Below are 142,416 nucleotides of genomic sequence, written 5' to 3'. Positions count from 1 at the left end.
TTTTCGAATTTGCATAACCCCACCCCTACCTGGGACCGGTAGAAGGGGCGGGGCAAGCAGTGGTTCATTTACATTTAAAGGGACAGGCACTGAAACCAGCTGTTCTGAACAGGGCTGTTTTGAACAGATGAAAAGAGCCTTGGGGTGTTTTGACATGTCTTTAAGACACCTGGGAACTATTTTAATTTGTGGAAAAGGGGCAGAATATGTCTCCTTTAATGAGCACTGATAGGAGAAGGGATCACTTTCTTGAACTGACAGATTCCTGCTGCTTTCTTCTCTTTCATCCCTTTCTGCAGTTCCTCCTTTTCCCCTTCATGTGTTCAATACTTCAATTTATTACACAGAACTTCATTTATGGACATACTGTATATGTTCTGATTTCTTTGTATGTGTGGACTACTTGGGTTGCCACATCTGGTGAAGCCTTCATGTCAGTAGCCCCATTAGAAATATACACACATGGACAAAATCGTTGGGAACCTTCTGTTAAAGAAGGAAAAACCCACAATTGTCACTGAAATAACTTGAAACTGACAAAAGTAAAGGACCAGAGGATGTTCTCCCAGACACTTTGTGGACAGATGAGACAGAACTGGAGTTGCATCAGCTCATAGATGCAGAAATGAAACACACATCTTGTCTTGAATCTATGCAAACCAACCAAATTCAAAAGCAACGTCTGACTTTCAGTTAATTTTCACTTTTTCTTTCTATAAAGTCTGTATTTACTGAGGAAAGTGTTGACGCCTTCAGTCCTTCTTTTCCCGGCCGTACGTCACTTTTACCTGTACGTGCACATACATGTCTTTAACGCGTGAAGATCTTCCAGCTTTTTTACGCCTGTGAATCGGCGAGCGTCTCTCTCGTTGCTGCTGCGGTCTGATGTCATCTGCTGGATTCCTTCTGGGGAGGATGAGCTGTGTAATTATAGGACATTAGAAATGGAGACACAGATTAAACACATGCACACACACACACACTGCCATGATGTCATGCTCGTCTCAGTCTATGTAATGGACTTCAAAGCTGCAGGAGGAGACAGATTACCCCTCGGCTGACTGACGGTTTGTGTTTTGTCTGACAAATAATTACCAAGTCAGGAAAAAGTGGGATGTGAAGCGGCGGTCAGATGTTTTTATTATTCATAAGAAGGTCTGATGCATGGTTGTGTGTTTGTGCTGCCTCGGGTCTGTTGTGATCGTTGCAGCTCTGTTTTGTTTTTCTGCTTTTTTCTTGTAGGAACTGAACAGATGAGATAATTCAGTTACTGGCACAGCTGAGTAATGAAGACAGTAAATCACAGAACAAACTGGTTCTGGCTTCATTACAGGACGACGAGGGCGTTGCTTGTAGCTAGTACTTGTTGCAGTGGTGAACTGCGATGAGACTTTTACAGGGGGAAATGTTGGGAATCTCCTTTCAAGTCGCTCTTAATGTTTTCACCATGCAGAGAAAAAAATATTCTGGGAAATAATCTAATAGGGTTCAACAGACTGTGACTCACTCTCTCACAGCTTGGTGCTTTTTTTTTTCTTGCATAGCAACACATGTAAGTCACAGATCACCTGGAGCCGTGTCAGAGCGCCTCGGCCGCAAATGAGACCAGGAGTTTATTTAATTTTATATTATTTCATTTTTTACGTCAAATCCTCTTTAATCTCCCGTCAGTCTGCGAAAAAAAAAAAAAAAAAGCCAAAGATGGACTCCACTAGACTGTGAAGAGTCGCATTAGAGTGTCAAACACACTGTAGGCTCTTTAAGTGTTGTGGTTGTAGTGTTTGGGTTCTGACGGTTAAAACGTTTTGGCATTTCCCTCAGAAAACATGAGCGCTGTGGCAAACGGCTGCAGCACAGCAGCCTCACAGGGAGCCAGAGGAGAAGGAGAGAAGCTTTCAGACCGAGACCAAAAAAGGTAGTGGAGAGGAGAGAGGGAGAGGGAGAAAGGGAGAGAGTGAGTGCGGGGGATGGTGATCAAAAAAAAAAAAGAAAAAAGAAAGAGGAAAGTATAATACGAGACAAGTTGGAATGAAATTCTCACCCACGTGAAATAATTCCTTGATGATGCTGCTGTGATGTAACGGCCCTGAACACTAGTCTCTTATTTTGAAAGGGCACACTGGTGGGGTGGTTGTTGGGTTTTTTTTGGTTATAGTTTTAAGCCAATTAACTACAAATAAAATGTCCTCCTTATAGTGACAACATGAAGACAAATGTCTATAAAGATTCGTACCACATAGATTTGTTTATAGCATCAATGCTTTTTGACTTCGTCAGGAACATCAATTTAAACAAACTAAAACAAAACAAAAAAATTCACAATATTCTAAAATGCTCTGGGTAAAATTATGACATTTGTGGACGTTAGGGTCAATTTTGACCCGGTTATAACAATAACAACAGTAATTAGAGTTAAAACTGAAATCATAAGTGCAAAACCAATCATTTCATGGATGAGGACCCTAACAATGTAACCAAGAGATGAGAAACAAATGGGATGATAAATAATTGTTTTAGTGTGTTTTACAGCTGATTCGGGTCAAAAATGACCTTAACACCATAAATGGTAGCAGAACACTAACAATAGGAAGGTTCAGTTGAAGCCAAGGGGTAAACTGACACCAAAACATATTAAAACCAATATTTTCATGGATAGGAAGCCTAACAATGTAACCAAGAGAAGAAAAACAAATTGGATGAAAAAAAAATGTTTTTAGTGTATTTTACAGCTGTTTTAAAACACGGGTCAAAACTGACCCCAACACCATATATGGTAGCAGGAAGCTAACAAAGGTTAAGGCAATTAACTGCAAATCAAATTTCCTCCTTAGTGACAACATGAAGACAAACGTCTATAAAGATTCTGCGTGATACACGAGGCTGTAATGTGGCGTCAGAGCGCGAAGTGGGAACTGTCTCTCTGCTCCGTCACATGAAAACTAAGAATATTTTAACTCTGCAGGAGAGAAGGTGCAAAGCTGCAGGTCGGTTTCACACCTGAAAGTCTGAACCAAGGTCGGTGGTTCTGCCCCATTGTCTACACACTGCAAAAACTCAAAATCTTACCAAGAATATTTGTCTCATTTCAAGTCAAAAATGTCATTTCTAGTCAAAACAAATCTACTTAAAATATTTATTATAAATTATATTTATAAATTATTCTGTTTGTTCGTTTTTGCACCAACCTCGCTTGGTCCTGACTTTTATACTTGTCTGTTTGATCCAAACCAAATTTACAGGTGTGACAGTTCCCCTGGACTGAAGACTTGAAATTTGGTCCGACCCCGATTCTGGTCTCGGTCCAGACCAAACTAAGGCCGTTTTCACACCTGAAAGTCCGAACCAAGGTCTGTGTTCTTTTACAATGTAGTATACATTTGGTCGCATCATCTCTCTATGTACTTCCATGGCTCATTTTATTTTGGTCACGCTGCGTTGTTAGGCCGGCCGGCACCTGACATCAGTGTTACTTCCTGTTTACAGAAAATGAATCGAGCGAGCCACCTTTTCCCCGTCTCATTATTTTTATATGTTTTTTCTCGAGTTGGCTCTTAATGAAGTCGTCCGACCGGATTTCAATCAAGCACATATCTCCTCATCTCCCCATGTAAGCTACTCCCGTGGCATCTCTCATTTTGTTTTGTTTGCACTGCTATGCTAGTTTTGTTTTGCTGAGTTAGCTGGTTAGCATGACGTAACTTCCTGTACCGTGGATTGAGAGCAGTCATTGATACAAAGGTCCGAACCAACAAAAAGTTGTTTTCACACTGCAAAAGGTTCGTTCAGGCCGGACCGAGACCACCTCTTTTGGTCGGACCAAAAATTGGTCCTTTGGTGCAGAACATGGTCCGCGGCACCTTTCACACCTGGAATTTAGGTTTGGATCAAACTGAAAAGTCCAAAAGTCTGGACCAAACGCTTTTTTCCCCGATCGTTCAGACTTTTGTACCTTTAACAGAAAGTTTTAACCCTAACCCTATTTAAAAAGTCAACTTTCAGGTGTGAAAACTTCCCTTTTTTTGACCAAATTTGTGTCTTTTATCCGGATGATGGTCTAGGGGAGTTTTCACATCTGTAAAATTTGTTTCGGATCAAACGGGGGAAAGGTCAGAAAGTCCAGACCCAACGAGGTCGGTGTGAAAGCTCCTTCAGATTCTTAAGATCACACTGAATCATCAGCATCGGTCCAGCGCCTCGAACCCTCCTGCTAGCCGCCGGGAGAATCACAGTCTGGGTGTGAACTGTGACCCAGGCTTCACTCATCTGTCGCTGCCCCTCCTCCACCCTCATACCCCCCTCCCTCCCCCCTCCTTACCCCCCCCTCCTTTCTGCAGACTGCTCATGTTGGCACGCCTTACATGGAGGCCGGTGTATCATTTCTAGTAGTGGTGTCAAAACACAAGAGTCCTAACACAAGTGTGTCTGAGAAAGTCCCAAGCCAGGGAGGGGAGGGGGGGGGGGGGGGGGGGGGGGGGGGGGGTTTTGGTAACACTTTATAATAAGTACACACTATTAAGCATTAGTTAAGCATTAATAAATACTGAATTCATCATTTATAACGCATGAATACTACTATTAGTATGTAGTTTATAAATACAGTTAGTGCTTATCAATTTAACTGTGTTTATAAACTACATACTAATGAATATTCACATGTTATAAATGATGAATTCAGTATTTATTAATGCTTAAAGGGATAGTTCAACATTTTGGCAAATTGGCCCATTGCCATAATCCCTATAGTCATAGCAGTAGGTTCGTTGCCTTTAATTGTCGGTGCAAGCTATTTTTAGAACGGCGGAGCAGAGCCGTGAGCTGCTCAGAGCTACGCTACGGAGGCTCATTATGGGATTTCTTGGTTTCCCTCGTCAAACTCATCAAATACACAATCCAACGACTCCACAACGCTCTGGTGGACAAGTTGTGACCTGCACATTCACCACGCTATGAGATAATAACACAACGTTACCAGACAGAGTTGTTTTAGAGGTAGATACAGAGACTGTTGATGAAAAACTGTCCCTGAAGGCAACGAGCATCAGCGGTTTTGCATGAATTTACCTCTAAAACAACTCTGTGTGGTAACGTTGTGTTATTATCTCATAGCGTGGTGAATGTGCAGGTCACAACTTGTCCACCAGAGCGTTGTGGAGTTGTTGGATTGTGTATTTGATGAGTTTGATGAGGGAAACCAGGAAATCCCATGAGCCTCCGTAGCGTAGCTCTGAGCAGCTCACGGCTCTGCTCCGCCGTTCTAAAAACAGCTTGCACCGACAATTAAAGGTAACGAACCTACTGCTACCACTATAGGGATTATGGCAATGGGCCAATTCGCCAAAATGTTGAACTATCCCTTTAATAGTGTGTATAAAGTGTTACCATTTTTCTTTTCTTTTTTTGCTGCGGTGGTGAAGAATCAGAATCAGAAAGAACATGAAGCTCGGCTGAGAACAAACATGTCCGCCACACTTTTGCAGACTGTGTTTGTTGAGGTGTCTGTGTATTTCTGTGCATGGGTGTATTTGTGGAGGTGTCTGAGTGTGTATGTGTGTGTGTGTGTGTGTGTCAGTGTGTGTGTTGAGGAGTGGGGGCTGTGGTGGTCTGTACATGAGCAGCAGCTTCGAGCCAAACTGTGGTTCCTTTGACTTGGCTCCTCAGAGTCTTTGCATGTTCTGACCTGAGGGCGTTTCCCAAACCGGCGTCCTTCCCCCTCCTCCTCTGTGCAGCCTCAGGTGAGCCGGCACAACCGTGTCATCTAGACGGGAACGGGTGAGTAACGGTGACGTGCAACAACACCTGATGATGGACGTTTCCCCCCTCACTCGTCTGGAAACAGCGCCTGCATCTCTGCATCCGTTGAGCCCAGTTATGTAAAGAAAAAATATTTAGTGGGTGATAATTGTGCACGTTGTGTAATTTGCTGCTTTTTTGGCAGGAAGATGGTTTTGTTTTTATTCCTTACAAGTAGTACAGGTTGGCAGAAAGAGAGGGAAAGTGCAGATGATGAGAAAAACACCACAGAGAGAGAGAGAGAAAGAGAGAGGGTGATGGAGGGAGGGAGACGCCAAATTACAGCTTTTTCACTTTCTAGTCTCGTAAAAAAAAACCTTCGTCCAGTTTCCCTCAGGGGGCGACGCTCTGAAAGTCTGCTTCACATCAGGACTGTGTGTGTGTGTGTGTGTGTGTGTGTGTGTGTGTGTGTGTGTGTGTGTGTGTGTGTGTGTTGTGACCTGCTGAAAACGATGAACCAGTCAAACCACTGTGATCTATAGAAAACAAAAAACAATGTGTTGTGTTGTCTGGTGGTGAAACAGAAACGTAATGGAAACTACGAGTTAACGGATAAAGAACGAGGAGAAACAGATTTTTACTGCAGAAGAGAATGAACGTATTTACTCAACAACAACAACAGCAACATCTTTGTGTTTTTTTTTTTGACTGTTGAGCATCTTCCTTGACTCTGCACCACCCTGCTGCACACACACACACACACACTGTAAAAACTCAAAATCTTTCCAAGAATATTTGTCTTATTTCTTGTCAAAATGTCTCAATTTTCATCAAAACTAATCTCTTTCTACTTAAAATAAGACTTGTCATCTAAAAATTAACTTGTTTTTAGATCATTTTCACTTGTTTCAAACAGATTTTCAATTGAAATAAGTAGAAAAAATCTGCCAGTGAAAGCAGGTTTTTTGTGTTTGTAATAAGAAAGAAAAACTTGCTCCACTGTCAGATTTTTCTACTTATTTCAAGTGAAAATATGCTTGAAAGAAGTAAAAAGTGTCTAAAAACAAGCTGCTTTTTATGTGATGAGTCTTATTTTTAGTATAATGAGATTTGTTTTGACTAAAAATAACATTTTAACTAGAAATAAGACAAATATTCTTGGTAAGTGTTTGAGTTTTTGCAGTGCACACGTCGCACACACAGACACACACACAGACATACACACTAAGGAAAAAGCTCCGGCCACTCAAAGCTCCTCTTTGTCTGCTGCTTCCCCACCGGAGCTGTTTGAGGACAACCTGCTCACTGAGAGATGACGAGGCAGGCAGCAGGGGCCGGGTTGGTTGTGCACAAACACACACACACACAGACACACACACACACACAGAAAAAAATGCACGTCGCAGACACACTCCAAAAGTGTGAGTAACAAGGTCGAGCGGGGTCAGAGCAGGACGATTCCTCTCTTCTCTTCCCTCTGCAGCAGCTTCCTGTAAGTGTAAGTCCCTCTTTTGGAAAAGTGCCCTGTCTGTGTGAATATCATCACCTCACCCCCCCCTCTCTGCCTCCCCCTCCCCTCCCATCCCCCCCTTCCCCTCCGGCAGCTTAATCAGGAATTCATTAACGAGATGATCTGCAGCCTCTGTTTTAGGAAGACAATCACTCAACAGTTGAGCGTGACAACAGGAAAAGACACAGACGTTTTCACATGGGTCACAAATTCTGTGCACGTCTGCGAAGCCTCGTCCTGCAACACACTAACAAAGTGGCTATTTTTTCATTGTGCAGGGTAAACAAGATGCAGACTTGTTTCCTCTACTTTTCCCCCCGTCGGCTGCGAAACCTTTGTCTTGTGTCTTAACTTTCTGCTACGTCTCTTGTGTTGAGGTCGGTTTGACCCGAGTCTTAAATCAGCCGTAAAACATTTAAAAGAACATTTTTTTCATTCATTTCTTCTCTTGGTTACATTGTTAGGCTCCTTATCCATGGAAATGTTGGTTTTAATATTTTTGCACTGGACCCCTGGGCCTTTTTTTTTCAGTTTACCCCTTGACTTTAATTTAACCTTTAAGCTTTCTGCTGCATCTCTTGTGTTAGGGTCGCTTTTGACCCGAGTCTTAAATCAGCTGTAAAACACTAAAAACAATTACTTATCATCCCATTATTTTCTCATCTCTTTGTTACGTTGTTAGGCTTCTTTAAGGTTGGTTTTGCACTTACACATGATTTCAGTTTTAACTTTCATTATTGTTCTTACTGTTATAACCGGGTCAAAACCGACCCTAACAACACAAATGTCATAATTTTAACCAGAGCATGTTAGAATTTTGTGGAAAAAATGTTTTTGTTTTATTTTGCTTAAAGCAGAAGTGAGTGATCCGGTCGTTTTCGCTAATGCTGCATTCCAGGCAGGCTTTTGAAATCGTAAATTACAGCTTCAAGTCACAACTTACGACTTTGTAGCGTTCCAGGCAACCCACTCGTGTTTTTCCGACCTGTTTTACCTGTGAAAGTCACTATAACGGCCACTCGTAACTTCTGACCCGTGAACTCGTACCAGATCGAACTGGTACCACTTCACGGTCGGAAAAATACGAGTTTCCTTGAACGCACCATAACAGTCCTCGTCGCTACGTCACCACATTCACGGCGTTCCTTGGCTGCACACACAGCCCTGCATGCCGTTCTCTCTCCTCATTGGATAAAAACTGTAGGATACGATAAAAGTTTTCTCTTCGGCTCAGAGCAGAGCAGAGGGACTGAGAGACCCGTGTTTCAGTCCAAACACTCTATGTAAGTGATTGCTGTCGGAAGATATAACTATTTAAGACTTATATTGACACAAATATATCACTTACTTCTGCTTTAAAGTTACTACGAGGAGTTTTGGAAAGCGAAGAGTTTTCTCGCTACATTTCCCATGAACCTCCGCGTGCACGGTGAAATTCTTGGACCGGCGCAAGACGGACGAATGTGAAAACATTTGCCAAGAAGGTTTTCAGGTTGATCAGGTTGGAAGACGATCAGATACCGTCGTAGCTCCGACCATAAACGATGCCAACTAGTGATCAGGCGGCGTTTTTCCCATGACCCGCCGGACAGCGTCCAGGAAACCGAAACTGTCGACTTTCGATATATTTATCGAAAATGGACCCATTAAAGGGACAAGGAGGAGTTTTGGAAAAGCAAAGCGTTTTCACACTACATTTATGAGCCTCTGCGCACCGTGAAATTCTTTGACCGGTGCAAGACGGACTCATGTTTTCATTCATCATGAATTAAAGTCAGAGGTTCGAAGACGATCACATACCATCGTAGTTCCCACCATAAACGGAGATTCGGCGGCGTTATTCTCATGACTCGCCATGAAACCGAAAGTAAAGAAACGCTGGTCGGCTCGCCCAACATTTCCGCCACCACTAATAATAACAAAATAACCATAGAGACAAAACGATATACAGTACAGGCCAAAAGTTTGGACACACCTTCTCATTCAATGTGTTTCCTTTATTCTCACTGAAGGCACCAAAACTATGAATGAACACATGTGGAATTAACAAAAAAAGTGTGAAATAACTAAAAACATGTCTTGTCTTCTTTGTCTTATCTTTCTTCTTTTCTTCTTCCTCTCCTTCTTGCTCCCCCTCCTCTATCTCTGACCCCTCCAATTCTAGTTTCTTCAAAGTAGCCACCCTTCGCTCTGATTACTGCTTTTTGCTCTTGGCATTCTCTTGATGAGCTTCAAGAGGTGAACCTGACCTGAACATGGTTTTCACTTCACATGTGTGCCTTGTCAGGGTTCATTAGTGGAATTTCAGTGAGAATCTACAATGTAAATAGTGATGAAAATAAAGGAAATGCATTGAGTGTGTCCAAACTTTTGGCCTGTACTGTATATTTATCGAAAATGGGCCCATTAACAAGTGGTAACGTAGATTCATCCACATTAATATGAGACTCTTTTATAACCAAAAACGAACTCCTCGGGGTCTCTTTGAATAGAGGTTCCTGACAAAGTCAAAAAGTCTTGATGCAATAAACACATTTATGTGGTACTTTCATGCATTAACAACCTAAAAACGGGTCAATGGCGACCCGAATACAAGAGGAAGGTTAAACCCCCTCCCCCACAGGGAAAAGGACGGCTCCTCCTTTCCATGTTGAGTGACATCACAACCTCCAAACTGTGGACAGTGTGTGTGTCTTAAAGACTTGCTGTGCCGTGCAAACACACCAACAGAAGAAGTGCAGAAAAGGAAACACACGTGTTCTCAAAAACATATTTACACCTCCTGAGAAAAAAGAAAAGAAAAAAAAAGCCAGACAAGGTTTCCACATCTCTGAGGGAGGGGAGAAGGAGAAGCGGCCTGCTGTCCAGAGCTCACGTCAGGTTTGACTGGTGGAGGTATAAACAGTGACTGGATGAGGACACACAGCTGTGTGCAGAGGTGGAGGGCGTAGGTCAGCAGCTCCACAAAGCTCTGGAATGAGCGTGATGTTCTTGGATCAGGACGGACGCTCAGGAAAAGGTCAGGGAGGTGGAAGACGTGGGAGACTGAGACTGAGACGTCCTCACACTGCAGAGGATCTTCACTTCAGACTCATTTAATCTGAACACGTCCTCTCAGATCTACACAGTGATCTAGTTTCTACATTGTCTTGGTCACAACTTTACTCTGAAAACTCTTCAGGTGGTGCTCAGGTATGCCTATGTTCCCACAGTTCTAAGATTTTTCTCAAAATTAGGCCCTATGTTCCCACTGGACTCTCTCTACCTATCTGGACTCTATCTATCTGGCCTGTCCAGCCTCTACCGGGTCTTTTTACTAAACTCAACCAACTCTTTTCTTCATACCAATGGTGGGACCAAAGGGAACATAGGGCCTAATTTTCAGTGACAACAAAAGTTAGAAATGTGGGAACATAAGGCTGTGGGAACATAGGAATGACCCCCAGGTGGGGACGTGAACATAGACAACAAACCCTCTGGACAGTGACAGACGTTACACAGACTGTGAGCTCTAATGTTCACTGCAGGTGAGTTGGACAATGTCAAGAAAAGAAATCAGCATTGTAAGATTTGATAAAGACCAAAACCAAACTTAAAGGAGAGCGAATATTTATGTTATATTCAATAATTCACCAGAAACACAACTCTAAATAGATAAATAAATAAATGATAATGTTTAGCCCGACTAATGTCAGACAGGATCTTGGTCTCATTTGAGATTGGGTATCGGTCTGTGGAAGGTGAATTCACCTCAGATGGATCAAAATGCCTCTGAATGCAAATGGACAGACCTCAAACTAATCACAGCAAAGATCCAGATCCAGATTACGTATGCAAAGCAACGAAAACATGATGCTTGTGTTCACTTTTTAGTAAAGAAGCAGTTTTACTGTCAAAATCTCTCTCAAAGTTTCTCAAAATCGAACCGACAGCAAGTCCGGCCTCTACGGCTTCTTCTCCTGACAGATCTGCAAAGAGACATTAGCAGGTTCCTCTGGGTTCACTCAGGATAGATAATATTGTTTTCCATCTGGTGGATCTGTAGTTGAAGCAAAGTGAGATGTCACTGTTCAGTTTGTGTCAAGATCAAGGTTCTTTGTTTGTCTCCCTGGGGAGAAATTTGGTTTGGATGCAGGATAGCTACTGCTGCATAGACGATGATAAAAAAAACAGCCACATACTGCAAAAACTCTAAATCTTACCAAGAATATTTGTCTTATTTCTTGTAAAAATGTCTAATTTCTAGTCAAAACTAATCTCTTTTCACTTAAAATGAGACTCATCACCTAAAACTTAACTTGTTTTAAGATCATTTTCACTTGTTTCAAACTAATTTTCACTTGAAATAAGTAGAAAAATCTGCCAGTTAAAGCAGGTTTTTTTGTGCTTGTAATAAGAAAGAAAATCTTGCTTTCAGTGGCAGATTTTTCTACTTATTTCAAGTGAAAATTAGTTTGAAACAAGTGAAAATTATCTGAAAACAAGTTCATTTTTAGGTGATGAGTCTTATTTTAAGTGGAAAGAGATTAGTTTTGACTAGATATGAGACAAATATTCTTGGAAAGATTTTGAGTTTTTGCAGTGAATGACAATAAATACAGTGAAAGACAGTGAAAACATAAAGAACAGCACAGTCAAACAGAACAAAAATGAGTGCAGACATACAGTAATAAAAACATACGAAAATGTGCACAAAACATCTGCTCATCCTGAGCCGTGTTCAAACTTTAACAAATGTTAAAATCATTCAGGTTTTGACTCTGTAAAGTGACCTAATACGTTGACATTTAACTTTGGAGTTAATCATATATAATTGATGAGAAGAATTAACAGATGATCTGAAACTTGAGACTTGTTTTGCAGCTCTGAACTTCAGTGTTGTTGATGAGAGAAGGAGTGAAGTGAAGTGAAGTGAAGTGATGTGATGTGTGAAATGAGTTCAGCTCTTCTCCAGGGGCGTGAGACACTTCAGACTTATAATCCAGTCCCTGAAGTGCTGCCTTCATCATCATCATCATCATCGCCCCCTCATGTGTCAAGTCAAACCCTCGCTGTCACTCTCCAAAAACCGGCCCCACCCAATCTGGTTTCCACGGTAACTCTGTATTGTGGCACCGTGTTGTGGAATCTGGGAGAAGTGCTTCGTCACGGCGCTCGTCTCCGACCTCTCGCCTCTCGGCCTTTTCATCATCATCATCATCATCTTCTTCCTCTTCTTCATCTTCAGCAGCAGCAGAAACAGATGAACTTCACATCCTGTGCAGAAAAATTCAGACCAGAGCGATGACGAATGCTGACGACCTCAGATTATGTTGCTCAACCACCGTTTTATTTTCTTCCTGCAGCTGTCGAGGAGATTGAACTTCTGCATAAATGAGCGACACCGACGACGCAGCGTCTTCACTGTAAAAACTCAAAATCTTTCCAAGAATATTTGTCTTATTTCTTGTCAAAATGTCTCAATTTTAATGAAAACTAATCTCTTTCCATTTAAAATAAGACTCATCACCTAAAAATTAACTTGTTTTTAGATCATTTTCACTTGTTTCAAACTAATTTTCTATTGAAATAAGTAGAAAAATCTGCCAGTGAAAGCAAGTTTTATGTGCTTGTAATAAGAAAGCAAGAAAAACTTGATCCACTATCAGATTTTTCTACTTATTTCAAGTGAAAATCTGCTTGAAAAAAGTAAAAAGTGTCTAAAAACCAAGCTACTTTTTATGTGATGAGTCTTATTTGTAGTATAATTAGACTAGAAATGACATTTTAACTAGAAATAAGACAGATATTCTTGGTAAGATTTTGAGTTTTTGCCGTGTTGTTGTCAGGCAGCACGTTTGTTTCTGTTATATATTGTCGCTGCAGAGCCACAGATCCAACCATGTGCAGAAGAGCCAGAGCCAGACTTGGGTGTGACAGGCAGACACGGTCATGGTCCCAGCGCTGCTCATCGTGCCCTCCACCCTTCTGCTGCAAAAAAAACATCTACTGCACCTTCCACATCTAAACCCTCTCAACTGTCTTTTCACCTATCACATCCATCCATCTGCTCTTTCTCTCCCTCCCTCCCTCTCCAAACTGCCCATCCATCCACATTTGGTGAAGCCGGGGTGGAGTACCACACATTAAAAAGAAAACAAGCGCTCCCAGGGTCTCTACATGTGTTCAAGTTTGGCACCAACTACAAAGGATTTTTTTTTTTTTTTTTTTTTTTACATTTGGAAATTGTTCGAGACTCTACACAACACAGCTGCTTTTCACAGTTTTGTCTCTTTAAAGCACAAACACATTACTCATATGGCCTGGTGAAGAACTGGCAGCACACGAGCTATACAGGCTGCACAGGTCTGATGGAGTTTTCTGTGTATTGTTTTTTTTTTTTTACCCACTAAGGAAGAGTGTGTGCAAACATGTTTATTCACCTTTGTGCTGATATTTAAAGATGAACAATGCAGGTGTGGTGTCTCCTCCTCTGTGTCTCTAACCCTCCTCTCCTCCATGTGCATCTCTTTCCAACGAAGAAGCCAATCCATGGAGCGGTGGATAAGGTTATTTATCATCTACCATGTTACCATCATGTGTATATCTGTATAGTCTTATCTGTCATCAACAAGAGATTACGGGTTACGGGTTAGCGCGTTACGTTTGTGTGGCGGTGTCGCCATGGAGACGAGAGCTGGGACACCGGGTCGGAGGCTCTCATCTTACAAGGTTGGTTTTCAGGCAAGAGACGCTCCATTCTCCCTGGAACTAGTTACTAGTCACTGATTTAACCAGCACTAGGACTCTGGAGCTATAGTTAAATGTAGCAGAGTTAAGATAAAAGATTCATTTCAGCAGCTGATTAGAAATGATCCTCCAGTTCCTCCGGTAAAAACCCAAACATATTGTTTTGACGCTTCAGTGTTTGTGCAGATTAAACAAACGAGCAGAGATCTGCTGATTTTGCAGATCAGCGTCTGTCTGCGTGTCTTCACAGGTACAGATGCCTCAGCCTGATGTTCACCTCTGCCTGAGGCCGGTGGCTCAAGGCGACATTCGCTGCCTGCTGCTTGTGTAACAGTTGTCTGCGTTGTGTTGTTTATTTGCAAGAAGGACCGACACTCTCTTAGCTTCGGGACCGGACTTTTATTGCCTGGACAACGATACGGAAATAACTGGTCAGCTCACGGTCAAGCACAGCACTCGTTCGGCACAGTTTCATGGAGGAAAATTAGCAAGTTAGCTTAGCCTTCGAGCTAAGGTCGCTAGTTATAAACATTAAACAAAATAAATCCTCTGTAACACATTTAGTTACATGTAAAACTGTCACCAGCTTCCTGAACATAATATCATGATAACTGCATTATTACTTTACATTGTTTACACAGTTTCAGTATAAGGCTGTGCTTCGTGTAACAAACCTACCATGGGCTCAATCCTCGCATACTGGCACTGTGTTTACGTCACAGCCCATATGTGCTGAGGAGAGTCCTGCTAACCAGTGAGCGTCCGTGATACATGAATAAAGATAAATATGATTGGTTGTCACTGTGGAAGTGGAATCAACAGCAAAACTCTGTTGCACTTGCATAACATAGATGAATCTTGGACCCAGGGCTCCGGGGTCGAGTTGCATTGTGGGTAGGCTACTGTAGGCAGCAGGCTTTGATAAAAAAGAGAGTAAATCTTCAGTCTCTTTTTTACTGTCCATGATGTGTTCACTCCAGCTGCGTTGTAGGAATGTGGTGCTAAACCGGAGGAGCACATGTTTAATTCAATGTATTTCCCAACAAAATGTTTAAATCTAAAATTGCAGCATTTAGTGCAGTGGTTCCCAACCTTTTTTGGCTCGTGACCCCATTTTGACATGACAAATTTCTGGTGACCCCCGTCAATCAAGATGTGCCAGCTCAGATTGTATATGTTGCATTTTATTTAAACCCGATTTCTATTCGAGAAAGTAAAAGTATAGAATACAGTTGTTGAAGATTGTCTGTTGTGTTTTTAATGATGATTTTAAAAAGAATAATAATTTGTATAACGTCGTGGAAAGTCAGGATACTACAATTTGTTAAAACAATATTTTTATTACTCTTTTTTTTAATCAATTACTAGACATTTCTGGCGACCCCATTTCAATTCCAGGCGACCCCACGTGGGGTCCCGATCCCAAGGTTGAAATATACTGATTTAGTCTATGTTTCTTTTCTTTTACTTGCGATCAACTTGCAGAGCAGCAAAGTGTTTTGCTTCCTAAGACACATTATTGTTGGGTGGTGATGCACTGCAGAGGTTTTCATATAAATCTGACACACAACTTGGTTCCCGTGCAAACGCAGCTTAGATTTCAATAAAAACAGATGCAGGGGGATTATTATCTAACTCCGTGTTGAAATGATTGGAAAATGAGTGAAAACAAAACCAAATCTGAAAGAAAACATTAGCTATGCTGCAGCGGCTACTGTTATTATTATCCCAGATTCACAGTATCAACCAAAACAAACAGAGGAAACAATCAGAGAGCAGAGAGGAGTTGTGTTTGTTGTTGAAATATGGATGTTAAGTCTGAGGAGGAAGAAGGAGAGATGAGGCGAATCATTTCGATATAAACCAGGCTGCAGTCCAGAGGCTCTGACAGAGACAGCTCATAAATCTGACACTGAGACCGAACAGCCCAGGAAATGAAGTCATGCTCGGACCCCAAACACACCGCGCTGCTAAAAACTCCACGTCTCTTTTGTTCACAAATATTTAGACTTTCTCTTCACACCAGTTCCTCCATCGTCTGCAGAAGCCTGCTCATCTGCAGTACAGTTACACTTCACTGACTTAAGTTACACTTTTTGAAGTAATGCCTCAGATTGTGCATCTTGAAACCGTCCTCTGTATGTGTGTGTGTGTTTTTTTTTTTCAACAAGTGGAAAATATGTGGAGGCTTTTTCCACACGGGAAGAAAATCGGTGACTCAGTTTCGCTCTCTTTAAAAAACAAGGACAGTGTTTTTGCTGTTTTCTTCCTCTGTTTCCCCAAAACCATCTGCTGCCTGCTTCAGTTCATCCCTCATCCCTCCGGCCTCGGGCCTCGTGCTCGGCCCGGTCCACGTGCACCATGGCAGGGACCAACACACCACAGTCACAGTGTGACACACACAGTAGCTGCTCCAGACCAGAGCCCAGATGAGTAAGTTCAGCTCCTTTCCTGCACCAAAACATCATCGCCAACACACTCGGCTTCACTTTTTCTTTTTTCTTTTTTCTTCTTCCCCTCACGTTGTTTTTGAAAACATTTCATTTCTTGACGGAAAAGTTCATTTCCCATAACTGAACACCACAGACTGTTCATGAGTGAATAATTGTGACCAATCAGACATCAACCACGTTATGTGTATAGACGGTTTAACCACTGATATTTTTCCTATTGGGATTCAAAAACTACAGAATAGAATAGAATATTATAGAATATATTTTATTGTCATTGCACAAGAAGTACAATGAAAATGAACTATGCCTGAATATAAGAAAACAAATGCACAAGCGCATGTACATGTACACGAACATCCAGTCAGTGAGTAGAAAAATAAATTAAACATTTGCAATATGATTGTAAATGAATGTGAATATTTCCCGTTGCTGGAACAAAATTACATTTTTTATAATAATAATAATGCGTTTATTTGAATAGCACCTTCCAAAACAGAGATAAAACATGCTTAACATTAAAAACTGTTGTTACACAAACTAAATTATAGAATAAAATACTAAAAGAATCACAAAAATAAGAATAACAATCAGTGAAAAGGCGAGCAGAGATTGGGACATATAGTTGTGTATCTGCTGGTTCAAAACACCATGTTATGACATCTGCATAACAGTTGAAGTTGACGTCATATTTGCGGATGATTTTCCCAGTGGGTAATATATAGATTTTGAATAAAAGAGGACCGAGAATGGATCCCTGTGGGACCCCGCAATCACAGAGTTAATCAGTAATACCAACAAAATTATTCTTCATATGTGACGTGTCATCGTTTTTTGTAACTTTTTGTTGCCAGAATGAGAAAGTAAATATTTATAAGACATTATATATGATGAAGGAATATTAAAGAGCAGTAATATTAACCCTGATTCTTAAATTACTGATAACAAACGACCTTTGTCCTCCTGCTGTTCAATTTACGAGTGGAAATATCTTTCTTCAGTTTTCAGTGAGCACCTGGAGTTCAAGTTGGATTCTGCTCCCGACATTAAAACGGATCATGTTTTCTGGGAAAAGTTCTGCAGACTGAACGTGAATTACAGACACAAGAGAAGCACTTGTTTTTTTTTTCTTTTTCCCTCTCTAACACACTCACACACTTGGCAAAACCAGACGGATGACAAATAGAAAAAAAACACCGCGATGGAAGTGGAGCAGGTGGACGGGAATGATTCAGACTGTGTGTGTGTGTGGAAAGTGACTGGGATTGAGGTGAGACTGACCACGGTGTGTAGTAATGCCGATTATTCATTTTTTTTGCATGCAAACATTTGATTTACAGGTTTTTTTTTTCACTGTGATACATTTAGCAGAAACTTTTACTGCTCGGTGTCACACATCCAAAATATTTCAACACATTTTTTCACCGGTGGAAAAATGGCAGAAGCAGTGACTCAGGAGACTGTGAAGAAAAATGATGATCACAGATCACATCACAGTACAATGAAAGGATACAGAACAATACAATAAAAAACAAACAAAACAAGACAAAGACAAAATCTGGACAGACATACAAATGATAAACATTTCATTCTGTGGGTCAGAAATGTTAGGGTTTTCTATTTCATTATAACAGTAATTTCATGTTAATTTACAAGTTTTCTAATCGTGAAGTTAAGAAAAACTTCCAGGAGATCCTTTAACTGCTGAAAACAAACTCAGGAAACAGCAAAAGGTTTTTTAGTTCAAACAGATGGAAAAACAGCTGCAGTGGATCAAAAAATATAGATGTTGATAAAATGGTCGACAGTCAATAAAACTGTAAAATAAACAGCTGGTCAAAGATTTAAAAGCCAATAAAAAAAGACTTTCAGGAATCAGTTAATGCAATCAGATGAAAATATGGTCGATTTACAGCTTTTATCGTAGAAAAGTGTTTAAAAAAAAGATTAAAAGACATTAAAAAATGATCAATAATGACAGTGATCAATGGATCAGAAGGGTTTGGTCAATGGTTAAAACACTGAGCTCAGTGGAAAGACATTAACATGTTCAAAATGAAATTACAAATCAACAGTAGGTAGACAGCTTTTCTCCAAGCTGCGTCCAACTAGGAAAATATCTGTGATGCAAATCCTGAATTGTTCAGTCAAAATCTTCAAATAGTTTAATTTCACTGTCATCGATGTGTAAATGTGTTTTCCAAAGAAAAAAGCAAAACAGAAAGAGACAAATATAAGTGAGATCTTTAAATGTACAGCCACTTATTTAGTACCAGTTATTTTGTATTTCAGCAGATGCTTTACATTTAACCAGGATATTTAGCAGCAGGAGGCCTTAAAACACCACAACAGTTTCATATTAAACCTCTTTAAAGCTGCTCGTTACAGGATTGGAGGAATAGAGCCAGGTCTGTCTTAATTCATTCTGGAGATAATTCCCCTTCTTACCTACTCCATGTCTTTATGCTGTATAGATAAGATGTACAGTTATATAAATATCTATTTTTCATTTGTAAAGAAGCATTTTATGGAGATAATTTATTCCCCCCTCTGGGAAATATGTACTGGTGTGGCGTTTGATGATGATGATCTTTACCTGTCGTTCTTCATCTTCTTTGTTGTAGTTGAACCTGATGAAACTAAAAAGCCCACAGTAAAGTGCATAAGTACATGGCAAAAACTCAAATATCTTACCAAGAATATATTATTATTATTATTTCTAGTCAAGACAAATCTCATTATACTTAAAAATAAGACTCATCACATAAAAAGTAGTTTGTTTTGAGACACTTTTTACTTATTTCAAGCAGATTTTCACTTGAAATGAGTGGAAAAAATCTGCTAGTGTAGCAAGTTTTTCTTCCTTATTACAAGCACAAAAAACTTGCGTTCAGGCAGATTTTTCTACTTATTTCAAGTGAAAATTAGTTTGAAACAAGTTAAAATTATCTTTAAAACAAGTTCATTTTTAGATGACAAGTCTTATTTTAGGTGGAAAGAGATCAGTTTTGACTAGAAATGAGACATTTTGACAAGAAATAAGACAAATATTCTTGGTTTTTGCAGTGTAGATTTTCAGTTTCAGTATCAATGTGTTGTTTACATGACGGAGCTTCCAGGGAAGAAAGGTGATAATAACCTCCACCCAGGTCTGTGTGTGTGTTTATCAGCAGGATGACGTTTAAAAAGAAAGAAGCATTGAATCCATTTGCACCAAATGTGGAGGAGAGAAAGTTCAGGAGCCATTAAAGGGATAGTTCACCCAAAATTCAAATTTCAAAACCTACTCACCCTCATGTCGACTAAGAGCTATGAGAATTTTCAGAGTCCTCTGTGCCTTCTCTGAGTTACGGGGCGTCCGCGCAGCAGTATTTGTCCATATAATGGTTGTGAATGGATACCACTTTTCTTTGTCCAAAAAGACACACCAAAAAACATCCAAATACCTCCATAGTGCTCGTCTGTAATGTCCCTCTTGTATTGAAGCTCCGACATGATAAATTGTTCCACCGGCGCGTGATTTGCACGGACACAGGAAGAGCAGTGAACTGAGACACTGGGAGCTTCCGCTACAAACAAGCTTAAAATATAGACTTAATACATTTTTTATGGAGGTATTTGGATGTTTTTTGGTGTGTCTTTTTGTTACGAAGACAGTTGGTATCCATTCACAACCGTTATATGGACAAACCCCCCCCCCCCCCCCCCCCCCCCCGTAACTCAGAGAAGCCACGGAGGACTCTGAAACTTCTCACAGCTCTTAGTCGACATGAGGGTGAGTAGATAATGAGTGAAATTTGAATTTTGGGTGAACTATCCCTTTAAACCTCCGGGTGGATCCAGTTGTGTTTCCACATCCAGGAATCTTTTTATCACTCTCTCTCTGCCGGTGCCAGATCAGACTGGAGTGTTTACACATCTGTTTGTTTAGTAGAAACAAAACAAACAACAAACTCCTGCAGTGCACTCTGTGTTATAGAAATCTCTGATTCTCATCTTTACATCTTTTTTTTTATTTTATTCATGTAAGAAAATGTGTTACAGATGAGCAGTTGAAACAGATGTACATGAAAGGGAACCCCAAAGAAGCAGAAACTGCTTATAAATAATACATTTTATGTATACAAACTTTGTGCAATATTGGACACACATCTGCATGTGCAATCGTGTGCTATGAGCAATTTAAGTCGATCCTGCACTTTATTGGGGCATCGTGCAATCAAATTCAATTCAATCTTGCACTCGTCACTTTAGCAAACAGCACTTTAGCACATAGCACTTTAACTAGCACTGTAGCACTTTATAACTTATCAGGTATCTTTTGGTCCCCTTACCCACTCTTTTAAAGCAGAAATAAGCGGAATATTTGTGTTAATATAAGTCTTAAATAGTTATATCTTCAGACAGCAATCACTTACATAGAGTGTTTGGTCTGAAACACGGGTCTGTCAGTCACTCTGCTCTGCTGTAAGCCGAGGAGAAAACTTTCCTTGTATCCTACAACCTTTATCCAATGAGAGGTCCTCTGTGTGTGCAGCCAAGGGATGCGCGTGAATGTGGTGACGTAGGGACGAGGGCGGGGACTGCTAACTCCATCGGCTGACAGAAAGTTAGCCAAAACCACCGGATCGCTTACTTCTGCTTTAAGTATGGCGAGATACATGATTCTGGCGGAGGTTATATTATAAATAGTACATGATAAGACGAAATACATGATTGTGGCAGAAGTTATATTATAGGTACATAGGAGGACAGGAGTTTCTTTCCAACATTTTTTTTTCTGCTCTCTGCTTCTGGTTCTGGTTCTGGTTCTGGTCTCCCTGACCTCTGACCCTCTCAGCCCGTCACAGCTCTGGTCCTGTGGTTCTGTCTCAGCCGGTTCTGTTGGGCAGATCCCAGACGCTCATTCAGCTTCATAACTCCATGCTTTTTTTATTTTTATTTTTTGCTCCTGTGGTTTCTTTTCTCGCTCCTTGAAAGTGAAGTGTCCAGTGTGAGAGTTGCTCACCGCCGCAGGCAGCCGGGCGGGTCATCCATCCCCCTCGGCTCCTCCCCTCCCCTCCCCTCTGTGGCGGTGTGTCCGGGTATAAAAGCAGCGCGCTCCCGTCCTCTCGGTCTGGTGCACCAGCTGCGAGCGAGGCGGCAGAACTGATCCGCCTGGAGGAGCCGCAACTGGCACAATTAAGGGACAGAAACTAAACTTCTCCAAGCAGAAACAACTTTAAAAACTCCTTTTCCCTTTTTCTTTTTTCTCTTTTTCACCTTCAAAACCTCTTTTTCCCCCATCGCCCACCATGCCTGGTGGCCCCCTGACCGGGCTGCTGGTCGCGCTGTGCGTCAGCAGCGCAGTCCACGGTTCGCCCAAGAAGGAGAAAAGACAAACGGGTCAATACCAGGTGTATCCTGAGCTCATGGACCGAGCGGCTCTGGCTGCAGGTTGGTACAAAGGACGTTCAGGGACGTTTGAAAAAAAAGAAAAAGAAAAAAAAAATCCTTGAGTCTCCTTCATGTATAATCAGAAGAATCAAAAGTCAAAAATAGTTTTATTTCTGCACCAATCATGATTTTCATCTGTTTCTGTTTGGTCTGGAAACTTTAAAGCTCATTTTATGACGCAAATACAGAACAATCCTCATGTGACGATATTGATATTTATATTGATATTGATATTGATATTGATAGTGATATTGATCTGATCTCCAGTTGGCTGTGAGGAGAACGGCCGCTCGTACAGACCCAACGAGCAGTGGGAGAAGCCGTACCGCGGCAGCACCCTGGTGTGCACCTGCGACGGAACCGCGGGCATCAAGTGTCACAGTAAACCTGAAGGTCAGTGACACAGAGTTTGTCATCACCGCTTGTTTGTTTCAGAGCCAGAAAGTGAAGCAGAAATCTGTGTAAATCTAAAAGAAACGGACCCGATCTGTGGGGAACATCTGGCCACTGCTGTGCGTCTTTACGCACGGCGCGGCTGCAGGTTGTAGCTATACCCAACAAAACAAAGAAACAAAGAAACAGCCTGTTAACCTTTAGGGTGTTTCTGTGTCTCTCTCAGTGGAGGAGTCCTGTTATGACAAGAACAATGACCGGACATACCAGGTGGGTGAAACCTACGAGAGACCCAAGGACGGGATGATGTGGGACTGCACCTGCATCGGTTCTGGTCGCGGGAAGATCAGCTGCACCATCGCCAGTGAGTTCAACACAAAACAATCTGTGCATTTCAAATTAAACTGGATAAAGTTGTTTGGTTCATGCATTAAACCTCTACACTCTGTGTCACATCCAGATCGATGCCATGAAGGCGGGAGGTCGTATAAGATCGGCGACACTTGGCAGAGACCTCACGACAGCGCCGACTACATGCTGGAGTGTGTGTGTCTTGGAAACGGCAAAGGAGAGTGGACCTGCAAACCCGTGGGTGAGTGTGTGTGTGTGTGAGACAAACTCTCTTCATACGTTGAGAGCCTCCTTCCTTTCTCGTTCATCTGCTGGTTTGGTTTAACAGTCTGGCAATGAAGGACAGGAACTGTTTAAATAACATTGTGAAAGTCTGCTCGAAAATGACTGGCACCCAACTTACTGACTTGAACTCCCGTTGGGAAAGACGGGCAGCATGCATCATTAATAATCATGATCATGTTCTGCACTGCAAAAACTCAAAATCTTCCCAAGAATATTTGTCTTATTTCTTGTCAAACTGTCTCATTTCTAGTCAAAGCTAATCTCTTTCCACTTTAAATCAGACTCATCACCTAAAAATGAACTTGTTTTTAGATCATTTTCACTTGTTTCAAACAAATTTTCACTTGAAATAAGTAGAAAAATCTGCCAGTGAAAGCAAGTTTTTTGTGCTTGTAATAAGAAAGAAAAACTTGCCCCATGCACTATCAGATTATTTCAAGTGAAAATCTGCTTGAAAGAAGTAAAAAGTGTCAAAAACAAGCTACTTTTTAATGTGATGAGTCTTATTTGAGGTATAATGAAATTTGTTTTGACTAGAAATGACATTTTGACTAGAAATAAGACAAATATTCTTGGTAAGATTTTGAGTTTTTGCAGTGTGGCCTGTGAATTTATCTTGATGCCATCAGGTCGGTGTTACATGCAGCCTCTCAGGAAGACCAATCGCTATTCTAGGTCTTTTGTGCCTTCTGCCATTAGTTTGTTGTATGCTCAGCTGGCTTGAAGCTGTTGTTAGTACAAGTACTGTTGTTGACAATGGTTTTTTTTTAATGTATATTGCCCTATTTACAGTATGTATTCATTACACTTATTGTACTTTTTATTTTACCTGATCTTAATTTGCACTTTCCTAATTCCTCCTCACTTGTAGCCTATGTATGCTCTATGTATGCTTTGAATGTGGTGCAATGGTCAACTGTAGAAACAGAATTGCCCTATGGGATAAATAAAGTAATCTCAACTCAACTCCTCCCACATGAACTCTCAGAAGTGCGGGGAAAATGTGATGTTTGTGTGTGTGTGTGTGTCCAGTTGCCACCTACACACACCGACAAACACACAAACACACATCATCATTTCTCAGAAGCATGACAGTGTTTGACATCCACACAGTCAAAGCAAACACAGTGTGTGTGTTTGTGTGTGTGTGTCAGAGCAACTTTCCCGTCATACACCAGAGTTATTGATCGGATCATGCAACTTTAACTAAATTATGACTAAGTTGTGTGTGTTTGTATGTTTGTGATGTGCAGCCGAGCGTTGCTACGACAACAACGCAGCATCATCGTACGTGGTCGGGGAGACCTGGGAGAAGCCGTACCAGGGCTGGATGATGCTGGACTGCACCTGTCTGGGAGAAGGAAACGGACGCATCACCTGCACCTCAAGGAGTGAGCAGAACACACACACACACACACACACACACACACACACATGCACACACACCTTTCTTTCTATCTACAGCTCCCTTAGTAATAAGCAAAACACAGAGGAAAATCTAATGGCCATCATTTGTCACATATTTACAAAATCCCTTACAGTAACTCATTCTCTACGCTCAGATTTCATTCCATACTTCAGTTCCTTAAATAATGTGATATTAATACACAAAAAAAATCAAATGTGCAATTTCTAGTCAAAACTAATCTCTTTCCACTTAAAATACGACTTCTCACAAAAAAAAATACTTGTTTTTAGATAATTTTTACTTGAAATAAGTATAAAGCAAGTTTTTTGTGCTTGTAATAAGAAAAACTTGCACCACTATCAGATTTTTCTACTTATTTCAAGTGAAAATCTGCGTGAAAGAAGTAAAAAGTGTCTAAAAATAAGCATTTTTTAATGTGATGAGTCTTATTTTAGGTATAATGAGATTTGTTTTGACTAGAAATGACATTTTGACTAAAAATAAAACAAATATTTGTAATATAACATTTTGAGTTTTGCATTTTAGTGGCAGCTGTTCACCCCTGTTGTTTTTGCCGCCAGATCGCTGTAACGACCAGGACACCAGGAAGTCGTACCGCATCGGAGACACGTGGTCGAAGCCGGACGCAAGTGGAAACCAGCTGCAGTGTCTGTGCTTAGGAAACGGCCGAGGAGAGTGGAAGTGTGAGAGACACCAGGCAGGACGAAGTGAGTGAGACTTTATGTTTAAGCAATATATCAGGACAGGCCATGGTAGGCTACTCTAAGGGGGTTCTCGTCCGCTTCGCGTCGGGCCGAACAACGCCCCTTAGCCGTGGTATAATGAGCATAGACCACGGACTGGAGTGATATATTGCTTTTATAAAACGGTTACCAATAATGACAATATGAAAGAGGGATATGCAATCAATTTCATGTTGTTTTATTCAAACAGGAATACATATTATCCAATCAAATAGCCTCACTGTGAAAAAAATAGTCCCACCTCTCCAGACGTTAGTTCCAAGTAGCTCTGCATCTCGTCTTTTCCTCCACTTTTTTTCAGGTGAAAGTCACTGCTCAGTCCCCTCTACCATTGTTAACCCTCTGGAGGTGAAAGTTCACCTTAAACATGTGAATTCAACTACTTTAGTCCATTTTTTAAAGCAGTACTTAAAGCAGAAGTAAGTGATATATTTGTGTTAATATAAGTCTTATCTTCCGACAGCAATCACTTACATAGAGTGTTTGGACTGAAACACGGGTCTGTCAGTCCCTCTGCTCTGCTCTGAGCCGAAGAGAAAACATTTATCGTATCCTACAGTTTTTATCCAATGAGGAGAGAGAACGGCATGCAGGGCTGTGTGTGCAGCCAAGGAACGCCGTGAATGTGGTGACGTAGCGACGAGGACTGTTATGGTGCGTTCAAGGAAACTCGTATTTTTCCGACCGTGAAGTGGTACCAGTTCGATCTGGTACGAGTTCACCGGTCGGAAGTTACGAGTGGCCGTTATAGTGACTTTCACCGGTAAAACAGGTCGGAAAAACACGAGCGGGTTGCCTGGAACGCTACAAAGTCGTAAGTTGTGACTTGAAGCTGTAATTTACGATTTCAAAAGCCTGCCTGGAACGCAGCATTAGCGAAAACGACCGGACCACTTACTTCTGCTTTAAGAACTTTCAGTTTTGGTTGAGTTTGGCGGCGCCAGTGGCCCAAAGCGGTAGTGTTTTGCCTGAAGGAAGACTCCATCTCCCATGAGCACCAGCACGTAGCGCCGTAAACATCCTGATCTCCCAGTGCATGGAAATGAACAGAAGACGTCCAAACTAAGTTTCTGTTTCCAGCGGATCATTTCACAGTAAACACACATACACAATCCGACGGAAAGGTGCCGCATTGCTGCTCCCTCCTCGTCGTGACTCGCGAAAGTGAAAGTGAAACTTAAGTGAGAGCCGGTTTCCCACCATGCTCCTCAAAGCTACTTAGTGCCAGTGAAGGCGATACAGACCATAATGATACAGACCCCCTCAGGCCATGACAGAGGTGCCATTCAACCTGTTGTAAGTCGATGTACCATCACAGAAGTTATGAAAATATTATATGAAGGTTGAAAAGTTCCTTTAACATCGTAAAAACATCGACTGTCTTTGGCTACCGACTGCAACAGTCCATTGTCATGGATACATGACAACAACTTCCACTCATACCAGTCATACGTGCCTGACGCGGAGTGATAGCTATACGCTGTGATAAGGCTTTAGAATAGTAGCCGTGGTACATGCTCATTATACCACGGTTAACAACCAATCAGATCGCCGGATTTCACCTTTCCGTTTTATAAGATCGATTAACCCCTCTGAGTGTTTCACGGTCCTGATGAACCTCTCTCGTCACACAGCCACAGGCACAGGCACCGCCGTGTTGACCCCGACCCTCGCCGTGATCGAGAACCAGCTGGAGGTCCCCGCCGAGGGAACGTGCCGCACCGACTCCGGGGCCAGTTACTTTGACGAACAGCGCTGGATCAGGAGCCAGGGCAGCAAGCAGATGCTCTGCACCTGTCTGGGCAACGGCGTCAGCTGCCAGGAGCGGGGTGAGCATCGAGGTTCAGTCAATATTCACACTGTAAAAACTCAATATTTCCAAGAATATTTGTCTTATTTCTTGTCAAAATATCTCAATTTTAGTCAAAACTAATCTCTTTTTGCTTAAAATAAGACTCATCACCTAAAAATTTACTTGTTTTTAGACAGTTTTCACTTGTTTCAAACAAATTTTCAATGGGCTCTATGCACACACTGCAAAAAGTCAAAATCTTTCCAAGAATATTTGTCTAATTTCTTGTGAAAATATCTCAATTTTAGTCAAAACTAATCTCTTTCCACTTAAAATAAGACTCATCACCTAAAAATGTACTTGTTTTTAGATAGTTTTCACTTGTTTCAAACACATTTTTACTTGAAATAAGTAGAAAAATCTGCCAGTGAAAGCAAGTTTTCTGTGCTTGCAATAAGAAAGAAAAACTTGCTCCACTATCAGATTTTTCTACTTATTTCAAGTGAAAATATGCTTGAAAAAAGTTAAATGTGTCTAAAAACAAGCCACTTCTTATGTGATGAGTCTTATTTTAGGTATAATTAGATTTGTTTTGACTAGAAATGACATTTTTGACTGGAAATAGGACAAATATTCTTGGTAAGATTTTGAGTTTTTGCAGTGCAGCTCCACTACTTCCTGAACTTAATGCTGCTCCTTTTATTTCCTGTTTTACATTATTGGACAAACTGATTAATCCAGGTGTGTCTGACCATTGTGACTACTCAGACACACCTGGATTCATCAGTTTGTCCAATAATGTAAGACAGGAAACAAAGGAGCAGCATTAAGTTCAGGAAGTAGTGGAGCTGTGCAAAGAGCCCATTGAAATAAGTAGAAAAATCTGCCAGTGAAAGCAAGATTTTTGTGCTTGTAATAAGAAAGAAAAACTTGCTCCACTATCAGATTTTTCTACTTATTTCAAGTGAAAATATGCCTGAAAAAAGTAAAAAGTGTCTAAAAACAAGCTACTTTTTAATGTGATGAGTCTTATTTTTAGTATAATTAGATTTGTTTTGACTAGAAATGACATTTTAACTCGAAATAAGACAAATATTCTTGGTAAGATTTTGAGTTTTTGCAGTGCAACTTCTGCTTTTCATTCAAACTAATCAATCCTCTTCGCTCGCTCTTCTTGTCTGTGCAGAAGCCAGGTCCCAGGTGTACGGAGGAAACTCCAATGGTCAGCCCTGCGTATTCCCCTTCGTCTTCATGGGCAAGACCTACTACTCCTGCACCTCGGACGGACGCTCCGACGGACAGCTGTGGTGCTCCACCACCTCCGAGTATGAACGGGACCAGCAGTACTCCTTCTGCACTGAGAGGAACGGTGAGACTGGTTTTCAACTTTATATTAACTTTATATGAACTCTTTCCATCCACTGATTCTCCTCCTTGGATCTTAGTCTGGTTTGATGACACTTCCAGAACTACATGCACAATACAGTTGTGATAATGTCATGATTCGTTATTATTAACACTACATTATGCTAATAAATGACATATAGGGCGACTTAAAGGGGACATATTATGGAAATATCACTTTTTGAAGGTTCTTTAAAGGGATAGTTCAACATTTTGGCAAATTAGCCCATTGCCATAATCCCTATAGTCGTAGCAGTAGGTTTGTTACCTTTAATTGTTGGTGCAAGCTAATTTTAGAATGGCGGAGCAGATCCGCGAGCTGCTCAGAGCTACGCTACGGAGGCTCATGGGATTTCTTGGTTTCCCTCATCAAACTCATCAAATACACAATCCGACAACTCCACAACACTCTGGTGGACAAGTTGTGACCTGCACATTCACCACGCTATGAGATAATAACACAACGTTACCAGACAGAGTTGTTTTAGAGGGAAATGCAGAGTCTGCTTGATGAAAAACTGTCCCTGAAGGCAACGTGCATCAGTGGTTTTGCATGAATTTCCCTCTAAAACAACTCTGTCTGGTAACGTTGTGTTATTATCTCATAGTGTGGTGAATGTGCAGCTCACAACTTGTCCACCAGAGCGTTGTGGAGTTGTTGGATTGTGTATTTGATGAGTTTGATGAGGGAAACCAAGAAATCCCATGAGCCTCCGTAGTGTAGCTCTGAGCAGCTCACGGCTCTGCTCCGCCGTTCTAAAAATAGCTTGCACCGACAATTAAAGGTAACGAACCTATTGCTATGACTATAGGGATTATGGCAAAAATGTTGAACTATCCCTTTAACATATATTTAGGTGTTTGTTTTGCCTTCCTGCCACCAAAATGTGAGAATTGACACAAAAATCTGTAATGTTCAGGCTCTCTAGGTTGAAATCCATGTGATTTTACCAGCTGTTCCCTCAGATGCCTTCCAGTAATGTAATTAGTTTTCAAATTTGCATAACCCCGCCCCCAACTGGTACCGGTAGAAGGGGGCGGGGCAAGTAGTGGCTCATTTGCATTTAAAGGGACAGGCACTGAAACCAGCCGTTCTGAACAGGGCTGTTTTGAACGGATGAAAATGGTATTTTTATCAAAGTATGTCACAGACATGTCTTTAAGACACCTGGGAACTATTTTAATTTGTGGAAAAGGTTCAGAATATGTCTCCTTTAATATGCCACATTTCTCTGTTTTTCCCTCTTTGGGCCTCATTGAAAGTGAATATCGGTGCAAATTCTGAAACCAGAATCCAGAAACAAAAACAAACACTCGCTGACTGTTGTGTCTGGTTTCTCGGCTGCAGCCATTGTGGCGACGCGAGGCGGAAACTCCAACGGCGCCCTGTGCCACTTCCCCTTCCTCTACAGCGGCCGCAACTACACCGACTGCACCACCGACGGACGCCGCGACGCCATGAGGTGGTGCGGCACCACCCACAACTACGACGGCGAGCAGCGCTTCGGGTTCTGCCCCATGGCCGGTGAGTCTCTCTCTGTGTGTGTGTGTGTGTGTGTTTTCAGAGACTGTGCAGGTTGTAAAGACAGAAACAAAGGCTTTGGATTTATTCCATGTTTGTTTACATCAGGCCTTTTATCGATTACAATCTCACTTGGGCCAGACAGTTTCGAATGAATCGGAAAACAAGTCATGTTTATTCATTGTTTCCTTTTAACATCTGGTCACATTTGACACACACTGCAAAAACTCAAAATCTTTCCAAGAATATTTGTCTTATTTCTTGTCAAAATGTCTAATTTCTAGCCAAAACTAATCTCTTTCCACTTAAAATAAGACTCCTCACCTAAAAATATACTTGTTTTTAGATAATTTTCACTTGTTTCAAACAAATTTTCACTTGAAATAAGTAGAAAAAATATGCATGAAATAAGTAAAAAGTGTCTAAAAACAAGCTACTTTTTTAATGTGATGAGTCTTATTTTAAAGCAGAAGTGAGTGGTCCGGTCGTTTTCGCTAATGCTGCGTTCCAGGCAGGCTTTTGAAATCGTAAATTACAGCTTCAAGTCACAACTTACGACTTTGTAGCGTTCCAGGCAACCCACTCGTGTTTTTCCGACCTGTTTTACCGGTGAAAGTCACTATAACGGCCACTCGTAACTTCCGACCGGTGAACTCGTACCAGATCGAACTGGTACCACTTCACGGTCGGAAAAATACGAGTTTCCTTGAACGCACCATAACAGTCCTCGTCGCTACGTCACCACATTCACGGCGTTCCTTGGCTGCACACACAGCCCTGCATGCCGTTCTCTCTCCTCATTGGATAAAAACTGTAGGATACGATAAATGTTTTCTCTTCGGCTCAGAGCAGAGCAGAGGGACTGACAGACCCGTGTTTCGGTCCAAACACTCTATGTAAGTGATTGCTGTCGGAAGATATAACTATTTAAGACTTATATTAACACAAATATATCACTCACTTCTGCTTTAAGTATAATGAGATTTGTTTTGACTAGAAATGACATTTTGACTAGAAATAAGACAAATATCCTTGGTAACATTTTGAGTTTTTGCAGTGCAGGCTCATCAAAAAAGTGCATGGAAACAATGAAAAAAAGTGTTAACTGAACAGAAACTGAGGTAGAAGCAACACTGAACTCCACTTTTGAAATAAAAAGGAACTTTATCATATATGAAACCAGGAACAATTCAACAAATGCTTAAATAGTGCCCAGTATTACCAATAACTTACCTCCATTATGGATTAAAATGTGGTTTCTTGGCTGCATTACCGTTTGAATATGCCTAGTTTAAATGATATGAAACATGAAATCACAATAAAATGATAACAATATGTTCCTTATTATGTGAGTTTCTTTCAGCACATTTACACTCAGTGAAGTCGGGTCATGGGGTCAAAGTTAGAAATGTTCACATCTTTGTTTCACTAAATGCTTTGGTCTTAATCTTGTTCTCACAGATGATAATTACCGCCGGCTGCACGGGTCACTTACAGACTAAATAACTGGCTCTTAGAGCAGATGAGGCGTTCGGTCACGGTCATGGGAGAGTAAAGTTATTACGTAACGTTACAGTTCAGAGCCGAACCGGACCACGGAGAGAGAGTTTCCCCCCGAGCAAAAGTCTTGAAACTAAACTGTTTTTTTAATGTTTTTGTCACGCAGCTCACGAGGAGGTGTGCACCACCGCCGACGGAGCGATGCACCGCGTAGGAGACAAGTGGGACAAACGCCACGAGGTCATGGGTCACATGATGGAGTGCACCTGCCTGGGGAACGGCCGCGGAGAGTGGAGCTGCATCGCTCACTCACAGCTGCGAGGTCAGAGTCAAGAGACAAGAAAAAGAAAAAAAAGATGATTGTTACAGTTTTTTTCTGTTGGTTTGGCTCATTTCTCTAAACAGAAATTACATTCTCAAAACTCTGAAGATCATTTGGTAAAACAGTGTTACAGTTCAGCTCATATCTCTCTCTCAAAACAGTTCACGCATGTGTCAAAACTAAATTTCATTCTCATAGAAATAGTCAGTTTCCCCCAAAAAGCATCGTCCCTTTGGCATCGTGTCACTGAAAGTCAAAATGTTCAGATGTTTGTCTCTATGGCAGAGGAGCATTGAAATATCCCTCATGTCCTCCTCTCAGTCTGAGCCCAGTGCTTCATTCACAATAGTTACCGGACTAGTTTTTTATTGTCTAGCTAACAGAATACAATTGTGTATAAAACTGAAAAAAATAAAACAAAACAGGATTTTAGGGTAAAAGTAGCCTATAAGGTTTGACATCACGAATTGCACTCCTACTGCCAAGGAAAGGTAGCCATTTTTATTCACACGTAAAGTAACTTCCATACATCAGAGTAAAAAGAAAATGTCTACAGCATAATATACTGTCATATAAACACATAATCAAAAACAAGGAAAATTATATGTAGCATATACATTGCTGTAAATAAGATAAGATAAGATAAGATAAGATAAGATCTTATAAATGGTATTCCTGGTATTATCTTCTTGATTTTGACAACTGAACAGACTATTGTGCATGTGACGACTTATAGAATGAAATGAGGCTGACATGTTTTGGAGAGAACAACCATTATATACATATTATGTGATGAAATGAATGAAAAAGACAATTCTGTTGTGAACATTTGCCAAGTGGTTTGGAGGTTTGTCCATGTTGTTTTGAGAATGTAATTTCGGTTTTAAAAAAAATGAGCCAAACCAATGGAGGAAAAACTGTAAAAAAAAAATAAAAAAAAAAGTCTCTAAAGACAAGAATCTGGACCAGGAGAGAATTAATGAGGTGTGTGTGTGTGTGTGTTTTATCTGTGCAGATCAGTGTATTGTCGATGGTTTGACCTACGAAGTGAACCAGGAATTCTCCAAACGCCACGACGAGGGCTACATGATGAACTGCACCTGCTACGGACAGGGACGTGGACGCTGGAAGTGCGACGCCCTCGGTGCGTTCGGGGGAATTAAAAAACACACTTACCTCATCATCTGTCCTCCGCTGACAAGACTTGACTTGACTTGACTGTGTGTGTGTTTTTTTTTTGTTCTACAATAGATCAGTGTCAGGAGCCACAAACCAGAGCTTTCCACCAGATCGGAGACACGTGGGAGAAGGCCATCCACAACATCCACTACCGCTGCTATTGCTATGGTAACGGGATTGGAGAGATGAGATGCGAGCCTCAGCAGACCTTCCCAGGTAGGAAATCAATCCTCACACCGGCAGTTCAGTGAGTTTATGACGTCCATGTTTGAATGTGGGTTGTGCAAACTGAACTGGACCAGAGAGGACATGCAGAAAATGAACAGAAACATCTAAAGTAGTCAAGGTTTTCCTGCAGTAACAGTTTGTACATGCAGGTTATAGCGCAAACAGGAACTGATTTGACTCTTTATGGTGCAAATATACTAAGATAATAATAATAATAACCCTTTATCTTAAAAATAATCATCCTTACACTGCAAAAACTCAAAATCTTTCCAAGAATATTTGTCTTATTTCTTGTCAAAATGTCTCATTTCTAGTCAAAACTGAACCCTTTCCACTTAAAATAAGACTCATCACTTATAAATTAATTGTTTTTAGTATTTTTCACTTGTTTCAAACTAATTTTCACTTGCAATAAGTAGAAAAATCTGCCAGTGAAAGCAAATTTTTTTGTGCTTGTAATAAGAAAGAAAAACCTGCTCCTGCCTTTTCTACTTATTTCAAGTGAAAATATGCTTGAAAGAAGTAAAAACTGTCTAAAAACAAGCTACTTTTTATGTGATAAGTCTTATTTTAAGTATAATGGGATTTGTTTTGACGAACAAATGACATTTCGACGAGAAATAAGACAAATATTCATGGTAAGATATTTGAGTTTTTGCAGTGTATATAGAGCACTTTCAAAACAGCGTTACAAAGTGCTTTACAAATGTTAAAACAAAATGTTAAAACAAGCAAGCATATGTTGGGATTTTATTTTGAAAATCTCAGCATCATTTTCTAGGTCATGGAGGATCCTGTTGTGAAAATCAAACATTTGACTCAGTCAGAGGCTGAAAAGACTTTGATCCTTAAATCTCTGCACATGACACAAGATACAAGATAACGTGGAGTCATCACGGACAAATAAATGTGAGGGTGGGGGGGGGGGGGTTGTTAATGCTTTTATTTCAGCAGTTTCTCAGCTGTTTGTCCTTTATAATTTGTTGTTTGGACTCATTCAACCAACCCCTCTGTGACATTATTCTGACATCATCAACCTCCTTCCTGCCTGAAATGAAAAGTTCACTTCAGGTTTTTGTTTTACGTAAGTTTTTCTTCCTCGACTTTGAAGTCCAGAAAATGAAAAAGTGTCGGTCAGCTGTGCCTTCCCCTCGGCCTTTGTAGTCAAAGATTGGGAGGGGGGGGGGGGGGTTGGGTAGAGGGGGGGTCAGTTCTGTAGCCTTAAACACACTTCCTGTCTCCAGTCTGCTTAGGTAAACGTTGCTTAATGTGAGACTTTGTTCTGCTGCTCAGTGTTTGTCCCGCATCAAACATTGACCCAAAAAGAGTGGCAGATGAAAGTGTGTGTTAGGTGTGTGTGTTAGTGTGTGTGTGTGTGTGTGTGTGTATCTACCAAGGCTGGATAAACTGTGATGAATATAGACCTGCAGTGTTATGTGAGACTCGGGGATGTCGGTGTGGGTGTGTGAGCCGGGTTAACACCGTCTGGTGGTTCGGTTAAAGAAGCCAAACCTTCACCCACTCACTCACTCATTCACTCACTCTCTCTCTGTCTCTGCAGGTAACACTGATGTATTATATTTCTTTTACAACCTTTGACTCCTTATTCCCACAGCTAATAGCTACTTTGCCCCCTCCCACCCCTCTGCCCCCTCTCTCTCCTCAGATGGCCACAGACCCGTCCAGGTGATCATCACCGAGGCTGGAAAGCAGCCGGACTCTCACCCCATCCAGTGGAACGCCCCCTCGTCTGTTCACATCACCAACTACATCCTCAAGTGGAGAGTGGTGAGTCACTGGCATTGCACAAAGTCGTTGCTTGGCTTCCGGGAAGGACACAGAAATAAACAATATAAATTAAATAGATCTGTAAACAATACAAAAATATAAATATAAGTATGATCTAGGCCTATACACTGCAAAAACTCAAAATCTTTCCAAGAATATTTGTCTTATTTCTTGTCAAAATGTCTCATTTCTAGTCAAAACTGATCTGTTTCCACTTAAAATAAGATTCATCACCTACAAATTAACTTGTTTTTAGATAATTTTCATTTGTTTCAAACAAATTCTCACTTGAAATAAGTAGAAAAATCTGCCAGTGAAAGCAAGTTTTTTGTGCTTGTAATAAGGAAGAAAAAGTTGCTCCACTATCAGATTTTTCGACTTATTTCAAGTGAAAATCTGCTTGAAAGAAGTAAAAAGTGTCTAAAAACAAGCTACTTTTTATGTGATGAGTCTTATTGTAAGTATAATGAGATTTGTTTTGACAAGAAATGACATTTTGACTTGAAATAAGACAAATATTCTTGGTAAAATTTTGAGTTTTTACAGTGTTTAATTGGTGCAAGTAAAAAAGAGCTGAATAATAGCTAATAATAAAATAAATAAAAGTGTATTAAGAACATCGTAGCAGCAGGGTGGAGATTATTGCACACATCACAGGTATAAAAATGTATCAGAGGTATATAGGAGTGATACATGAGATGTATAAATACAAAAACTATAACTACAGATGGAGAAAAATATTGCACTGCAAGTCCATCAGAAAGGAGAGAATCAGAAATCTAAAAATGAGGTATTGACTATGGGATGGGGGGTGGGTGAACACACTCTTCTTTTTTTCTGTGTGTGTGTGTGTGTGTGTTTGCCAACCGGTAGCTTTACTAAAGTTGGACAAACAGTGTGAATGAGGTCGAGTCTTTGGGGGAAATGTTGACTGAAGTTTGAGCCTCGACAAACAGGATGATTTACTCCTCCTCCTCCACCGTCGCTGCAGTTTTTAGACACTCCAAGGAAAATATCTGTTTTTCCCCCCTCTGAGGACTTCAAAGTCTGACGAGCTGGTTGAAATGGTAACGAAACCTTTAACTGGAGTCAAACACATTTCCCTCTGAAGCGGGTTTGTGTGTTTTGGACGGCAAAGTCCTCACACAAAGTCCTCATGTGGATCTCCTGCTGAGAAAGTCTGGAGGTTTTTCCGACAGCGTGCACAAAAAAGAAAGAAAGAAAAAAGATCCCAGTCTAAATAACTTCTAAAGGAAAGTCTGCGCCAGCGTCCCATCCAAAACACACACAGCCTTCATTTCATGAATTAAGTAATGATTTCAATTAAGTTTCACATCTCATATCTCTTATTTATCTTCATCACATCTGAGCTGCCAGAAAATCTATCTATCTATCTATCTATCTATCTATCTATCTATCTATCTATCTATCTATCTATCTATCTATCTATCTATCTATCTATCTATCTATCTATCTATCTATCTATCTATCTATCTATCTATCTATCTATCTATCTATCTATCTATCTATCTAATAAAATAAATAAATAATAGTAATAGTAAAATTTGAGCACCTTAAAGTAGCCTCCTCTTCTCCAGCTTGGCTTGACTTTATTTAAAGGGATAGTTCAACATTTTGGCAAATTGGCCCATTGCCATAATCCCCTCATCAAACTCATCAAATACACAATCCAACAACTCCACAACGCTCTGGTGGACAAGTTGTGACCTGCACACTCACCACGCTATGAGATAATAACACAACGTTACCAGACAGAGTTGTTTTAGAGGGAAATTCATGCAAAACCCCTGATGCACGTTGCCTTCAGGGACAGTTTTTCATCAAGCAGTCTCTGTATTTCCCTCTAAAACAACTCTGTCTGGTAACGTTGTGTTATTATCTCATAGCGTGGTGATTGTGCAGGTCACAACTTGTCCACCAGAGCGTAGTGGAGTTGTTGGATTGTGTATTTGATGAGTTTGATGAGGGAAACCAAGAAGAAATCCCATGAGCCTCCGTAGACCGTAGTGTAGCTCTGAGCAGCTCACGGCTCTGCTCCGCTGTTCTCAAAATAGCTTGCACCGACAATTAAAGGTAACGAACCTACTGCTATGACTACAGGGATTATGGCAATGGGTCAATTTGCCAAAATGTTGAGCTATCCCTTTAAAATCCACTTCTTTAAAAATGTATTTTCCTTCCGTCTTGTAGAAAAATGCCCGTCAGCCCTGGAGGGAGGTGTCCATCCCCGGCTACCTCAACTCCTACACCATCAGCGGGCTGCGTCCAGGCATCATGTACGAGGGTCAGCTGATCAGCATCCTGCGCTACGGACGCCGCGAGGTCACGCGCTTCGACTTCACCACCACCCACGGCTCCTGTGAGTGGACTCGAGCCTACAAATTACAAATGACTTCAGTCCATAAACATTCATTCATTCATTCAGTTTATGGTTCTACTGTATGTTCTACACTGCAAAAACTCAAAATCTTACCAAGAATATTTGTCATATTTTTAGTCAAAATGTCATTTCTAGTCAAAACAAATCTCATTATACTTAAAATAAGACTCATCACTTTAAAAAGTAGCTTGTTTTTGACACTTTTTTACTGTTTTCAAGCATATTTTCATTTGAAATAAGTAGAAAAATCTGATAGTGGAGCAACTTTTTCTTTCTTATTACAAGCACAAAAAACTTGCTTTCACTGGCAGATTTTTCTACTTATTTCAAGTGAAAATTTGTTTGTAAAAATGATCTAAAAACAAGTAAATTTTTAAGGTCATGAGCCTTATTTTAAGAGGAAAGAGTTTAGTCTTGACTAGAAATGAGACATTTTGACAAGAAATAAGACAAGAGGTTTTGCAGTGTAATTTAAAGAACTGTTTATATTAATTAAATGTGTTTGTTTTTTGTTGTTTTCTCTTTCTTGCAGTGGAGACATCGGAGGGAGAGACGACGGTTCCTCCTCCGGTCGTCGACACGTCCGAGTCGGTGACAGAAATCACCTCCAACAGCTTCGTGGTCTCCTGGACGTCGGCCTCGTCCACCATCTCCGGCTTCAGGGTGGAGTACGAGCTCAGCGAGGAGGGGGCCAAGAGGGAAGTCCTGGGTGAGAGAGAGCGTCCTTCACCAACAACAAGTAGTTTCTCTGAAGGAAGATGCACTGCAAAAACTCAAACTCTTACCAAGAATATTTGTCTTATTTCTAGTCCAAATGCAATTTCTAGTCAAAGCTAATCTCATTATACCTAAAATATGTATATTTATACATAGTATACATAAAAAAGTAGCTTTTTTTAGACACTTTTGACTTATTTCAAGTCTATTTTCATTTGAAATACATGTAAGTAGAAAAATCTGATAGTGGAGCAAGTTTTTCTTCCTTATTACAAGTACAAAAAACAGATTTTTCTACTTATTTCAAGTGAAAATGAGTTTGAAACAAGTGAAAATGATCTAAAAACAAGTTAATTTTTAGGTGATGAGCCTTATTCTAAGTGGAAAGAGATTAGTTTTGACTAGAAATGAGACTTTTTGACAAGAAATAAGACAAATATTCTTGGAAAGATTTTGAGTTTTTGCAGTGTGTAGTGGTGTCTCAGGCTGATGGATGGTTAATAACTCACTGCCTCCCTGTGTCCCTGTCTCTCCAGATGTTCCCCGCTCAGCCACATCTGTCACCATCGCCGACCTGCTGCCCGGCCGCAGATACAACGTCAACGTGTACGAGCTTCCTGACCAGGGCCAGCCCAACCTCATCCTCACCACCTCACAGACCACAGGTACAGAGGAGACGCTCTCCCTTCAGCTCCGCTCCACTTAAAGGACGATTCCGGTCAAATTCAACCTAGAGCTCTATAGTTTCTTAATATTTTAGGTCTAACAGAATGAATGTTTAGATTTTCTTAATTAATTCTTAACATCCTGCAGTAGTTCTGTATGTCCCTGCATCACCACAGCAGCGTAGAATGGGAGCGGACTGATCTTAGGCTGTTTACATCCCACGAAACTGCAATTTTTTTCCCACAGACAACGTCAGATGTCTTCAAACATACACCGCACCGCGGGGTTTGTTCACTTCAAGAAAGACGACATGTTGGTAAAAGGAGCTGTGATACAAAGTCCTGTGCGAGAGTCAAGTTGATGCTCTCAATTTGTTTATAGGTAGAATAAACAATATCCAGATTTACTCTGAGTGCTACGAAGACGTTGTGGCTCTGAGTTGATTTTCCTTTGTTGATGAAAACAAACAGGAGCTTCAGACCTGGAAACATACTGAGCCGTGAACTCGACTCTCACGCGAGACTTCGTATTTTAGTTCCATTTACAAACATGTCGTCTTTCTTGAAGTGAACAAACCCCTCAGTGTCTGTTTGAAGACATCTGTTGTTGTCTGCGGGGAAAAAATGCAGTTTTGTGGGAGGTAAACAGCCTAAACAGCCTAAGATCTGTCCGCTCCCATTTTTTTTTCTCCTTTATTTATTCGGGGAAGGTCAATTGAGAGCGAGCTCACTTTTTCAATGACGCTCTGATTACAAAAAACACACAATTATACAATTTACAAATTCATCAAGGTCATGATTATCTACGCTGCCGTGGCAATGCAGGAACAGACAGACCTACTGCAGAACAGAACAGGAGACATTAAAAAGAAAATCTTCAGATTCATTCTGTTAGAGCTAAAATATTAGAAAGTAGAATTTTCGCAGAATTGTCCTTTAACTCTGCAGATTTTTTTTTTTTTCTATTTCTGATGTTTCTCTTTGTTCCCAGCTCCTGACACACCTTCTGAACACACCGTGGAGGAGGTGGGAGAGTCGTCTCTTCGCATCAGCTGGTCCAGACCTCAGGCTCCCATCACTGGTACGACCCGACCCCCCCCCCTCTCTCTTTGTATACAAGTGTGTTAATGTGTGTGTGTGAACCTGTACGTTTACCGTGGTTACCCAGGTTACCGTGTGGTGTACACGCCGTCGGTGGAGGGCAGCAGCACCGAGCTGACGCTGCCGGACTCGGAGACCTCGGTGACGCTGGCCGACCTGCGGCCCGGTCTGCTCTACAACATCAGCATCTACGCCGTGGAGGAGAACCAGGAGAGCGAGCCGGTGTTCGTGCAGGTCAACACCGCTGGATCTCGTCAGCCCGGTCCGTACACACACTCAACACACACACACACACACACTCAACACACACACACACACACACTGCAAAAACTCAAAATCTTTCCAAGAATATTTGTCTTATTTCCAGTCAAAACAAATCTCATTGTACTTAAAATAAGACTCATCACATAAAAAGTAGCTTGTTTTTAGACACTTTTTTACTTCTTTCAAGCAGATTTTCACTTGAAATAAGTAGAAAAATCTGACAGTGGAGCAAGTTTTTCTTTCTTATTACAAGCACAAAAAACTTGATTTCACTGGTAGATTTTTCTACTTATTTCACGTGAAATTTTGTTTGAAACAAGTGAAAATGATCTAAAAACAAGTTCATTTTTAGGTGATGAGTCTTATTTTATGTGGAAAGAGATTAGTTTTGACTAGAAATGAGACATTTTGACAAGAAATAAGACAAATATTCTTGGAAAGATTTAGAGTTTTTACAGTGCACAGACACACACACTGCAAAAACTCAAAATCTTTCTAAGAATATTATTATTTCTTGTCAAAATGTCTTAATTTTAGTCAAAACTAATCTCTTTCCATTTGAAATAAGTAGAAAAATCTTCCAGATTATTTCAAGTGAAAATCTGCTTGAAAGAAGTAAAAACGTGTTTAAAAACAAGCTACTTTTTTATGTGATTTTTATGTGATTTTTTATGTGACTGCGGATGGAAATTAGCTTCCAGCTAAATCCGACATATTTACAGCAATTAATTGTTTTTTTTTGTATGTTCATGAATATGTGAGGTCCCATTCCAAATAAACCTTTAAAAAAAAAAAAAAGAGTCTTATATTAAGTAAAATGAGATTTGTTTTGACTAGAAATGACATTTTGACTATAAATAAGTCAAATATTCTTGGTAAGATTTTGAGTTTTTGCAGTGCACAGACACAAGTTATTAAAAAGAAACAGAAGTTAATTTAAAAGATGTGATTTAATACTTTATAACTGAAGCACATGGCAGGTGTTTGTGTTTTATTAAGTGCAATCGGAGCAGATGAGTGGATTCCTCCAAGCTTTAGGAAGGTTTTTTCAGTGTTTGTGGAAAACTGAGCGTGTCAGAAAATACAGTTTCACAGCCGTAACTTTACTGTCGCAATATTTTTCCAGTCTTAAGTCTGGCCCCTGAATGACCCCTCCTGGATTCATGGTGGGCTCATAAACACACACCTGTTCAGACATTGTTAAAATACTTAGGAAAGTAAAGCACACACACACACACAGACACACACTCCATAACTCCTCAGGATATCTCCAGTGGGATTTCCAGTTGGGCCTCTGTCCCCCTCGAGCCTGGCACGGCCACAGATACTGTTTTATTATTATAGAAGAGAAACGAAACCAGATGCTGAACAAAATTGCTTTTTGAAATTTATGTTACACATCTGGTTTATCTTATTTATCTTATATTTTCTGCTTTATCTGAGCTGGTATTGCTCAGATGTATAAATATATCTTCTGATAAGTCTTTTATTGGGCTGTTTGTTTAACTGCACTTAGCCTATGTGATGCATATAAGACGTCTAGCTTCAGCTTTGTCCCTGGTCAGGCTTTAGAATGGAATAAAATATACTGAATATTATAAAAAAAAATGCAATGATACAAATACAGTGAATAATACAATGAATTAGTACCATGAATAAATAAACACAGTTGCAGATTAAAACACAAGTTGAATTTAAAGGGATAGTTCAACATTTTGGAAAATTGGCCCATTGCCATAATCCCTATAGTCATAGCAGTAGGTTTGTTACCTTTAATTGTCGGTGCAAGCTATTTTTAGAACGGCGGAGCAGAGCCGTGAGCTGCTCAGAGCTACGCTACGGAGGCTCATGGGATTTCTTGGTTTCCCTGCATCAAACTCATCAAATACACAATCCAACAACTCCACAACGCTCTGGTGGACAAGTTGTGACCTGCACATTCACCACGCTATGAGATAATAACACAACGTTACCAGACAGAGTTGTTTTAGAGGGAAATTCATGCAAAACCAGGGACAGTTTTTCAGCAAGCAGACTCTGTATTTGCCTCGAAAAACAACTCTGTCTGGTAACGTTCTGTTTGGTAGCCTTTCAATTTCTTCATACTGATCTTCAACAATTCAAGTCATTTCAAACCATTTCATACTTTTCATATATTGTTTAATCTCTTCAAGATTTCTTCAGCAGTTTCTTAACTTAATTCAGCATTGTTTCAACAATTTATTCAGCTTATTCAGCTTCCAGCTTTCAGCATTCACCCGTATTTCCTTCAGGAAATGCATTCTCTTGTTCCCTGTCAATCAATCTGTCCGTTTCCTGTCCACAGAGGTGGTGTCGCCGCCCACCGACCTGGTCTTCTACGAGGTGTCGGACACCAAGATCATCATCACCTGGACCGGTCCGCCCAGCGAGGTGTCCGGCTACAGGGTGATCTTCTCGCCCGTCGGCCCCGATGGCGCCGACATCCGGCCGCTGCAGCTGCCCAACTCCCCCAACGCGTACTCCGAGCTCACCCACCTGCAGCCGGGCACGCTCTACCGCTTCTACATCTACGCCATCAGCAACGGCGTGGAGAGCGAGCCCCTGACCGGAGAGAGGTCAACCAGTAAGTTTCACCACAAACACAGGAGCTTAAAGGGGACATACTATGGAAATATATAACTTTTTGGTGGCTCTTTTGGGTGTTTGTCTTGTCTTTCAGCCCACAAAATGTGATGATTGACAAAAAAACTGTAATTTTCAGGCTCTCTGGGTTCAAATCTATGTGGTTTTACGAGCTGTTCCCTCAGTTGTCTGGCAATGATGTAACTAGTTTTCGAATTTGCATAACCCCACCCCTATACCAATACATTTTTTGGTTCATATAAAGCGGTGGTTCTCAAACTTTTTTACATCAAGGACCCCTAAATTGGCACAAATTAGACCACGGGCCCCCATTGGACAAAATTTTGAAACAAACACCAGAAATACACAAATATTTGTTCTTAGATTGAAGAATGCTCCTTTTTTTTAGTCAATGCACATTCAAATTAGGACCAATGGCGTGGATTAGTGGTAAAAATTCTCAAAAAAAAAAAAAAGTTTTAAAAAGTGCTAAAATTTCTTAGAAAAAAAAAATGTAAAAAAATTCTCAAAAGTGGTTATATTTAAAAAAAAAAAAAAAAAAAGTTATTAAGAAATCTAGAAGAAACTGGTGAAATTTCTCAAAAGAAGTTAAAAAAAATCTAGAAAAAGTGGTCAAATACCTAAAAAAAAGAAGAAAAAAAGTGGTAAGATTTCTTTAAAAAAATGTTAAATTTCTCAAAAGTGGTAAAATCTCTCTAAAAAAAAAAAGGTTTTAAAAAATCTAAACAAGCATGAAACAAACGCATACAAAAGCAATAAATTAGGTGTTACATATACAATAAATATAGAAATTTATTGAGGAAGAAAAGAAAGAAAAAAATTAATAAAGAAACAACCACAAAAAGGAAAAACTCAACCCTCAACCATAGTGTTTTAAACTTTCTAAACCTGTATCTTCTCCTCCTCCAGAGCCCGATGCTCCCACCGACGTGCGTTTCACCGACATCGGCCACGACAGCGCTCTGGTCATCTGGGAGTCTCCGCGCGCCGTCGTCAGCGGTTACCGCCTCCTGCTGAGCATCGAGGGCTCCAGCCCGGTGGAGAAGAGGATCCCCGGCCGGTCGACCCAGTACCCGCTGAGGAACCTGAAGCCCGACACCCAGTACACCGCCACGCTGCACTCCGAGAAGGACAACGAGCTCAGCGAAGGCGTCGTCACACACTTCACCACCAGTTAGTTAGCGTGTGAAGAGAAACTGAACATCACAGCACAGAGTCGAGTAATATCCATGTTGAATTTAAAACATCTTCTCCTCCTTCTTCTCCTCCTCTCAGCTCCACACATAGGAAATGCTCCGACCTTCAGCACCGAGATCACCGACACCTCCATCATCGTCACCTGGCTACCTGTACGCAGGTTCAGCTACAAGGTAGAAACCACATCCTCCTCCTTCACTGTGGTGGTTCTGTATCTGCTATGTACAATACAAAAGGCTCAGGCCCCCACTAGCAAAGTATAAAGACCATACATGTTTACACTGCAAAAACTCAAAATCTTACCAAGAATATCTGTCTCATTTCTAGTCAAAATGTCGTTTCTTGACAAAACAAATCTCATTATGCTTAAAATAAGACTCATCACATAAAAAGTAGCTTGTTTTTGACACTTTTCTACTTTTTTCAAGCAGATTTTCACTTGAAATAAGTAGAAAAATCTGATAGTGGAGCAAGTTTTTCTTTCTTATTACAAGCACAAAAAACTTGCTTTCACTGGCAGATTTTTCTACTTATTTCAAGAGAAAATTTGTTTGAAACATGTAAAAATGATCTAAAAACAAGTTAATTTTTAGGTGATGAGTCTTATTTTAAGAGGAAAGAGATTAGTTCTGACCAGAAATGAGACATTTTGACAAGAAATAAGACAAATATTCTTGGAAAGATTTTGAGTTTTTGCAGTGTATTTTTAAAAATCTTTTTATTAAAATACAAACAGAAATACAGGACATTTGAACACAAAAAACATTTTTTTTCTGAGCAAAATGGCTTCGACAGGCTAAAGTCAGTATTTAGTGTGACCTCCTTTGGCACTGAACACATCTGGAACTCTTTTGGGGGGCGACTGTCCTGAAGTTTTCTGGGCAAATATGAATTTAATGGTTTAATTTTACACTTTTAAATGGAATAATGTGATAGAAACATGGTAAAGTTGGTTTTCAATGCAGATTAGCAAAGCTTCTAATGAGTTAAACTCATGCAACATGTGCAGGTAAATGCTCAGGCACATGTTGCACAAACTAATAAATGTGTTTGCAGGTGGGAACAATTACATTCATTAGGTTTAAGAGAGCCATGTTCCTGCTATTGCTCAGGCCACTTTAGCCTGTTTGTTTTTAATACTGCATAATACACATTCCCTGTATGTTCTGGTTGTACTCTAATAAAGACACTGATAAATAATTATATATCGTCATTATAGCTTTGCTAAAACAACAAATCTACTGTAATAGTGGCCTTGTGCACACAGTACTTTACTTTATAAGGAGATCATGTGTCAGTGTCGTGCTTCTGGCTTCGCCCCATTTAGCCAAAAATAAATAAATAAATAAATAAAAAGAAGAGAGAAAGGAAAAGGATCAATGCAGATTTCAGTTTATTTTCTAGGTGTCTGATCTCTGCATGTGTGTCTTGTTCTCCGCAGCTCTCCGTGCTGCCCAGCCAGGAGGGAGAGTCTCCCCGAGAGGAGACGTCCGACTCGGGACGAGTCCAGATCCCAGACCTGATCTCAGGAAACCAGTACACCTACACCGTTCAGCCCATCTTCAACGGACGCAACCGTGGAAACCCCATCACCCGCACCGCCGTCATCTGTACGTAACTACGTCAGTTTAAAGTGATTCGCCAACATTTTTTTTCGTGTCTTGCCTCACTCCCGAGTCCATGACCAGCAGATAGACACCATCCTTTCGACTGTGCGTGCAGTAACAAGGGAGATAGAGCCGTATCGCCCGTAATTAGCTTAGCTCAAACACTGGAAGTGTATGTTAGCCTGCCTCCTACCCAAGCTGAAACCAGCAGCCAGAAGCTGATTTCATTTTAGCTCTAAACTCTGTAAATATTTCACTTTATCAACATTTCAAACATGTTTAGGCGAGAAAGTAGCCGTTTAGATCAGCAGTGTGTCGTTAATTTGTCTAAATACCAGCTGTTTACAATTTTGTTGGGACGAATTCGGCGCTACTCAAGCTAGCCGTTGTGACCAACACTTCCGGTTACTTTCACAAAATAAAACACCCATTGCCCTTTACATACAGAAAACCATGACGATAGAATTTGTGCTTTTACTTTGAAACAGGAAGCTAACCTACCCTCGATGTAGCTAGCTTGAACCAAAATAAACCGTCTTTGCTTGAACCCTCCGTTTTGACCGATCTCGTCCCGTTAGCGGCATTTGACCGCTCAAGATGCCTTACCGGAGAGTTTTGTCAGCTCTGAGACGAAGATCGGCCCGCCGGTTTCCGTTTAGAGTTGCTGAAGAGTTTCTCTGATGACTTTAGGTGGAGGCAGGCTAACACTACCCATACACTTCCAGTGTTTGAGCTAAGCTAATTAGCGACTTTAGGTGGAGGCAGGCTAACACTACCCATACACTTCCAGTGTTTGAGCTAAGCTAATTACGGGCGATACGGCTCTATCTCCCTTGTTACTGCACGCACAGTCGAAAGGATGGTGTCTATCTGCTGGTCATGGACTCGGGAGTGAGGCAAGACACGTAAAAAAAAAAAAAAGTTGGCGTATCCCTTTAACAGAGAGAAACATGGCGGGGCCTGTTGGTGTTGGTCCACTGAGTCATGGTCTGTCTTTCTGTCCCTGCAGCTCTGTCTCCTCCCACTGACCTCAGAGTGGAGTCCAACCCCAACAGAGGAGATCTCACTGTGCACTGGGTTCCCTCCAGAACAGCAGGTAAATATTGACTGTGTATCGACCGTCACTGGATCACGCCGAGTCTAGACCTTGGCCCTCTTCTTTTTTCAGCAGGACAAACGTCTCTTCCCGGTATTTCTTTGTCACTTCTCACAGTGACTCAAAACTAGCAAAAAAGTATAAGTAAATACTTATACAGAATACTCAGAATAGCAGCTCTGAAGCAAATAACAAGAAATTGTCAAAAATCCATCTCACCTTCTTTTGATAATTGGAAATTAACTGTAAATAATATTTTGGAAATGGAAAAAATTACATATAGAATCAGAAATCAAGAACCAGAATGTCTGAAAAGATGGAATAAGTGGATTGATTGATATAAATAGCCTAAATAAAACTGAAGACTCCAGCCCTGAAGAAATGTTTACTACAGTAGATCTCCGAAGAGGAAAGAGTGCTCGCACGTGTATGTGTAAATAAATACATATATTTTTGTTCTATCTTATGCTTTTTTTTTCTTTTTACTGTCTTTGTCACACCTCTTTTTTCCCCTTGTATTGTTATTACTATTCCCTTTTTTTTCTTTCTCTCATTTCTTTTACCATGAACTTTTTGGTAACAATAAGGGTCCCTTAATTAACGTTAGTTAGTACATTATTAAGCATTAATTAACTGTTTACAGATATATTAACAATCATTATTATGTATTACTTAGGATTAGGAAACACATTAATTAATGTAGCCTATTAGTAAGCAGTTAATTAATGTTTATTACTCAAAGTTAATAAATTATTAAGTAATAGTAAGAGTTGAATAATGTAACTAGTTATCATTATGTATGCACTACTCAGCATTAATTAACACATTAGTTTATATATTAATGCTTAATAATGCTTAATTAAGGGACCCTTATTGATGTTTTTCACTACAAATTGCATACATTTTGTAGGAATGCTCCAATGCTCTAAAAAGATGTGTAATGGCACATGAACTAACGACTTGTGCAATCCTGCAATAAAGTATAAAAAGGAAAAACAACCCCAACCTCCTGACATGACGTCCTATCTGCACCATGTTTGTCCTCTCTCCCTCTGCAGGCCTCACCGGCTACAGGGTGACCAGCACGCCGACCAACGGCCAGCGAGGAAACTCTCTGGAGGAGTTTGTCCGACCCGACCAAACCTCCGTCATCCTGGAGAATCTAAATCTGGGCGTCGAGTACAACGTCAGCGTCTTCTCCACAAAGGGACAGTTGGAGAGCGTTCCCGTGTCCACTATTATCACACCAGGTACGAGCCGCCCGGACGGCATTCATTCATTCACACACGTTATTATTAACAGGAAACGAACACACTGAACAACTGCGTCCTCATAAAAAAGAGAGAGAGAGAGAGGAAGATGAAACCTAAACTAGAGCCAAGTATCATTCCTCTTCATGCTGGAAACTCGCGTACAAATATATTCTTAAAGGGATAGTTCAACATTTTGGCAAATTGGCCCATTGCCATAATCCCTATAGTCATAGCAGTAGGTTCGTTACCTTTAATTGTCAGTGCAAGCTATTTTTAGAACAGCAGAGCAGAGCCGTGAGCTGCTCAGAGCTACGCTACGGAGGCTAAAGGAATTTCTTGGTTTCCCTCATAAAAATACAAAAACTCCAAAACTCTTTCGTGGACAAGTTGTGACCTGCACAATCACCACGCTATGAGATAATAACAGAACGTTACCAGACAGAGTTGTTTTAGAGGAAAATGCAGAGACTGTTGATGAAAAACTGTCCCTGAAGGCAACGCGCATCAGCGGTTTTGCATGAATTTCCCTCTAAAACAACTCTGTCTGGTAACGTTGTGTTATTATCTCATAGCGTGGTGAATGTGCAGGTCACAACTTGTCCACCAGAGCGTTGTGGAGTTGTTGGATTGTGTATTTGATGAGTTTGATGAGGGAAACCAAGAAATTCCTTTAGCCTCCATAGTATAGCTCTGAGCAGCCTGCTGCTCTGCTCCGTCGTTCTAAAAATAGCTTGCATTGACAATTAAAGGTAACAAACCTACTGCTATGACTATAGGGATTATGACAATGGGCCAATTTGCCAAAATGTTGAACTATCCCTTTAAAAAAGAAAATTGGCACAGCTTTAAAAAAAAATGAATAAAAAGGTTGGAGTGCCTCCAGAACAACTGTTTCTTAAAGCTGCATTAATGGATCTTTTGGCCACAAACACCACACAGCCCTGATGTTATCACCTTTAGAAAGCCACTGTAGTGAAAAGGTTATCAGAGAGACAGGTGAATGGATGACATCCCGACATTTCAGTCTCATGATAAAAGCGTCTGACGTGAACAAGCGGAGTGAGACGGAGCCGAACGGGAAATAAAAACCAAAACCAAAACAATGAGGCCAAAAAAATCCACTGGGTACACTCACTGTTTAATGCAGCTTTAATCAATCATCATAACCTCCTACTAACTAATATGATCATTGGCTAACCTGCCATGCATGTAGATCATGTTCATTAACTGGGATGGTGATGGTTGTTTTATTTTTTTTTCTTTGCATGCCCTGAACTGTAGAATTAATTTATCACTGCTTTAATTACACGGCAAAAACTCACAGTCTTACCAAGAATATTTGTCTTATTTTCTAGTCAAAATGTCATTTCTAGTCAAAACAAATCTCATTATACTTAAAATAAGACTCATCACATAAAAAAGTAGCTTGTTCTTAGACCCTTTTTTTTTTACTTCTTTCAAGCATATTTTCACTTGAAATAAGTAGAAAAATCTGATAGTGGAGCAACTTTTTCTTCCTTATTACAAGCACAAAAAAACTTGCTTTCACTGGCAGATTTTTCTACTTATTTCAAGTGAAATTTTTTTTTGAAACAAGTGAAATTATCTAAAAACATATACATTTTTAGGTGACGAGTCTTATTTTAAGTGGAAATAGATTAGTTTTGACTAGAAATGAGACATTTTGACAAGAAATAAGACAAATATTCTTGGAAAGATTGTGAGTTTTTGCAGTGTAGAACATAGAATCATAAAGTGAATGAATGTATGAATGTTTATGGACTTGAAGTAATTTGTAAGTTGTAGTTCTCTCCCATCTAGCATGCTGACTGTTAGACTCTGGGTCTCTGACTGCTTTATCATGAATGTAATTGATATAATTAATGTCATAATTTTGGCTTTTGGGTTCTTTTTTTGTGTGTCTCATTTTTTTGTTTTCGCTTGCGCTTTTACACCTGGCCTAACCCTTTCAGACATCCCCACACCGAGTCACATTGACTTTGTGGACATTACTGACACCACCATTGGCCTGCGCTGGATCCCTCTGAACTATGCTACCATTACTGCTTACCGGATAACAGTTGTAACCTCGGGCGAGAGCTTGCCGATTTTTCAAGACACGGTGGACGCGTCTGCTGGTTATTACACGATCCGTGGCTTGGAGCCGGGCGTGGACTATGACATCAGTATCTTCAGTCTTACAGAGGACGGGGAAAGCGAGCCGACCACTTACACAAAGCAAACGCAAGCTGGAGCTGGTGATTTAACTCTTTCAATCAATCCATCAGTTGGGGAGGGGTGGGGTGCATTAACAGCCCATTAGCACCATTTACTAAAGATCTCAGAAATGTCTCACTGCCATTGTGAATTTACTTTTTTTACTTTTATTTATTCCACCTACAGTAGGGATGTCACGATTACTTGTTTTCACAATTAATCGCGGTGTTAAAACGGCACAATTAATTGATCGTAAAGACTCCTAAATACCGTTACTTTCACAAAAAAGACTATGTCAGAACCGTATCGGCAGATGTGCGCCAAAATAAAAGGTAAATGCTCAGATACTGGTCCATTTATCTAACATAACATTGAATTGGTAGGAAAATGTTAGAGTGTCATTTGTATTTAAAGAAAAAACAAAACAAAACAAAAAACGATTAAAATAAACGTAAACATTTGGTATAGATGACAATTTATGACCTGAATATTTCAAACACTTCCCCTGGGGGATTAATAATTGGCCATATATTAATACACTGCAAAAACTCTTACAAATCTTACCAAGAATATTTGTCTTATGTCTAGTCAAAACAAATCTCATTCTACTTAAAATAAGACTCATCACATAAAAAGTAGCTTGTTTTTAGACACTTTTTTACTTCTTTCACGCATATTTTCACTTGAAATAAGTAGAAAAATCTGATAGTGGAGCAAGTTTTCCTTCCTTATTACAAGCACAAAAAATTTGCTTTCACTGGCAGATTTTTCTACTTATTACAAGTGAAAATTATCTCAAAACAAGTTCATTTTTAGGTGATGAGTCTTATTTTTAGTGAAAAGAGTTTAGTTTTAACTAGAAATGAGACATTTTGACAAGAAATAAGACAAATATTCTTGGAAAGATTTTGAGTTTTTGCAGTGTAGATACTTGAAATATTTTGTGTAAACGAGTAATGTAATAATTATATTTTGACTACATTTGATTTTACACATTCATAGTGTTGTGAAATTAATTCATACATAATAATCATAATAATCGTAATACCGTGATTATTTCTCTGACGATAATCGTACCAAGAAAATGTATAATCGTGACATCCCTAATTCCACCTCTTTGTTGAGCTCATATGTGTGTGTGTGTGTGTGTGTGTGTGTGTGTGTGTGTGTTATTTTTTTTTTTGCTTTAACTTTTTAACCCCTTCCTGCTCCTCCAGCCATCCCCGCTCCCACCAACCTCCAGTTTGGAGGCGTGGGGCCCGACCACATCAGAGTGACCTGGACGGTTCCTCACGTCGCCACGCCCAGCGACATCTCACGCTTTGTCATCCGCTACCACCCCGTCGCCACGGACGATGACGTCAAAGAGGTGAACGTGGGCGGAGCCACCAACACCTTCCTGCTGCAGAGTAAGACAACACAACACAACGATCTGACACGGGAGGAGGACGCTGCCTTCAAGGCCTCGATGAGCTGTTGGTTGTTGGTCTTTGTTTTTAAGCTTGAAAATGAATGAATGAATATCTCCTGTTTGCATCCAGACCTGCTGCCCAACACCGAGTACCGCATCAGCGTTGTGTGTGTGTACGGAGAGCGAGAGAGTGAACCAACCTCAGGAACTCAGAGGACGAGTGAGTATGACACTGAAACTTAAGGAGGGATGACGGCTGAATTATACTTTGTTTTAATAAAATCAGACAAAATGTATATTTATATTGTCGTGTACTGAAGATCACCACTTTAAAAACCTTAAAAACCTTGTTAAAGGTATAATAGTATAGGAATCCCCCATCTAGTGGTGTAGTTGCATATCTGAACGTATTCTTGATGTTGCATTCAGGTGAAATGGGGCAGACGTCAGTCAGACAACAGATGCTGCATGTAACAGGATAAACAAGCGTCTATGTAAACAAGTGGTCCTCCAGCACGAGGCAAAACAATACAGGCCTGACAATATGTTGTCATGGTGATGTGGTATTGTTTTACCGTCTTTCTCTGGTGGAGTAAAATGACATCCGGTTGGTTTGCCCACGGCCGTCTGCCTGACTGCACCTGAATGCAACACCAGTGCCTCCGTCCTTCCTCACACTACACAGTGGTGACAGTTTTAACAGGCCGTTTCCGTGGTTACCTACGGTCACGATGCAACATGGCCGCCTCGGTTCGGTGCGTCGCCCACTTATGTATTTGTAACGACTTGTAACAACTCATTCTAAGGAACCAGAAAGCTTTCATTCGTATGTGGGTGTGATTCCACTTCAGTGAAATACGTATTTATGAAAGACAGATTTGATTTTTGATAATAAAAAAGCCAAATAAGTTACATACTGGGGCTTTAAAAACCTTGTTAAACAAACGAAACAGGTTAAAAATGAATCTCCATCTCCTGTCTCCTGCAGCTCTGGACTCCCCCACCGGCTTGGACTTCTCCGACATCCGCACCAACTCCTTCACCGTTCACTGGGTCGCTCCGACGGCCTCCATCAGCGGCTACCGCCTCCGCCACCAGATGACGAGCGGCGGACGCACCAAGGACGAGAGGCTGCCGCCGACCAGGAACCACTTCACTCTGACCGGGCTGACACCCGAGACCGAGTACCTGGTGTCCGTGTACGCCATCAACAACAACCTGGAGAGTCTTCCTCTGAGTGGGACTCAGGCCACCAGTAAGCTCCCAACTGGTTTCTATAGGATCACACTCGCTATACACTGCAAAAACTCTAAATCTTCCCAAGAATATTTGTCTTATTTCTTGTCAAAATGTCTCATTTCTAGTCAAAACTAATCTCTTTCCACTTAAAATAAGACTCATCACCTAAAAATGAATGTGTTTTTAGATCATTTTCACTTGTTTCAAACAAATTTTACTTTGAAATAAGTAGAAAAAGCAAGTTTTTGTGCTTGTAATTCGCTCCACTATCAGATTTTTCTTCTTATTTAAAAAATATGCTTGAAAGAAGTTTAAAAAAAAAGTGTCAAAAAACAAGCTACTTTTAATGTGATGAGTCTTATTTTAAGTATAATGAGATTTGTTTTGACGAGAAATGACATTTTGTCTAAAAATAAGACGAATATTCTTGGTATGACATTTGAGTTTTTGCAGTGAAAGTGCTTAACAAATGTTAAAACAAAAATGTTAACGCGCATTTTTTTTTTACATTTATGTATGTATATAAGCAAATGTTGGGATTTTATTTTGAAAATCTCAGCATCATTTTCTAGGTCATGGAGGATCCTGTTGTGAAAATCAAACATTTGACTTTTGAAGCTACTTTTAATGCGATGAGTCTTATTTTAAGTATAATGAGATTTGTTTTGACTAGAAATAAGACAAATATTCTTGGTAAGATTTTGAATTTTTGCAGTGTATCTGCTCTCCCTTCATGGTAATTAACTTTTTTTCCCGTCTCTTCTAATCCTTCCCAGTCTCTGATGCTCCCACCGATCTGGAGGTAACATCTTCCACTCCCACCAGCATCACCATTCGCTGGGAGGCCCCGTCCGTCACGGTGAAGAACTACAGGATCACCTATGGAGGAACAAGTCTGTCTTTGTCTTTTGTGATTCATATTTTCCTCCGAACCTCGGTCGCTCTCTGACTTTAACACTTTGCTTTTCTTCTTTCTTCTTTCCCCAGGTGGTGAGACTCCTCAGGAGTTCACCATCCCGGGCTCTCAGACCACGGCCACCATCACCGGTCTGAATCCCGGTAGCGACTACACCATCACGGTCTACGCCGTCACCGGACGAGGGGACAGTCCTGCCTCCAACACCCCGGTCTACATCACACACAAGACAGGTGCAGCCATAGATATATATATATATACGTATATATAAGACGACTAGATGACTCACCCGCCGCTGCTGCCCAATCACACGGCGTAGCCACATGGCGGCCATCTTGGGACAGGCCACTCTCTCCCTCAGAGCATTAAGCCTCTGGTGCATCTTCTGCTATAATGACCACAACTCGCTTAGTTTTTGTCCGATTTCCAAACGGTTTGATTTTTTATGAACGTTTATGCAGTTATGATGCAGCATACTTAAAATCACGGATAATTTTAATCATGTACTTTTGTTTATAAAAGTAAAATTATAGTAACATTATGCAAATAGTTAGTACACTGCAAAAACTCAAAATCTTACCAAGAATATTTGTCTTATTTCTAGTCAAAATGTCATTTCTAGTCAAAACAAATCTCATTATACTTAAAATGAGACTTATCACATTAAAAAGTAGCTTGTTTTTAGACACTTTTTACTTTTTTCAAGCATATTTTCACTTGAAATAAGTAGAAAAATTTGACAGTGGAGCAAGTTTTTCTTTCGTATTACAAGCACAAAAAACTTGCTTTCACTGGCAGATTTTTCTACCTATTTCAATTGAAAATTAGTTTGAAACGAGTAAAAAATATCTAAAAACAAGTTAATTTTTAGGTGATGAGTCTTATTTTAAGTGGAAAGAGGTTAGTTTTGACCAAAAATGAGACATTTTGACAAGAAATACGACAAAAATTCTTGGAAAGACTTTGAGTTTTTGCAGTGTAATAGCTACATACTGATTTGTTTTTCACAGAGTTATGTATAGTTTTTTTAGTGCAGAGGACAGGATCACCCACCTGAACTAATGCAAGTGTCTGTGCGAGTTGCCCCTCCCAATATGGCCGACTGTGAGTTACACCTGCACATAGTCCGATCCTCCACCCCTAGCAGCAGCAGTGTGACGGAAGATTTTTTGTTTCTGTAGAGAAGCAAACTGAACTGTGGTGCAGCTCAAACTAAACCTAAAGCTTGTTAATGTCTCTCCTCACTAGATACCGAGTCCCCCACTGACATGAAGGTGACCGATGTGAGCGACAACGCCATCACAGTGCGCTGGTCTCCTGCTCAGGGACCAATCAAAGGCTACAGAGTCACCAGCGTCCCCAAGAACGGCCTGGGACCCTCCTACTCCGAAGTGGTGGCACCAAGTAAGACGACGGTGCCTGCTCTGCTCCGAACCGGACTGTCGCTTTTTTGTGTCGGATAATTTATAGTTTTTCCAGCTCACAGTCATCCATCGTCTTGTCGTCTTGTCCTTCTAGGCTTTTTAACTCACAGTAATCATGTGCATAAGCCATTTTGGCTTCTCTTATCTGTAATATCTGTAATCATGTGACAGTGTCTCTCCCTCCTTTTTAAAATCTTATTTTAGACCTTGCTACTTTTACTTCTTTTTAAATCGCATTTTAGACCTTGCTGCTCTTATTCACTGACACAAGTTTGTAACGGGTTGTGCAATATTGTTGTTATTGTGTATTTTTGTGCATGATGCGTCGTGTTTGTGGTCTTGTGTTGTCTTCTGCTGCTGGTAACATTGTAATTTCCTGCAAAGGATTAATAAAGTATCTTTAACTTTAACTTTACAGATCAGCACGAGATGACCTTCACGGGTCTGATGCCCACTGTCGAGTACGTCGTGAGCGTCTACGCCCTCGGAGACGACGGCCAACCCTCTTCCCCCGCGGTGGAAAACGCCATCACTGGTTAGTTCGAAACCTTCCAAATTTATGGATCAATTACCTATTAATTCAAATGTAGGTGCTTCGGAGGGGACATATTATGGAAATGTCACCTCTTAAAGGCTCTTTTACATGTATTTGGGTGTTTGTCTTGTCTTTCGGCCCCCAAAATGTGAGAATTGACAAAAAATCTGTCTGTAGCTTAACCCTCCTGTTGTCCTCCTGGGTCAAGGAAGGAAGGACGGAGGGAAAGAAGTAAGGAAGGAAGGACAAAGGGAAAGATGGGAGGAAAGAAGGAAGGGAAAAAGAAAGGAAAGCTAGAAAGAGGTTAGGGAACAGATTGGGTCAACTGGGTCAAAAAGGAAGGAAGAAGTAAGGGTGAAGTAAGGGTGAAGGAAGGAAGGAAGGAAGGAAGGAAGGAAGGAAGGAAGGAAGGAAGGAAGGAAGGAAGGAAGGAAGGAAGGACAAAGGGAAAGATGGGAGGAAAGAAGGAAGGGAAAAAGGAAGGGAAGCTAGAAAGAGGGAGGGAACAGATTAGGTCAATTGGGTCAAAAAAGAAGGAAGAAGTAAGGATGAAGGGAAGGAAGGAAGAAAAGAAGGAAGAAAAGGAAAAAGGATTGTTGAAAGAAGGAAGGGAGAAAAGAAGGAAGGAAAGAAAGATGGAGGGAGGGAACAGATTCGTTTAAGGAAGGAAGAAGAAGAAGGGAAAGAAGGAAGGGAAAAGGGAAGGAAAGAAAGATGGAGGGAGGGAAGGAACAGATTCGTTCAAGGAAGGAAGAGGGACGGGAGGGGAAAGGATTGTGGAAAGAAGGAAGGGAAAAAGGAAGGAAAGAAAGATGGGATAGAGGGATAGGGAACAGATCAGGTCAATTGGATCAAAAGAGGAAGGAAGGAAGGAATGGAAAAAGGATTGTTGAAAGAAGGAAGGGAGAAAGGAAGAGAAGAAGGAAGAATGGAGGAAGGAAACAGATTGGGTCAACAGGATGGTTAAGACACCTGGGAACTATTTTACTTTGTGGAAAAGGGGGCAGAATACGTACGTATGTCTCCTTTAAGACTCATCATCGACCTCCTTCCCTGCAGCTATGGATCGTCCCAAGGACCTGACCTTCTCCGACATCGACTCCACCTCCATGCGCATCACGTGGGACAGCCCCGACGGCACCGTGACGTCGTACCGCGTCCTGTACTCCAGCTCCGAGGAGGGCGAGCGGGAATACCGGCCGGCGCCCCGAGGAGACCAGGACACCGTGCTGCTCCGAGGCCTTCGCCCCGGGACAGAGTACACCGTGAAGGTCATCGCCCTGCACGGCCGCACGCCCAGCACGCCCCTAGTGGGAACTCAGGCCACAGGTGGAGAGACGCACTGAAAACATCAACATCAATGCACTGCAAAAACTCAAAATCTTAACCAAGAATATTTGTCTTATTTCTAGTAAAAATGTCATTTCTAGTCAAAACAAATCTAATTATACTTAAAATAAGACTCATCACATCTAAAAAGTAGCTTGTTTTTTTGACACTTTTTACTTCTTTCAAGCAGATTTTCACTTGAAATAAGTAGAAAAATCTGATAGTGGATTAAGTTTTTCTTTCTTATTACAAGCACAAAAAACCTGCTTTCACTGGCAGATTTTTCTACTTATTTCAAGTGAAAATTTGTTTGAAGCAAGTGAAAATTATTTAAAAACGAGTCAATTTTTAGGTGAGGAGTCATATTTTAAGTGGAAAGAGATTAGTTTTTACTAGAAACGAGACATTTTTTACAAGAAATAAGACAAATATTTTTGGAAAGATTTTGCTTTTTTGCAGTGTGTGCAGGTCTTCATTTAAACGTTCCCTTTAAAGGGATAGTATCTTTTTTTTTTAAGTGGGGTTGTATGATCTACAAATAGCCCCTAAGTACTTTAATTGCAGTAGAAGACTTTTTTTTCAGGTAAAACCTCTTTTAGGCCACGAAAATAGGCCGTTTCTTTGGGTCTGTTCACAACACTGTATGTTGTAAATCTCTGGGCAGGGCTATTATGGGCTGGCGTTGCTAACGGGAGGAGTGCAGAGAGTCTTCTACTGCAATTAAAGTACTTAGGGGCTATTTGTAAATCATACAACCCCACTTTAAAAAAAATGCTACTATCCCTTTAACTTAAGTCTAAATGTGTGTTTCTTTTTGTGTTTTGCTTCAGTCATCCCTGCTCCGACCAACCTGGCGGTGTCAGATGTCGGCCCCTCCACCTTCACCGTGTCGTGGCGCGCCCCCACCGCACGCCTGTCCGGCTACCGCGTGGTCATCACCCCCAGGAACGTCAACAGCCCCTCCAAGGAGATGAATGTTGCCCCGGACACCACACGTGTGGTCGTCCCAGGCCTCATGGTAAGCACTGAGCAGAGGTCTTGTTTCACTGTTCACATGGGTTCATACGCTGGGTTTCCATTACAGGTTTTCGCAAAATAAAAGCGAAGAGAAGTACAATTTGCGTTTCCATTGAATGGTGTTTTGCAAATGAGCCGTAAATCTCATAATTATCTTAAATTCTCATCCCGCGACACTTCACTTTGAGGAAGACCGACATAAGCGTCTTGCGTTTCCATGGTGTTGGGACAGCAATCTCAGCTATTATTGTTTTTAACCCTCCTGTCGTCCTTCTGGGTCAAATGGACCCAATCTGTTCACTTCCTCCATCCTTCCTTTCTCCCTTCCTTCTTTCCACAATCCTTTTTGCCTTCCTTCCCTTCATCCTTACAGTACTTCTTCCTTCTTTTTTGACCCAATCTGTTCCCTCCCTCCATCTATCTTTCCTTCCTTTTTCCCTTCCTTCTTTCCTCCCTTCTTTCCCTTCGTCCTTCCTGCCTTCCTTCCTTCCTTCTATCCCATGTTTTGTTGTTTCTGTTTGGGACCTAATCTCTTGTTTTGTCTATTTTATCTTGTTCTTTCTCTTCAGTGTTGTAGTCTATGTGCCTTAGTGTCTCTCTCCCATGTTTTTAGTCCATGTGTTGTGTGTTTGTCTTCCTTGTTTTAAATCCATGTGTACCGTCTACCATCAAATAGGACCACAATGGAAATAAGCCTTTGGGCTTTATTGTGTTTTTAATCCTTTTGAACACTTGTCTAATGTTGTTCAATAAAGTTTTTAATCAATCAATCCCTTTATCCTTCCTTCTTTCCCTTTGTCCTTCCTTCCTTCCTTGACCCATGAGGACAGAAGACGAAGGCAGCACCTATAGTCAGGACAGTGAATAACTACACACTGTCTTGTCTGCACATTACAGGTGGCAACCAGATACGGGATCCAAGTCTACGCTCTGAAGAACTCCGTCACCAGCAGACCTCTGGAGGGAGACGCCACCACACTGGAAGGTATCGAACCTGCACTGCACTGCAAAAACTCAAAATCTTACCAAGAATATTTGTCTTATTTCAAGTCAAAACAAATCCCATTCTACTTAAAATAAGACTCATCACATTAAAAGCAGCTTGTTTTTAGACACTTTTTACTTCTTTCAAGCAGATTTTCACTTGAAATCATCTGATAGTGGAGCAAGTTTTCCCTTTCCTATTACAAGCACAAAACACCTGCTTTCACTGGCAGATTTTTCTACTTATTTCAAGTGAAAATTAGTTTGAAACAAGTGAAAATGATCTAAAAACAAGTTCATTTTTAGGTGGTGAATCTTATTTTAAGTGGAAAGAGATTAGTTTTGACTAGAAATGAGACATTTTGACAAGAAATAAGACAAATATTCTTGGAAAGATTATGTGTTTTTGCAGTGTGCACACAGGATCATCATCATCCATTCATCATCCATTCATCATCCACTGCTGTGTGTGTTTTAACTCTGTAGTTCTGTCTCCTCCTCCTCCTCCTCCTTCGCTGCAGATGTGAGTCCTCCTCGCCGCGTGCGCATCACCGACGTGACCGATGCTTCTGTGGTGCTGAACTGGAGAACCAAGGTGGAGACCATCACCGGTTTCCTCATCGACGCCTCGCCCGTCGACGGATCCCACCCCGCCATCTCCAAGACCATACCCGGAGAAACACGCACCTACACTCTCTCAGGTAAGACACCACACTGCAAAAACTCAAATATCTTACCAAGAATATTTGTCTTATTTCTAGTTAAAATGTCATTTCTAGTCAAAACAAATCTCATTATACTTAAACTAAGACTCATCACATAAAAAGTAGCTTGTTTTTAGACACTTTTTACTTCTTTCAAGCATATTTTCACTTGAAATAAGTAGAAAAATCTGATAGTGAAGCAAGTTTTTCTTCCTTATTTGATTTATTTGTTTGCACAGTTAAAAATTACACAAGTAAAAGTAACAATTATGACAATTTAAAGTGCGGGAAGAGGCGAAAACTCAAGGAGCTTATCAGGTGCCTCCACCTAACAATAAAATATTATATCATACTTAAAAGAAAGCAAGATATACAAATGTGCAATCAAAAAGAAATATTTAGATGGTAGAAATAAAAGAAAATATTACACGAAAAGAATAATAATCGAAATATATATATAAGAATAAGGAATAACAATTAAGAAACCAACAAACAAACGAAAAACAACTAAAGAGACTAAAGAACAATACAAATAAAACAAACAAGAAATAATTCAAGCAACAAATATTACAAGCACAAAAAACGTGCTTTCACTGGCAGATTATTTAAAGTGAATATTTGTTTGAAACAAGTGAAAATTATCTAAAAACAAGTTAATTATTAGGTGACGAGTCTTATTTTAAGTGGGAAGAGATTAGTTTTGACTAGAAATGAGACATTTTAACAAGAAAAAGGACAAATATTCTTGGAAAGATGTGGGGTTTTTGCAGTGCACTCTCACCTGTTGCACATCCCAAGCAACAGAAACAGGATATAGTTTAAGATTATTGTAAGTAACACTGTTTTTTTGTTTGTTTTTTTTGCTCTCAGGGCTGCAGCCGTTCACCAGGTACTCTATCAACATGTACACTCTGAATGGAAACACAAGAAGCGCTCCGTTCAACGTCATCGTTCAGACAGGTACAACTCAACTCTGAGTGTCATTGTGAAAACACTAGATGGATAAATAAATTCACCGTGACATGATTTTCACGTGTCTAACATGATCTAATCTGGTATTTATTTCTCTCTGTACTGTAGCTTCACCAGTGGTCCAGAGTCCCACCAACTTTCAGTTCACGTCTTTGACCCCCACCTCCATCTCCTTCACGTGGCAGCCCCCTCCCACCCAGATCACAGGATACTACGTCACCTACGAGGAGATGGGACGAGCCCCACGGGAGCTGAGCCCACAGCCCCACGCCGGCCAGAACTACGCCACCATTCCTGGTACCAACTTCCACACTGACTGCTTTTTGCTTTTAGCTGCTGATAGATAGATAGATAGATAGATAGATAGATAGATAGATAGATAGATAGATAGATAGATAGATAGATAGATAGATAGATAGATAGATAGATAGATAGATAGATAGATAGATAGATAGATAGATAGATAGATAGATACACTGCAAAAACTCAAAATCTTACCAAGAATATTTGTTTCATTTCTAGTCAAAACAAATCTCATTATACCTAAAATAAGACTAATTGCATTAAAAAGTAGCTTGTTTTTAGACACTTTTTACTTCTTTCAAGCATATTTTCACTTGAAATAATCTGATAGTGAGCAAGTTTTTCTTTCTTATTACAAGCACAAAAAACTTCCTTTCACTGGCAGATTTGAAAATTTGTTTGAAACAAGTGAAAATTATCTAAAAACAAGTTGATTTTTAGGTGATGAGTCTTATTTAAAGTGGAAAGAGATGAGTTTTGACCAGAAATGAGACATTCTGACAAGAAATAAGACAAATATTCTTGGGAAGATTTTGAGTTTTTGCAGTATAGATAGATAGATAGATAGATAGATAGATAGATAGATAGATAGATAGATAGATAGATAGATAGATAGATAGATAGATAGATAGATAGATAGATAGATAGATAGATAGATAGATAGATAGATAGATTCATACAGTCTTATAGTAATTGTTCGTCCCCACAGGTCTGAGACCGTCCACTGAGTACATCATCAAGATCATCGCCCTGCAGAACACCCGGAGGAGCACTCCTCTTACCGGCCGCATCCGGACTCGTGAGTATAACGACACTTCTGCTCTGAACTGTGACACATGTCAAAGTGATGCATTCGAAGGATGTGATAGAGAAGACGACGAGTCAAATTAGTTCAGTCAGTGCACATCCTATAAAAGCAGAGTGTTTGAATGGCAACTTTAATCTGCTAAACTGAACCAGCTGTTTGGCTGCAACAGCTCGGAGGCCTCAAGGTAAAACTGAAGCAGCTGATTGGCGTTGCACTGTAAAAACTCAAAATCTTTCCAAGAATATTTGTCTTATTTCTTGTCAAAATGTCTCATATCTAGTCAAAACTAATCTCTTTCCACTTAAAATGAACTTGTTTTTAGATAATTTCACTTGTTTCAAACTAATTTTCAATTGAAATAAGTAGAAAAATCTGCCAGTGAAAGCAAGTTTTTTGTGTTTGTAACGAAAAACTTGCTCCACTATCAGATTTTTCTATTTAAGTGAAAATATGCTTGAAAAAAATAAAAAGTGTCTAAAAACAAGCTACTTTTTATGTGATTTTACATATAATGAGATTAAGTTTTGACTAGAAATGAGACATTTTGACTAGAAATAAGACGAATATTCTTGGAAAGATTTTGAGTTTTTTCAGTGTTGGACTCTTAAAACAATAATACCCATTTTTATTTTGAATGCCTCCAGAAATGACATTCAAAATACATTGTGTGTGTTTTGTAATATTGGGGTTTGACTTAAACTTTGCCACAAAGTGGAACCCACCCAGTGATGTTGCATATCTGTCGCCAGCTACTGGATGAGATATGTCACTGCAGCTCTGCCTCACCTCCCCCTGGTAGTCCAGTCATTTTATGAAAAAAGGTTGAACAAATTGCAACAGAAGCAAACTCAACTGATTTTGTATCCTCAACATGTCCTGACCCAAATATATCCCATTTATACGCCTATTAATTATTTTTCTCATGTGAATTGGGTAAAATTTTTAACCTTTAGATATCTCCATGACAATTACTGAGTTGATTACTTACATTAAGACAAACAAAAAATGTATTACAAGTTTTTTGAAATTCTTTGTCAACATGAGCAAATTTGCATACATTTGCATAAATTCCACCGTTTCCCACTGAATTGATGCAAATCTATGCAAATTTGCTCATGTTAACAAAGAATTTCAAAAAACTTGTAATACATTTTTTGTATGTCTTAATGTAAGTAATCAACTCAGTAATTTTCATGGAGATATCTAAAGGTTAAAAATTTTACCCTATTCACATGAGAAAAATAATTAATAGGCGTATAAATGGGATATATTTGGGTCTTTTTCGAAACTTTCCCCTAGTGGGATTCTTCTGGGCTTTTTTTCCCTCACTCAGGACATGTTGAGGATACAAAATCAGTTGTGTTTTCTTCTGTTGCAATTTGTTCAACCTTTTTTCATAAAATTACTGGACTATGGTCTAACCTGCTCGCTTCCCTAACCCCGTCTCTCCCGCCCAGAACCAGACTCCCTGCTTCCCCTGCCGTCGCCACACCGCCCGGGACTTATTGATGACAGGTTGGATGTGCCAGAAACTGATTTTGACAACACGGTAGTAGTGGCCAGTGGGCAGGACGGGGTCGGTGGTCAGAACCAGCGCGTGGAGTACACAGAGTACAACAACAACAATGGAGGAGGCACCAACAGATACGATGGGAACAGCGGTAACCCGCAGTATCCCTACGGGCAAGTGCGCGAGCCTCTGGTCTTTGTGCCGGTGCCCGACGCAGAGGGCCGCCGCTTGCCCATTTTGAAGTTAAACGTGCCCGTTGGTGCTTCGTTTGGTAACGACACAGGGGTGCCACAAGAGGCCCAGACCCAGACCACCATCTCCTGGAAGCCGTACAAGCAGAGCAACGCCTACCTGGTGTCCTGCCACCCGCTCACACACGTCAACGAGAAGATGTTCCAGGTAAGAGACGACGCAGTTCAAAAACGATATTTACCTATTTTGGTAACACTTTACTTGAATAGGTATTCATAAGTTGACATAACAGCTGTCATATACATCAATGAATACTTATGACAGCTGTTGTTAAGTGTCATTCGGTAAGTTATGTCACTTTTAATGCAAAGTTGACATTGTCTGAGATGTTTTTGTTCTGACAACTTGACATGATAGATAGATAGATAGATAGATAGATAGATAGATAGATAGATAGATAGATAGATAGATGAATACTTATGACAGCTGTCGTTAAGTTGACATTGTTTGAGATGTTTTTGTTCTGACAACTTGACATAAAGACAATTTAAACTGTCGTAGCAGACCTAATTGCCAAACTTTAAAAATGATGTCAAGTTCTCATAACAAGGACATCTCAAACAATGTCAACTTTGCATCAAAAGTGACATAACTTATCGAATGACACTTACACTGCAAAAACTCAAAATCTTACCAAGAATATTTGTCTTATTTCTAGTCAAAACCAATCTCTTTCTACTTAAAATAAGACTCATCACATACAAAGTAGCTTGTTTTTAGACACTTTTTACTCCTTTCAAGCTGATTTTCACTTGGAATAAGTAGAAAAATCTGACAGTGGAGCAAGTTTTTCTTTCTTATTACAAGCACAAAAAACTTGCTTTCACTGGCAGATTTTTCTACTTATTTCAAGTGAAAATCTGTTTGATACAAGTGAAAATGATCTAAAAACAAGTTCATTTTTAGGTGATGAGTCTCATTTTAAGTGGAAAGAGATTAGTTTTGACTAGAAATGAGACATTTTGACAAGAAATAAGACAAATATTCTTGGAAAGATTTTGAGTTTTTGCAGTGTAACGACAGCTGTATTCATTGATGTTTATGACAGCTGTTATGTCATGGTTATGACAGTTTTATGTCAATCTTATGAATACCTATTCAAGTAAAATGTTACCATTTAGGTATATCATTTATTTATCAGTCAAATGAAAACCTCTGATTCCATGTGGATGAAGCTCGTCTCTCTGTTTTCCCGGTCCAGATCCGCCTGCCCGACTCGGCCACCACCGCCACGCTGATCGGACTCACACCTGGAGCCAACTACAACGTGATGGTGGAGGCTCTGCTGGGGGCCCTCAAACACAAGATCATGGAGCAGGTCGTCACCGCTGGAAACACAAGTGAGTCTGAACTAAACTACTAAACTAGGGATGTTCACAATTAATCGCAGTATAAAATGCCACAATTAAAGCAGAAGTAAGTGATATATTTGTGTTAATATAAGTCTTAAATAGTTATATCTTCCGACAGCAATCACTTACATAGAGTGTTTGGTCTGAAACACGGGTCTGTCAGTCCCTCTGCTCTGCTCTGAGTCGAGGAGAAAACATTTATCGTATCCTACAGTTTTTATCCAATGAGGAGAGAGAACGGCATGCAGGGCTGTGTGTGCAGCCAAGGAACGCCGTGAATGTGGTGACGTAGCGACGAGGACTGTTATGGTGCGTTCAAGGAAACTCGTATTTTTCCGACCGTGAAGTGGTACCAGTTCGATCTGGTACGAGTTCACCGGTCGGAAGTTACGAGTGGCCGTTATAGTGACTTTCACCGGTAAAACAGGTCGGAAAAACACGAGTGGGTTGCCTGGAACGCTACAAAGTCGTAAGTTGTGACTTGAAGCTGTAATTTACGATTTCAAAAACCTGCCTGGAACGCAGCATTAGCGAAAACGACCGGACCACTTACTTCTGCTTTAATTCATTGTAAAGATTTCTAAATACCGTCACTGTAGAAGCTAAAATATATTTTTGCCTGCCATTTTGCTTTAGGTTTGACGTCATTGCGTTGATGATGTCATTTGCGTTCACACATTGAGGGGGTGTGGTTATTTTCTTTACTTAGTGTGTGTGTGTGTGTGTGTGTGTGTGGTGGCGGGAGTTTCGAACACAAAGAGAGAGAGAGAACTAAGTTTATATAGTTTTTGTTGACCGTCAATTCACCATCACTTTCACTTTATCATCTCACCAGTATCATTATTATTATTTATTGAAAGGGCACGTATTAATTTCCCTTTTGATATAACTGCTTGTTGGCTCTTTTTGTTTTTTGTCACAATAAACACTTTAAACTATGTGCACCAAATGTGCACCAAAGTAAATGTAAATGTAAGAAATACTGGTCCAACACTTCCCCTGGAGGAGTAATAATTGGTTATATATTAACAGTAGCTACTTAAAATATTTAGTGTAAATAATTATTAATGTAATTATATTTTGGCTGTATTTGATTTTACACTTTCATATGTTGTGAAATTAATTAATGTATAATAATCGTGATAATCGTAATACCTTGATTATTTCTCTGACAATAATCGTGGGTGCTTATTGGCCGAACTCCCTTCTGGAAGGTGGAAATAAACTTTTCATCCTCCTTTTTTATTTCAGTCACAGAGGGAGGCTCCTCCGCTGACGACTCATGTTACGATGCCTTCACCGCCACCCACCACGACGTTGGTGCTGAGTGGGAGCGGATGTCCGAGACCGGCTTCAAGCTGTGGTGCAGGTGTCTCGGCCTCGGCAGCGGACACTTCAGATGTGACTCTTCCAGTAAGTTTTTGGGGACGTTTTTCCTTCCTGTTGTTCACACTAATCTCTTTCCACTTAAAATAAGACTCATCACCTAAAAATTAACTTGTTTTTAGATAATTTTCACTTGTTTCAAACTAATTTTCACTTAAAAAAAGTAGAAAAATCTGCCAGTGAAAGAAAGTTTTTTGTGTTTGTAAAAAGAAAGAAAAACTTGCTCCACTTTCAGATTCTTCTACTTATTTCAAGTGAAAATCTGCTTGAAAGAAGTAAAAAAGTGTCTAAAAACAAGCTACTTTTTATGTGTCAAGTATAATGAGATTGTTTCGACTAGAAATAAGACAAATATACTTGGTAAGAGATTTGAGTTTTTGCAGTGATGCACTGCAAAAATTCAAAATCTTACCAAGAATATTTGTCTTATTTCTAGTCAAAATGTCATTTCTAGTCAAAATAAATCTAATTATACTTAAAGTAAGACTCATCACATTAAAAAGTAGCTTGTTTTTAGACACTTTTTACTTTTTTCAAGCAAATTTTCCACTTAAAATAAGTAGAAAAATCTGACAGTGGATCAAGTTTTCCTTTCTTATTACAAGCACAAAAAACTTGCTTTGACTGGCAGATTTTTCTACTTATTTCAATTGAAAATTAGTTTGAAACAAGTGAAAATTATCTAAAAACAAGTACATTTTTAGGTGATGAGTCTTATTTTAAGTGGAAAGAGGTTAGTTTTGACTAGAAATTAGACATTTTGACAAGAAATAAGACAAATATTCTTGGAAAGATTTTGAGTTTTTGCATTGTGTAAGTATAACCGACTGCTTTTATTCTGTCCATCATCAGAGTGGTGCCATGACAACGGCAACAACTACCGCATCGGAGAGAAGTGGGACCGCCGAGCAGAGAACGGCCACTTGATGAGCTGCACCTGCCTGGGAAACGGCAAAGGAGAGTTCAAGTGTGAACCACGTAAGGCCTCCGAAGACTTCCCAAAGACACGATCTCTCTAGACCAGGGGAAGGAGACGCGTGTTTATTTTTAACATGAATGTGTATATGTACATCATCCACATCCAGATGAGTCGGTGTGCTACGACGAGGGAAAAACCTACCAGGTGGGCAACCAGTGGCAGAAGGAGTACCTGGGCGCCATCTGCACCTGCACATGCTTCGGAGGACAACAGGTACGGCTCATTGGTTCACTGTAATGTCTTCACTGACTTGTGTTTATTCTGAAAACATGATTAAATATAAAATCAATCAATCAATCAATCAAGCAATCAGGCTTTACTTGTATAGCACTTTTCATGCCCACGGCAGCTCAAAGTTCTTCACATGATAAAAACAAGGAAGATAGGGGACACATATTGGGAGACACATGTACATTCACATACACATTCACACAATAATTTCAGAACATTTGATTTTAGAGACATCGAGGAAACACTATCTTACACTCAATCATTTGCAATGGGGAAAACACTAGATAAAATCAAATAAAATAGATAAAATGAGAAGAAGAAAGAGACATTAGATAAAATCAAGTAAAAACGACAGGTGTAGTAGGATAAAATAGAATAAAAATGATAATAATATTAAATTAAAAATAATAATAATAATAAATTAAATTGAATGTTTTATAATGATACAAATGATAAGAATCAGTTAAAAGCCAGGCTAAAAAGGTAGGTCTTCAATTTGCTTTTAAAAATGTCCAGATTCTCTGCTCTCCTCAAGTCTTCAGGCGGTCTGCTCCATAGGCGTGGGCCGTAATGATGAAATGAGGCCTCACCATATGTTTTGTTAGCATCTTTTGGAATAATTAAAAGGCCGCTGCGCTGCCTGAATACGTTTGATCACCTTTTGTGTCTCTTCAGGGCTGGAGGTGCGAGAACTGCCGCAGACCAGGTTCAGATGTGGATGCCAGTCTGCTGCAGCCTGTAAGATATGGAGACAACACCCTACGCAAAGTGAGTAATGGAGTTGTTATATTTCACTAGGGGTGTGCCAAAAAAATCGATTCACATAAGAATCGCAATTCTCATTTAATACGATTCAGAATCGATATAAAATGTCCCAAAATCGATAAAAAAAAAAAAAAATTAAACAAATCTGCTGGCTGTCTGCCTCCATTTCCTTAGAATTTAAAAGGCAGCATGTTTAACTGCACTGTTTTTTTTAATAAAGAGGCACTTTTAATTTTGTTGCTTAAGCAATATGTGATATTGCTTTAATGCAACAGTTTCAACAATTCCATCTAAGCATGGATAAATGTTTAAAACTCAATACACTGCAAAAAGAATATTTGTCTTATTTCTTGTCAAAATGTCTAATTTCTGGTCAAAACTCATCTCTTTCCACTTAAAATAAGACTCATCACCTAAAAATGTACTTGTTTTTAGATCATTTTCACTTGTTTCAAACACATTTTCACTTGAAATAAGTAGAAAAAAATGCCAGTGAAAGCAAGTTCAAGTACTTGAAAGAAGTAAAAATTGTCTAAAAACAAGCTGCTTTTTAGTGTGATGAGTCTTATTTTAGGTATAATGAGATTTGTTTGGACTAGAAATTAGACAAATATTCTTGGTAAGATTTTGAGTTTTTGCAGTGTAAATGTAAGACACTTTAGACATTCTGTAAAGCAGACTGGAGTAGATGATGAGGATCCTTTGCACACCGATAGACTGAAGCAGAAATCATTAGGAATCGAATCGTTTTGAATTGAAAATCGATTTTGAATCGAATCGTAGCCCCAAAAATCTGAATCGAATCTAATCGTGAGATAGTAAAGGATTCCCACCCCTATATTTTGAGATGTATTGCAGTTTCTTAGCAATTTCTGGTCCTTTGCAAACCCCAAAGACATTTTTGGTAAATTTCATATTACTGTTAAAACCAATCAGGCACAGGGTTGTTTGTATTGAGGCTTGTGATTTTCATCTTACCTTTGTTCAATCTTCCCACAGAACATTCACTGCCCCATCGAGTGCCTCCGACCCGACCTGCTGGCAGACGCAATTGCAAATCCTCGGGAATAAAAAAAAAAAAGGAATCGGTCGTCTTGACATCTGCTTCGCTCCCTCACCGTCCAATCGCTGCACTGTTTCACCCTGTAGATGCCACGCTGTCTGTGACCGAACCGAACCAAAACCGAACCAACCGCCTGATCACTTTCTGACACGTTCAGCTTCAGACGTTACACTGCCTCGCTGCTTGATCAGTCCCGATCCTTCTCTAAAGTCTTTTCACTGTCGACTGATGAAGTCTCTAAATTCATGCTCTATTGGAAAATGAAGACTCTTGACAATACAATTACCTTTTGTGTACCATTTCCTTCCTTCCACATGTGAGCCTTAATGGAAATTGATTAATTTTTTTTCCTTAGGGTTCGTCACCATTCAGATTTATATATTTGTCAAACTGGCATTTATTTGTTTTCCATTAAAAAAAATAATAATTCAGAAACGTTTCCTAACTAAAAGAGCAGAAACTGTCAGAAAGTAAGCACTGTGTTAAAGAATGTCAATGTCGTTATTAACAATGTTTAAATTGTCCATGAAAATGTGCTTCTCTTTTCTGTAGCCCTTCTGTTCCTGAGGGGTCGCACTGTGTGTGATTGACAATCTGAATTCTAATGTCTTTATACTAATTTATCCCTTTAATCTCAACGTGTGAATGTGTGAACTGGGATGTGAGAATTTGAACCGTTCTATTTTTGTACTTTGTTGTCGGTGCCAAAGTTGTTTCTACCTTTGACAAGGAGTCCCTTATTTTAATAAAGCTGGAGAAATCCTGAAACCTAAACACGATGTTACGGGTGGTTTTTTGGTTTATGGATGAAGTGGGTTTGGCATTAGGTGTAAAAAAAAGGACTCTATAAGAGAAACTATAACAGAAGACTTAAAAAAAACAATTATTACAACAAATCTGATTGCTCATTCATAAAATGTTTAGTATGTTGGTATAAAGTAAGGGTAAAAACTTACAGACTGTATAAAAAAATTCAACGCACACTTAAAAAATGACAGCAATGCAGGAGTGCTTTAAACCTCATTTAAAAAGAAGTCCGTATGGCAGTCAATCAATGCTCCTACTTCTCACTTGCTTTGTTAGCTCGTTAAATGTTTTCTAATGAGTTAATGGTCTTAATCGCTCGTTTGAAGTCTTTGTCAACACAACATGATGTTCATTGTTCAAATTAAGCTCCCATTTTAAAAAATAGGCAATAACTCACTCTAGAGATTAGACAGAGCTGGCCCAAGGCATAAGCGAACTAAGCACCTGCTTGGGCCCCGTGACTATTGGGGGGCCCCCAAAAGGCAAGTAACTTTTTAAAATTGCAGTGCCTAACTTTTATCGATCCTTAGAGAAACACTGCATAATTACAAAAAACTTTGATTATTGTTGCAGTTCAAATTGTTGTTGCACTTCTCTGTTGCTTGCAGTATATTTAAAACCAAAAATTTTAAAAGCAGATGATGTGTTTACAGTAAATGCAAATGTCTGTTGGTTTATTTTGTTACTTTTAGTCGACCTAGCTGACATTCAGTATCCCAGTATTATATCAATTTGAAGATTAAATGTAAATCAACCACAGGCTGCACTTTTAGCTGAATTTGGTGCCATTTCAGAATAAAAACCTTAGATGGGTAAAAACCTGCCAGGATATGATGATTCGTAATGACAGAGTAAAAAATGAAATGGTATTATTGGCAGTAATAGAGGGCACCAAAATAAAGATTTTGCTTAGGGCCCCATGGAGGCTTGGAGATTAGATTATGTATGTCGGCCTTGATGTAAAGATGCACAAGTTATAAACATGACAACGCTATTACCTATGTGTGTATCTGTGGCATCTGATGCAGCGAACTGCGTTAACATATCGCGCTCTGACGGCGCTTTTATGTTTGTTGGGAAAAGTTTGAGTCAAAGGGATATTCCAGCGTAAATGTAACCCCTGCTCTATCTAACGCACCGTGAGACCGAGTAGAAGCCAGATAGCAAAACACTGCTGTCTTTGTAGCCAAGAGCCAACCGCCATCAAAAAAAATCTGTTCGTAGCCACAAATAATGTTCAGACCAGAACCAAACTTAGTCAACAGTACAAATAGGGTCCAAGCACATAATACGCGTGTGTTAACTCCAAATTTTGTCTGCATTCTGGTTCCGGTCTTCTAGCGGATCCGGAAATCACCAAATTCACCAAAGTAAAAGTGTTCACCAACATAAAACATAAAATAGACATTAACTTGTACTACAATAAAAGCAAAAGGTTCACTTAATGGCATTGGCTCCGGGACTTTCTTGTAAAATTATATTCCTTAAATTAAAATGTTTCACCGCATTTAATTCGCTTGGTGCTTTTATTTTGGAGGAAAGGCCTGTCTCTCTCTCGCCTCAGATCTGGTTGCTTACGACCAAAACAGCGAGTAAACAGCCCCAGACTATCAAACACCTGCTAGCTATGCCTGGTTTCTATTGGAAATCGATAATGGGCGCCATTTTTTAAACAACGGCAGTTCACAAAGTAATGAGTGACATCACGTTGAGTTGCAGCTTGGCCGCACTGATAATTTCAAAAATCAAGACATATAACATGTCAATGTTCAGCAGGTACAGTATTTTACATATGGTTAACATGTTGAACTCTACATTTGCTCAAGGACAGAACACAAAGCTGAGGGCGCGTTTATAAACCAAAGTGTTGGGTAGTAATAATAAGGATGGAGGCAAAGTTTATGGCAAAAAACCCATAAATGCTAACTATGCTAAATGCTTTTGCTGTATAAAATGTCACGATTGGAAGGTTTGTCCACTGGATATCATGACCCACTGAAAATGTTGCCGTAATTCTGCAGTTAGTTGTTCACATATTTATCTGGTATAGTAACTGACCAGGGTGTAGTAGTGGGTATATTAAAAAAAAGAAACACAAGAAACTCAAAAACTGTTTACAGTTTATTTCACATTTAAAGTGACTGAGCTAGAAAGTTAACAGCATTTCTCCATAATATCAGGAATGTAGTCAATAGTTTTACAAACCAGTGCATTAGTGTCGATCATCTCTACTTCGACATGAAGAACAGGAATGTTTTGAGCATCAGAAACATTAGAAAAACTTTTTTTTACTACAACGAACCAGAACTTTGAGTGTTATTTTCTTTTCTTTCTTTTTTTTTGTAGTGTTTAGTTGAAGATCAGTAGTAGAAACGTTGAGATGCTGCTCAGTGGTGGAAGAGCCGCAGGTTGGTGTGAACCAGAGTGATGCTCTGCTCGTTGCAGGCTTCAATCACAACCTGGTCGGCAGCAGAGCCGGCCGGAGCCGCGATGTACTGCACGCCGCTCTGCAGACACAAAACAAGACAGTCAAGTCAGAAAGTGTGTACAGTTTAAAGGGATACGCCAACTTTTTTTTTTTTTCATGTCTTGCCTCACTCCCGAGTCCATGACCAGCAGATAGACACCATCCTTTCGACTGTGCGTGCAGTAACAAGGGAGATACGGGTAGAGCTGGCGCACCGCTAATTAGCTTAGCTCAAACACTGGAAGTGTATGGGTAGTGTTAGCCTGCTTCCACCTAAAGTCATCAGAGAAACTCTTCAGCAACTCTAAACGGAAACCGGCGGGCCGATCTTCGTCTCAGAGCTGACAAAACTCTCCGGTAAGGCATCTTGAGCGGTCAAATGCCGCTAACGGGACGAGATCGGTCAAAACGGAGGGTTCAAGCAAAGACGGTTTATTTTGGTTCAAGCTAGCTACATCGAGGGTAGGTTAGCTTCCTGTTTCAAAGTAAAAGCACAAATTCTATCGTCATGGTTTTCTGTATGTAAAGGGCAACGGGTGTTTTATTTTGTGAAAGTAACCGGACGTGCGTTGGTCACAACGGCTAGCTTGAGTAGCGCCAAATTCATCCGAACAAAATTGTAAACAGCTGGTATTTAGACAAATTAACGACACACTGCTGATCTAAACGGCTACTTTCTCACCTAAAATGTTTGAAATGTGGATAAAGTGATATATTTACAGAGTTTAGAGATAAAATGAAATCAGCTTCTGACTGCTGGTTTCGGCTCAGGTAGGAGGCAGGCTAACACTACCCATACACTTCCAGTGTTTGAGCTAAGCTAATTAGCGGTGCGCCAGCTCTGCCCGTATCTCCCTTGTTACTGCACGCACAGTCGAAAGGATGGTGTCTATCTGCTGGTCATGGACTCGGGAGTGAGGCAAAGACACGGGAAAAAATGTTGGCGTATCCCTTTAAACACATGCTTTAGTAAGAGGTGTGTTTGTGTGTGTGACGTTTACCCGTTTGGCCCGGTCGATGTTGTCTCTGAAGGGGAAGAAGGCGTCGGAGCTGACGGCCACCGCCTGCAGGGAGCTGATCCAGTTCTTCTTCTCCGTGTCCGACAGAAGCTCAGGAACGTCGTCGTACTTCGACTTCCAAGCGGCCAAGTCGGGACCCTGTCGACACAAAACAACACAAAAGAAAGATAACACAAACACAATATATTTATCTTCGATGTCCCAAGACTTGGTGTATTTTGTGAGGACTTGACCCTGAACATCAGATACACACAGTGCAGACAGAAGACAGACAGAGCGTTTTCTCCCCTTATATTTTAAATCAATTACTAATTTATCCAATTGAAGACATAAAATCTAATGTAGATGTATCAAACTTTCTGTAGTCGCTCTGCCAATAATTTCTGACATATCTGAACCAGTCTGAGGCTGATCGTGAAGAGTTTTCTCTCTCTCAGCTGCTTGTAATTATGATTCAATTGATAATAACACAAACATTTTATTATTATCCACTAGGGCTGGGACGATATGCTTTTCTCCCGATTCGATTCGATTCGATTCGATTCGATTCGATTCTTCTACGATTTTTTGGATGCCAATTCGATTCAAATTGCGATTCTACGATAACAGGCTTCTGAAACCTTTCTGACAAAATGAGATATAGACTGAGGTAAACTGCTACATTTTAACATTTATCTGCACACAAATACTGTAGGAGCCTATAAATTAACATACTCCATTATAAAGTGAACTTAAAGCAATACTTACCTTTCTGGAACTTTTGCACATTTCTTTGTCTAAGTTAAAATGCTATTAATAATCTGATGATACATTAAAATGTAAGAGAAACCCAACAGGGTTAAAAACTCATCATTTTTTCATTCTCATATAATTCTGAGAAAAGTCTGACCAATAATATTATTCGGTCCGATTAATAAGATTTGACGAGCGACCGAACCTACTTAATATGTAATCACTTTGTGCACCCCTCTCCTCCTCTCCCCCCTCCCGACCAGGAAGAACGCTTATTGACAGAGCAGAGTAGCAGCAGGACACAGAGAGCAGAGGAGACTAGAGTCACAACACACTAGAAAGAAGGTTTTTGGAAATAAATAGTTTTTTAAAAGACCAATAACTGCAGCCGCAGCTGGTCGTGGAGTTTCATGTCTGATATTGTAACGTTGATAGTGATCAGCCCCGACTTGATACGTAAACACAGGAAGTCACATGTGTCTATAAAGCATCCAGTGCTAACGGCTAGGCTACTGTTAGCTCCCTTAGCTCTGTGAGTTCTCAGCGGTCCGGACCCGGTTGAACTCCGGACCGGCGCGGCTCGACTCGGCTCGGTCTGGATTTATTTTCGGCCTGAACCAGCGCATCAGGTGGCGCTGGTCCGGCCGCCAGCCCGGCTCGTTGAGAACTGTAATCTGTAACAATCACTTCCCCTGCGTCTCTAGTAGCAGTAGGCTAACAACAGTTTATTATAAAACTCATCAGTCATCATCACTGAGTCCGTTTATACGGTTTTAAACTCCGGTGTTGTGTTTGTTTGTGTTGTTCCCGTTTCACTCGCGTTCCTGTTCTGTTTACCGTTGCCATGCCAACGCATGCAGCAGGGAGGGAGGGGGCTCGTGGAGCTGCGGCAGGAGGCAGCGGTGGGTGGGACTTGTCAGGGAGGTGGAGCTGTTGATTTTCAAATGTTTGTGCTGTGCTGAGTGAAATGCCAGATCGGTAAGTATTGCTTTAAACCCTTTTCAAAACCTGGACTCTCTGTATGTAAAAAAAAAAAAAGGCAAACAAACGCACATTGCACAATTTAAAAAAAAAAAAAAAAAGAATTTTGAAGAAAAACAAAAAAATGTGATTATCCACTTAAAAATGTCAAAACTGTCTAAAATTTATTATTGAACTTTTTTATTGAAGCACGAGTTATACATGTTGCTTTTAATTTTGTCATCATGCTCCCAGTCTTTGTCATCAAACCAAAGGAAAAACAACTTTTACAAAACACTAATATTTGCCTCTTATCCATCTCCATACTCTTTTGCATGTTTTATTTATATTTATATACACCTGCATGCTGACATCTACACTCCTCTTACCCATGTCCACATAATAAATAATGATAATAATAATATTATTATTATAGGAATGAAATAAACTAAACTTGCTGCATACATGCATAACTCTGGCTGAGAACAGTCTAACTCTAAGTAAAGTGTAATTGTAGGTTTCCATCCTCACCTCTCCGATGGTGTCGCTGACGTACTGGTCGATGGCGTTGGCCATCTCCGCTCGCTTCACGCCGCTGCAGAACTTCATGGCGAGGACGCGGGGGTGGTGTCTGAGCCACCAGTTATCGGCCTTGTCGCCCGCCAGACGAGTGCAGTGGATACGAGACTGTTGACCCGCTCCGATACCAATCACCTGGAAAATATAAAAAAAACAGACATGTGTTTTACGCGCTCGTCCCGATCTCCGCCTCTTCCTGTTCACCTGCTGCTGCTGCTCACCTGTCCGTCTTTAGCGTAGCACACAGAGTTGGACTGAGTGTACTTGACGGCGATGGTTGCCACGGTGAGGTCACGCACAGCTTCCTCCGAGAGCTGGTGGACACACACACACACACACACACACACAGAGGGTTGGAGGGTGAGTACTTACGTATATTGTTTTTTTTGTTTTTTTTTAATGGGAACAGGCATATATAATGTATAAACCGACAATACACTGACCAATAAACAGACAGAAGACAAAAGACAGAGCAGACTCAACAACACAACAAAGACATGACCAAAACTGGACAGACAAAATAAAATAAAAACACGCACAAGAAACTAAAATAAAACAAATCAAAACAAAAGAACAAAACTACAACAAAAAAAGGATGTGAAACTACTAAAATTGAATTAACAGTAACTACTTAGTATACATTCACTCAAAAGTAAGTTTTTCCCATTTTTTGTTATGCATTTCTATCTTGTCTTGATTTAATGCGAAAAGTAATTGGTGTCGCACTTTATTTCTACAAAAAACCAAATTCAAAAGTGTTTTTGTTTGGGTCTTAAAAATAAATATTTTCCCCAAAAGGATGATCGTGTTCACAATCTGTGGGTAATTTATCTAACCAAAATCTGACTACATGTGTACAATAAAAGAATAAATGTAACTGATCCTCCACTTCTTCATTGCAAAATGTACATAAGTTGAGTGGTTAATGTTAAAAATGTTTAATTGTTTATTTGTGGTGGTATTCTATATAAAAATCTTAATTGAGTATGAATCAATTGTTCTTGTATAAATGGACCTAAAATAATATTTCCAGGGAATCAAAGTGTTAAAAACTCATCTTCCCAAAAGGAGCAGGCTGCGTGTGGAAAAAACGACAGACATCTGCTAAATAAAAAAATTATACATCATTTTATTTATCTTAATTTTTGTTAACCTTATTGTTATTTAGACGATAATGAATTATGAATTGTTAATTAAAACGACAGTAACTCTGCTGACTCACTGAGCCGTTGGAGACGACGTTGGTGAAGAAGTCCTTATTGATGACGCCTCCATTCCTCTTTTGCTTCAGGTAGAGGCCAAACAGCACCCGCACCTCCGGCTCGTCAGGCTCGTAGTCAGGATCCATCTGAATAGAAAAAACACACGTTATAACAAAACTAGGGACGGATTTGGCCCATAGAGTAAAGACGTTATAAATGCGTTTCCTTTCTTTTTATTCTAACTAGTGGTGGGACTCGATTAAAAAACAAAATCTAATTAATTAGAGCCTTTGTGACTCTTGATTAATCGCATATCAATATTTGACACGAGAAGCAACATTTTTCAATTTAAATGGATTTTGGTATATGACTGAATCAATGAATAGACACATAGATGAGCTTAAACAACAAAATCTTGTTTATTTTCATCACTGAGTGTTAACATAAAATGCAATATGAATATAGAACATTATGATCGCATTGTTCACAAGGCACAAACTTAAATTAAAGTTAGCTATATTCAAGCTTTTTCAGGACTTTTTGTAAACTTTGTCTGCCTTAAAAACAAATTCATTTTTGTTTATTAAATTGCGATTGCGATTAAATGCGTTCATTTTTTTTGTTGCGTTATTTTTCTGTGATTAATTAATTGTAATTAACGCGATAAAGTCCCAGCCCTAATTCTAACTGTAAAAAAACAAAACAATGGGCAGTAACTCGCTCAGACTTGGAGAACATCACAGAACATTTAAAATTCAAGTCATTCAGGATTCAGTCTTTAGTATTTATTCTCATTCAAAAGTAGAAAGACAAAAAACAAAAAGTTTAATTATTTCTCAGAGCAGAGGAAATATCTGCCTCTAAGTATTATTGTATGTTTAAGTTATGCCATGTTTATACAATCTAATCCATTTTATGTCAAAATAAAAGCTTAAAAATGATCGCAATGCTAATTTCCTATGACTATGGTGTTTTCCATTATATGTTAGCATCAAGCTAGTGGACTTTATATTTAGTTTGTGATAATGACAGTCATGCTTTGAACAGGAAGGGCAGAATATTGTTCGTGAACTCTCATACAGTCGTTTGCGGCGTCATCATGTCGTTATGCGTTGGGTTGGGTTAATGTTCTAAGGTTCATCAGAAACCGATCCCCATCAAAAAGCCCAAAATTCATCTGAATCCGAAACTGAATCCTGGATTTGGTACATCCCTATCAATAACTGCAACTTCCATCATAATCTAATCATTACATCATCTTCACTTAAAGACAAAATGTAGAAACCTCTCACCTGGAGGACACAGTAGTTTCCATTCTTCTTCTTGGAGAGGATCTTCAGCGCCTCCTCGTCGTAACCAGGGGCGATGATGCCGTCAGAAACCTGAGGACCAATCACATGCATCATGAAGAACAAATACACAGATTAAAACCAAAAGTTTTCTGCTCCAACATTGTTTCAACACATGACTTCACCTCTCTGGAGATGATCTTGGCCGTGGGAACGTCACACACGTCGGACAGAGCGATGAAGTCGCCGAACGACGACATTCTGTCCGAGCCTGAAGACGAAGGAAGAGTTAAAGAGTTAAATCATCTGCACGTGAACGGGTCAAACCTCAAGTTTTATTCCCCGTGCGGCTCAGAGTCTCTGACCTCTCGCTCTGGCGTAGGCCGTGGCCAGAGGCGTGAGGTCGGCCAACATGTCGTGCACCATGCAGACCCGGGCCTCCTCCTCCGTCAGAGGAACTCCCACCGCAGCTCCTTCAGGAGGAAGAAAGGAACGTTTAAAACATTTACTTTTATTCTTACAGTTCAGTGTGTGTGTCTAGTATCTAGTATCTGGCTGCAGACCCGGAGACCTGCACAGTCAGACCCCTTAATGCCACCTGGTGGTTGACTGTAAAATTGCAACTGCACAGTCTGAACCCGCACTATAGTTTTTTTTTTGACAGGGCAAAATCCAAATAAAAGGCCAAGATCTAATTGTTTGTGAAGCTTGGAACACTTTTAAACTTTTTTTTTTTTTAATAGCCTATAATGCAGTGTTGTTTTCGTTAACGATGACGATGACGAAATATTTTCGTTGACGCCCCTTTTTTTCATGACGATAACGAGACGGTGACGAGACGAACATGGCTCTCTGATGACGAAAACATGACGAGACGCGTGTGAGTTTTCGTTGACGAGACGAGAACGGACGTAAATGTTAGTGGTCGGGCTGTGATCTCCTCTACATTCCATATTATGGATTGTCATTACTAGCTGCACACGATTTAGCAACGGCTCCGTCAACAACAGAACAACGCTGCTGAGACGAGCCGCGGTGCGCCGCCGCCCGGTGCTTGTGATCAGAGCGGCAGAGAGCAGCAGGCAGTGATCCGCTGCTCTGGTGACCTCGGTCAGTGCGGTGCAGCCGCTCCGCGGCGCTGACGGGTGGTCAGACGTTCAAACGCATGACATTTCTGCTTATTGTGCGTGTAATCTGTCCATTAAAATCAACAAGTGTCTGCAACACTGCTGCATCCTTGTGTGGTCACGTCCACTACCTGGCATGCAGCGCACATTCTGCTCAACACACCTGCCGTCACTCCATCAGAAAAAAAACTGAATGCACTACTGTTACCACTTTATCTGTGTGTAGGCTAATGCATAATCCTTAGACCATAAAGTATTTGGCATTGGGTGGAAACATTATGTGTTATTGAATTAATTTGTTGAAAGACTTTTTTTTTTACTGAAACTGACTAAAACTAGACGAAAACCTTGTTGAGTTTTCGTCGACTAAAACTAGACTAAAACTATCACATATAGGAATGACTAAAATTGACTAAAACTAATAAGTATTTTCGTCAAAAAGACTAAGACTAAGACTAAATCTAAAATGCCTGCCAAAAACAACACTGCTATAATGAAATAAAATGCTTTTAAATGTTCTATTGCATGGGGTTACTATTGGTTTTGTATGCTAATGGATACAGATATGACAGATACCAAATATGGACAATATGGAGGATGGCAGTAGGAACGTGAGGATCGAAGGTGAGTCACATTGTTCGTTTAATGTCATAAAAGTTTGTCGAAAATCTGACAGTGTGGGCCAACGTTTCCACAAAAGTATCACATTTTATTTTTTATCTTTTTTACTTCCCTTTTTCTTCCTTGCTGTTGTTGTAAACTGTAAATTGCATGCACTATGTTTTAATGTTTGTATCTCGTCTGTATTGCCTTTTACTGTACAATTGTTTTATCCTGTAAAGCACTCTGGGCTGCACGTTGTGCATGAAAGGTGCTATACAAATAAACTATTATTATTATTTTATATTTTATGAACACGTTGGCCCACACACACAGCCTATAGACCCTTTCAGAGAGTGTAAACAAAGACAGGTGTGGCTCATTAGAAAACGCTCTGGTACACTAAATGGAATGGAGCCTTAATTAGTATCCTTGTTAACACCTGTATTTGTTTATACTCTCTGAAACGGTCTATAATTTTATTTCTGTTTAATTTAAGCACACAGTAGTATTAAAAGTATCTCGGTTTCATTAACTTAAAGCAGAAGTAAGTGATCCGGTCGTTTTGGCTAATGCTGCGTTCCAGGCAGGCATTTGAAACCGTAAATTACAGCTTCAAGTCACAACTTACGACTTTGTAGCGTTCCAGGCAACCCACTCGTGTTTCTCCGACCTGTTTTACCTGTGAAAGTCACTATAACGGCCACTCGTAACTTCTGACCCGTGAACTCGTACCAGATCGAACTGGTATGACTTCACAGGTCGGAAAAACACGAGTTACGAGTTTCCTTGAACGCACCATAACAGTCCTCGTCCCTACGTCGCCACATTCAGGGCGTTCCTTGGCTGCACACACAGCCCTGCATGCCGTTCTCTCTCCTCATTGGATAAAAACTGTAGGATACGAGAAAAGTTTTCTCCTCGGCTCAGAGCAGAGCAGAGGGACTGACAGACCCGTGTTTCAGACCAAACACTCTATGTAAGTGATTGCTGTCGGAAGATATAACTATTTAAGACTTATATTAACACAAATATATCACTTACTTCTGCTTTAAGCACACAGTGTTAAAAGTATCTTGGTTTTATTAACTTAAACAAAATGTGCCGGCCAAGCGAGCTTCCAAAAAGATCAATATTATATTATTATATTACTGTATATGACGTGCATATAATAAGAGTATCGTAGTAAACATAATATGGTCAAACGGTCGTTACACTGTTAGATACATTTTCGACAAAAACTTTAATGATATTAAACGAACAATGTGATTCACGTTCGATATTTACGTACCTACTGCCATCCATATTGTCCATATTTCGTATCCGTCATATCTGTATCCATTAGCAACAAAACAGGTGGCGCTGTAGCAAAAACACCAAGGGGTCTGAGTGTGCAGGTCTCCGGGTCCTGCAGACACATGCTCCTCGTCTCACCTGCAGGACTGACGTGTTTGAAGGAGGCGGCGGCCGCCATGCCCAGCGCGGCCTTCAGCTCTCTGACCAGCTGCCAGGCGTTCAGAGCGTCACACAGGTTGATGAAGCCGGGGGAGCCGCTGACCACTGACAGGACAGAGAAGGAAAAACAAAACAACATAAAATGTGATTTAAGGGTGAAAACTCTTCATGCAGCAGCAGCAGCAGCTCCATAAAGTTAACAACATCCTTCAAAAACTAATACATGCAGTTGAATTCCTCCCCCTGATTCACACTCAGCTGATAACAGAAATATTTTCTTGTAGCTCACACTGAATTTATTTCTCTGAGTTACGGTTCATTTTCAGCAGGACATTACTGTCATCTAAACTTTAATAAAAAATAAACTGTACAGGTGCATTTTATCAAACAAAAGGTTGGACAACTACTAAATATAGTCTCATCTGTATTCTGAGAGAGTCTCTGGTGAAAACATGAACACAAGTCAGATGTCTGAGGTTACAGCTGGTTAGATTAACTGGAAACAACTGACCAGATGTCACAACATCCGTCTACAATCTCCTCTAACACTCCAGAAATAACATGTTTTAAGTATATAAAAAGGAATATTTAATAGACAGAGATGAGATGTGAACATACTGTCAATGTTATAAGAAAATAAGTGCATATATCACTTTAAAAGAAAAATCACTGGGTCTGTTTCCATTCAGCTGCTTAACGCATATTTTGAAATTGTGTACTTGTAGAGAAACTCCTGCACACTTTCTTCTCACTTTTATCAAGTTTCGGTCACAGACTTTTCTCAAGGCATCAAAGTGTGCAGGAGTTTCTCTACTAGTCCCTGAAGGCAACGCGCATCAGCGGTTTTGCATGAATTTGCAGACCAGTTTTTCATCATCAGTCTCTGTATTTGCCTCTAAAACAACTCTGTGTGGTAACGTTGTGTTATTATCTCATAGTGTGGTGAATGTGCAGGTCATAACTTGTCCACCAGAGCGTTGTGGAGTTGTTGGATTGTGTATTTGATGAGTTTGATGAGGGAAACCAAGAAATCCCATGAGCCTCCGTAGCGTAGCTCTGAGCAGCTCACGGCTCTGCTCCGCCGTTCTAAAAATTAAAGGTAACGAACTAGGGATGCAAATTATCGAGTAATTCATTAATCGATAGTTGATAGACCTTATCGATCGATGATCGATTAATTGATAAGCGGCGATTTTCCTGAGAACCTAAATTTTAGGGGAAAATTTAAGATCAACATTCCTTATGGACTTACACTAGTATTTGTTAGTTTATTTTAAGAGCACAGCACAATGAAAATGTTTAAGTAGCACGTTATTGGGACAGAGAGCTCTGAGGTTGAAGTCCTATCATAATGAGATGAGATGAGAGACACCGCTGCGTTTCCATTACAGATTTTTGCAAAATAAAAGCGATATTTCTGAAACTTCGAAAAAGTGCAACTGCCATTTGCGGGTGTTTCCATTGAAAGGTATTTTGCTAATGAGCCGTAATGCGTCTTGCGTTTCTATGGTGACGGCACAGCGATCTCAGCTGCCGACAGCTGTTGCTGTTATTGTTTTTAACATTGACAAAAACAGCGCTTGATTGCTGAAAGGCAAAGCCCGTGTGGCGCTGCAGCGGCCACAAATAAGGACGCACTCAGACTAGGGCCAGTTGTTCTGTACCGTGCTGAAGCCCGAATGCCCCCTCCCCTGTCCCCCGCTGCCCCGCACTCACACCACCTCCAACCCAAGCCTGCAAGCACGGTTTCCTCCGTTGATATAGAGGGACTATTTGTTTACCAACACGGCGGATGTGCGCTTTAACCTGACTGCAGAAAGAACGGAGCCTTTTAAACACCAGCGGTGATGAGGCGCTGACAACAATATAGGTGGTTGTGTCCACACACCCGTACTTGTTTATGTGACTTAAGGTGACATGTCGGCGCAGGAGGGAGTGGGAGTGTGGATGCGAGCCAATCTCCTTCAACCATGTACGGAAAAGGGGAATGATAGGAAAGGGTTTTCTAATTTAATGAGAAACAATGCCCAGGTCAGCAATGCATGACAATAAACATGTGGTTCATTTGTCCCCTCAAGTTACATAAACCAACACAGCGTGGACACACGCGCTGTTCTCCGCGGCACCGCAACGAGCGCTTTTTTTTTCTTTTTCTTTTTTTTTTAAATTAAGCTCCGGTAGCGACCGGCTAAACTACGGAAGGATACTGTAAACCAGCGCGGATCCGGTGTGTTTATCAAAGCTTGTTCGCCGTGCTGAGGCACCGTGGGTTTGAGCTGCGGTCAGGCTGCATTACAACTCCTCAGGCAGCTCCGTGTCGGCGGCTTTTTGACTCGTTACTCACTGGTCGTCTGTGTGTTAGCGATGGTACAGCCTGAGTCCCGTAAAGCTACAACAGCTGTTGTTGTCTCTTTTCACCTCCTCTCCCTCTCTCCCTTGAGTGCTGCAGTGCGCTGCGCTGCACACGTTTACACAGAGATCCGCTACATTATGTCGGCTTTGCTTGTTAACATTTCACAGTAAAACTCCCATTGAAAAGGAACGATTAATTGCAAGTAATTTAATTTAATCGATTAAATTCTTATCGACAATTAATCGATAGTCGATTAATTGTTTGCATCCATATAACGAACCTACTGCTACGACTATAGCGATTATGGCAATGGGCCAGTTTGCCAAAATGTTGAACTATCCCTTTAGGAAATTGTGAACTTAAAAATGGATGACGGCAAACGAGTGAATAACTGAAATATTGCTGTGCTTTTTCAGACAATTTGACAAAACAATATTTTAGAAAACTGAAATAAGAGAAGATAAACCCCTTTTTTATTTGCATAAAATGACTCAATAGAACTCGCCATTAATTATTTTGTTTTATCTTTTATTAGAAAATGAGTTAAACGTGTGTTTCTATAAACCAGGTCACTGAGCTCAGACTGATGTGATGTGCTGTGATGTGTGTGAGCTGCACCGACCTTTGAGGGGGAGTGCGGGCCGCAGCGTGTAGAGCTGAGCCGGCGCCTGATGGGGGTTCATGCCGTAGCGCAGGGGCAGCTGGGAAACCCCGCGGCTGTACTGACCACGGAAGTAGTCGGAGATGGCGTCGTCGTACTGGGCCGTGTGCGTGAAGGCCTGAGCAGCAAAAAAAAAAAAACACACCATTACAACCGTTTTTGTGTTAAATCGTATATATGTGTTTAAGTGTCAAAGTTCACAGGTCTTCAAACTCTGTGACCTGAGCATATATTTCAACACGTGTGATAAAAGTCTGAGCTGGACTTTGACCTTTCACCTCTGAGCAAACACAAGAAGAAAAAAACAACAAGTGAGCAGCGTTTCAGCCTTTATGGTTCGTAAAGAATCAAACTGCATCTGTTTAATATTGTGCAACCATCGTTTTAACACCGAGGTCACACCTTAAAAAAAAAAAAGGCCAGAGGCAAAACTCACATCTTATTCCCAACCGCCTGTTCTCACTGTTGTGACACAAAAACAAGTCTGAACAGTGTAGGTGTAGGATTAAAGCTGCAGGAACGCACAACTTTAGCCGTTCCAATGATAGATTTGTACTTTTTTTTTTTAAAGGCATAGTTCAACATTTTGGCAAATTGGCCCATTGCCATAATCCCTATAGTCATAGCAGTAGGTTTGTTACCTTTAATTGTCGGTGCAAGCTATTTTTAGAACGGCGGAGCAGAGCCGTGAGCTGCTCAGAGCTACGCTACGGAGGCTCATGGGATTTCTTGGTTTCCCTCATCAAACTCATCAAATACACAATCCAACAACTCCACAACGCTCTGGTGGACAAGTTGTGACCTGCACATTCACCACGCTATGAGATAATAACAGAACGTTACCAGACAGAGTTGTTTTAGAGGGAAATACAGAGACTGCTTAATGAAAAACTGTCCCTGAAGGCAACACGCATCAGTGGTTTTGCATGAATTTACCGCGTGGTGAATGTGCAGGTCACAACTTGTCCACCAGAGCGTTGTGGAGTTGTTGGATTGTGTATTTGATGAGTTTGATGAGGGAAACCAAGAAATCCCATGAGCCTCCGTAGTGTAGCTCTGAGCAGCTCACGGCTCCGCTCCTCCGTTCTAAAAACAGCTTGCACCGACAATTAAAGGTAACGAACCTACTGCTATGACTATAGGGATTATGGCAATGGGCCAATTTGCCAAAATGTTGAACTATCCCTTTAAGTTTCAGCTCAGGATCAAGATAAAAATCTGAAAACAGTCCGACATGTTCCTTTAATCATTAAATTTTAATCAGTCGACTTGTGTTTGACAGGAAGTTCATGTAACGATGAAGGAGGAAACCAAACGTACTTTGAGGGCCAGCGTCCTGCGGGTCTCCAGGGTCGTGTCTTTGCCTCCTGAACTCTCCATCTCCTTAGCAACCAGCCCATAATCGGCAGGGTCGCACACGATGGTCACTCGAGCGTGATTCTTGGCCGCAGCTCTCAGGAGAGTTACCCCACCTGAGGGCAAAAACACAAAACAAAACAAAACATGCACATGTAAAGTTTATTTTTTAAGAGACAGAAACACTTTGATTTTCTCTGATTAACATTTTATAAACATTATTGAATCATTTATTTATTAATCATTATCGTTTTATTCTGAATCTGAAGCTGCTGTTCCTCTCACCGATGTCGATCTGCTCCACGGCGTCCTCCACTGTCACGTCAGGTTTGGACACCGTCTTCACAAACGGGTAAAGGTTACACACCACCACTCTGCAGGAGAACAAAGAAACAGAAACAAGTCACACTCAACAACAAAGACTGAAAACAAAACACACAACATTATGACTGTTTACTGGCCAGTTTTATCTTCTTGTCCTTTTGTTTTTGGCAGATGAATGAAAGGGTTAACATGCTGCTCAGAGTTAAAGCCCCAGTATGTATGATTCCCCCCATCTAGCGGTGCGGTTGCATATCGGACCGTATTCTTGATGTTGCATTCAGGTGAAATGGGGCAGACGTCAGACAGACAACAGACGCTGCATGTAACAGGATAAACAAGCGTCTATGTAAACAAGTGGTCCGCCAGCACTAGGGATGTCACAATTATAGATTTTCTTGGTACGATTATTGTCAGAGAAATAATCACGGTATTACGATTATCACGATTATTATACATTAATTAATTTCACAACATATGAAAGTGTAAAATCAAATACAGCCAGTGTTTAAATACTCAAATCATTAATTGTCATCTATACCAAATGTTTACGTTTATTTTATTGTTCGTTTGTTGTTGTTTTTTTATCACAAATGACACGCTAACATTTAAATTCCTACCACTTGTATGTTACGTTAGGTAAATGGACCAGTACATTTACTTTGGTGCACATCTGCCTCCGTGTTTCCAACATAATCTATTTTGGAAAGTGACGGTATTTAGGAATCTTTACAGTGAATTAATTGTGCCGTTTAATACCGCGATTAATTGTGAAAACAAGTAATCGTGACATCCCTAGCCAGCACGAGGCAAAGCAATACAGGCAATGTGACAACGTGTTGTCATGGTGATGTGGTATTGTTTTACCGTCTTTCTCTGGTGGAGTAAAATGACATCCGGTTGGTTTGCCGACGGCCGTCTGCCTGACTGCACCTGAATGCAACACCAGTGCCTCCGTCCTTCCTCACACTACACAGTGGTGACAGTTTTAACAGGCCGAGCCCACAGCTCCGCTCAGTTTCCGTGGTTACCTACGGTCACGATGCAACATGGCCGCCTCGGTTCGGTGCGTCGCCCACTTATGTGTTTGTAACGACTTGTAACAACTCATTCTAAGGTACCAGAAAGCTTTCATTTGTATGTGGCTGTGATTCACCTTCAGTGAAATACGGATTTATGAAAGACATATTTGATTTTTGCTGATAAAAAGCCAAATAAGTTACATACTGGGGCTTTAATGTCATTCATCTTTGTTTAAACTCAGATTTAGTTCTGACACTGGTTCAACTCCTGTTTCATCTTCAAAGTCACAGACACGGCTTAAAGTGAGAGGGACTGTAAAATATTTTTTATTTTTAGGCTTTGACAGAATCAGATCTTAACCTTAAATCTAAGTGAATGTCTTTACAGTTAATTACTGAGAACACATCACGTGAGTCATGAGGATCCATGTGCTCGAATTTACACGACTGAGCAGATTCATTCATGTTAATTATGTTACAGAGACGAGCGAGGACAGAAACTTTCACTACGTTCTCTGATGTTTGAGCTGCAGGACTTTCTCTCTCAGCTCTGTAACAATCAAGCTCTTCTCTCAACCACATCTGTCTGTGCCTCTGCTGCAGAGGTTTCCTCAGGTGGTTCACATGTTGTGCTGGTGTCAAACTCACCATGTGAGCTGATGTTCGCCCTTTGTCTCATGTGACTGTAAATTGAATTTCTTTACATTTTTAGACTGTTGGACAAACCAGCTGATTGAAATGTCAGATTAATCAATGAAATAATCATTAGCTGCAGCTTTGATCACTTCATCCATTCACTTCCTCTGTGTTTTCATCACATGTCGAGCAGATGTCGATCAGACAAACTGCTGCAGGTTTTTTTTTTTTTTTACTCGTTTTATCATTAAAAACGTCACCACTTCATCATTTTATCCCATTGTAGTTTATATTAAACTGTAGAAACAATGCTGCATCTCTGTGAGAGACGACGTCCATCTATGGAACAATCTGAAAAAGGACAAACTAAAGAATAAAGATCAAACATTATATTTAAAACAAAAATTAAAAACTAATATGATATACAAATATAGGACACATGTCTTTACATGCATGTGCACATGTATACTATATGCAATTGTAAAAATAGATGGTTGAGATGATATTACAAAGTGTTGCATGGCGACGTGTTTCAGGCCGAGGAATTTACTGCACCATTACTGCAGTCATTATTTAAATGTATTCTTCTTTTCCCCGTCTTCTTCTGTTTTGATATCTACATCATCAAATTTGTAAAACATAAGTCCACGACTTCCTCCCCCTTTCATTCAGGAGTTGCATTATGTTTTGTATTAAAACTGTTTTTCTTTTTCTTTTTTCAATGAATGAATAAACTAAACTAATAGTGAGGTTGTAAAATGGCAAAACTTTGACCCTCTCAGTTCATCCCTGATCCCACATGATTCACAATCAGTTGATAAAACACAGATTTTTTCTCTCTGAGGTGAGTGTGTGTGTGTTCAGTGATCAATATCTGATCAATAGACGGTATCTGTAGCCGACTTCTGTTTAAAGGGATAAAACATTCAAATAACTCCATAGTGCTTGTCTGTAATGTCCCTCTTGTATTGAAGCCCCGACATGAGAAATTGTTCCGAAAAAAATTAAATAAGTCTATGTTTTAAGCTTGTTTGTAGCGGAAGCTCCCAGTGTTGCTCTGCCGGAATCTCGCGCGATTTGCGGAGCCGTGAACTGGGTCAATGCAAATCCCACGAGATTTGGACGAACCAGGAAGAGCTGGGAGCTTCCGCTACAAACAAGCTTAAAATATAGACTTATTTAATTTATTTCGGAACAATTTCTCATGTTGGGGCTTCAATACAAGAGGGACATTACAGACGAGCACTATGGAGGTATTTGGATGTTTCTTGGTGTGTCTTTTTGGACGAAGAAAAGTGAGCTCCGTTCTCAACCGTCATATGGACATGCAGTGCTGCACGGAGCCCCGCTGTAACTCAGAGAAGGCACGGAGGACTCTGAAACTTCTCCCAGCCCTTAGTCCACATGAGGGGGAGGAGATAATGAGTGAAATTTGAAATTTGGGTGAACTATTCCTTTAACGGAGCAGTGACACTGTGACTCTGATCCAATCACATTCTTCTCTGAACAAACCAGAGTCACAAGACGAGTTCACAGCAGCAGCAACAACACAACCTCTCCAATTAACCAGCTGCAAAATCAACCACACGTGTTTTTAAACACACAATCTACACACACACACACACAGTCAGTCACAGGTTGGACACATCTGACCTGTTGTGTAGTTGTGTGTCTGTGTGTGTGTGTGTCTCACCTGACCAGGCTGTATCCCAGCTTCTCCATGTCGGCCGTGTCTCCGGCGCTGCTCCGGGCCAGGATGCCTCCGTGCACGGCCGGGTGCAGCGTCTTCACTCGGCCCCCCAGCATCTCCGGGTGTCCGGTCAGCGCAGACACGTCCCTGACACACACACACACACACATTAACACACTTAAACACTGCTGCAGATGCACAGGGTTAATATAATTACACAAAATTGTAAGTTTTTTATCTTTATCTAGTTTTTTTATTCACTTATACTGCTTTATAACGCAGAGCGCACATCCACACCGGTTACACATATACAGCTCTGGAAAAAATTAAGAGACCATTTTAAAATGATCAGTTCCTCTGGTTTTACTATTCATAGGTAGCTATGTGTTTGAGTAAAATGAACACTTTTGTTTCATTCTATAACCTACTGACAAAATTTCTCCCAAATTGGAAATGAAATGGCAACTGGTCAAAATAACAAAAAACATCCTGGTGTTTAAATTCAGACCTTGTATAATGCAAAGAAAACAAGTTCATATTCATTAAGAAAAAAAACACACACACAACACAACAGTACTATTTCAACCAGGTGATCAGCTAAGTAGAGTGATGTGTGATTGTGTTGGAGTTCAATAGACACTGGAATCGATGTTTGCCATTAATACATGTAGAGAAAAGGCTGATTTATTAACAACATTTTGGAGAGGTGGTCTCACTGTATATTATTCATACAAGCACACACCTGACAGAGAGTCCAGCATCCCGCAGCGCCTTGGCCGTGCCCCCCGAGGCCACCAGGGACAGACCCACGTCCACCAGCCGCTTGGCGAAGTCCAGCAGGCCGGACTTATCTGACACACTGAGGAGAGCTGCAGGAGGAAGAGGAGGAAGAAGAGTGTTAACTAACTGTTGTCCTCCTGGGTCAAGGAAGGAAGGAAGGAAGGAAGGAAGGACAAGGGGAAAGAAGGAAGGAAGGATGAAGGGAACGATGGGAGGAAAGAGAAGGAAGGGAAAAAGGAAGGAAAGATAGATGGAGGGAGAGAATAGATTGGGTCAAAAAAATAAGGAAGCATTAAGGACGAAGGGAAGGAAGGAAGGAAGGAAGGGAGGAAGGCAAAAAGGATTGTGGAAAGAAGGAAGGGAAAAGGGAAGGAAAGAAAGACAGAGGGAGAGAACAGATCAGGTCAACTGGATCAAAAGAGGAAGGAAGGAAGGAAGGAAGGAAGGAAGGAAGGAAGGAAGGAAGGAAGGAAGGAAGGAAGGAAGAAAGGAAGGAAGGAAGGAAGGAAGGAAGGAAGGAAGGAAGGAAGGAAGGAAGGGAAAGGGATTGTGGAAAGAAGGAAGGGAAAAGGGAAGGAAAGAAAGACAGAGGGAGAGAACAGATCAGGTCAACTGGATCAAAAGAGGAAGGAAGAAGAAGTAAGGACGAAGGGAAGGAAGGAAGGGAGGAAGAAAGGAAGGAAAGAAGCAAGGGAAAAAGGATTGTGGAAAGAAGGAAAATTGAGGAAGTGAACAGATTGGGTCAATTTGACCCAGAAGGACGACAGGAGGGTTTTAACTAACTGCACCACGCCGGCTAACGTTAGCCTCGGAGCTAACTAACTAACATGCTGCATGTGCACAACTCCAAACTTTGTAATGGCGACACAGACAGTTCAGTTCACTTCATCATCAAACATGCAGAAAACTTCTTCCTCCTCTCACCGAGCTCTGCGGAGGCCATGGTCCGATTCCGGTGTCGGTGTCGGTGGTTTGAGCTGCGGCTTCGGTCTGAGGCTCAGAGAGGAACTGGACTGAGTCTGAGTCTGTGGTGCTGCAGGTGGTGGTGGAGGAGAAGAGGTGGAGGAGAAGCTGCACACTTTTTCACCGCTGTATCATGTGCTGCCAAAACTACAGTAACCACGCCCCTGATGACGTCACACCCCTCCTCCTGCACGCACCACGCACCACGCGGCCGCAGCGCCGCAAAAAAAATGCGCATATTGATGTGTGCAAAGTGAAAACACGAGGGAGGGAGGATGGATGGATACAGAACAACTGAAGTCCTGTGAAGTGATTTGATGTTTGTATGTGCACAAGTGATGCATGAGAGATGAGAAAAGATTTGATAAGAATCAGACATTCTGTGTTATGCACAAAATATTCAGGGAAGCTTATAGTCTACAGCTTTTTATTATTATTAAGCTTCACTTATTCTCAAAGGTTACCCTCATTTTCAATGTTGTCAAGTTGACAAGCACATCAAAAACATTGACAGTTATTACAAAGAAGACTTTAAGGGAAGAAAATCATCCAAAACAAGTTAGAAACACAGTGATCCAAGATCAAGGTTGGAGTGTGCTCCATGAGCTAGAAGCATCATAAAAAAAATACTTGTAGGCCTACAAAGTTTAAACTCGAGGAACTCTGAGTAACAGCAGATCAGATAAGTGCCATTGTACAAGTTATTAAGAATAATAAATATCTACACTGTATATAGGCTAATATAATATAATAAATTAATATCTACACATTTCTATATTACACTGCCAATTTGTTGTATATACTTTTGTACATTACATTTTATTTGCTATTGTTATTTTGCTATTTTATTATGTATAGGTTGTTCTTTATATTCTTTCTTATCCTATATGTTGTTATCGTCACTGTGTGTAATGCTGCTGCTGCACTGTCCTTTCCCAGCTTGGGATCAATAAAGTCTATCTATCTATCTATCTATCTATCTATCTATCTATCTATCTATCTATCTATCTATCTATCTATCTATCTATCTATCTATCTATCTATCGGCACAGTAGGCTACTATTACTAAATGCTGAAGTGAAAACTCTGCTCAGATCTCAGTCAAGTCAGATGAAGTGTGTGTGTGTGTGTGTGTACTTGATAATTACCAATAGGCGTTGACCAGGTTTGTTTCAGCTAAACACAACTAGATGTTCAAATTAAAGCTGGACCACCAACTAAATCAGTGTCAATGTCAATGTACAGATTGTCTTTCTACTAGGCCTACATGTGTTTCTTTCATTTAGACACCAGGGGGCAGACACGGACCTTGTTATCAGTTGATCTGTCATTAGTAAAGGGCCTGCTGGACTCTTCTCTAGAAAAGGTGTCTGGTCACATTTGTGCAGAATAATAATATTTTTTTATTTAATATTCCAGTTCTATGTTGTGTCTTTAAACACACTGACAGAAACCGGCCGAATGAGCTTCTGTTTCACTTCTTATTTAAACACAGAGATTCTGATATTTGCAGGGCCGTTGCACAGAAAGGTGATGACATTTCTCGGGGCCCACAGCCCAGTAGGCCCCACGAACACCACCAGTAGCCGAATCAATCTCCTTCTTCTTCCTCTTCTTCCAGTCAGAGAGCACTGAGACACTGTGGCCTTGGGCTCGGTGTAAGCGTCATTTATTATTGTTTTGTCATTTGCGCTGATTTATATTGACTAGTAACACGTTTTTTGAATGTGCTTTGAGTTTTGAGCCATCTGTGGTACGGTTTGGGCTTGTGCGGCTTCCGTAGCGAGAGCAGGAAGTGAAGCGTTGTTGAAAAGAACGGTTGAAAGTGTTAAATAAATGAGTGAAGACGGAGCGACACAGTCGTTTTAACGTCTGCGTATAGCCACGTCTGCAGCTCGACGAGTAGAAGCGGTCTCCTGTCATCTCTCATGAGTGGTTAAAAGAACAAGAAATGAAGAACAAAGAAGAGAACGTAAGATAGCCACTACACTCGGCCTCACACCGTCTCAGGCTTCAAGACAGTGTGGACAGGAATAGCCTAAAAAACATGGTTTAACATGACGATTAAACTAATAATAATAATACGAGATTGTCTCCATGTTGTAAAATACAAAAAAGGGGTACCTGCCCCATGTTTTTAAATACTGTACTTGTGTTTTCCTTACCCTGCTTGTTTCTATTTCAGTATAGGGGGACTGTCAATGGAAATTAGCTTTTTAGCTAGTATTGAGTACATTTACATTTTTATCTTTAAAATGTTTATCAATGTAGGGATTGTCCCTCTTTATCAAATAAAAGGAATTGAATTGAATTGAATAAAATGCATCGTTCTTCACTGAATCAGTACAGGTCGGACGCTCAACCTACTCTGATCCTACACTATGTCATCACACGTCTGGTGTGATATTAGAAACAACTAAGGAAACCAAAAGTTTCATTAAACATAGTGTATAGTATTTGTACGAGTCAAAATATATATAGAAATTGCTTTTGTTTCTTTTTGTATGGACTTATGACGTCATTGCATTGTGATTACACCATGCGTAGAGTCGTTGAGGGGTGTGGGTATTTTCTTTTCTTTTACTTATTCCGTGCAGTGGCGGGAGTTTGAAACAAAGGAAGTAAAACAAATTTGTTACACCATCACCTTCATCGTCATCATTATTTTATTCATCATTATTCAAGCACGCCTGGAATAGTTTTTTCCTTCTTTTTTTGCAATAACTGCTTGTTGGCTCTTTTTTTTTTAATTTTTGTTACAATAAACTTGACTTTTGGTTTTTGGACGCGTCACAAAAGACTTGAAAGACGGCTGCCTGCAACAGTATTACGTAAATCAGACTGACAGACATGTTGTCTGCTACTGTCACTCACCGTCATCGCTGCCCTGGTTGACATACATAAAAAAAAATGATAATACATAAGGGGCCCATTTCAGTATTTTATCAGTGGGGGCCCCCCAAAATTTCTATTAACGGCCCTGCTCTTAGTTAAGTTCTGTTAAGTTTTTAATGAACAAACGTTATGATGAATAATAAATAATAAACGATCCTCAGCTTCATCCTGTTCCCCCTGACACCATGAAACATCCTCTAAAACACCTGTAACCTACATTTCCTGCAACAATAAAAGACTCTCCTCCTCCATCCTCCTCCTCCCTTTGCCTTTTCAATAAACTTTATTGGTAAAAAACGGTGCCTTTTTCATGCTTTCAAACAGCATTTTAAGTCACGGACAGATGTGAATTTATTGGGGGCCCCGTCACTCACCGGCCTCACGCGCCCATTAGTTAAGTGACAGGACCAAACCTGCACCGATACACGTGATTACGTTAAAAGATCGCACAATCTGTTCATATTTTTACGTAATGAGCCTGACATTTTGCTGATGGATTAAACTACAGGGTGTAAATATTTTTAAGGGGGGGGACGATGATTTATCGTCCAACAAAAAGCACAAAAAAACTATGAAAATGGGGGAGATTCTGGTAACTGCTGCTCTGACATCTCAGAGGCGACTTGACTGATTCAATAGACAGTGAAACATTTTTTATAGAAAGACACCAAAGGCTCAGAGTGTGTGTGTGTATATATATATATATATATATGTGTGTGTTATTGGTGAAAAGCAGAAGGAGGAAACAGGAGGCCGTCAGCACTTCTGAGGGAAACTGACAGCGTTATCAGCACTAACTATAATTTACACAGAAGGGGGGGTGGCGGGGGGATTTTTAATCAACACGACTGTGTATTCAGATTAAATTAGAGGAGAAACGGAATCAATGACCTCCATATATTGCTCTGCTGCCTTATCAATTAGCTGTGATTTTTTGTACTGTGTCAGTGGGATGGGGGGGGTGAGGGGGTGAAGGGGGGTGGGGGCCTATAAAAACAGGCCAAATGGCGTTTGTCAAAGAGCTGACAAGTCACACAACTAAATGAGCTCCTATTGATTCGCATGATTTTTCATCAGCCAGATTAAAAGCTGCGGTTTGATAAAGGTTCGGTCTCTGAAGCTCGTTATGTGTTTCCTATTCTCTCCTATTAAATCAAGACTCAGAGAGTTTCCTTCAGATATGAGACGTGTGACCGTGTGCGTGTGTGTGTGTGTGTGCAGGTTCGCCTGAATTATTAATTACCAACAGGCCTTGACCTTTATTTCACCCAAACACAACTGTATGTTTACTCACCTCTTGTCACCTTCACCTTGTCTGCTGACTTCCTGTCTTCCTGTGTGTTTATGTTTTCATGCCAGTGCCTGCTCACCTTATTTAGCTACTGCTAGTGTGTGTCAATGTTTGCTTAAAGCAGATATCAGTGGAATGTTTTTGTTAATATAAGTCCTAAATAGTCCTATTTTCCGTCAGCAATCACTTACATGAAGTATTTCAGCCTAAACACGAGTCTCTCCGTCACTCTGCTCTGCTGTAACCCGAGGAGAAAATTTTCCTTGTGGGATACAAGTGTTATCCAATGAGGAGAGAGAACAGCATGAAGGGCTGTGTGTGCAGCCAAGGGATGCGCGTGAATGTGGTGACGTAGCACGAGGACCAATTGATGCCTGACAAGGGCGGGGGCTGCTAACTCATGGTGCGTTCAAAGAAACTCGTACTTTGTGTTTTTCCTTCCTGTGAAGTCATACCAGTTCGATCTGGTACGAGTTCACGGGTCGGAAGTTACGAGTGGCCGTTATAGGGAACTTTCACAGACAACAGGATGGTAAAAACACGAGCTACGGGTTACCTGGAACGCTACCAAGTCGTAGTTGTGACTTGAAGCTGTAACTTACGGTTTCAAAAGCCTGCCTTGAACGCAGCATTAGCCGAAACGGCCGTGAAGCTGATATCTGCTTTAAATGTTTGTTGTATAACCTTAATAATAAGCATAATAATAGTAAATTTTACTTATAAGCGCTTTAAAAAATGCTCAAAGACACTTTACACTTTAAAAAAAAATCATAAAATAGGTAGTGTCATCATGCAAAAGTTTGTCCCCCCTTCGGGCCAAATGTCTGTTAATGTGAACAGTTCATCAAGTGGAAGATGAAATGATCCAAAAGACATAAAATTACAGATGACACATTCATTTTAAACAATATTTTTTATTTTTTTATTTTAATCTTTTACATTTGGAAACTATCCCAGTGTGTAAATAGTAAATCTCTTGTCTGATACCTTGGTCAAAGTTCTCTGAGAGCTCAAGTCTCCTGGGTTTCCCATTCATTTTGCAGGCTGCTGCTTTGTTTCCCTTTTTCACTCTGAAACTGTAGAAAACTAAAATAATACACTGATATTGATTAAAATATTGAAAAAAAAAGAGTGTTTCATGTTTAACTTTATGTCTTTTGGAGATTGTTTCATCTTCCACTTGATGAACTTGGAAACACGTCCTCATGCATCTGCTGCTGTGCTCTTCTTCTGCAGGCGACACCCTCATGTTGTGTCTCTTTGTGTTTCTACATATTTGACATATGTGCTTTTAGGTGGTATTATTTTAGTGATATACCATGTTATCTATAGAGTATGTAATGCATGTACTATGTTGTTTAGTTGTGTTGTTTTGCTACAGCTTGGCAGTGACACCTCGTCCAGTTGAAAACTTGGCTGTTAAAGGGATAGTTCAACATTTTGGCAAATTGGCCCATTGCCATAATCGCTATAGTCATAGCAGTAGGTTTGTTACCTTTATTTGTCGGTCTAAGCTATTTGTAGAACGGAGGAGCGGAGCGGCAGGCTGTTCAGAGCTACACTATGGAGGCTAATGGAATTTCTTGGTTTCCCTCATCAAACTCATCAAATACAAAATCCCAAAACTCCAAAACGCTTTCGTGGACAAGTTGTGACCTGCACAATCACCACGCTATGAGATAATAATGGAACGTTACGAAATGGAGCCGTTTTCGAGGTAAATACAGAGTCTGCTTGCTGAAAAACTGTCCCTGAACGCAACGCGCATCAGCGGTTTTGCATGAATTTACCTCTAAAACAACTCTGTCTCGTAACGTTCTATTATTATCTCATAGCGTGGTGATTGTGCAGCTCACAACTTGTCCACGAAAGCGTTTTGGAGTTTTGGGATTTTGTATTTGATGAGTTTGATGAGGGAAACCAAGAAATTCCATTAGCCTCCATAGTGTAGCTCTGAACAGCCTGCCGCTCTGCTCCACCGTTCTAAAAATAGCTTACACCGACAAATAAAGGTAACAAACCTACTGCTATGACTATAGGGATTATGGCAATGGGCCAATTTTCCAAAATGTTGAACTATCCCTTTAACTAATACTATGTTAATTAATGTGCACTTTCCCTCAAATACAAAATACAAATACAAGTAAATAGATAAATATTAAGATGGTTTTATCTGACCAAATGATTCTATTTAAAAAACACAGAAAAAAAACAGATTCCATCATTATTCCCCAAAACCGAACTTCACATATTAAAACTAACAGAGAAGTTTTGTTTTGGTGCATTTACTCTGATATAAAACTAAAAGGAAACTTACGGCTGAAAAAGTATGACTCAAGTTATTAATCAATTATCAAAGTTGTTGTGAATTAATTTACAGCAAATTGATGACAGTCAGTTACTCACGTCAGTTTTGGGGACAGTGTCCCTCTGTGCGTCTGCCAGGTGAAATAATAAATCTGTCATATTTAATGTGAGTCTGTTGCAGCTCTGACATCACAACCCTCTAAATCTAAATCTGTGACCTCATTAAAATAAATAAACACAGCGACACGCTATATCTGGTGTTTCCTTTGTTGTGGTCCGGTTTGTTTGGGCTGCAGGTTATTGATCGATTGATCAATCAGCTTGTTTTATATTGATTACCTGGAGGAGAGAGGAGACAGGGCCGGCTCGAGGATTTTGGTGGCCCTGAAGAAGATTTTGTGTGTGGGATCCCAAAGCGCTTTAAAGGGATAGTTCAACATTTTTGAAAATTGGCCCATCGCCATGATCCCCCTAGTAATAGCAGTAGGTTCGTTACCTTTAATTGTTGGTCCAAGCTGCTTTTAGATCGGGGGAGAAGAATACCGAGCGGCGCAGCTACACTACGGAGGCTAATGGAATTTCTTGGTTTTGCTCATCAAACTCAGCAAATACACAACCAAAAAACGCAAAAACGCTGTGGTGGACAAGTTGTGGCCTGCACATTCACCACGCTGTGAGATAATAGCGGAAAGTTGCGAGATGGAGTTGTTTTAGAGGCAAAGTCGGACTTTACACTCTAGACGGCTGCTCGGCGGAGTGATTTCAAAAGCGCCTGTTTACTGCAGATACGTCCGTATACTACGGCACTGGCTGAGGTGCGCACACTGTGTCCCTCCGACCAGTGGTTCACTGAAGAAAGTAGTTCCGAGTATTTGCTTCACTTCTCTTAACTTTCCGCTATTATCTCATAGCGTGGTAAATGTGCAGGTCACAACTTGTCCACCACAGCGTTTTTGAGTTTTTTGGTTGTGTATTTGCTGAGTTTGATGAGCAAAACCAAGAAATTCCATTAGCCTCCGTAGTGTAGCTGCGCCGCTCGGTATTCTTCTCCCCCGATCTAAAAGCACGTTGGACCAACAATTAAAGGTAACGAACCTACTGCTATTACTAGGGGGATCATGGCGATGGGCCAATTTTCAAAAATGTTGAACTATCCCTTTAAGCACAAACACCAAACCACACACACACTGCTTACAACTGAACACACACACACATTGATAAAAAGGGACAGACAAACCAATTATCTCTTACATTTATTGCTGCAGTAGTGAAGTGGAGTTGCTCATCGTGGTCAGAGTAGAGGTATACGCTTACTCACTACATTTACATGCACCTTAATGCTCAAATTTAGATTTTGGCGTCTAATCGGACTTCTGTCCTTGTCCCAGTTCACATGCAACTGAGAAAACACCAGGTGGCGATGATGCGTCGTTTCAGCGCGTTACAGAACCTCTTCTCCGGTTGACCTGTTTGATTTTGAACTACAGTGAGATGGTTAACCGTAAAGCTTTGTTCATCTCGTATGTAATGTGTGCGTTACTTATTGTGCAGATAAGGTGCACGCTATCCCACGTGGTCATGGTGATTACTAGAGGCAGACAAGAACGCCGTAACGCTACAACAACAGCTTCTGCCACCGGCTTTCTTGGATGTTTTTGTTCTGGGGTCTTAAAGCAGAAGTAAGTGGTCCGGTCGTTTTCGCTAATGCTGCGTTCCAGGCAGGCTTTTGAAATCGTAAATTACAGCTTCAAGTCACGACTTACGACTTTGTAGCGTTCCAGGCAACCCACTCGTGTTTTTCCGACCTGTTTTACCGGTGAAAGTCACTATAACGGCCACTCGTAACTTCTGACCTGTGAACTCGTACCAGATCGAACTGGTACGACTTCACGGTCGGAAAAATACGAGTTTCCTTGAACGCACCATAACAGTCCTCGTCCTTACGTCGCCACATTCACGGCGTTCCTTGGCTGCACACACAGCCCTGCATGCCGTTCTCTCTCCTCATTGGATAAAAACTGTAGGATACGATAAATGTTTTCTCCTCGGCTCAGAGCAGAGCAGAGGGACTGAGAGACCCGTGATTCAGTCCAAACACTCTATGTAAGTGATTGCTGTCTGAAGATACAACTATTTAAGACTTATATTAACACAAATATATCACTCACTTCTGCTTTAAGCCAGTGCGGGGGTTGTGGAGCAGGCGCACATGTGTTGTCCAGTTAAACTCTGATTAAGGTGTATACATGACAATCTATTCGTGGTGGACGTAATTCATCACAAATAAATTAACGAATGGGAAACACTGCTAAAAGTGCAAAGCACAGATACCCCAGTACATGTCGGCCATTGTTGTTGACAACCGTTTTGCTTCCATGCATGTGCGTAACGGCTTGTCGCTAGGCGTTTGACGTCATCGTATCAACACCATGAGCTCCGTTGAACATCGCTACACGGATCCACTCAATCGGATATTTTTTTATTTCTCCACTTTTTTATCCGTTTAAAACTATCTCCGTTTATGTGGGTGAAATCGCCGTGTTCGTGTGGTTGAGACGCCCATTTGGACAGAACAATGTGTGTTTAGGAATATATCGTATTCGTGTAGTCCAGGCCTTAAAGCAGATATCAGCTTCACGGCCGTTTCGGCTAATGCTGCGTTCAAGGCAGGCTTTTGAAACCGTAAGTTACAGCTTCAAGTCACAACTACGACTTGGTAGCGTTCCAGGTAACCCGTAGCTCGTGTTTTTACCATCCTGTTGTCTGTGAAAGTTCCCTATAACGGCCACTCGTAACTTCCGACCCGTGAACTCGTACCAGATCGAACTGGTATGACTTCACAGGAAGGAAAAACACAAAGTACGAGTTTCTTTGAACGCACCATGAGTTAGCAGCCCCCGCCCTTGTCAGGCATCAATTGGTCCTCGTGCTACGTCACCACATTCACGCGCATCCCTTGGCTGCACACACAGCCCTTCATGCCGTTCTCTCTCCTCATTGGATAACACTTGTATCCCACAAGGAAAATTTTCTCCTCGGGTTACAGCAGAGCAGAGTGACGGAGAGACTCGTGTTTAGGCTGAAATACTTCATGTAAGTGATTGCTGACGGAAAATAGGACTATTTAGGACTTATATTAACAAAAACATTCCACTGATATCTGCTTTAAAGCAGAAGTGAGTGGTCCGGTCGTTTTCGCTAATGCTGCGTTCCAGGCAGGCTTTTGAAATCGTAAATTACAGCTTCAAGTCACAACTTACGACTTTGTAGCGTTTCAGGCAACCCACTCGTGTTTTTCCGACCTGTTTTACCGGTGAAAGTCACTATAACGGCCACTCGTAACTTCTGACCGGTGAACTCGTACCAGATCGAACTGGTACGACTTCACGGTCGGAAAAATACGAGTTTCCTTGAACGCACCATAACAGTCCTCGTCGCTACGTCACCACATTCACGGCGTTCCTTGGCTGCACACACAGCCCTGCATGCCGTTCTCTCTCCTCATTGGATAAAAACTGTAGGATACGATAATTGTTTTCTCTTCGGCTCAGAGCAGAGCAGAGTGACTGAGAGACCCGTGTTTCAGTCCAAACACTCTATGTAAGTGATTGCTGTCGGAAGATATAACTATTTAAGACTTATATTAACACAAATATATCACTTACTTCTGCTTTAATCAGAGTTGGAGAACTCCGATATTAGTCGGACTAACGCGTTCACATGCACTCAGTTGTCCAGTTATAGTCGGATGAAGGCAATAATTTGTTTTTTTGGTGCATTACTACACCAACACACCTAGTATCCTACGTTATTATTATGGGCTGTCGACTGAAAAGTATATTATTTTTTATAATTAACCTTCGTAAAGAAAAACCATGTGTTACAGTAAATGAACTGAATTGAACCTGATCATGTGGGAAGAGAGGAGACGCAACAGATCAATCAACAAACCAATAAACTCAGTGTGTGTGTGTGGAGGAATGTCACATGTTTACATAGCAAATGAAGCCATTCATTCTCAGTAAGATCAATTATCAGTGAATCATTTCCAATATTGTCCTTGTCTCCTCCACTTCCTGTTGTTTTTCAGATTAATGGTCCTGGATGCAGTTTTCTTTCTTTTTTTTTTTCCTTTGCAGCTGTTAAAAGTCTCATCAGTGTTTAAAAGCTCTTCCATTACACAGAGCAGCCTGTGTGTGTCCAGAAACATTTAATCACTGTATAAATATGAGGCTGTGTGTGTGTGTGTGTGTGTGTGTGTGTGTGTGTGTGTGTGTGTGTGTGTGTGTGTGTGTGTGTGTGTGTGTGTGTGTGTGTGTGTGTGTGTGTGTGTGTGTGTGTGTGTGTGTGTGTCTGTGTGTGTCTGTGTGTATGTGTGTGTGTCCTCTCCGCAGTCTGCTCTTTAATCACAGTCCCCCTTTTTACACGAGGGACCCAATAAACTAAACTCCCCCCTGGAGATTAAAATGGTGGTCCTGTGTGTGACATCACCATCAGGCTTTTTGATGGTTTTATTTTCCTCTTCATTAACTTAATTATTTGTCTATCAGTAAACCTCCACCGAGTAATTAATATCTGAGAGGCTCCGTGATAAATTAAAACCGTGAACTGAGGAAGTTTCTTTTTCACTTTTTGCTCCCAGACGACAACGAAGTTAGAGAAGATGTGAAGTCGAGATTTTTTCTTCTTCTTGTTTAATAAAACATGGATCTTTTTTGTTTTTAACATGAACAGCTTTAATGTGACTTTTAATTAATTAAAGGTGGGATGCAACAGAGTGAGACATCTCCACAGTTACTGGACGAATCTTTGTTGTCGCCATTTTATCCCTTTATTGACAGATGTCAAACCCGCGACCTCCTGCTTTGGTGTCCAATATGCGGGGGTGTCGTGAAATTTTTGGTAGATTAGACAATTGTACCCCATGGCATGAAAAATGTGATTTTGGTTATTTTTTCGTGCTTGGGGAGGTCTCTGGGCCACGTATATACTGCCTTATGCATCAAACTGGTCACAAACGGAGAAACACACACCGCCCATTTGTAGGAACTGTCTCTTTAAGACGAGCGGATAGCACTTCCTCCTTTCTGTGATGTCACACACAAGGTAACTCCGCCCACTGTGACCAGTTTTTTTTTTTTTCAATGTTTATGAATGCAGCTTAGGTTTCAGTTACTTGCCTGTGATTGGCCCGACCACATGCCACTCTAAAACAGTGAGCCAATCAGAGGAGAGGTTCTCATTCTCTCTTCTGATTGGCCAAATGACCTGTGCCTGCTAGAGCTCCAGAAAGAGGCAACAGAAAGGGGCAGTATGAACGATATTAAGCAGATCACAGGTACTCAAAACCAATGATACATCTTGTTAGGGATATCAGCAGGTAAATAAACCCAGAGAAAAGTGCACAGCATGGGGCCTTTAATATTTTTGCTTTTCCATGTTTATATTTAAAATAAAAACATAAATTTGAAGAGCTTGAATGAATGATAATCATGCAATGGGGCAGCCACCCTATACACACTGTACCATGCACATTTAAAACAAAAGCATGAATATATGAACCTGTTTATTATTTGAATAGCTTAATTTTGAATGCACAATATAAAACACAATTTTATACAATATATTTAGTCTGGGGTCCCTGCTCCATTTCTCCATCAGTTTTTCTTTAACATTCGTGACCACAGAGGATGAACCCTGAAGACTCTGCAGCTCCATGTGTTGCTGCTGTGAAATATTTTCTTGTGTTTTGATGTTTTAATGTGGAAAAGGTTAAAAGGTTAAAGGTTAAAAGGTTCATTTAACCTGTCTACTGTTTCACTTTGACCAAATTCCTGCAGAGCTTCAGCTGCACTAATGTTAACACCTCCAGTCAGAGCTGCCAACTTCCTGAAGTGGAAATAATGGATGCATCCATCACAGACTTCACTTCCTGTTTGTGACGGAGCAGAAGAACCAGAACAAAGATTTAAAAAAAAAACTAAACTCTTTAGCTCTTTTTTTTCTTTTTATTATTTCACAGCTACAGATAAATACACGTAGGCTATGATGCATCTTTGCAATCATTCAAATAAATTAAATTAATTTACATGTATAAGTGACAAAAGTGACAAGAACAAATTCATGAACATCATCGATCGAAGAGAAGAGAAAGAAAAAGCAGCAATATTCACACAAAAGTGTTGAAACGTCCACGTGTTTGTTTTTCTGTGCACACCGTTATGTGTGTGTGTGTGTGTGTGTGTGACGGACAGTTACTCATGAAAACAGCTAAAATGTAAGGAGCACCTTTTTTTCAGCATGCTATGAAATGTGCAGTTTAGAGATGTTTCTATTCACAGACGGTTTATACAGTTTGTTTGTGTCATTGTCCTCCATTGTGTGTGTGTGTGTGTCTGGTAGCGTGTGTGTGTGTGTGTGTGTTGGGAAGCTGTGTGAACGATTAGTGACTCCAACAAACGTCCTGATTGGAGCACATGAACGTTCACAGAGCAGATTGGACTGGACTGAACGTCTTAAAGGGATAGTTCAACATGTTTGGCAAATTGGCCCATTGCCATAATCCCTATAGTCATAGCAGTAGGTTCATTACCTTTAATTGTCGCTGCAAGCTATTTTTAGAACGGCGGAGCAGAGCCGTGAGCTGCTCAGAGCTACGCTACGAACGGAGGCTAAAGGGATATCTTGGTTTCCCTCATCAAACTCATCAAATACACAATCCAACAACTCCACAACGCTCTGGTGGACAAGTTGTGACCTGCACATTCACCACGCTATGAGATAATAACACAACGTTACCAGACAGAGTTGTTTTAGAGGGAAATACAGAGACTGATGATGAAAAACTGTCCCTGAAGGCAACGCGCATCAGCGGTTTTGCATGAATTTCCCTCTAAAACAACTCTGTGTGGTAACGTTGTGTTATTATCTCATAGCGTGGTGAATGTGCAGGTCACAACTTGTCCACCAGAGCGTTGTGGAGTTGTTGGATTGTGTATTTGACGAGTTTGATGAGGGAAACCAAGAAATCCCATAATGAGCCTCCGTAGCGTAGCTCTGAGCAGCTCACCGCTCTGCTCCGCCGTTCTTGCACCGACAATTAAAGGTAACGAACCTACTGCTATGACTATAGGGATTATGGCAATGGGCTGATTTGCCAAAAATGTTGAACTATCCCTTTAAAGCTCGGGCATGTCTCTCCTCACAGTCCTGCTCCGATCTTCCGGTCTCCTCCTCCTCCTCCTCCTCCTCCTCCTCCTCCTCCCACCATCCTCTCCCTCTCCAGCTCCTCGTCGGAGAACGGGCTGTGTTGGTCGTAGCCGACGTCGGTGCCGCGCTGCAAGAAGTCCGTGGCCCGCTGCATCCCTATGCCGTTGCTCATGGCAACGGGAAAATGCCGGGCTGCCTCCACCACCTCCTCCTCCTCCTCCTCCTCATCATCCTCTTCTTCTTCCTCCTCCTCATCCTCCTCCTCCTCTTCCACCTCCTCTCCGTCCTCCTCCATGTCCAGCTCTATCCCTCCGTCCTCGGGGTTCGCAGCTCGTCTGCTCTCCTCGCTTTTGTCCGAGCCGGTTTTCCCTGAGCCGCGAAGCCGCTCCGCCTCGGACTGGGCCGACTGGGCCGACGCCGATGCCTGCTCCTTCGCTTTCCGGCTGCGCTTCCACTTCATCCTCCGGTTCTGGAACCAGATCTTCACCTGACAACAGAAAAAACACAAATATATCATCATGTTAACACGTTACAGGTGCAAAATCCAGTTTTTCATTCTGTGAAATTCTGTGAATTCTGTGTTTTTTATCATCAAGGCAATTTAAATACTTAATTTTATCTTATTTTAACTCGACTTGTTCTTTAATTTGTTTCTAATTTGATATTTTACTCTTTCTTTCACTCTCTCTCTTTCTCTTTATTTTATCACTAATCTACTTAGACATGTTATTTGTATAATCCTGGATGTATTTTATATGTTCTTTTGCTCAACTGTGTTATAAATGAGGTTTCTACCTCCAAGTAAAGGTTAATAAATAAAGGTTAATGAATATTACTTTGCGCAGAGAGAAATTTTGGAAATACAGAACAGATTTATGTTTGTACATCAAATCTTTCTATAAAACTGAGAGTGTATTCATTTTTTTTTTATGTCTGAAGGTGTGTGATTCCTCCTCTGTTTTCTGCCTCTGAGGTTTTTGTCATCATCCTTTGTGAATTATGTAAAATAATATTCAATAAATAAAACCATTTAACCCCCCTTTTTTTTTTAAATTGACATTGACATTTTGTTTGTTATTAAACAGTTTGGTTTAAGGTGGTATTTAAGGTGGTATTCCAGCAGCTTGATTGAATATTTCACATAATAGTAGAAATGTTAGTGGTCATCTCTTTAATTGTTATTAAGTGGGGCATCGTTTAGCTCAGTGGGTTGAGAGTACTGCCCCATATGCAGGGAGTCCTCACTGCAGCGGCCCCGGTTCGAATCCACCGGTGGCCCTTTGCTGCACGTCGTTCCCCCTCTTTCTGTCTCTCTACAGCTGGAGGCCTGAAGGCCCAGAGGAACACTTTAAAAAATTGTGATTCATTGACATGTTGTGTTATAACTTGTTATTGTTACATTTCTCCATGAGGAAAAGGAGAGTTTAAATTATTATTATTAACTAAAAAGTCTGTGACCTGACTTTTTAGTTTGAATCATTTAAATTCCAGATGTGTGATTGGATGAAGGACCTGGAGCTACAGCTGTTGACCTTTACACCTGTTGACCTGCTGTCCTCACCTGTGTCTCCGTCAGCATCAGCGACGTCGCCACCTCGAAGCGCTTCGGTCTGGACAGGTACTTGTTGAGTTTGAACTGGTTCTCCAGCTCCAGCAGCTGCTGGCTGGTGAAGGCCGTCCGCGGCCGCCGGCACTTCCCCAGCAGACCGGACTGAGGGCCGGCTGGAGGAACACAGAGAGAGAGAGAGACTCATTCACACTGAGTTTATGACAGTTCATCACTTTTGTTTTTAACCTTCGTCTTGTGTCAGCTTTCTACTGCTATGGTGTTCGGGTCAGTTTTGACCAGCTGTAAAATACACTAAAAACATATTTTCTTCATCCAATTTGTTTTTCATTGTTAGGCTTCTTATCCATGGAAATATTGGTATTAATATTTTTTGGTGTGGGTCTCTGGGCCTTTTTTTTGTCAGTTTACCCCTTGGCTTCAATTTAACCTGTAGCTTTCTGCTTCCATCTATGGTGTTAGTGTCGGTTTTGACCCGAGTCTTAAATCAGCTGTAAAACACACTAAAACAATTATTCATCATCCCATTTGTTTCTCATCTCTTGGTTACATTGTTAGGTCCTTATCCATGAAAAGGTTGGTTTTGCACTTATGATTTCAGTTTGAACTCTCATTATTGTTCTTATTGTTAAAACCAGGTCAAAATTGACCCGAACAACACAAATGTCATAATTTTAACCAGAGCATTTTAGAATATTGTGATTTTTTTTTGTTTTGTTTTATTTTTTTAGATAGAGGTTCCTGACAAAGTCAAAAAGCCTTGATGCTATAACAAATTTATGTGGTACTTTTATGCATTTAAAACCATTTGCATGCATTAAAAAAAAAAAAAAATCTTTTTCCTGTTTGAATAATTCTAATATTTTAGTCTGAATAATTCAACATGTCTGATTCAAGTGTTAAATGGGTCTGAACGAGTCTGAGCCAATAAACAGTCAGAACCAAGGACATCGGAAGTTCAATATAATGTTTGTGGGTGGGCACGCGCGCACATATGGCCGCACTCTCCGGCCATCATTAACTCTAACAGCTCTACTCCAGTTTATTGTTGAGGTGGGGGGAAGAGGGGGGGGCAGAGGCCATAAAAACACAGGCATGCCATTAACTTAATGAAAATTCAATGAAGGCTTTTGGGGTTTTTATTGATGAACTACAGAACGTTTTAGGTGTTTGTTTATAGTTCCTTCGTCGCACAAAGACAATTTCCATCCGGATGAAGTTTATAGAGAAATAAAATAAATGAAAATATGACACAGAGATAAGAAGCGCGAGGCCACTGCACAGAAGAAACTGTTATAATAACACACACACACACACACACACTCTGAGGCCGGGATGAAGATCTACAGCATCACCACCACCATGAATAAAATATTATACAGAGCTGCTGCTTTCAAATAACAGGCTGTAAATTATAATTATAATTATTATAGAGACAGAGAGATTTATTTATGACGGAGCTTTGAGCGTTTTCTGCTTGAATCAAGAGAAGCGGAGGTATAGCAGTCTGATGTTCAATTAATATCATCGATAACAGCTACAGGCGAACTGATCAAACAGATACTAAATCAATAAAAAAGCTTTGATTAGTGTGAAATATAAGAATAAAAAGGAAACAAACAACGGGCTCAAAAGGTAATAAGGACAATTGTCTGATCATTATTATGTTATAGTATTATTATGGCATAATAAATAATAATATGAATGAATCAATTTTGAATGGATTTTTATTTTCGTGTCATCCCACTGTGGCCCATCCCATATGGGATTACAAGACACATTTGATGGCGGTCCTTCCTTGGTGTTACACATAAATAAACAATTTAAGACATGTGCTAAATCCGGTGTATTTACAGTTGGTACTCTAGCACTCACTGTCCATTAATATGCATTGTCCCGACCAAATAAACAAATAAAGTAAAGTAACAATTTAAGAATAGGCTACTTTCAGTCTATGAGATAATGTACGTCTCATTGCCCAAGCCTTTTCAAGAAATAAAGAAAATGCAAATATATTCAACCGAAAAAGATGTTTTAGCTTCTCAGCATCGTCTAACCACACTAATTCGTTATTTGGATCTACCTTAGACTACTAAAGAGTTTTTGTCTTATAGAGACAGTAGAATTTAATTCTCCACCTCTTCACTATAAACTGTTTTCTTGTCTGTAACAACATCTATTGCACGTCTGTCCGTCCTGGGTGAGGGATCCCTCCTCTGTTGCTCACCCTGAGGCTTCTCTGATTTTTCCCTGTTAAAAGGGTTTTCCATGGAGTTTTTCCTCAGTGGATGTGAGGGTCTAAGGACAGAGGATGTTGTTGTGATGGGATGTAAAGCCCTTTGAGACAAACTGTTTATAAAAACGGGCTATACAAATAAAATTGCCTTGCCTTGGATGTCACATCAATTACAAATTCTATCGTAATAATAATTAAATCCTGAATCTTCCCGTTAATAAATTAAGTTGCATGTGCGACAGAGCGGCGGTGTTATGTTTCTTGCACGTATAGCTACTCGGTTTATTTCAACTATAACTTTTTCCACCTATATAATAAAACAGCGGACCGTTCCTATACTCACAGCTGTAGTCCGGCAGCCGCGGCATCATGATCCCGGCTCTGATCCAGTGCTCCAGCGGCAGAGAGCCGGCCATGGCGGCCGCCTTCAGCTGGTCCGGGTAGGCCTGGCCCAGCTGGCCCAGCTGGCTCAGCTGGCTGAAGCCGCTGTAGAAGGCGGGGTGCTGCCCCCCCAGCGCCGCCAGCGGGTACATGGGCGCCGGGTAGAGGCCGGGCAGCGAGGCCAGGCCCGGGTGCGGCAGGTTCAGGATTCCCGGTTTGGGGATAATTCCGGTCTGGAGCTGCGAGGCGGCGCGCGGGGACGGCGTGGACACGGGGCTGCGCGCGGCGGGGGGGCTGTCGCTGCTCAGCCCGGGGGGGGACAGGGACAGGGACAGGGACAGGTCGCGGCTCCCTCGGGTCGTCTCGTCCGCGAGCAGCGCGTCGATCCGGAAGTTCTTGGACTTCTCCATGAGGCAGCAGAGACTCTGACGACTCTACTTCTACTTCTACAGGAAACTAAAACGCGTGGACTTCTGCTGATCCTCCTGCACTCACACGCACCGCATGTGTCCTTCTGTGTTTATACAGTTCAGACTGGAGCTTCCTGCTGTTCAACTGATTAAAACAAACACACAAACTCAATCTCAAGGAAACCCAGTCTCAGCCTGGTCAGATGCGTATAGGCTACATGAGCTGATGAAGCATCTTGGATGAGAGGTAAAACGTCTTAACCAAGTCCATTTGCATTCGATTTAAATTTCCTTGACTTAACTATGAACTGGACAAATGAGAATATTCACAAACTGTCTAATGTTGTAGAAATAAAAACCTGCTTCTGCACAAACTCACCCTAAACTCTCTGCGTCCTCTTATTGGTGCGTCTTGGTTTCTGTACCGGAGCGCAGATGTTGTCATGATGCTGCGTAAAAGCCTCTCTACACATAAACCTGCCTCTCTTTTCCTCTCCTCTCCTTTCCTTTCCTCTCCTCTTCTCTCTCTGCAACACCTGTCTCGCTCCTGCTGCTGTTTCACACCAACTTCTCCAACTCCAGAGGTTGCATGCACCGCGCGTCCTAGCTGCTGCACCATCATCATCCTCCTCCGTCCTCCTCCTCCTCCTCCTCCTCCTCTGATTGGCTGCAGGTTGAGCGCCGCTGCTCGCTCTGACCGGCCTCTAATCAGCTAATTACTCGCTCGTTTCTCCCCCCAGAAAGCGCTCAGAGTGAGGTAATGTCCAACCCCTGTCCCGCCTGCAAACACCTTCAACTGCATCAAAGAGCGGAGGTACATTAGAAGATTAGCCAATTGTATTTTCAGTATCTACCTCGGTGCCAGCTCCTCCCGCCATAAACACAAGAGTTATGTTACATTCAGCGGCGCGTTGCTGCTGCTCCACACTGAGCTGCAAAAACATCCTGCAACACCTCACAGCTCGTCACACCGACACCTGTCTGTCTCTGTCTGTGCCTGAGCAGCTCTGCAGATTTTTTTTACATCGTTAATAACACTAAAGGTTTGATTCCCTCTCATACTAAGGCCACACACCGACACCGTTAAAGTTTACGACCGAGAATTGCACACAAACCGTATAAAAGTGTAATGAGTTGGCAGAAGAGGCTAGAAGTTAATTGGCCTCATGCTTAATGTGAACTAATGTCATTTAAAGACCAGACGGACAGATTGTCTCACTCCGTTTGACTGAAGAGACTAAATTAGACAGGAAACAATAATAATGTGGTTGAGTTCAGGCCTCAAGAAAGAGACAGGATCATTCTGCTGCAAAGTCAATGCAGCTAAATTTAACCTGAGACTAATAATGAAACAGAAACTGATTTTTCTTTTTTCTTTTTTGCATTATCTCTTATTATTTTTTTCAAATTCGTAGGGCCATTACAATAAAAGCATGCAGGCTGTAGGTTAAAAGTAATATTTTAGTTTGATTTTTTGCGTTTTTGTTAAAAAAGATAAATCATATTCTCTGTGGATTTTTAGTTTTGTCTAAATGTTTTAGAAGCATCGCCACGATATTTACACATCTTGGGTTAAAATGATCAGATTTGATCGACGCAGCAGCTTTGAAGCAGTGTGCTGTGTGCAGCGATCGATCGACATCAAATTGATTAGCAACAACATTGATAATTTATAGTTTGAGTTATTTCTATAGGGGGAAAAAAAACACAACTAGCCTAATAATTATTATTGCACCTTAAATAATACTTTCTATTTTCTTCAACACTTCCTGTCTGATAATTAGGCTATTGAGAAGAAGAAAAAACGTGTCATTGATTAAAAACCAAATTGTTGCAGCTCTAATATTTCCTATAGCCTACTGATTGATTTAATGCAGAAATGAAGGTGCAACACATTTGTCACCATCAGTGCACGTCATTTTGGTGACGTCACGGCGTTTAATCCCCAAAAACCTCCAACTGAACTGAACTGAACTGAACTGTGTCTCTCAGGAAATAAATTGAAACTCATTCTGTTGATATGAATAAAACACTAAAGGGGGGAGAGGAGCTGGTAGGAGGGGGGGGGGGTCTTCTCCTTCTCCTTCTCTAGACCCTCACTCATGATATGTAATTGGTCGGTGCGTGTGCACGCGTGTCACTGACCCCCGGGAGATTGGAGCGGTCCTGCAGCCCCCCCCCCCCCCCCCCTCCTCTCTCTCCGGTGTGAGTCGGTGTCTCTCGCCCTCTGCAGCTCTAATCTGCTGCTTCCTCCCCTGTATGGATGTGTGTGTATGTACCTGTGTGTATCTACCGATGTTTCCTTTGCTTTTATGATTTGAAAGTAATTTAAATAGGCCGCGCGCGCGAGCGAGGGCCGGTCTGTCACTGTCTGCACGAGCCTGTTGACAGAGGAGCTCAGATGAAATTGAAAGAGGCTGAAGCTGCAGCGGCCTCTTTCTCCTCCTCCTCCTCCTCCTTCTCCTGCAGGGACCAGGTGGAGCCGTCAGAGGACTCAGAGGAGGTGATGGTCCACATGAGTCTTTATCAAACATTAAAACATGAGGCTGCACCAAAAATCAACCTAAAGAATTTAAAAAAAAAATAATTTACCTAAATAAAGAAAAACTGCTCTTTAGATGTTTTTGTGACATGTGCAGACTCATGGATGGATTAAAGCTGCATGAGGACCAGGGTCAAACATCTCATGTTGAACCTCTATGATTTAATTAATCATGAATTATATGTAAATGTAATGTTCCATATAAAAACTACTGAAATATTCTTTTGAGATCAAGACCTTCTAAAACAATGAATGCAGAACTTGTTTTTTAAATGGTGCACATTTTGAATTAACCCATGAATAAGCAGGTGAACAGACTGTGGAGCTGCAGGTTCAGTTCAGCTGCAGGAAACTGAACTTTATACAGATGATGAAGCTTCAAACATTTCATTAATTCAGGGGTGGTTTTTATTTATTTATTTAACCGTCTAACTGACAAGATGGAGACACATGTCTCTAGTTGTTGACTTTACAAAATCCATTATTTTTATTGCTGCATCAGTGTTGGTCCAATTCAATTTTCAATTCAACTTTATTTATAAAGCGCATTTCATGCACAAGGCAGACTCAATGTGCTTTACAACATGGTACACATACGGTAGTTACAATAGAGAATAATCATAAAAAATCAATTAGAAATCAATCGGAGAGTGCAAGTGCAAGTGAACAATCGGTATGCCATCTTCACAACATACACACTTAAACTCACACATGCACACACACCCACACAACCACACATGCACACACACAACTCAACAGAACACTATAGAAAAAACATGAAGGAAGGTTTTTAATCTGTTTTTAAACATGGCTACTGATGTGTCTAACTGTACCAGTATCACTGTTCAGACTAAAATATTTTAAGGACTAAAGGAATTGCTTTAAATTTTCACTTTTTATCCAGCGCAGTCATCAGGTCAAAATGTTAATTTGTTAATATATAGTTTATGATAAAATAAGATAATGATAAACGCCACACCTGTGTCTTAATGATCATTAGCATTTAGCTTTAAGCTCCACTGTACCTCAATGCAAAGAGCTGTTAACTGCTGTTAGTATGACTGTGACCTCTTTGACTCGTTCCCCTTTTTCCTTTCCTCAAGACTATAAACACCAAAGATGATAATGTGATAATATATTGATCCATCAGGGTGAAACCTGTCAGAGGTCAGAGGTCAGGGTCGGCCACCGTGCACGGCGGCGGTTTACAGAGCGTCTGGTGGACACGTCAGCACCGGTGTGGATAAAACAACATGGATACTAAGACGTATTTGACAGGACGGATTAAGTGAATTTGTCAGGACTCTCTCGGCTGAATGATCTTCACCTCCTTTTCCTTTTCCTCTGTCACGCATGTCCTTACATGCTCATGCCCTCTTGAACTCTCCGCAGAGCTCTGTAAACACGGCGCACACCCTTCACACCGCCAGAGGACAATCGGTTCAAAGGAGCCGCCGACCCCCTTGACGTTGCACTACAAAGCGAGAGTTTATCGACAAATTATGGGTCAGTAAACTCAGCGGCCAAAAGAGAAGTTTACTGAAACATTAAAGAGCTTATCGGCAATTACAAGCATATTTTTCAATCATTACCACAGCTCCCAGACAGCTCGCCCTGTCCTAAAACTGATCCCGGTGCTGTGGCTGTGCAGACGAGTCAGCACAACACATGCAAGCTCCCACTAGGTTTATTTAACCTGCTGGTAGTGATAAGACCCTCAGAGCTGCTGCTGAAGGAAGTTCAGCTGCTGAAATGAATGAATGAATGAATAAATAAATCTGGAGCTTCTGCAGATCGTCTGATAAAAAGAGATCAAACCGACCGGGAGTGAATGATTAGTTTATTAACTGTCATTAATCTGCTACACTGTGCATCCTGGTGAAATGTGGATTAAAGGGATAGTAGCGTTTTTTTTTTAAAAAGTGGGGTTGTATGATCTACAAATAGCCCCTAAGTACTTTAATTGCAGTAGAAGACTCTCTGCACTCCTCCCGTTAGCAACACCAGCCCATAATAGCCCTGCCCAGAGATTTACAACATACATTGTTGTGAACAGACCCAAAGAAACAGCCTATTTTCGTGGCCTAAAAGAGGTTTTACTTAAAAAAAAAAAAACACAGTTCCATTGTTCACTATAATATAATTTTTTCCAGCCCCTCAAAGTGCAGGAAAAACACAGTTTTTATTTGGACCTAACCAACTGCTGATCGGCGGGCGCTAACCCTGGGCGGAGGGATACGTGAGCTGGTTAGCTCCAAATAAAAACTGTGTTTTTCCTGCACTTTGAAGGGCTGGAAAAAAATATATTATAGCGAACAATGGAACTGTGTAATTTTTTTTCAGGTAAAACCTCTTTTAGGCCGTTTCTTTGGGTCTGTTCACAACACTGTATGTTGTAAATTTCTGGGCAGGGCTATTATGGGCTGGCGTTGCTAATGGGAGGAGTGCAGAGAGTCTTCTACTGCAATTAAAGTACTTAGGGGCTATTTGTAGATCATACAACCCCACTTAAAAAAAATGTTACTGTCCCTTTAAGCTGCAGTTTATTTAAGGCAACACAGGCCGTCAGACATTTCCTATATGTCCTTATGTGTTTTAAGATTGAAAATATGGTTTCAAGTTCCTTGAAACTCCACTTTCCTTTTCACTGATGCGATTTATCTCTTGTTTTTTTATGGACTTTACTCCTTTGATGTGCAGTTAAAGAGAAACACTGTTGATCTTTTGTTTCCTAACAACTGCGGCTTCTGTTCTTGCTGTTTGACCATAAACTGCCCAGACACTCGGTAATGTGGACGGTGTCGTTGTTCTTAAAGAGATTCAGATTCTGATATAGAGCTTTTATTGTCCCACAGAGGGGGAAATTTGTTTTGCAGTGGTGGTAAAAACGCAACTAAAACAATAAAAAGCAATAAAAATAAGATACATAAAAGGAAGACATAAGAACTGATTGATTGAACATGAGATAAAGGAGCATTTGTATCATTGTATCTATAGCATCCTGTATCTCTGTCCTGGAGGAAGAAGAATGAATTTAATAAAGAGATGGTGGTCAGGACTAACTGAGCTTTCTGCAGAAGTTGTCTGTCATTTTTGTGAGAACGCCAGTGATTTTAGCTGGTATCTTTTACAACAATGCCTCCACAACCTACAAAACACAAACCTGAGTCATTTATAAGTTCTTATATGCATACAGTAGGAATGCAAAGACATGAGGCTTTTTGAATCTGACAAGAGGATCCTAAAAAGAGCCGAAACCAAGTCGAGTAGAGCTGTAACTGTGTAGTGGAAAAGAGCCAGAAGTAATATAGTGGATGTAACTGTGCCATGTTCTCCCGCTGTGCTACTCTTGAATGATACCAACACACACTAAAGTTGACATGTTGGAAAAGACGTAGGCGTAGCTATCCCCATGATGGGCATCGCTGCTGCCAAAACGATGCTGGCTGTTCGCTGGAAACCTCCGCATACAGAGTTATAAAACTTGATTTATGCGTCTGTGAAGTTGAACCCCTCTACACCATCGCCCGACGTGCATCTAAAAATTAATGGGCTGTGATTGGTTCCACTCAGAACATCATTTCCAGCATTTCGCTCTCCCATTTTCCCCCAAATGCTATACCGTCATTTTGTTCACGTAGCGTTTATGGTTCCACATCAATCATCAATCTCCAACTCCAAAAAACACTCCTTCCACTTGTTGCCATTGTTCACTGTGCCCCAGAAGAAGGAAGATTAACAACGTTTTGTAAATGAAATGAACTGCTCAGCAATGCATTTCCTCAATGCAGAACTTCGAAATGTGCACAAACGACGGCGTTGAGGCACCGGTGTGGTTACAGTGTGGAGTTGATGCAGAAGTATACACCAGGCTTTACTTAGCCCCCACGGATTAACATTGTGGCTAACTAGATATGGAGTCATCAGTGGTAAGAGTGCAAGATACAATTCTAGGATGGCAAACAATGGTAGATAAGTTTAATGGGATAGTTCACCCAAAATTCAAATTTCATTCTCATTCTCATTATCTACTCACCCTCATGTGGACTAAGGGCTGGGAGAAGTTTCAGAGTCCTCCGTGGCTTCTCTGAGTTACAGCGGGGCTCCGTGCAGCACTGCATGTCCATATGACGGTTGAGAACGGAGCTCACTTTTCTTCGTCCAAAAAGACACACCAAAAAACATCCAAATACCTCCATAGTGCTCGTCTGTAATGTCCCTCTTGCATTGAAGCCCCAACATGAGAAATTGTTCCGAAAAAAATTAAATAAGTATATGTTTTAAGCTTGTTTGTAGCACTGCTCTTCCTGGTCCGTCCAAATCTCGCGTGATTTGCATTGACACCCAGTTCACGGCTCTGCAAATCGCGCAAGATTCCGGCAGAGCAACACTGGGAGCTTCTGCTACAAACAAGCTTAAAATATAGACTTATTTAATTTTTTTCAGAACAATTTCTCATGTTGGGGCTTCAATACAAGAGGGACATTACAGACGAGCACTATGGAGGTATTTGGATGTTTTTTGGTGTGTCTTTTTGAACGAAGAAAAGTGAGCTCCGTTTGCAACCATCATGGACATGCACTGCTGCACGGAGCTGAAATTTGAATTTTGGGTGAACTATCCCTTTAAGGAATTGCTTTAATCACCAATTTTTATTTGCATTTTCGGCTAAAACTTTGGTTTCTCTTGTCCTACAAAGATCCAGGGATGGATTTTAGTTGTTCACTAACGGACTCGGTCCTGTATCTGATCTATGACACATTCAGGGACTCTTCTGACCGGCCACAGATTTCCCAGCAGGCCTCTGTGCAGCCTGCAGTGTAACGTCTGTGATAAATGAAGCGGGAGCACAATGGTGTTTCTGTGAGGTGACAAGCAGTTCTCCACACCGCTGGTAATTAGACTAATTCCCACAACGTTAAAGCCAGATGATAAATCGGCTCGCTTTCTGCCAGACCTTGAGAGCAAAATTAATGTTGTCTCGTTAAAGAGATAAAGGTAATTTATTAGAGTTTTAACTCTCTTCTGAGTCTCTGGACCCTGTAGCCACCATTTATTAACCAATATTGAGCTTTGCCATATGACATCTAGCCCAGTGGATGTGAATCTCCTTTTGTCTGTCCTTCCCCCTCCCTCCCTCTCTCTATCATCAGGTGTTTACTGGCACTTTCACGACATGAGTTTCCTCTGGTCGAATTTTCTCAGTGTAAAACTCTGTGTTTATTCCCCCAGACAAACCAAAACAATGTACATATAGGCGCATAGGCTGAATATATGGCACCACATGCAGTGAACAAGTCACTTGTATTATAATATTATTATTAATAAAAACAGTGTGTGCATGCTCCACAATCACAATAATGGGAGGTTTGACATAGGCTATACGTTTAGATGCAGGTCACACAGCCCAAAGCTGCAGGAACTATGATGGAGCAATGAAGAAATAAGAGTAACGTTGGTTTAGAAGAAACCTAAACACTTTTTCACATTGATCTGTGATGATGTTGGAGACACAGACACAGATAAGTAAAATGTAAAAATGTTGTTTGATCAATCGGATCACAAAACGCTTCTATTGGTGGTTTGGAGTGACATGATCCCCATGACGTGCAAAGTTCAGATGAGGGAAAAGGAAGTGGAGAACAGTGATTGGAAACGTTGGATGAACCGAAAGTAACTGTTTAGATCCTCAATATGTCCATTTATCCAAATAACGCCATTTTGGAAAGGTGCTCTACAGTTTTTGGAGATGTGAGGAGCCGCCTATGGGATCAGCTCAGACTGAAAGAGGAACTATGCACCTTAATTAACCAGCTCCAGACTCCTAGTGCTGGTTAAATCAGTGACTTGTAACTAGTTCCAGGGAGAATGGAGCGTCTCTTGGCTGAAAACCAAAACCAAGCCTCCGACCCGGTGTCCCAGCTCTCGTCTCCATGGCGACACCGCCACACAAACGCAACGCACTAACCCGTAACCCGTAATCTCTTGTTGATGACAGATAAGACTACACAGATATACACATGGTAACATGGTAGATGATAAATAACCTTATCCACCGCTCCATGGATTGATTCATTGAAAACAAATGCACATGGCAAAACAGTGGAAAAGCGATCAGACTTGCATAAACAGAGGTTTTTAATCCATGTATGCCGCTGTTTTTGGGGGAGTTTTTTTTGTTTTTATCGTCCCCTTAGTGTGTTTCTACTTTCAGAACAGTTTTTTTTTCCTGATTTGACATATTGGTACCTGGCTGGTTCAGCCGTAGACTGCACTTATCACTTCCTGCCCACCCTCCATCTGCAGTCATGAACGTTGCATGTGATGTCACCTGAAAACAACCTACTATATGTGATTTTAAAGATCAGTTACACAAACTACTTGCTGAACAATTTCCAACACCTTCTACACACGGGGCCAAGTGCGGGCCAGAGCCAGAACCAGATCAGATTTTAGGCTTTTATGCTGCCAGAAGACAAGAAAGTGTCCTGATGAGAGACAGTGAGTTTGACTTGTGCATTGAGCAGATTCTCTGTTTTAACCATTTGACACATTCATTTCATTATTTGCATAAGTTTTAGTTGCACAATAACAAACAGGGCTAGAATAACTGTTGACGTATGGATCAAATCTTGGGATTGCATGTACGTACGTATGTAACTAGAAACCATATCTACAAAGATAACGAATAAAGAGGATAAAAGTGGCCTGAATAAATAGCACAGTGCTGGAATTAAAGGTGTCACTTTGATGTGTTGGCTAATGACAGATTACCTGCTGTGAATAGCTCCCTTGTATCTCTCGGATATGATCTCAGATAATCAATTACAGCTTAATAAACCACAACAGATCTTGAGCAAATAAAAAAAAAAGCTGCAGGTTCAGAGTCTGCAGAGCTGAGCTGAACTAAAAGTCTAAACAGGGGGAATTCCACACCAGCCCTATTTCCCAGTTAACCTGTTTATTTTTTCCACGCTGGAAACAAAAGCTTCCTTTCAACACGACCCCGTCCAGTGTGAGTTTTACAGCCATTTAATGGGTCTGTCCATCTAATAGCCCCGTGTTTTACTATCGCTCACACAAGGGCCCCATTGTGCACCGCCATGGGAGATAGGAGATAAATACTCCTTATCAGCCACAACAAGACACAATTACTTTCACCCAGCTATCTCACTGTCCCTCTCCACCAGGCATTATCTGCCCACTTATGAGGATATTCAGAGTCATCAAGTGCTTTGAAGATCTCCGCCCGTCGGCTGTTTGCTCTTTCTGTTCCTCCGCTCAGATCAGCTCCGTCTCAGCCGAGCACAGAGTTCGACTCTTGTCATATAAACCTTCATTTCATCGCTCCGACTGCGTTACAGCTCATTATAGTGTGTTTTTCGCTCTCTGTGAGGAAGTCGCTCGCTGCCATTAGTGCTCAGGTAATGTCTTCTTATTGCCCAGTTTATCTGTTAACAGTAATCAAAGGTTACTGAGGGGAGAAGGGCCAACAGGCAGAGAGAGATAGAGAAGGAAACACACAGGGGGATCTGTTGGTTAATTCACAAAACACTTTTAACATGAAAAAGATTGAGGAATTAGGGTTAGGGGTTTAGGTAAAGTAGGAAACTACGAGATCTCCCCCTACCTGGCCAACGGCAGCATAGGTGTTTGTGGGAGATCAAGGCAAGGCACGAGCCGACGCAAGTTAGTCCCCTTGCCACCGCCCACGCGCTGTCATAACCATACAAGATGCAGAAAGGTAGAAAAAGAGACAGCAGAGAGGGGGAGGGGGAAAGGGCAAAGGTGTCCAGTCCAGCGTGGCATCTTCCAGTAACCGGGCGCTGTCCATCTTGAGGTTGGCCAGTGGAGGCGTCCCCCGACGAGGTGGTTGAGGTTAGGGTATAAACTCTGTCATTCAGTTTATCTCTTTGGTCCAGATTATTTTATAGGCTGCCATGGAGTTTATTTAATAACTCTGATGTTCCCTTCACTTCAAATTCAAAATGTATATTTGTTCGACAGCTTTGACGCAATAGCTGCAAAATCACTGACATCTTCAAAGGTTTAACTTATCGTTTGGGTTGGGTTGGGTTAGTAAGGTTAGGGTTAGGTAAGGTAAGGTTGGGTTGGGTTTGTTGGGTAAGGTAAGGTAAGGTAGGGTTGGGTTACTAACCCAACCCTACCTTACCTTACCTTACTAACCCAACTACTTAGTTGGGTTAGTTAGGTAGGGTAAGGTAAGGTAAGTTAAGGTAAGGTTGGTTTGGTTTGGTTAGGTAGGGTTGGGTTGGTTTAGTTGGGTAAGGTTAGGTAAGATAAGGTAAGGTAAGGTAAGGTAGGGTTGGGTTGGTTGGGTAAGGTAAGGTAAGGTAAGGTAAGGTAAGGTTAGGTTGGGTTTGTTGGGTAAGGTAAGGTTAGGTATGGTTGGGTTAGTTAGGTAGGGTTAGGTAAGGTAAGTTAGGGTAAGGTTGGGTTGGGTTGGTTTAGTTGGGTAAGGTTAGGTAAGGTAGGGTTAGTTGGGTAAGGTAAGGTAAGGTAAGGTAAGGTAAGGTTAGGCAAGGTTGGGTTGGGTTGGTTGGGTAAGGTTAGGTAAGGTAGGGTTGGGTAAGGTTAGGTAAGGTAGGGTTGGGTTGATTTAGTTGGGTAAGGTTAGGTAAGGTAAGGTAAGGTAAGGTTGGGTTAGTTGGGTAAGGTAAGGTAAGGTAAGGTAAGGTAAGGTTGGGTTAGTTGGGTAAGGTAAGGTAAGGTTAGGTAAGGTAAGGTAGGGTAAGGTTGGGTTGGTTGGGTAAGGTAAGGTAAGGTAAGGTAAGGTTAGGTTGGGTTGGGTAAGGTAAGGTAAGGTAAGGTAAGGTAAGGTTAGGTAGGGTTGGGTAGAGTTGGGTTGGGTTGGGTTAGTTGGGTAAGGTAAGGTAAGGTTAGGTTGGGTTGGTTGGGTAAGGTAAGGTAAGGTAAGGTAAGGTAAGGTTAGGTTGGGTTGGGTAAGGTAAGGTAAGGCAAGGTAAGGTTAGGTTGGGTTGGTTGGTTAAGGTTAGATAAGGTAAGGTAAGGTTGGGTTTAACTTTATTGTCCCCAAAGGACAATACATTTTGCAGCTGGGTTCACATCAATACAAAAGGACAACATGAACACAAAGCAGTCACACCAGGGAATGGAAATTCAAAGTGAGTGCAAATCAAATCAATAACACATATGACACATATGGCCAATAGGCCAGGATAAGTGCAAGGAAACGGTCAGTACTCACTTCTATTGAGTGTATCAATAACACTAGGGACAAAAGATACATGGAGACTTGAAGTCCTGCCAACAGGGGCCGTACACATCAACCAGAGGGAAACAGCTCACACTGATCAGTGAGGAGATTTCCATCATGTGGACACTCAGAGTCATGTAGATGCAGAAACCATCAACTGGCCTTCAACATTAATATATTAGCACAGTCACTGTGAGTCTGAGTATGAAATCAAGCCAATATCAAGCTCTCAACTCCCAAACTAAAAAATGAAATGATTATGAAGCAAAGAAGTCACTATTCCAATCGTATGTGGCAACACCGGGAGATCAATAACTCAAGGGAGGAGGTTAAACTAACAGTCGGTGCATTTACATGCACAGAGTTGGAGCGTCTCGTCTGAATTCTGTCCCTGTCCCAGTTTACATGCAACGGGGAAAAATAGTTGATGGAAACATGTCTGCCTCCTCAACACTAGGTGGTGATATGCATCATTCAGCAGGTTAATACAGACCCCGTTCTGGTTGACCTATTACACCATCTAGTTAACAAGTGCGGCAAACTGATATTTCAAACAGTGAAAACATAAGGAATCTGATGGCTTTGTTTATTTCATACAAACTGTACGTGATACTTACAGTACAGATAAGACCCACGCTCTCCCTCGGGGTTATGGTGGTTTCACAAAGGCAGATGAGAAACACCACAGTCTGCCTTTGGGGTTAGGGTCTTTCTTCTGTGTCGTCAATACTGACATGTATTGTCAAGTTTCAGTCAGATCAAGGTGTATACACCTTGATACAATTGGAAACCAGTTTTCCTCTTGTATATGTACAAGTAGAGGAAAACTGGTTTCCAATAGCATCTTCTGGACATTTTAGTCGGATCTGTCTTAGTCGGACTTACGCTTTACATGTACTTCAGTCGTCCAGTTATAGATGGATTAGGGCCAGAATTGTTTTTGTTTTTTTCAAATGTCATGTAAATGTACTGTTTGGTAGACATGTGCCGTCTTCATGCTAAAAGATCAATTGCAGTGTTTTGTTTTGTTAGATCATCATCAGACAAATGTTGGTAATGTTTCCTTTGGAGAGAGCGATGTTTGTATGAAAGGGAAAACAGTTAGTGTTTGAACAGATATCACTGAGTTCTTACAACAAGAAGGTGAATAGGAGCTTAAACTACAGAAACTGTCAAACTTTTGTGACGGGTTTGTTGGTTTGTGTTTTTGTTTTGTTACAACTGTACCACAAATGTGTCCAAATGCATCATGATTAATAAAACTGTAAACCCACACATTGTAAGATATAAGATGTTTAATGTTGCTCCACAGAGCCAGACTACAGACAACAGAGAGCGGCCATATTGTTTTGTTTTGTTTTCCTGGAAGGATTTACATAGTTTCTGTTCTTTCCTCTTCCTGCCCAACAACAACAATAACAACAACACAGAGTATGAATATTCATAGAAACCACAAACACATCCAGACACAGTTGCTCTCCATCAACAATGAGACGGTGAGTGGAGTTGTGAAGCTAATCGAAGCTGCTGTTGTTGCGATGACGGATGTTGGCAGCTTGAACCCCGGCTGGCACCTCCTCAACCCGACGTTAAACAAACACTTTATGTGCTGCTGATTTCACATTAGGCTTATTTTAGCTGCTGGACTTTGAGTCACCATGGCAACAACACACAGTGAAGACAAGTTCAGCTTTTCGCTCGCCACCCCCCCCCTCCTCGACCTTTATTTAAGAGTAAATCATAAAAACACAACAGCGACACTGAGGCCAATCTTTTAAGCAAATTAATATTGGTGTGCTAACGAACAGCGCCACCTCCCATCAGGTAATTTCTGTTAAGACGCCGTCAATATCCTCCCCTCCAAAAAAAATTTAAATGAATTGATCAGTTGCTCGACTTCTGTCAATAGGCTAATGGAGTGCTGTTAAAGATTTGTCAATGTATGAATGAGAAGCAGAAGTAAATCACAGCGTTCGTGTTGGAGTTTAATGGCTCTCGATTGATCAAAATGTCGTCAAGTGTAACAAAGTGTGGTCGATGCAGCTGCTCTGGCGCCAGAGCTGTGACCAAGAGCCAGAACAAGAGTCCAGAAAATACCTTCACAGAAAAAAACAAAACAAAAAACACTGTTCCGATCTCTGCTGGTTCAACTAAAGGCAAAAACAAGACGAGGAATAAAAAAAAAATCAGGAAAAAGGTTGGAAAAAGAAAAGAAAGTTCTAATTCAAACCAAACAAACCTGCAGCTGCTGTAAAGTTTTACAAGGCAGGTTATTACGGTTTTTCCCAGTGATGGACAAACTACAGCCTACGACCTACTAAAAAATAAAGGCTATGCAGGATGCCCAAACCTTTGTCTCGGGCCCTTTTCCTTGTCTGTCATTTTCAAAAAAAATGTAACAGATAAAAAAAGAAAAATTAAAAATATATATTTTCTAAAATGTAAAGGGAATGTGTCATCTCTAACTCTATGTCTTTTGGAGATAATTTTGTCTACTTGCTGAACTGTTCACATTAAAGGGATAGTAGCATTTTTTTAAAGTGGGGTTGTATGATCGACAAATAGCCACTAAGTACTTTAATTGCAGTAGAAGACTCTCTGCACTCCTCCCGTTAGCAACGCCAGCCCATAGCCCTGCCCAGAGATTTACAACATACAGTGTTGTGAACAGACCCAAAGAAACGGCCTATTTTCACGGCCTAAAAGAGGTTTTACCTGAAAAAAAAAACACAGTTCCATTGTTCGCTATAATATAATTTTTCCAGCCCTTCAAAGTGCAGGAAAAACACAGTTTTTATTTGGACCTAACCAACTGCTGATCGGCGGGCGCTAACCCTGGGCGGAGGGATACGTGAGTTGGTTAGGTCCAAATAAAAACTGTGTTTTTCCTGCACTTTGAAGGGCTGGAAAAAGTTATATTATAGCGAACAATGGAACTGTGTATTTTTTTTCAGGTAAAACCTCTTTTAGGCCGTGAAAATGTTTCTTTGGGTCCATTCACAACAATGTATGTTGTAAATCTCTGGGCAGGGCTATTATGGGCTGGCGTTGCTAACGGGAGGAGTGCAGAGAGTCTTCTACTGCAATTGCAAAAAAGTACTTAGGGGCTATTTGTAGATCATACAACCCCACTTTACTTTAAAAAAAATGCTACTATCCCTTTAACATAGATTTTGACCAGAGGTGATCAAACCTTTGCATGACACCGTATTTCTTCTCTTTCTGGTCAAAAGGTTAGTAAAGGTCGTGGAGCTCATCCCTCCCTGTCAATGTGCCAATTAGTTTGGGCAAACTGCTCCTCCTCCTCTTTAACCTTGAAGTCTTCCGTCACTGGCTGTAGTTCGACGGTGACTTGCGGAGCCTGGCTTCTCTCCAAGTTGTGCAACAGAGTCAGGATCTCGATCTTTGCCTGTTGCCGACTGTCCTGATTGAGCCTGTGCAGCGTTGGCACGATGCTCAGGGCGAAGTGATACGCCTCGTCCAGCTCGCCTTCGGGCATGCGAGGCTTCGGCGCCGGCTGCTCCAGCAAAGACATCAGCCGCTCCTCGATGTCTGTGTCTGGTTGGGGTCTTTGGCCTCTTCTGATTGGCCGTGGCGGCGGCGATGCGGGGGCCGGCGCTGAAGTTCTGTCCCGGGGGCTGCGGGACCTGGAGGTAGACGGTCCTGAGGTGGTCGGAGCTGAAGAAGATGCCTTTGAGCGGTTTCGTCTCGAAGCGCGTAGGTTGCGGGACGAATCCTCGCCCCCCGACAACGACTGGGGGGTGCTCGACCGTTCCTCGTCGTTTTGTGAATTGTTCAAGTTGCCTTTTGAACTATACAAGAACAAAAAAGGAAAAAAACTTACACATAGGAACAATTTGCATATGAACATAACAGTTTTATATACACAAGTTCTCACCACTTTAATAGTGCACTGTAAAGATACATGTTTAACACCAAAATTAAGGACATACAGCTCTGGAAAAAATAAAGAGACCACTTCAAAATGTTCTTAATAAACCAGCTTCTCTACATGTGGCAGCCATCGATTCCAGTGTCTATTGAACTCCAACACAAGGATCAGATTTAATGAGGAAGAAAGATTATAAATAAATTTAAAGTGTTAAAAAACACTGCTCCGATTCAAAATTGGGATTATTCCACCAATGTTGATTTCTAAACTCTTCCTAAGTTTAAAAAGTAGTGTTGTGTTGTTTTAAAATTAATATGAACTTGTTTTCTTTGCATTATACGGTAAGGTCTGAAAACACCAGAATTTTGTTGTTATTTTGACCTGTTGCCATTTTATGCAAATAAACGCTCTAAATGACAATATTTTTATTTTCAATTTGGGAGACTTTTTGTCAGTAGGTTATAGAATGAAACAACAGTGTTCATTTTACTCAAACACATAGCTATGAATAGTAAAACCAGAGGAACTGATCATTTTGAAGTGGTCTCTTAATTTTTTCCAGAGCTGCATGTGCAGATTAAATCTAATTTTGGCCTTGAATTATATTTTACATCAGCTGAGATCTGGTATTCTTCCTCTGGCCATTGGGTTTGGTTGCTTTAAAAAAATATTCCAGAGGACAATGTGTGAAATGTGTGAGTTAGATGAAGTAGAAAGTGAGTCTCATTTCCTTTCATATTGTACAAAGTCTGATGATTTGAGAGAGGTATTATTTCATGAAATCTGTGGACAAAACCCTGAAATATTTTGGTGCTCTGATGAGCAGAAGCTAGTTGTTTAATTTCAGCTAGTTTTATTTCTAAAGCCTGGAAAAGAAGACAGGAAAATATGTTTAATTAATTTCTGATGATTTCCCTTGAACCCTGGCATTGTTTCCCTTTTCTTTTTTCAGATAATGGTTTTGAACCAGTTGGTTTTCTTATTTCTTATTTCTTAAAGCAGATATCAGTGGAATGTTTTTGTTAATATAAGTCCTAAATAGTCCTATTTTCCGTCAGCAATCACTTACATGAAGTATTTCAGCCTAAACACGAGTCTCTCCGTCACTCTGCTCTGCTGTAACCCGAGGAGAAAATTTTCCTTGTGGGATACAAGTGTTATCCAATGAGGAGAGAGAACGGCATGAAGGGCTGTGTGTGCAGCCAAGGGATGCGCGTGAATGTGGTGACGTAGCACGAGGACCAATTGATGCCTGACAAGGGCGGGGGCTGCTAACTCATGGTGCGTTCAAAGAAACTCGTACTTTGTGTTTTTCCTTCCTGTGAAGTCATACCAGTTCGATCTGGTACGAGTTCACGGGTCGGAAGTTACGAGTGGCCGTTATAGGGAACTTTCACAGACAACAGGATGGTAAAAACACGAGCTACGGGTTACCTGGAACGCTACCAAGTCGTAGTTGTGACTTGAAGCTGTAACTTACGGTTTCAAAAGCCTGCCTTGAACGCAGCATTAGCCGAAACGGCCGTGAAGCTGATATCTGCTTTAACCCTTGTTTTCTTGGTGTCTTACAAAATACAAAAGTATGCATGACACAATAATAAAATTCATTCATTCATTCATATAATACTGTTATCAATATTGTTTGAGGCTTCAGTAATGTATACAGACCTTTTTGGTTGGATATGGGGCAGAAGGAAGGCCATGGCGTCCCCGTATTTCCACTCCTTTGATGCTCTACCTGCTGCTCCAAATTTTTTCCTGTTTTTCACGTAAGAATCCCTTAAAGACCTCCACCTGGCTTTACACGTGTCCGCTGAAACAAAGGAGAGACACGGGTGAATAAAAAACGTTCACATATAACTATGTGCTTCTTCCCTCACAGGTACATGGCTTCTGGGGATTGTTACTATGTTGGCCCAGAGGGGCAAAACAATGGACCACACATGACCCAAAACACCACCACACAAAGACACTGAATTAATAGGAAGAGGTTTAATACAAAATATAAGGACGATACAAACAAGGCAGGCGCAACTAAAACACGGCACGCTACGGCAATGAACTCCATTGACGCCATTGATTGAGAAAACCATGATGGAGAAGTTCCTGCCCCGGGCCAACACAAGAGACATGGCAGGAAGTGGCTGACGACTTCTGGAAGAAGTGGAATTTTCCGAACTGCCTGCGAGCAACAGACAGGAAGCATGTGACCGCCCAAGCCACAACCCACCGCTGACTGGGAGTCAGGATTTCTACTACAAGGAAACTTTCTTGAACTAACAGGTTCAAGCTCATTCAAGTGGGGGAAGGACCAGTGATGATGGTGTATATGCTGGGTCAGCTCTGGGGAGAGGAATGGAGACCAAAACACTTAAAGGGATAGTTGAACATTTTGGCAAATTGGCCCATTGCCATAATCCCTATAGTCATAGCAGTAGGTTCGTTACCTTTAATTGTCGGTGCAAGCTGTTTTTAGAACGGCGGAGCAGAGCGGCGAGCTGCTCAGAGCTACGCTACGGAGGCTCATGGGATTTCTTGGTTTCCCGGCATCAAACTCATCAAATACACAATCCAACAACTCCACAACGCTCTGGTGGACAAGTTGTGACCTGCACATTCACCACGCTATGAGATAATAACAGACAGAGTTGTTTTAGAGGGAAATACAGAGACTGTTTGATGAAAAACTGTCCCTGAAGGCAACGTGCATCAGCAGTTTTGCATGAATTTACCTCTAAAACAACTCTGTCTGGTAACATCTCGTCACTTGGGTGATGCAGCTTTCCCACTGAAGCCATACCTAATGAGACACAACCCTGGACTCAACCTCACACATCAAATAGGATATTTAACTACAGACTTTCAAGGGTAAGGATGGTGGTTGAGAACGCTTTTGGCATTCTTTCCTCCAGGTGGAGAGTGTTGCAGTGTTGCTGCTGCTGCATGCATTCTCCACAACTTCCTGCTTTCCCTGAGAGAGAATGTGAGGTTGCTGGACGAGGCAGAGCAACAGGAAGGTGTGGAAGATTTCTTTTTAAAGTGTGGAAAATGTATACTTTTAATAGATGTATTTTGTTATTCAGATGTTGTTGATTTTTATCATGCTCATTACAGATGTATTGTTCTAAAGATGTCTTGTTCTAAAGATGTCATCATTCATTGTAAATGAAGCATTTAAAAATTAGTCTGCTGTTGTATTCTTTTCAGGTCCCTCAAAAAATGTAAGTGTGAGCTCCCACCCCCCATTGTAAACACAGAGCCACTCCGTCAGCAATTAACATTAACATAAGAAAGGTAGAGGCTGAAAGTTGATGCACTTCCCCCACAGCTGACTATTTCAACAGTATTTAACACTGGGTAGTTAGGCTACATTTTCAATAGGTAGTTAGTTATCGAAGTATTACATATACTATGATATAGTATTTACATATTTGTATAGGCTACACCTTTAATACCATAGCTGTGTGAAATCTTCTCTATGTATTTCTTTTTTCCATAAAGTTTAAAATAAAAAACAAATAGTTAAAAGTGCAAAAGTTTAAAAGTTATTCAGTCAAGTAGGCTACTTCTACAGAAAACTAATAGGCCTATATTAAAGTCATTAAAAATGTTCAGTAACTTTGCACTGATCAGGACAGGGCAAGCAATATGCAATGTGCTATATTAATAAATAATAAACTGATACTACTACTACTACTCAAAGGTTTTTCTTTTTTTTATTATTATTGAAGTATCTTCAAAATACAAACATTAAAGGCACAACAAAAAGAAAAGAAAAGAAAAGAGAATGTGAGGGTCTCAGTCCACAATAGTAAATAAGTCCAGCAAAGAAAATAACATAAGGGCATTTTTGCTTTTCATGTAGGCTAATGCAAAGATTTTTTATACATTCGTTGATGAAATGTTTTCCAAGGGACTACTACTCAAAGGTAGTTTCTGTAAAGTTCATTTAAAATCACAGTTTCATAACCTTTAGTAGTCTATACTCACCATCCGATCCCACAGCCTCTGCAACTTCATTCCAGGCTTTGTCCTTTCTGAGGTTATCCTTATAGAAAGGATCTGTGGTGTCATAGATAATCGCGTGTTTTTCAACTTCCACAATAACTCTCTCTTCGTCCATGCTGCCGAAGCTCCGAGACACACCGGTTATGACGTAATGTCGAGTATTGGGTTTTATTTTGAAAGGGAACCGGAAGTGTTATTGTGTTGTTGCTCCTGTGCCGGATTTCCTGTGTGTCTGGTGCGATGTAGATCTGCTCTGCTGCAGCTTGACGCGATTTCTTCACCCACGGCTCCGTGAAGAACAGAAACGCTGCGTGTTGACGTCGCCGCGGCGCGAGGACACGCTGCTGTGTGGTGACGAAGCGGGGCGCGTGCGGTGGAGATGAACTTTGGTTTCCGTGGATTTCTGTGGATTTCCTGTGGATGCAGAAAGTCTTGGTTGCTCCGCGCGTCCGTCGGTACCCACCGGCTCCGTCTGCACTGCGAGTTGTTGCGGCTCGAGGCGGGACAACGGGGAATCGCGAGGACGCACGAGATCCCGCGAAATCACGCGTAATCGCGCGTTATTGTGTCCATCCATCCAGAGCTGATCCAGAGGAGCAGAAGGAAATCGTCTCAGTCCTGCTCTTCCCTGCAGATCTGCCGGTTTTGTGGTGAATATTGTGATTCAACCATGTGTAAGTGCAATATTTATATTTATATACGAAACGGATAGTAAACTAAACATTTATTTTGAGTTTATTTGTCTTTTTCATGCATTTAGAAAGTACAAGTCCATGTAAATAAAGTTAACTATTGTTGTTGCAGTTTACATTTGACTTCTGAGTGACAATAGCATTAAATGAAGTATTAATAGTCTGCTAGAATGTTGTTACTGTTGATGTATTGTTCTTTTCCTGTCCTGTCTTGTGTTTTTAACTGGACCCAGAGTCTGTACTAATAAATTATCTATCTATCTATCTATCTATCTATCTATCTATCTATCTATCTATCTATCTATCTATCTATCTATCTATCTATCTATCTATCTATCTATCTATACTGCAAAAACTCAAATATCTTACCAAGAATATTTGTCTTATTTCTAGTCAAAATGTAATTTCTAGTCAAAACAAATCTCATTATACGCAAAATAAGACTCATATAATAAAAAGCAGCTTGTTTTTAGACACTCCTACTACTTCTTTCAAGCATGCTTTTTTCACTTGAAATAAGTAGAAAAATCTGATAGTGGAGCAAGTTTTTCTTCCTTATTACAAGCACAAAAAACCTGCTTTCACTGGCAGATTTTTCTCTTCTCTCTTATCTTAAAACAAGTTCACTTTTAGATGATGAGTCTTATTTCAAGTGGAAAGAGCTTAATTTTGACTTGAAATGAGACATTTTAACAAGAAATAAGACAAATATTCTTGGAAAGATTTTGAGTTTTTGCAGTCTGTCTATCTATCTATCTATCTATCTATCTATCTATCTATCTATCTATCTATCTATCTATCTATCTATCTATCTATCTATCTATCTATCATTAACCTAATAACAATATAGTAATGAAGTAAATGTTTCTGTGCATTCCAGTGCCTGTTGAGAAGAGGAAAGCAGCTGCTTTGTTGCTTCTGCTTGTGAGGCTGCGGAGGAGGGGGAGGAGAAAGAGAGCGAGCCGGCACTGGGTCCATCCATTGAACCAGAACAGACCTCAAGATGGAGATTTCTATAATCTGGTGGCTGAACTGCGCCTGGACAGCGAGCGGCATCACCAATACTTCAGAATGAGCGCAGAGCAGATGGATCGGCTTCTCTCGATCATCGGCCCAGAACTCACCAAGATAAACACCAACTACAGAGCTCCCATAGAGCCGAGGCAGAGGCTGGCTGTCGGACTGAGGTGAGCTTCACATCATGTAGATACACAATCAATCAGTGTTTGACCTTTTTATTTTTCAAAATTAAAACAGGAAAAAATGTAAAGATAAAAACAGAGTCACAACAAAAACAAGTATTTACAAATGAGTAAAACGGAGAAACAGACCGTGGCACAGCGGAAGGAGCCTGTTCACCAGATCCACATGCAGACAATCGTTGCTTTTCGAACCACAAAACAAACACACACAGATAAACAAATTAGTCATATTGGTGTCAGAGACGCAAAAATTATGAATTACTTCATTTGAAATGTGCACATAGAATTTAAAGGTGATACTGCCATCAATAATCTTATATAATAATAATAATAATAAGAAGAATTTCATACAGACCTTCTTGGGTGGAGGTGGGGCAAAAGAAAAGACATGATGTCTGAGTACTTCCATTCTTTTTGTGATCCCCCTCTTCACAAAGCTGTCCCTTAAAGGACAATTCTGGGCAAATTCAACTCGGGGCTGTATGTTCCTATCATTTTAGGTCTAAAAGAAGGAATCTGAAGATTTTCAGTTTAATTGCTCCTGTTTTGCGGTAGTTGTGTCTGTCCCCGCATCGCCACGGCAGCAATGAATGGGAGCGGATTGAAGTTCTGCTGCTTAGGCTGTTTACATCCCTCAAAGCCACAGACAGCGTCAGATGGCGACTCAAACATGCACCCAGAAGTTTATTTACTTCAAGCAAGCCGACATGTTTGTAAAACTAAATCTAATTCAAAGTCTCCCATCCAAGTTGCCGTGCTCGGTGTGTTTACGTGCAGTCGGAGCTACCGTTTGTGTCATAAACACAGAAATATCAACTCTTGAATTTGCCCGAAATTGTCCTTTAATGACTACCATTTTGCCTTGTAGAGATCAACTGAAAAAAGAAAAGAAATCATAAATTTAAAGAGCCCCCGAGGAGTTTGCTTTTGTATATTTTGTCTTTATAGTTATTTTGATATTATTATTTAGTGGTCGACTCGCCCAGCATTTCCTAGTTTCGGTTTTGTGGACGCTGTTCGGCGGGTCATGGGAATAATGCCACCGGATCGTCATTTATGGTCGGAACTACGACGGTATCTGATCGTCTTCCAACCTCCAACTTTCACTCTTGATTTGAAAACATTCTTTGGCAAATGTTTTCACTTTCGTCCGTCTTGGGCCGGTCCAAGAATTTCACCGTGCACGCGGAGGCTCATGGGAAATGTGAAATGTGAAAACACTTTGCTTTCCAAAACTCCTTGTAGTCCCTTAGTTTAGTTTATTAGTTTAATAAGAGAAAATGTGCAATTACATTAATCATTTAAAGGGAAAAAAATGAAAAGATGGTTGCACCAGATTTAGCTCCCAGCTAATTTCCATCTGTAGTCCCTACACATAACATAAAAGTAATAAAATACACAGAATACAAGCTATTATACAAATATATTTTAACTAATCTTTTTTTCTTTCTTCACTTCTCAGGTACTTGGCTTCTGGGGACTCGCTCAGCAGACTGGCCGCTAGCTACCGCCTCGGCCACACAACGGTGATGAACTGTGTTCACATGGTGAACAACGCCATTGAAAAGGTGATGATGAAGGAGTTTCTACCGCGGCCGACGGCAGAGACGTGGAAAGAGGTAGCACAACGCTTCTGGGAAAAGTGGAACTTCCCAAATTGCATTGGAGCGATCGACGGCAAACACATCATCATTCAAGCGCCGGCCCTGTCCGGTAGCCACTACTACAGCTACAAGAGGACTTTCTCCACCGTGCTGCTGGCTCTGGTGGACGCAGACTACCGCTTCAGGTGCGTTCAGGTGGGAGACTTTGGGTGGGTGCCGGATGGGGAAGTCTACGCAGGCTCAGATCTGGCCAAAGAGATGGAGAACAACACTCTTGATGTTCCTCCGAAAGCCTCTCTGCCCGGCGCAGCTCACCTCGGGAAGATACCGCACGTCATGGTGGGAGATTCAGAATTCCCTCTGAAGCCGTACCTGATGAAGCCCTACCCGGGACGCAACCTCAGCTACACAAAGAGGATTTATAACTACAGAGTCTCCAGAGCCAGGATGGTGGTCGAGAACGCCTTTGCCATTCTGGCGTCACGTTGGAGGATTTTACATCGGAGGATCAACCTGCAGCCGCAAAACCTGAACACGCTGGTGGTGGCGGCGTGCATCCTGCACAACTTCCTCCTCGAGCCAAGTGAAAACGTGCGGCTGCTAGAGGAGGCGGAGAAGAGCAGGAAAACCATGGCACCGCTGATAAACATCGGAGGAAACAGGTCATCAAAAAAGGCCTATGTGGTGAGGGAGAGCTTGGCCGAGTTCTTCACCTCCCCCGAGGGCAGCCTGTCCTGGCAGGACAAAATGGTTCAAAGTGACACCACTGAAACAGTGGAAATCCAAGAGTGAAGAGTTTGTACTTTGTTAAGTCTTGTAAATTGTGATTGTGAGTGATTCTTCTTGAAAATAAACTGGTCTGGCAACTTCTTGTCAGCCCTCCAATTTGCAAGTGTGGAAGTACTGTGGTCATTGTTATGTGATGTAGTCTCTAAGGCCCCATCCACACGAAAACGCGGCTTCACTGAATCCGATCTTTTTCTTAATCGTTTTGAAAAAAATCTCCGTAAACACGGCATCGTTTTCAGAAATATCTGCGTCCACACTGATCCAGTGAAAACGACCCAAAACGCTGTAGTACCTACATACTGCAGGCGTGTGTGTGGAGTGTGTGTGGCGCTGCAGCGCTGCCTGCCACACATAAACACTTAAGACAGCTGAAGAAGACGGGGTCCCCGCTGTAATTCAATAGAAGAAGAAGTTCCCCGCTGTATTCAAACTCAAACATGGATTAAATGTTGACATGGAGTCGAGTAAATATGACGATCAGTGATGATTAAACAGACGTGATTCAGCCGCAGCGTCTGAGCGATGCAACGTTAGTCGGCCGTTGTTGTTGTTACGTGCATAGACTGTCAGTGTGCAGCAGCTGCAGCGGTGTGTGTGTGTGTGTGTGTGTGTGTGTGTCTCAGGTTACAGGTAGAGCGGCGGGGGGCATGACATCATCGTTTCAGAAAAAGTCCGTATTGGCCGTCCAGACGGATACGCTGGGGCGGCGTTTTCAAATTTTCCCACTCTGGGACCCGTTTTCAAAAAATACCGTTTTCACCCCCTGAAAACGCCGGATCCGTGTGGACGCGAGGCCAATCCGATAAAGTATTTATCCGGATTCGAAAAAAACGAATTCGTCTGGACGGGGCCTAATACTAAACATTTGGCGTTGATCACCACCACGCAGTGTCTGTAAAACAAAAAAGGACAAGGACAGAAACATGAGTATGAGGGGAGAGCAAAGAGCCAGAGCAATTAACAAGGATTAAGGATTTCATACAGACCTGCTCGGTGTAGGTGGAGCAAAAGAAAAGACACGATGTCTGAGCACTTCCATTCTTTTTGAGATTAACTGCTCAAGGGAGAAAGAAAATGGTCAAAGACCGGACAGAAACTATCAGGAAGAGAGAACAGCAAGAGGCAGGAAGGGAAACTCGACTTTCATTGAAACAAATCGATCTTAAAGTTTGAATTAATCCATAAAAATGATTTATCCCTATATCGTTACCTTATTCCTACAGAAATAGGAAAGGCTGGAATTTTCATGTGCTGTTAATAGGCTGCCCTAGCCTATATACTGTATGTAAGACTTTTTAAATAAAGTTGGGCTTACAAATGTCAGAAACAACAGTGCAAACTGAATTCAACTTAGCATACAGAGAGATTTTGGCCAATTTTAGCAGCCTAACCAGATGAAACAGGCCTAATGAAATAAGCTATCATCTATAATGCCAACAGTCAAATAATCATGCAGACAACACTGTTGATTTGGGGAGATAAAAATAACCTTACCTCCTCAGTTGAACTCCACATGGATGGACTGCCAGAGATGCCGGTGGATACTGACTCGACACAAAATACTGTTTGATGCTGTTGAATTACATCTTGTTATTGTCAACTCTGGGATTGAAAGCGTCCAAACACCATCTCTGCACCGTGCTCCGCAGCTCTGACAGACGGCCGCAATGGATTAGTAACAATGCATTATTTATCTGGACGCGATGTTGCCGTGTCAAATGCATTGAAAAAAGATTTAGTTGCCCGTTGCCGTGCAGCATGTTTATTAAATCTACAACCAAAGTCTACACCGGTAGAATATGAGAAAGAAATCGCGAACCAGAGGCCGTCCAAATTCATTTTAGATGGATATACTATATGTTTCCTAATCTTTTTGTTTAACACTTGTTGGCTGTCTTGTTCATCTGCGTTGGCAATTTGCATGACATGTACTATTAGGCTATACATTTTACTCCTTTGCCATGTGTACATTTAGTAATGATGCCAACTAAATAGGCCTGTGTGTTTTCTCTTATAGAAAACCGAGCAGTTGACATTTTAACTGGTGGTGCCGAGGCTTTGAGGGACGGAAAGTCCCTTCACATGTCCGACCATGTCCATAATGTGCAATACCATGGCATTGGTGAAAACGTGCCATATTGTTTCCCGAGGGCCACAGTGATCAGAGAAACCAACACCTCTGTGTTCACCCTATAAATGCTGGCAAAAAGCATTGTTGGTGGATGCCTTCTGCTCCTGTCCTGCATGGTAAGCCTACCGTATATTGATTTGACAAACAGTATCATGTTAATTTCAAGAAAATATCATGCTTATTAAAATCACATTTTCATTTTTTTTTATTTGCAGTTTGAAAGAAAACAGGAAAAGCCTGCACACTGATCAGAAAAATGAATGGTCCATCAAAAATATAAAAATATAACAGGTGCTACCATTAGTGAAAAAACAAAAAAAACAGAACAGAAACGTTTCGGCTACACAGCCATCTGTTTCTTTTGTTTATTCACTATTGGTAGCCCCTGTTATATTTTTGATGGACCATTGAATATGGAACTTTTACATCCATTTACCTTTGGAGTGGAGTTGACATTCAATTTTTGTGATCAGTGTGCAGGCTTTTCCTGTTTTCTTCTTGACATTTTGTTTGGCCTACCTCGCCCAACACTTGGTGCAGTGTCATGACGATCACTGTAGCTGTGGTCACCCGACACCAGGCTGACTGCAGTTTGACCGGCGGCTTCCTCATCGGGTCCCGGGGACGGACTGGAAGCTTCATCCTCGAGGCCTGTTCTTCTCTTTTTTGTGGAAACGTCCTCAGCACTCTGCAAGAATGCATTAACAACAAGTTCATAAAAAGTAGAGATAGCCTATGGTCTACTTAAGATTTAAAGTGATACGCCAACGTTTTTTTTGTGTGTCTTGCCTCACTCCCGAGTCCATGACCAGCAGATAGACACCATCCTTTCGACACACAGCTCAATTAGATATTACTCCCAGGACCTTCTAAGCACTTTGATGATTGTAAGCACTTTATCATGACACGGTTGCACTTTTGTACTGTCTGAATCTGTATTATTATCTATTGTACTGTAAATTGACTGCTGCTATTTTATAACATGCTTTTGTTTTTATTTATTGTATTTTTTTGTACCAGGGAACATCTATGTATGGGACAGCGGATGGAAATTAGCCTGTGGCTACAATCCGGCTTGTTTACGATTCTGTTTCGTTCATGAACTTGCATTGTCCCACTTTAAATAAATTGAATTGAATTGAATTGAATTGAATTGACTTGACTGTGCGTGCAGTAACAAGGGAGATAGAGCCGTATCGCCCGTAATTAGCTTAGCTCAAACACTGGAAGTGTATAGGTAGTGTTAGCCTGCCTCCTACCTAAAGTCGCTAATTAGCTTAGCTCAAACACTGGAAGTGTATGGGTAGTGTTAGCCTGCCTCCTACCCGAGCCGAAATCAGCAGTCAGAAGCTGATTTCATTTTAGCTCTAATCTCTGTAAATATATCACTTTATCCACATTTCAAACACGTTTAGGCGAGAAAGTAGCCGTTTAGATCAGCAGTGTGTCGTTAATTTGTCTAAATACCAGCTGTTTACAATTTTGTTCGGACGAATTCGGCGCTACTCAAGCTAGCCGTTGTGACCAACGCACTTCCGGTTACTTTCACAAAATAAAACACCCGTTGCCCTTTACTATCACTATAACTATAACAAATTATATCATGACGATAGAATTTGCGCTTTTACCTTGAAATAGGAAGCTAACCTACCCTCGATGTAGCTAGCTTGAACCAAAATAAACCGTCTTGGCTTGAACTCTCCGTTTTGACCAATCTCGTCCCGTTACCAGCATTTGACCGCTCAAGATGCCTTACCGGAGAGTTTTGTCAGCTCTGAGACAAAGATCGGCCCGCCGGTTTCCGTTTAGAGTTGCTGAAGAGTTTCTCTGATGACTTTAGGTGGAGGCAGGCTAACACTACCCATACACTTCCAGTGTTTGAGCTAAGCTAATTAGCGACTTTAGGTGGAGGCAGGCTAACACTACCCATACACTTCCAGTGTTTGAGCTAAGCTAATTACGGGCGATACGGCTCTATCTCCCTTGTTACTGCACGCACAGTCGAAAGGATGGTGTCTATCTGCTGGTCATGGACTCAGGAGTGAGGCAAGACACGGAAAAAAAAAAAGTTGGCGTATCCCTTTAAAACCTACCTTCCCATGCCTTGTAGTCAGATATGTGCTTTCATCATTATCCGGAGACCAGCTGCTAATGATTCTTTGAATCTCAATGTCGTCACTGTGGCTCTCCTTGTCTGAATAGCCCCTCATGTACAGGGATGGATGGGGCTGTACTCCAATTGGTTTGCCCAGTACAAAATGATTGCTGCAGATTCTGGTGTGGTCACTGATCTCGAGGAGGTCTTTCCTGTTGATGAGCTTCAACCACAGATGGCGCCATTTGGGAGGGCATAAGTGGAACCTGAGCTCAGGAACATGATCTTTGATTATCCACCTAAAATGTCACAATACATATGCAAATTCAGATTAACAGTACAGTTGCAAAAAAAAAAGGATAACATAAAAGCCCTTGGTTTATTTGCGCAGACAGACAGAACGTACAACTACGGTACATTACTGTAATCTGACTGAAACTACTGGTAAACGGATTAAATTATTAATATAACAATAATAGCAATAATAAATGTAAATGGAGGAGCCGCTGACACTGACAGAGGTGAGGACGCTGTTTAAAAAAAACACAATAATATTTTTTTTCTGTGCGAGACTAACGCTAACATGGAACACTGAAGTTACTATTGCAAATGGCTGTTCATTAATTATTCCATACAGATCTTAATGTTGAGTAGCATGCACAATTCTTGCATACAAAAGCATAAAGCAAGCAGACCAAATACATTGTGCTCCTTCTATTGTTTTTTTCCTTGAGGTGCTTTGTTGAACAGCTTACCTCTACAGATGAAGCTAACAAGGTTTTTTTTTTTTTTAATAAATTAAGATTACAGTGATTTGCTCTCCAATTTAAATCTATCATGATTAATCTGATTTAATACAATAACACAAATGATTGTCTGAAACATTTATAGTATGTGTATACTCGTTCATACACTGCAAGTATTTTTTCTATAACACCATCAACCTCAGGTCTTGAGGGGGGCCTTGAGGAAGATGAGCAGGACAATGATAACGTGGCTGTTATGTTATACAGTATATTGTATGTAAAGTTTTCTACCGTCTTTGTATTTACGTGATTTTGCACTTCTGTAATTTAAAATAAAAGATTTCTGGATTGAATGATCTTCCTGGTGTTTTTGGGCCAGGGGGGCCCCCATGGTCACTCTTGCCCAGAGATGGACAGAGTACTCCACCCCAGTACTTGAGTAAGAGTACAAATACTACTGGTCAAAATTTACTCCGTTACAAGTAAAAGTAGCTCAGTCAACAAGTTACTCGAGTAAGAGTAAAAAAGTACTTGCTTTTAAAGGTACTTAAGTATCCAAAAGTACATGCTTTTAAATTTACTTTAAGTAAAAGTAAGAGTAAGAGTAAATTTCTTAAATGAATTTAAGGACCTTTTAACTCTTGTTTCTGAGAATTAACTCAAAGCCTGCAGAAACACCTATAAAAACAAATACGTAGATCCTAGTGAAGACAGTGCACTGTGATAGGTTTCTTTCTTTGACAAACACAGCTCGTGTCCAATTGATAGCTTTCACTGACGTCACGTCCCAGGGCCCTGGCGGTCAAAAGCAACATTCCAAAGTGGCCCCGCAATGGACTTTCTATGGACAAACAACCGAGTAATGACTTAAATCATCTGCCAGCAGCCGAGAAAGAAAGATATAAAAACAGCTTTGAAGTTTTGGGCACTTGTGACCCATATTCAACACCAGCTGCTGTATACGAGCTGTTTAAAATGACCAGTTCCCTGCCGAAGCTCGAGTTGGGCGATGTTTACATTTACCTGGTGGAGAATCCATCATCCTCCACCGCTTGCAACCAATACCTCCGGTGTTATGGCTCAACTGGTTTCTGATTAAAAGCCCCATTTTGTAGTTTTTTGATCTTAAAATAATGTTTCTGAACTCATTGAAGTGGTAGAAATGTACCTGTAACTTTCCTGTGTGGGAACACCGTCCTGGTACCGCAGCTCCGCTGAGCTCCACAGTCTGAGCTCCAGCCCACTGAGCCCAGGCTCCCTGCTTCTCTCCCCCACAAACCAGAGCCCTTAGCTGGGCTGCACGGTGACCAGCTGCCCCCCCCCCCCCCCCCTCCCCTTCCGCCCGGAGCTTTGCACCGGGGGGAAGGACGGCAACGATGACGGCGGTCCGATAGCAGCGGGACCGGCGGCGGCGGCGGCGATGGTAACCCGGCGGGACCGTCCGCCACCGGGCACGGCAGCAGGACCGCCCGCGGCGGCAGCGACACGGTAACGGGGGTCGGGACCGACCGCGGCGAGGACGATGACCGGTGTTGTTTAGCGTATTTTCAGAGTGTTTTCCATTAGTTCGTAACTTTAACATGACAGGCTTTGTCATAGTGTGCAGTGTTGTGCAGACTAGTGAGAGAAGTGTGGCGCTGACTGACTGTAGATTGGCGGAACAGGTTCACTCACAGACGCATATTGGCTGCAGTAACATGTGAACTGCGGCTTTATTTGTGAATTTGTGACAAATCTGCGGACGGAAGTGCAGCACAGCTGTTGTTCGGTTCGGTAACCAGTTAAATCAGACACCAGTTGGGCCATAACACCGGTATTTTTGAAGCAGCAGGGAGCAGTGTGTGTTTTTCTGCCTTGTCCTAATCCGCGGACAGCGGGGAAGTGGATTGTTTTGACCGCCAGGGGGGCGTTCCATACGGACCGTGACGTCACATGAAAGCTATCAATAGTATTTTAGAAAAAAAAAAAAAAAGAGCAGACCTGAAAGTAACGAGTACTTTTCAGCCTTCCTAGAAATTAACTCGAGTAAAAAGTAAAAATATTTGTCTTGGAAATGTATTCAAGTAAGAGTAATACGTACCAAAGAAATCTAATACTCAAGTAAAGTACAAATCCTCTGGATATGTGCTTAAGTACAGTAGCCTACTCAAGTAAATTTACTCCGTTACTGTCCACCACTGCTCTTGCCTAGGGCCCCCAGCCCCCAAGGTGACTAGAAACGCCCCTGTTCATGAGCCATCATGAACGGCATAAGCAGCAAAGAAACCCAGACAGAGCAGAGCAGAGCAGCCAACAAGATACAATGACAGGATTCATAACAGATGACTGGAGGAGCTGGGGTGGAGGTGGGTTGCAAAAAAAAAAAAAAAAAAAAAAAAGCCAGCAGAGGAAGCAGCAGCAGCAGCAGCAGCAGCGAGGGAGGGAGGGAGGAGACGTCGGGCTAGAGCAGTTTAAACAGCGCGCTCTGAATGCGGCGAGTCAGCTGAGCCATCAGCTGATCTACTCGGTGCTGTTGACGCTGTTGATGCTGATTTAAAACTTGACGTCGTGGCCTGCCAGAAGCCAGAACTAATATACGCTACGCTTGATTATTTATTTATTTAAACTTACTTGGATTTATAGCGTCGATCATTGCTACATCCGCACACAGCGCATCGATTGGATCCACCCATTGTTGACTTGTGACGATTATTATTCCAAATCCGTTTTGGCTGCAGACAGTTATTCCTTGGTTGCTGGTGGACGCTTTCAATCCATGGATGTATTATAGATCCATGTTTCAATCCCAGAGTGCTTCGGTGTATACCCACAATGCATTGCGCGATGTCCAAGATGGCGTGTATCTTTTATTTTCATGTAAAGAGAAACAACAGGTGTTCCAAATTCTTTATACACAAAAACAAAGTTATGAAGACAAGGCCCCGAATGTATGTCTTTCATTCCATTTCTCTTCTTTAAAATGTATGGAAAAAAAGAATGCTGTGAAACTTAATGAATTAGTTGAGGAGCTTGACCTCACTACATTCCCTTAGCTCTCTCCCCTTTTTCTTTTCTTTTCTTTCTTTTTTTTTTAAATCTCTCCTTCTATCTTTTCTCTCTCTCTCTCTGTTTTATCTATTTATTTTACTTTACAAGCAAAGCAAACTTAAATCTTCTGTACCAATGAAGCTATATGTAATGTTTGTCTGTAGCCTATGTTTATGCACTACTATGCCAAGTGTTTCTGTAAATTTAATTGTCAATAAAAAAAGATAAAAAAAGAAACAGGTGTTTGTGTTGTGTTAAGATATTTATAATTTCAAATTTTGCCCCCCCAAAAATACACAAAGCATAAATATATTAATATATAATAATCATTTTTGATATTTCATTCCATTTAGTTTTATTATAACTTCACTTTTGTAAAAAGCTGCAGAAGCTTCAGATTTCCTGTTGATTGATGGTTTTATTATTAATATTTAAGGACTATTTACAGACTCATGGTCACAAATACAGATGTTTATTAATCCTCCTGTATAGTCTGTTTCCTTCTTCTTCGGTCACCACAGTATTTATTTACCATAGACTGTACAGGTATTTACACCGAATTCTGAATCTTTATGGTGTTAACTGTCTCTGGCTGCTCTGTGCTGTATGGATGTGTCTTTCTGAAAAGTTATCTTCAAATTAAATTACTGTTGTGTCAGAGAGTCCGACGTCCACAGATGACAAAGTGGACACAAATTGATTTGTCTCACAGTGTGTCCAACAGAAGAAGAAAAAAAACAAAAACACTTCATCTCTTTATGAGGAGATTCAGAGTCTAATGTTTTACAGTTTAACCCTCAGACACTTTATTTCTGACGATGCCTGCATTTACACTAGTTTATCCAGACATGGAGAATTACATGCATTTCAGTTTGTTCTTTTTTTTGAAACAGTCTTTTTTACTTTTACTGGATATGATATTGTGAGGAAGCAGCAGAACTAACTGCACTTTATGTTTGTAGTTTGAGATATAAAAACTTTAAAATCTCAGTTGTTTTTGTGTCTGAAACCAAACTGGTCA

The 142,416-nt window shown here is 40.9% G+C and overlaps 5 protein-coding genes across 5 annotated transcripts; 2 read left to right on the top strand and 3 right to left on the bottom strand.

Annotated features, from left to right (window-relative positions):
- The first annotated feature begins 21,541 nt into the window (after positions 1-21,541).
- On the top strand, positions 21,542-69,888 carry fn1b (fibronectin 1b). The gene is made up of 45 exons (XM_083996602.1): positions 21,542-21,855; positions 22,123-22,248; positions 22,475-22,612; positions 22,709-22,840; positions 24,138-24,275; positions 24,874-25,020; positions 26,691-26,885; positions 28,035-28,217; positions 29,601-29,777; positions 31,441-31,596; positions 32,612-32,740; positions 32,848-32,991; positions 34,670-34,791; positions 37,003-37,171; positions 37,725-37,901; positions 38,446-38,574; positions 39,566-39,655; positions 39,743-39,937; positions 42,266-42,544; positions 43,474-43,737; positions 43,840-43,934; positions 45,203-45,371; positions 46,378-46,464; positions 47,523-47,714; positions 51,152-51,343; positions 51,476-51,565; positions 52,334-52,600; positions 53,361-53,477; positions 53,572-53,733; positions 54,749-54,904; positions 55,343-55,459; positions 56,519-56,788; positions 57,619-57,806; positions 58,703-58,790; positions 59,311-59,490; positions 60,364-60,453; positions 60,574-60,762; positions 61,478-61,567; positions 63,034-63,485; positions 64,540-64,678; positions 65,942-66,103; positions 66,929-67,054; positions 67,162-67,268; positions 67,962-68,054; positions 69,051-69,888. Exons 1-45 carry the CDS (start codon positions 21,714-21,716, stop codon positions 69,120-69,122), a joined length of 7,122 nt encoding a protein of 2,373 aa, XP_083852728.1. The 5' UTR covers positions 21,542-21,713; the 3' UTR covers positions 69,123-69,888.
- A 2,141-nt stretch (positions 69,889-72,029) lies between these two features.
- Positions 72,030-91,246, bottom strand: atic (5-aminoimidazole-4-carboxamide ribonucleotide formyltransferase/IMP cyclohydrolase). Its single transcript, XM_083996936.1, has 15 exons — positions 91,095-91,246; positions 90,133-90,259; positions 89,394-89,537; positions 86,007-86,095; positions 85,686-85,837; positions 84,327-84,483; positions 81,331-81,456; positions 78,535-78,642; positions 78,355-78,440; positions 78,173-78,262; positions 76,901-77,026; positions 75,900-75,992; positions 75,631-75,813; positions 73,390-73,545; positions 72,030-72,428 (listed from the first exon to the last, which is right to left on the bottom strand). Exons 1-15 carry the CDS (start codon positions 91,111-91,113, stop codon positions 72,309-72,311), a joined length of 1,776 nt encoding a protein of 591 aa, XP_083853062.1. The 5' UTR covers positions 91,114-91,246; the 3' UTR covers positions 72,030-72,308.
- Positions 91,247-104,827: 13,581 nt separating this feature from the next.
- Positions 104,828-109,429, bottom strand: mnx2b (motor neuron and pancreas homeobox 2b; the record flags this gene model as incomplete). The annotated part of the gene is made up of 3 exons (XM_084001505.1): positions 104,828-105,322; positions 106,397-106,557; positions 108,982-109,429. 3 exons carry the CDS (start codon positions 109,427-109,429, stop codon positions 104,828-104,830), a joined length of 1,104 nt encoding a protein of 367 aa, XP_083857631.1.
- Positions 109,430-124,386: 14,957 nt separating this feature from the next.
- LOC311005034 (uncharacterized protein) lies at positions 124,387-129,725 on the bottom strand. The gene is made up of 3 exons (XM_083997317.1): positions 129,092-129,725; positions 126,770-126,914; positions 124,387-125,021 (listed from the first exon to the last, which is right to left on the bottom strand). The coding sequence occupies exons 1-3, from the start codon at positions 129,222-129,224 to the stop codon at positions 124,463-124,465; spliced, it is 837 nt and encodes a 278-aa protein (XP_083853443.1). The 5' UTR covers positions 129,225-129,725; the 3' UTR covers positions 124,387-124,462.
- Positions 129,726-129,734: 9 nt separating this feature from the next.
- Positions 129,735-133,399, top strand: LOC311008071 (uncharacterized protein; the record flags this gene model as incomplete). The annotated part of the gene is made up of 3 exons (XM_084001504.1): positions 129,735-129,783; positions 130,682-130,988; positions 132,466-133,399. The coding sequence occupies exons 1-3, from the start codon at positions 129,780-129,782 to the stop codon at positions 133,397-133,399; spliced, it is 1,245 nt and encodes a 414-aa protein (XP_083857630.1). The 5' UTR covers positions 129,735-129,779.
- Between the last annotated feature and the right edge of the window lie 9,017 nt (positions 133,400-142,416).

This window comes from Trachurus trachurus, assembly GCF_905171665.1.
Source record: "Trachurus trachurus genome assembly, chromosome: 3".
Taxonomy (NCBI): domain Eukaryota; kingdom Metazoa; phylum Chordata; class Actinopteri; order Carangiformes; family Carangidae; genus Trachurus; species Trachurus trachurus.
Note: the sequence above shows the minus strand (reverse complement) of the source record. Positions and strands in the feature narration are given on the sequence as shown.

Bases quoted from the DNA above. Each gene is read 5' to 3' on its own strand.
- atic (XM_083996936.1), bottom strand. The intron at 81,457-84,326 runs GTCGGTGCAGCT...CTGTCCTGTCAG, and splicing joins GCCCGCACTCCCCCTCAAAG to TGGTCAGCGGCTCCCCCGGC. The intron at 78,263-78,354 runs GTGAAGTCATGT...ATTGGTCCTCAG, and splicing joins CCAAGATCATCTCCAGAGAG to GTTTCTGACGGCATCATCGC.
- LOC311005034 (XM_083997317.1), bottom strand. From the start codon at position 129,224: ATGGACGAAGAGAGAGTTATTGTGGAAGTTGAAAAACACGCGATTATC. The intron at 126,915-129,091 runs GTGAGTATAGAC...CCTTTGTTTCAG, and splicing joins AGAGGCTGTGGGATCGGATG to CGGACACGTGTAAAGCCAGG. The intron at 125,022-126,769 runs GTCTGTATACAT...GTTCTTGTATAG, and splicing joins CCCCATATCCAACCAAAAAG to TTCAAAAGGCAACTTGAACA.
- fn1b (XM_083996602.1), top strand. From the start codon at position 21,714: ATGCCTGGTGGCCCCCTGACCGGGCTGCTGGTCGCGCTGTGCGTCAGC. The intron at 31,597-32,611 runs GTCAGAGTCAAG...TTATCTGTGCAG, and splicing joins CGCTCACTCACAGCTGCGAG to ATCAGTGTATTGTCGATGGT. The intron at 60,763-61,477 runs GTACCAACTTCC...TCGTCCCCACAG, and splicing joins GAACTACGCCACCATTCCTG to GTCTGAGACCGTCCACTGAG.